This window comes from Myxocyprinus asiaticus, chromosome 15, assembly GCF_019703515.2.
Source record: "Myxocyprinus asiaticus isolate MX2 ecotype Aquarium Trade chromosome 15, UBuf_Myxa_2, whole genome shotgun sequence".
Classification (NCBI taxonomy): domain Eukaryota; kingdom Metazoa; phylum Chordata; class Actinopteri; order Cypriniformes; family Catostomidae; genus Myxocyprinus; species Myxocyprinus asiaticus.
Window position 1 is genome coordinate 48421582 of NC_059358.1, and position 144179 is coordinate 48565760.

The 144179-nt window shown below is 39.5% G+C and overlaps 1 protein-coding gene and 1 pseudogene across 2 annotated transcripts; both read right to left on the reverse strand.

Moving 5' to 3' along the window:
* Window positions 1-8068: 8068 nt before the first annotated feature.
* On the reverse strand, window positions 8069-85407 carry LOC127452515 (zinc finger protein 236-like). Of its 2 annotated transcripts, none has more exons than XM_051718011.1 (31): window positions 85322-85407; window positions 78229-78356; window positions 73075-73239; window positions 72721-72899; window positions 72220-72347; window positions 71743-71915; window positions 67895-68020; window positions 67536-67706; window positions 66700-66904; window positions 63968-64240; window positions 58074-58277; window positions 57551-57683; window positions 56750-57010; window positions 51740-51891; window positions 46490-46591; window positions 44665-44801; window positions 43464-43564; window positions 31262-31413; window positions 30980-31162; window positions 30461-30752; window positions 29888-29991; window positions 28348-28767; window positions 27835-27980; window positions 27521-27749; window positions 25197-25382; window positions 24355-24486; window positions 21940-22097; window positions 16623-16808; window positions 13752-13881; window positions 13477-13671; window positions 8069-9550 (listed from the first exon to the last, which is right to left on the reverse strand). In XM_051718011.1, exons 1-31 carry the CDS (start codon window positions 85371-85373, stop codon window positions 9387-9389), a joined length of 5367 nt encoding a protein of 1788 aa, XP_051573971.1. In that variant the 5' UTR covers window positions 85374-85407; the 3' UTR covers window positions 8069-9386. The 2 variants fall into 2 exon arrangements, with proteins under 2 accessions (XP_051573971.1, XP_051573970.1); XM_051718010.1 differs by lacking the exon at window positions 85322-85407 and adding an exon at window positions 81655-81758.
* A 57937-nt stretch (window positions 85408-143344) lies between these two features.
* The window catches only part of LOC127452707 (protein NLRC3-like), a 1557-nt pseudogene continuing 722 nt past the window's right edge, over window positions 143345-144179 (reverse strand).

The window sequence follows — 144179 nt, forward strand, 5'->3', positions numbered from 1 at the left end:
TCATTGTGTAACTTTATGATAAAGGTGCTGTGTGACAGCACAGAACGCACTAGTGGAGACGATGCACTGTGAATAGTGACTGTACGTGATAGTGACATCTAGTGTCCAGAATATGAATTTCATATCATTTCTTCACAGTGGGTCAAATTCTGTTCTATTTTTTATTTGGATTTTTTATTGATTCCATACAAGCCAAACAAACATAACAGAAGATGTGGAATCACATTATAAGAAACTAAAACCCTTCCCCCCGAATATCCACCCCACCTCCCCAGTCTAACACTGGCTAGGAACCAATTTTTTATGTACGTATCCCCTATATAATTACCACCCCATCGCCTAAAATACAGAGTCTGGGGCAAAATGAAATTTCAGTGCCCAATACATCACACATAAAACTCTGAACCCTCAACCAAAATTCTTGGATCTTAACACACCACAAAAAACATGGGTTGTGTCTCCATCTTCTGATTGGCATTGCCAGCAGGTGGGTGTGTCTTAAAGACCAAGCTTATACAATCTAGAGGGGGTCAGATAGAATCTATGTAAAATCTTAAATTGCATAATGCGCACCCTTGCATCTCTAGATGCAGACTTGATGTTTTTTAGAATCCTAACACACTCCCTCCTCCAATACTAAGTATAATCTTTCTCCCATAATCTCTTGAGAGAAGTTGAAGCTCCGTCCCCCAGACTCTGAATTAGCAGGGAGTAATACACTGATGCCTAATGACCTTTTCCAAAAGCAGTAATCACCACTCCCAGAGTATCTGCCGCTTTAGGGGGGTGGATGTTACTCCCAAAAATAGTACAGAGCAGGTGGCGCAGCTGTAAATACCTAAAAAATTGAGAGCTGGGAATCCCAAAATGTTGAACCATATTTTCAAAGGATCTCAACACTCCACTCCCACATAGGTCACCAAGCGTACTAACCTCCTTCACAATCCACTCTGTCCAGCACAAAGGGGACTTATTAATATATAGTTTAGGGTTCAGTCATATGCTCGAAGCAACATTTAAATAAATGTCTGAATTAAACACTCTGGACACTTTTGTCCATACTGAGTGCAAATACGAGATAACGGGGTATAATTTAACTTCTCCGGTTAGTTTGATAGAAAGGCTTTGCAATGGCGAAATAGGGGCAAGAACTTCCTGTTCAATAAAAAACCAGGGAGGGGCTCTCTCAGGTGGAAGCGACCACTGAGCCAAATGTCTGAGACCGAATGCATAATAATAAAACAAAATCTTGGGTAGGCCTATCCCACCTTTGTCAATTGGCCTAGGCAAATTACTTAAATGTAATCTGGGATGTTTACCATTCCAAATGAACACTTAGCTATGCTCTCAGATTGCTTGAAATAAGAGAGGGGGACATCTATAGGGAGAGACTGTAACAGGTAGTTGAATTTTGGAAAACAATTAATTTTAATAACATTAACCTTCCCTACCATAGATAAATGTAGTGAAGCCCACCTGCCCACATCGCTCGAAAACCTTTTTATTAAAGGGTCAAAATTTTAAAACTAAATCTGACACATTTGCTGGGAATAAAACACCCAAATACTTAATGCCCTGTTTGGGCCACTGGAAGGTGCCCGGCTGAAAAGTCGTTACCGGGCAGTACGCTGTCAGAGCCAAAGCTTCGGATTTAGACCAATTAACTCTGTATCCTGACAATTTAGAAAAGGAATGAATAATTCTGTGGAGGCAAGGCATAGATCTAGTAGGGTCGGAGACAAATAATAAAATATCATCTGCGTAAAGCAAAAGCTTATGCGCCACACCTCCCGCCACCACCCCTGGAAAATCATCCTCCTTTCTTATCGCGGCTGCTAATGGTTCCAGGGCAAGACAGAACAATAATGGGGAAAGAGGGCAACTCTGCCGGGTGCCCCATACAGATTAAATTAATCTGAAATTAATCCATTTGTTTATACCGCCGCTACTGGGTGTCTATAAAGTAATTTAATCCATCCAATAAAAGTATTCCAGAACCCATATATTTCCAAAATCTTAAAAAGATAGTCCCATTCTACCATATCAAAGGCCTTTTTGGCGTCAAGTGAGATGGCAGCGACCGGAGTATGATCATTCGCCACTGACCACATGATATTGATGAAACGTCTAATGTTATCAGAAGAGCTATGACCCCGAATAAACCCCACTTTATCTATATGTATAAGAGATGTCATACCTTTTCTTAATCGGTTAGCCAACATTTTTGACAATAATTTAACGTCTAGCTATTTTTTTGCTCAGTCGTCAGTTTAGGAAGTTCTAAAGTTTCTAATATCCTCATCAGCAGATGAAGACGTGGAACTATAGAGATCAAGATAGAATTCTTTAAAAGTATTATTAATATCAATGGCCTAGGTAAATATTTCACCACCAGCAGATTTCACTGAGGGAATGGTAGAAAAAGACTCTCTCTGTTTTATATATCTAGCCAGAAGCTTCCCTGCTTTGTCCCCCGACTCAAAGTATGACTGTCTTACCCTGAATAGCCAAAACTCCACCTTCTGTGACAAAATAGTATTATATCTGTATTTCAATCGGGTCAATTCCCTGAGGCCATTAGACAACATTCAGTGCTTCAGCTCTGCCTCTGCACTTTAATATTCCCTTCCAATTCCACGAGTTCTTGTGCTTTGGATTTTTTGGTGAATGAGGCATACTGTATGATCCGCCCCCAAAGAACCACCTTAAGTGCCTCCCAAGCCACGCCCACAGAGGATACTGAGGACCAGTTGGTCTCCATATTGACATTGATTTCAGACTTTAGCATTTGTTGGAATTCAGGATTTTTCAAAAGGGATACATTAAAGCACCAACTATATGATTTCCTTTTCTTCATATGTGGCAACACCTCTAAACACACAGGGCGTGATCTGAGACTAAAATGTTTCCAATTGCGCAAACAACAACAGATGAAATGAGGGACTTAGATATATATATATATATATATATATATATATATATATATATATATATATATATAAATCTATTCTAGAATAAATCTTATGGACTGATGATAAAAATGTATAGTCCCTACCAGATGGGTTCAAAAGTCTCCAAATATCTGTACGACCAAGATTTTTACACATTCTGTTAAGTATCAATGTTGCTCTAGGGGGCTTGCACACTTTTGCTTCACTACGATCAAGGACTGAGTCCATCAAAAGATTAAAGTCTCGTCCATATATTATATCATGAGGGGTGCCAGCGGCTTGCAACATCCCTTCAAGATTTATAAAAAAGCCCTGATCATCAACATTAGGTGCATAAATATTAGAAAAAATCAGACGTTTCCACTGAATTTCAGCTAAAACAATAATGACTCTTCCTAATTTATCTTTAATCTGTTTGAGACATTTGAATTGTAGAGGTTTACTTATCAATGTAATGACTCCCCTGCTCTTACTCGAGCCAGCACTATAAAAAAAAAAATGCCCACCCAATATCTTTCCAAATTTTTCAGCTTCCTACGGAGAAAGGTGCGTTTCTTGAAGAAAAACTATATCATATTTCTTACGCTTAAGAAGAGAAATAACCTTCCTTATTTTTACGGGGTGCCTCAACCCATTCACATTCCACGTGGAGAGAGACAATCCACTCATATTAACATTTTACATATTGACATATAAGAAAAAATAGATCGTATGTCAAAAACAAGATTATAAAGACCACATTCTAACATTAGTGTGACAATCAGAACCCGAACATCCCCCAAAACCAAACAAACAGAAAAAAGAAAAACGTGCACATTAACCCCATGCATGACAGCGTGTCCATCCCTGCAAATGCCTACAAGAACCCCCACGACAACTTTGCCGTCGGATTGCTCAAGTCCGGTGTTTCTATACAAATTTTGTGAGACAGAATTACACAGCAAAAGATAATCTAAAAAACAAACTCCAGCCAATAGACGGAATAAGCACAAAGAGCATGTAGCTTCATCCATAAAACTGTCCTGAAGGTGTGACACCATCTACAAAATAAACTCCAGCCACTAGGTGGAACCAGCACAAAAAGAACGTGCAGATTCTTCAAACAGTCAAACAAATGTTCAGTGAGCCGGTTCACTCAGCTGCAACATGAGTACAAAGACAAGACCCACTCACTCCACTGACTTTGCAAAAAATACTCCACAAAACAAATTCTAGCCAATAGGAGTAACAAGCACAAAGAGCATGTAGGTTCATCCATAAAACTGTCCTGAAGGTGTGTTACTCTACAAAATAAACTCCAGCCTCTAGGCGGAACCAGCACAAAAAAATGCACAGATTCTTCAAACAGTCAAACAAATGTTCAGTGAGCCGGTTCACTCAGCTGCAACATGAGTGCAAACAAATAACTTAATCACTCTAATGTTTTTGCAAAAAATACTCAACAAAACAAACCCCAGCCAACAGGAAAAATAAGCACAAAGAGCGTGTAGATTCATCCATAAAACTGTCCCGAAGGTGTGCCACTCTACAAAATAAACTCCAGCGGCTAGGCTGGCACAAAAAAAAAAAAAAAAAAAAAAAAGCACGCAGAATCTTCAAACAGTCAAGCGAATGTTCAGTGAGCCAGTCCACTCGGCTGCAACATGAGTACAATGAGATGACTTGCTCACTCCATTGATTTTATGAAGTACATCGCTTGCTGTGGGCAAGTGAATGTTTTTCGGCCATCCTTAGCATCTATTCACAATTTGGCCAGGAGTATCAGTGCAAAAGCGACCTTCCGTTGATGTAAGAGTTTCTTGCATTCCTTGAATCAATCACGCTTCTCTCTTGAATTCGCAAATTCTGGGAACAAGAAAATGCTGTGGTTCTTCCAAGAAAGCCTTCCTTTACTCCTCGCCTCGCGTAACACAAGATCTTTATCGGATGATCTCAGAAATTTGGCCAGAATTGATCGAGGCCTGTCTCCCTCTGCGGACTGAACAGCAGGAACTCTATGAGCTCGCTCGATTTCCAGCTTATGGCCTGCTATGTCGAGCAGATTCGGAAAGAGCCCATCCAGGAATTTCACCATATCCTGTCCCTCTGCTCCCTCAGGGATTCCAACGATACGGACGTTATTCCGCCGGCTACGGTTTTCCATGTCCTCCAACTTCTCCCAGACACGCTCCAAATCCACCTTGGTCGCTAGCGGATTAGCAGATAATTCCCTCTCCGATGACTCCAGGTAATCGATCCTTTTCTCGACATCCCCCACTCTTGTAACCACATCAGTAAATTTCGCCTCCGTGGCAGTGATCGATCGACGTATCACAGCAAGATCCTCCAAGTCAGCAACGACCTTCGTCAGCATTGCCAACATGTTCAGCATCTCTCGCCGCAATTCCCTCACTTCTCTGACCAAATCGACTCCCTGGCTTTGGGCCTGTTCGGGGGTGTCAGCATGAGCACGTAAGTGTCTTTTAATGTCTCCAGAGCCCGAGGATTTTGAATTCTTTGACATATTGTCCTCCTAGAACAGTTATGGAACAAAGTGTATCGAATCTCACCGGTTTATGTCATATAAAGAATTAAAACTTTATATTATTATACTATATTACATTTATTTATATATATTTATATTATTATACTATTCACACTTCTGATCCTCGCATGGCGTCACATGACCCCAATTCTGTTCTATTTCTAACATCTCTCGCGGGCCGCATTAGAGCAGGACTCCTGATTGTACATTCTCGGCATTTCACACAAACACAATTTATTCGAATACATGATAGATCTCCTCATTCTGAACAATTTTTAAAAACCTGCTTTTGCAAACTCATCCTAGCTTTTTTCCTCAACTTTCTTTCACTACTTCCTGTACAGAAAGACTCTGTGGACAAACTAGATAAATAATAATAATAATAATAATAATAAACATTTGTATTTAAAAAAAAAAAAAAAAAAAAAGGTCATGGCCTATTTTACCCAAAAGCCAATAACTCCCAAAGGAAACATCGAGTTCTCATAGATTTTAGTCGACATGTGCAACATATAATTCCAAAGTATGCAAAGTTTGGTGGAGATCGGTCAAAAGGTGTAACACTAAAGCTATAACATTCAGAAATTTTAAAATGGCAGTTTTGTTTGGTGCTAATGGACTATCTGCAAATTATTTTTACACATACACTTAAAGGCCCTTTAAAGGATAGTTGACCCAAAAATGAAAATTCTCTCATCATTTACTCACCCAGATGTGTGACTTTCTTCTGCTGAACACAAATGAAGATTTTTAGAAGAATATCTCTGCTCTGTTGGTCCTCACAATGCAAGTGAATGGTGGCCAGATCTTTGAAGTTCCAAAAAGGACATAAAGGAAGCATAAAATTAATTCATACAACTCGTGTTTTAATCCATGTCTTCTGAAGAGTTATGATAGGTGTGAGTGAGAAACAGATTAATATTTAATTAATTGTATTTTTTACTATAAATCTCCACCTTTTTTTTTTTCTTTTTCTCCCAATTTGGAATGTCCAATTCCCAATGCGCTCCAAGTCCTCGTGGTGGCGTAGTGACTCGCCTCAATCTGGGTGGCGAAGGACGAATCTCAGTTGCCTCCACGTCTGAGACCGTCAATCCACGCATTTTATCACGTGGCTTGTTGAGCGCATTACTGCGGAGACATAGTGCATGTGGAGGCTTCACATTCTCTGCAGCATTCACGTACAATTCACCACGCGCCCAACCAAGAGCGAGAACCACATTATAGCGATCACAAGGAGGAAGGGAATTAGATTTATCTAGTTCGAATCCCAGGGCATGCTGAGTGACTCCAGCCAGGTCTCCTAAGCAACCAAATTGGCCCGGTTGCTAGGGAGGGTAGAGTCACAACGGGTAAGTGCTTTGACCCCGTTAATTGCTGCTTGCAGTTATATTTTTTATAATTGACACTATCTGGGTATTTTGTTGATTCATTTGTGATATATATTTGTGCAGGGTTGCTAGACCCAAAGTATGTAATAAAGTTTGGCAAAACACCCATGCATTTAAAGGTTAATTGTTTTGAGAGCATTTATCATAGTTTGGAGAACTCATCTTTCCATATTCAGATTAGTAGTTGATCAATATGGGGTTTCAAAGACAGATTTGTAAACCTTTACGTTGATATTGATTTGAATATCTTGAATATTTGGTTACATTCTTGAAATGTATAAAATCAAAAAAAAGTGGAGAGAAACTTGTTGAGAATCAGCAGAGCAAATATTGGAAATGCACTTACTTGACAAATATTCTAATCTAGTGTTTGGTGTTAGACTTAATTCAGTCTCCATCCAGATGCAAACCTGAGGCACAATCTGAAAGATTGAAAACTGCAGTACACAAGTGTCATCCGACTAACACAAAAATCCTCAAGTTGTAAACTTTATAAAATGTATGAATGGTCAAAATGTAAAACGGTAAAGGTTTGTTTATTAAGTTTGTCTCTCATTTACTGATTTTACTTTAGACTTCACAGACATTTGTAAAAAAAAAAAAAAAAAAAAAAAAAAAACTACATTTATTCTTAAATATGTTTGCATATTACAAAGTCTGGCCAAAATTGGATCATTCCAGCAAAAAAATTATATAAAAATGTATAATAGTGTAGCCATCAAAGAAAAAGACCCATTACTATTCAGAAAATACTGTATCCACCATATGTCTTTTCACACTATTTACATGCAGATAGTTAAGAAATCCCAATCTGAAATGAAACTAGTTTACAACATCACAAAACTTTTGATCATTTTAAGAAATATTCTCAACAGCACACCAGTCCACAAACACTGGGGTCACATCATATGAATTGATGAAACACTTCCTGCATGTGCTGAGCTTGAGATTTCATAGAATAATATGGCACAGAATGACGTTTCTGCTAAGCAATAAAGGCAGAGATGATAATAAAGAGATCAGTCACCATTATCTTTTTGAAGAGCATCATCTTCATTTACATTCTGCCTAACATCTTCTTTTGAGTTCCACGCAAGATAGAAAGTCATACGGGTTTGAAACGACATGAGGGTTGTTTTTGGGAGAAATAACCCTTTAATATGGGAGCAGCTCAGCAGCTCTACATCACAGTATATCAGATGTTTGTTGTCCTCTATGTGTTTAATTCATATTGTCTTGCGAGTAATATTGACATGCTGACAGTAGCAAACAAGATTTTCTGTGCTAGATGGATGCTTTATACCACAGATATGAATACAAATGAAAATTGTGTTTTCCAATACAAAATTGCTAAAGTAGTGACAAATACGGCTCCAACTTAAACCGTACAGCTTTAAAAATGAAACTTACAAAACATCTGCCATCTAATGCAATGAGAAGTAGCTATTTACAACTTTAAAATAATGTACATTCATAGAAATAAACATGATTTGTGCCATGTATGTCCCACTAATTGGCAAGAATAAAAAGTGAGCAGCACTTGGATTTGCTAATGTCAAAGTAAACAAGTCTTGAAAGAATAGTTCACCTAAAAATTAAAATCCAGTCATTATTCACACACCCGCATGTCGTTCCAAACCTTTATGCTGTTCCGGGAGCACAAAGGTAGGCATGCTTAGAGTTTTCACACAGATCTCATTCATGCAACAACAGTTCATAGTAACCACATCTGACAAGCTTAAAAAAAAAAAAACACAAAGCATAGTAACCCATAAGACTATGTGCAATAACCCACTTCTCCTTCCACTGCTTTGTGTGAAGAACCGGAATTTGGTTTTTATTTACTAAAAACCTTCTCCTTCCCTGCAGCCCTCAAATCATCTACGCAATTCGAGATTAGATGTGAAAATAGCAATTCATGTCATTTTTCTGTGAATCATGCTGAAACGTTTGGCCTGTTTTTGATATTTTATCATATTTTTCATGGTTTGTGGTAACACATTACAATAAGGTTTCATTTGTTAACATTAGTTAATGCTTTAGGTATCATGAACAAACAATGAACAATATGTTTTCTGAAGTATTTATTAATCTTTGTTAATGTTAGTTAATAAAAATAAAAAATTTCAATTTAAGTTCATAGTGCATTACCTAATGTTAACAAATACAACTTTTGATTTAAAAAATGTATTAGTATATGTTGAAATTAACATTAAATAAGATTAATAAATGCTGTAAAAGTATTGTTCTATTGTTAGTTCATGTTAACTAATGTTGTTCACTAATGTTAACAAATGGAACCTTATTGTAAAGTGTAATCTGATTTGTTTTATGGTGTTTTAAGGTAATTTTTGGAGCTTGACAGATACGAGTTGTTGTTGTACAGCATGCTGATTCTTCAAAACTTCTCCTTTTGTGTTCCAGAGAAGAAAGAAAGTCCAACTGGTTTCGAATGACATGGTAAGTAAATAATGACAGAATGGCGTGTATTGGATCTAAATGAGCAGTGCTGTGAGGGGTTCATGGGAAGACGGTGGGAATGGGACACTGCCAGTCTCCTGAGGACTCCTGCACAACCTCCTCCAGATCCAGACCCGACTGACTCGCTCTGCTCTCCTGACTCGCCTGCTGAGAATCAGACTCAGAATCATGGTCCAACACCACCTCCACTTCCTGTGGTTTAGCTAAGGGGGAAACAAAAGGAACAGACACAATGAGGCTATTATTATTGTCGGATTATTCAAATGACATTGGTATGATGTTTATACATTTCAGATGATTATGGGAGTCATCATGGTTATAACAGTTTCAAAATCACAGACAATTACAGATAAAATTAATTACATTATTCAGTTCTGAAACAAAAATTATGTTTTACTACAGTAACCAAAGTTTAACCATGGTTTTACTATAGTAATCAGGGCTCGAGAAATACCAAAAACCATCTCCCCTTACCATCCCCTTTAGATCAATTGTGTCATGTATTACTTAGAACTAATCATGCAAGTAAAATATTGAATTCTCTATGTTTGATAAATAACAGACTTTAAATGTTGGCGATTAGCCGGTCAGAATTAGATTGACATGTTTGGGGTTACCAGATTTCAAGAGCTGAAATCCCCCAATCAGATGTACACTTGCACAGTTTGGAAATATTCTGCCAGTGTGACGCATTAGTTGTGCAATCTAGCAACCCTGAGCACGCAAACTCTCTCACCGCGAAACGTATGTCAGAGTTTAGAGACAATGAGTTGACATGTCCTTCCTATTGTTCACATGAAACTTAGGCCTCTGAAGGTAATGCAAGTTTTCAAAAGTTTTGCGGACTTGCAAAAATGGCCAAGAGAACAGTTAGAGGAAATCTTTTGTCTTTCTTTAAAAAGAAGAGAACAGAAGTAAGATATTACTATGACAAATGTACAGTTACAACATGTAGGGCCACATGGGTTTCACCCATAAAACGCTTTTGTGTGTTTTTTTATTAAAAATTTTTTTAATATATAAAAAAAAATAATAGCGGGGCACAAACTAACGTGGGGCTAGTTGTAACACACATGGTTTAAACATTTCCAAACACACTGTTAAGACGAAACTTCATTTGAGTCCTTGTAGCCATATCAACATGTGTAGAGAAAAAAATGCGGCAAAATAAAAAATAAAAACTTTGGAAGATGTCGCCAAAAGTTCATTTTTTAAGAAGCAAAAGTAAACTTTCAAACGAAAGTTAATTTCCATCTCTGTTTTTAGTGTTCATTTAAAACGAGGCAAACTTGGTATCATTTTAATCTCCAATATGTTAGCTATCTTGCATAGTTTTTTTTTATTCTTTCTACCCAGCAGAAAATACGAGCCAGTTTAAATTCCAGTTGCACTGATGGGGCACATTGTAACACTGCGTTACAACGTGCCCCAATTAGAACAAACTATATACAATTCCATGCAGTCAGATATAAAATTTACACAATCCCCCCTAATTATGCGTGGGTCTGTTTGTGTGCGCACATGCATCATTAATTCATGCATTATTTCGGTCAATGCTGTGGATTTGTTGTGTAGTCATTGTCAAGTGTCAAACTTATTGCGATATTATATATGACAAAGTTAATAAATGACATAATATTTTAGTTTATTTTCTGTTTATTTTAATAAGATCAGATATATTTGTTAGAGGGGGATTTTAAGCTGTCATAATGGTCATGTTACAATGTGCCCCACCTACTTTCCCTTTTTCCAGGGAGATGGCAAAAAAAGTATACGATGTATTCATGAAACAAGACCACATATTTGTAAAATGAATGTGAAAAAACAAAAATACTTTGAACCTTACTTAAGAAACTTAACAAACTTAAGAAAACCAAAAAGTGTTAGTTTGTGCCTCACTCTCCCCTATATTATGGCCATGTGAAGGGTCAATGACGTGACGCTCATTTTTTTGTTGTCCAGATCTATTAAACTAAAAATACATAAACATGTATTTCATACTAAACATTTACTTGAATACACATCTTCTATGTTGAAGAGATTTTCAATTTTTTATTTGAAGTCATATTGATATTTTTTTCTGGGGCTTAAAGTAAAAAATGTCATGTGGTGTCCAGAAACAGGAAAGAAAAAAAAAAAGTCTCATTAAAAGCTGAAATTCTTGAAATAATAAATGTTGGCATGACTACTGCAGACATCAGACAACTGTTTTAAAATATGATTCATTTTTAAAAACGCTTTTGTCCACAAAATCAAATTCATGTGGTGTAACCAACATTTTGTATTTATTGTTTATGTTGACCATAAAAATAAATCCATAAATCAGAGCAGACACCTTGAGACCCTTAAGACAGCATTTAAAAAAACAAACATCTGATTTTATTTTTGAAATTTTTATGAACAGGCACATTTTGTTCAGGTCATGTGGTGTAACCCTGAGAAAACTTCATGATATTAATAAAGAAATATTTCTACCAAGAAAAATGTTTCAAAACTTTTTTGAAATTAAAGATTTAGTTTATCCTCTCATTTGGTGCAAAGAAAGTATTCTAATAGATTTTACTTTATGGATAGACCACATGACATTTTTAAAGTAAATTTTTTTTTTTTAAATGTATGAAACCAGATTGAACACAAATATCACATATCTAAGAACTTGACTTGAACTTAAAGTGTTTTAAACTAAATTTTAAAAGATTTCTCATTTTCAACACCACGGACAACCTTATTCTCAATGACCCCCCCCCCAACTTCGCTAAGCTCCGCCCCCCTTGCTTACGGTCGCCCACTCTGACAAGCTCTGCAGAACTCCCCATTAGAATTAACGGGTGAATGCCGTGAATGACGGTTTTTGGCAAAATATTCTCATAAACGGAATGGATAATATTTTTACCTGGGCTGGTATGAAGAGTGGCGTTGCAATGCATATTTATCTGAGGTTTTTTTTAATCAGAGAAATTGTTAAATTATACAGTAATTTGATTGAAAACTGTTTAGACTGTGAATCAGAATCAAGGCAAACGATTATTACAGTCACTTCATTTAATAGCGATTACACATCTAATAACATTAAGTGAATAGAGCTGTTTATAACATCTCATAACACACTCATTTTAATGCTGTGAACTGTTTATTTACTATCACTTGTGCTATGACTTGAATCAATACATAAATGAATTAATGTTCAGTTATTCGCTTTAAATTTATCTTGGAGTAAATGTAGGTGTCGTTATAGATGTTATATGCTCATTTGGGAATGACGGCTGACACAGTTTAATCCATAACATGCTCTTCTCCAGATTTGTTTAAAGATTATTAAAAAAGAAAAAGAAAAACACTGTGTATCCTCTCATATTACAAATGACCCGGCAACGTGTTTGACATTTTTTGGACTATTTTGATAAAATCCCACTTAAAAGTACTCATACACACATTACTTCCATAGGCTGTCATTGGAAAATAGAAAAAGTGTGTCAGAGTAATGGCGGCAGGGCAACAGTTGCTAAGACAGGATTGGTCAGAAGGGCCAGTTATGTAGTAATCGTCACTGTCATGGTTGTCGCAGTATTACTATAGTAAAACCATTGTTAATTTTCATAAGGGTTGAACAAATAGGGTGACAACATTAAATTGAACGCATTTATATTTAAAGGGATAGTTCACCCAACAATGAAAATTCTCTCATCAAATATAAATCTCCACTTTCACTTTTTCCTTCTGTTTTTGGCGATTCGTGCTCTTCGTGCATATCATCACCTACTGAGCAGGGATGAGAATTTTTAGTAAAAAAAAGACTTAAATATTGATCTGTTTCTCACCCACATCTATCATATCACTTCTGAACACATGGATTAAAACAATGGAGTCTTATGAATTACTTTTATGTTGCCCTTATGTGGTTTTTCAAGCTTAAAAGTTTTGGTCACCATTCACTTGCATTGTATGGACCTACAGAGCTGAAATATTCTTCTAAAAATCTTCATTTGTGTTCTGCAGATGAAAGGGATGAGGGTGAGTAAATGATGAGAGAATTTTCATTTTTGGGTCAACTATCCCTTTAACAAAAATGTTTCATCAGTTTTGGCTTTAGTTTACATGAACAACAACACAGTGACACAGTCACACATACCGAAGAGTTTGTTGGAGGCTGTGTAACCATGCGATCTCTTCATGTGTAGTTTCATGTTGCTCTTCTGAGTAAAGCTGATAGTGCACACTTCACACCTGTAGGGCTTTTCACCCGTATGCTTGACCCTGTGCACCTGTAGAGCGCTCTTCTGATTAAATGCTTTATCACACAGTGAACATTTGAACGGCCGCTCACCTGAAAACCACACAAACATGAGCATCCGTCATTCACACCCGCTAAAGCAGATAAGGCAGGCCCAAGTGTGTGTGTGTTACCTGTGTGTGTGCGATTGTGTCTCTCTAACTGACTGGGTTTGGTGAAGGCTTTGTCACAGCTGGAGCATTTAAACCCTTTGGGTTTCTGCGAGTTCACACTGGGTCCTTCCTTATGCACATACTCATGCTCCTGAAACACAGAACACACACATGAACAAATTACTCTATTTCTACATGTCCAAAACTTCGGAGACCCTTAGATGGCAGGGAGGAATTTCTTTTCTGAAATAGCTTTGCGTTCCCTCACAATAAGTTTTGCATTTCCTTTGCAATAAGTTAACCAGGGTTTTACTACAGTAACCATATTTTAACCATGATATTCGTATTGAAACCATTGTAATAATACAAGAAAACTAGGGTTACCGATACCACTTTTCTCTTCCGATCCCGATATCTGAAATCTCAGTATCGGCCGATACCGATCCCAAGCCGATACCAGTGTTGTTTTTTTGCATAATCAGTTTAGAATATCTTTACATTATTGTGTGGATCTAATTGGGAGTACTCTTTAATATGTAAAGAAACACAAACCTCTAACTACACATTATTTCCATATAAATGTATAGCTTATTAAGAAACACTTTATTATTAACTTGTATACTGGATAATGTAGCAGCAAAATTAACAGTAATTCCAGTCTTCAAGTCTTCAGTAGAAAAGAAACCAGTGTTTTATTTTTGCCTTTTTTTCCCCAAACATTTTTCAACTTGCATCTGGACTTTAAAGGATTCAGATCTCTTTTTTGTTCAATTTAGTTGTAAGACATCAGTCCACTTTTCATTCACAGTTATTTTTTGGAACCCATTCAACTTAAATATTGTTATAAATTGTAAACAAATACTAATGATGACAATAATAATAATAATAATAATAATAATAATAATAATAAATTGTTATTAATATTATTATTATTGACTTTTAATTTTAAATACAAGAGTAATATATTTAAATCGTGCTCTTTTTAAACCCTCACGCTTTTATTTTGACATTCTTAACTCTCCAGGAAGTCCTGTATGAGTCTTTTTGTAGGCAAGTTCACAGTAGTTTAATTCGCTTCTTATTCAAATTCTGGTAAAATGCACCTCTGGTGCTGTTCTAAATGCATATTATAAGTGAACCGAACTATTGAACATCTACATCTGAGATGCTGTTCTTGAGTAGCGCTCAAATATTGCGCACCGCTGTGAAGGCTAAAAATATCTGCGAGTCCATCAGCAGCCTGTGCGTACGTTTGTGTCAACAGAGCAGCAGCATTCAATAACGCACTGGCGCTGTGCAAACTATATATTTACTTATTAAACACAACCTTTTGTGATTCACAGAGCTATCGCACGTCTTCAAGTGGCTTTGAATAAAATGCATAAGTCATATGAACTACTTTAATGGTGTATTTATGGTTCTTTTATGTCATGTTTGGAGCTTGACAGTAATGAACATGACTAACACACAGTATCGGATTTGGATCAGGCTTGTTGGACCGATACCCGATCCGTCTAAAAGCTTCAGTATCGGAGCCATCGGTGCATCCCTAAAGAAAACAAAATCTATGGTAATAAAAACCATAATGTTGTGGTTGTTATGGTTTTACTACAAACACCATAGTTTAAATGTGGTTTTACTAAAGTAACATTGTAGACTGTAACCATAGTTTTGGAGGAAATCATTTTTCAAGAGTTATATTGTAGTAACCATGACTGTTGTAGGCTAACCATGCTTTTACTATAGTAATATTGTAGTAACTATGAAAAGTATGCAACCATGTTTTTTTTGGTGGAAACCATGGTTTTAATACAGTAGGTATCATTTCTAGTTTTATATTCTCTCTTTATATATTTCTACTTACAGTCCTATTCACAACTCATAAGAAAAAAACCCAAAGAAAATATAAAGAAAAAAATAAGCACAAAATGGCTATATAACATTTTGCATTTTAACTTCAACCAAAAAAAAAATAAATAAAAAAAATAAAAACACTTAAGAAAATGTACTGTCTCCTTAAACTGCTTAATTTATATATAAATGACACATACAGTATATTTATACAAACATCTATCTATCTATCTATCTATCTATAAACAGTTGAAGTTTACATACACCTTAGCCAAATACATTTAAATTCAGTTTTTCACAATTCCTGACATTTAAAACATTCCCTGTCCTAGATCAGTTAGGATCACTACTTTATTTAAAGAATATGAAATGTCAGAATAATATTAGAGAGAATTATTTATTTAAGCTTTTATCACTTTCATCACATTCCCAGTGGGTCAGAAGTTTACATACACTTTGTTAGTATTTGGTAGCATTGCCTTTAAATTGTTTAATTTGGGTCAAACGTTTGGATAGCCTTCCACAAGCTTCTCACAATAAGTTGCTGGAATTCTGGCCCATTCCTCCAGACAGAACTGGTGTAACTGAGTCAGGTTTGAAGGCCTCCATGCTCACACACGCCTTTTCAGTTCTGCCCACAAATTTTCTGTCAGATTGAGGTCATTTTACGTTTTACCCAAGTCAAACAATTTAAAGGCAATGCTACCAAATACAAACTTCTGACCCACTGTGAATATGATGAAAGAAATAAAAGCTGAAATAAATAATTCTCTCTACTATTATTCTGACATTTCACATTCTTAAAATAAAGTAGTGATCCTAACTGACCTAAGACAGGGAATGTTTTCTACAATTAAATGTCAGGAATTGTGAAAAACTGAGTTTAAATGATTCACCTAAGGTGTATGTAAACTTCTGACTTCAACTGTACTTACAACCCAATACACTTTTGATACTTAAGCAATTTTGGATTTACACCAAAGCTCAAACAGTAATGTTCACACAGATGAAGAGTAGTGTGTGTGAGTGTGAGGATGATACCTTGAGGTGTGTAGCTCGTTTGAAGGCTTTATTGCAGACGCGGCAGACATGACAGCGGTCTCTTCCATGCACCTGTTTGCAGTGCCGTCTCAGTGCGTTTACAGTGTTCAGTGTCTGACTGCAGTAATAACACTCGTGCTTCTGCTGCAACTCTGAGTCCTTCTCCAATGATTGACTGTCTACCATCTGTGTTAACACAGGAAACACACACAGCACCTATCATACTGTGCAACAGTAGGAGTGTACACACAATAATAAATGGAAATATTTGCAACTGACCTGTCCTGCCATGTGACAGACATACTCCATCTAAAACTATTTTAAACAATATTTCAACATCTTTTTGTCCCTTAGCTAACCCCCCCCCCCGCCCTTATTTATTTTAGCCTTTATTATGACCTGAATCCATACATTAATGAATTATTGGTGCTGTCAGTCGATTAAAACTTTAAATTGCATTAATTATATGATGTGTTGATTAATTAATCACATATCAATACTTAATGAATAAAAGCCTCCAAACAAAGCTAGTTCAGTAAAGAAATATCACACGAGCAAGGGTGCTCTATGTCCCTATATCAGCACGGCTGTGATTCGGCCGTAGGTAATCACAGCCATGCTGATTTAGGGCTATACAGCATGATTGCTCATGTGATATTGCTTTTATGCAACAGTTCAATGAACAAGTAAAAAAAAAATAAAAAAATTTAAAATAAAAGAGGACAAACTAATGACTGTCACAAAAAAAAAACAAAAAAAAAAACACACTTGTGCATAGAACTTTCTTATGTCACGGATCCGGATCTGCAGTTGCTAGTTCAAAAGATGCGCACAAGCCTCCTGTACTAAATCGAATACTTCACTTTAGGACTAGAAATGGCAGCTTGGGCTGTTTCTAACAGTTATTGGAATAACGAGGATGTGTGTGAGTTTGAGAAGGGGGAGCGAGTGCGATTAACGGAAAAAGCTATAGCTGTTTAACTATATTTCTCTGCTGTAGTGAAAGTCAGATTCCTGAAGATAATGGGAATATTGGTCAAATACATCCTGTTTTCCCTGAGTATTTCTTGGTGGCCGGTTCGTTTTCTCCTCTGCCATGTTGAATGTTTATATCTCCTCCCAATGTGTGGTAGGTAAGCACCTTGAGTATGTGTGATTACTTCGTCTGCTGTGTCTCTCAGCAGTGATAAGCCTTAGTGCTAAAGCTGTTAGTTTAACTGTATTTCCCAGCTGTACTGTACAGTACCATCAATGGAGCACCAGTGGAGAGAGTCAGCAGCTTCAAGTTCCTCGGTGTCCACATCACTGAGGAACTCACATGGTCCATCCACACTGAGGCCATTGTGAAGAATGCTCATCAGCACCTCTTCCTCCTGAGACGGCTGAGGAAGTTTGGAATGAACCACCACATCTTCACTGTGGTGTAGAGTGTCTGGAAGAAGTTGGAGGACATGGAGAACCGTAGCCGGTGGAATAACGTCTGTATTGTTGGAATTCCTGAGTCCGAAGAGGGTCAGGATAGGTGAAATTCCTGGACAGCTCTTTCCGAATCTGCTTGACATAACAGGCCATAAGCAGGAAATCGAGTGAGCTCACAGGGTTCCGGCTCGGCGATCCACCGAGGGAGACAGGCCCGATCAATTCTGGCCAAATTTCTGAGATCATCCGATAAAGATCTTGTGTTACGCAAGGCGAGGAGTAAAGGAAGGCTTTCTTAGAAAAAACCACAGCATTTTCTTGTTCCCAGACTTTGCGATTTCGACAAGAGAGAAACTTGATAGGTTCAAGGAATGCAAGAAATTTTTACATCAACGTAAGGTCGCTTTTGCACTGATATTCAAAATGTCAAATGTTAATAAGAGTGGACTGTCTCTCTCCAAGTGGGATGCGAATGGGTTGGGGCACCCCATAAAAGGAAGGTTATTTCTCTTCTTAAGCATAAGAAATATGAGATAATGTTTCTTCAAGAAACGCATCTTTCCCCGCAGGAAGCTGACAAATTTGGGAAGATATAGGGTGGACATGTTTTCTTTCGTGCTGGCTCAAGTAAGAGCATGGGAGTCATTACACTGGTAAGTAAACATCTACAATTCAAATGTCTCGAACAGATTAAAGAAACTACGAAGAGTCATTATTGTTTTAGCTGAAACTCAGGGGCAAAGTTTTATTTTGGCTAATATTTACACACCTAACGTTGATGATCAGGGCTTTTTTATAGATGTTGAAGGGATGTTGCAAGCCGCTGGCGCCCCTCATGATATAACTTTGGGAGGAGACTAATCTTTTGATGGACTCAGTCCATGATCATAGTGAAGCAAAAGTGTGCAAGCCCCCTAGAGCAACATAGACGCTTCAAAGGATGTGTAAAAATCTTGGTCTTACAGATATTTGGAGACTTTTGAACCCATCTGGTAGGTACTATACATTTTTTATCAGTCCCTAAAATTTACTCTAGAATAGATTTTTTTTATTTTTTATATCGAAGTCCCTCATTTCAGCTGTTATTGATTGCTCAGTTATAAACATTTTAGTCTCAGATCACGCCCTGGTGTGTTTAGAGGTGTTGCCACATATGGAGAAAAGGAAATCATATAGTTGGCGCTTTAATGTATCCCTTTTGCAAAATCCTGAATTCCAACAAATGTTAAAGGCTGAAATCAATGGAGACCAACTGGTCCTCAGTATCCTCTGTGGGCATGGCTTGGGAGGCACTTAAGGCGGTTCTTAGGGGCCGGATCATACAGTATACCTCATTCACCAAAAAATCCAAAGCACAAGAACTCATGGAATTGGAAGGGAATATTAAAAGTGCAGAGGCAGAGCTGAAGTGCCGAATGTCGTCTAATGGCCTCAGAGAATTGACCTGACTGAAATACAGATATAATACTATTTTGTCGTGGAAGGTGGAGTTTTGGCTATTCGGGGCAAGACAGTCATACTTTGAGTCAGGGGACAAGGCAGGAAAACTTCTGGCTAGATACAATTGTGCTCAAACGTTTGCATACCCTGGCAGAAATTGTGAAATTTTGGCATTGATTTTGAAAATATGACTGATCATGCAGAAAAAATGTCTTTTAAGGATAGTGATCATATGAAGCCATTTATTATCACATAGTTGTGTGGCTCCTTTTTAAATCATAATGGTAACAGAAATCAGCCAAATGGCCCTGATCAAAAGTTTACATACCCTTGAATGTTTGGCCTTGTTACAGACACACAAGGTGACACACACAGGTTTAAATGGCAATTAAAGGTTAATTTCCCACACCTGTGGCTTTTTAAATTGCAATTAGTGTCTGTGTATAAATAGTCAATGAGTTTGTTAGCTCTCACGTGGATGCACTGAGCAGGCTAGATACTGAGCCATGGGGAGCAGAAAAGAACTGTCAAAAGGCCTGCGTAACAAGGTAATGGAACTTTAAGATGGAAAAGGATATAAAAAGATATCCAAAGCCTTGAGTATGCCAGTCAGTACTGTTCAATCACTTATTAAGAAGTGGAAAATTCGGGGATCTCTTGTTACCAAGCCAAGGTCAGGTAGACCAAGAAAGAATTCAGCCACAACTGCCAGAAGAATTGTTCAGGATACAAAGAAAAACCTACAGGTAACCTCAGGAGAAATACGGGCTGCTCTGGAAAAAGACGGTGTGGTTGTTTCAAGGAGCGAATGTGGTTGTTTTTGCCCCAGACTCTGTATCGGCCATTAATATAAGGGATAATTACAAAAAAATTGGGTTCTAGTCAGTGTCATGATCCGTAGACAGGTCATCCTTAGGGGATGGAAGTCGGCTGGAGCGCCCTCATTTTAGGAGTGGTACAAGGAGATGGGCAGGGTAGCGGCATTTGAGGAGATGGCATGCAGAAGGCTAGGCAACTGGATTTGTACAACAGGAAATGGGGCTGCTATTTAGCCTTTTCGGAAGGCTCTCGGGGAGGGACAGCAGAGAGAGACTAGTGGCTTTGGATGTGTGTGTTGCAACCTTTTTGTTTTTTGCTTTTGAAAGTATGCTTTTTATGTCTCTTTTTTATGTTTCTAAGTATTTTCTGCTGTTTTATTTTCTATTTGTGTGTCTTTGTCAGTTGGCTTTTGACCACTGAGGTGCTTGTTTCTCACAAGCCCTCAAGAATTTTATGACGTTAAATTTTGGAAAAATGAATTTAAGACATTTTAAGACTTTTTAAGGATCTGCAGGAACCCTGGACAATGACAATGACTTCGAAGAAACTACTCACTGACTGACTCAATGCATGTCAAACTTTACTGACTCATAACACATACAAATTTTCTTTTTTTGACACAGGAAAAAATGAAAAGACACACATCAGCTGCTCTTACAGTTTAGTTTAGAACGCTACGAACACAAGAGTTGTGAAACAAACAGTGAAGCGTCCGAGTGCTGATGGTGTGAGACATCAGTCTCTTGTCCAATCAGATTTGAGGACCAGAACTAACTGCTGTATATAATATTATTAAATTAAAATTATTATAAATATAATATATAATAAATATTACAATTCAGATTCAAATAAAATATATTACATCATATGCATATCTTGTGGCAATACAAAAAGTGGCTTTAAAAGTCAAAATAATGTTTGTTTTATTTCCATATCTTTGAATGTAACCCTATTGTTGGCCTTATTCCATCTGCGCTATTTTTAATTATTGGTCTATGCACTCATGCTTCAGATGCACACTTTTCAAGCGTCTCTCTTTGGTTGCGTCGCGTCTCACTAGTTTTCAGCGTCTCTCGTCATGAGTGTTGTGTTTTTAGGACGCTGTGTCAAGTTAAACATGGTTTGAAACTTTGAAAAACACGTCTCGATTCCTGCATTCTGTTGTGTTCAGTCCAGCTGTCATTGAGCGCAAGAGTGCGTCATCTGTGAAAGGCTGTATGCTGCCTGCTCGTTGGATTGACGAGGTGTGTTGCATATACAGCTGGAGTTGCACTGATTTCCCCCTACTGCCACAGATTCGAAAAACCATCAAGGCAGTACATCAATCTTGGATTGCTCCGATGGTGGGTACATTTTCAGAATTTTCATACAGGTCAGGGGCATGATTAATTGTGTTCCTTTTTAAACAGGTCGTTTTTCATATAATTGCACTTAATTAAAGCATTAAATCGACAGCCCTAGAATTAATGTTAAGCTATTAGCTTTAATTTACCTTGAGAAAAGTGCTCATTGTTGAATGAGGGCATATAGTTTAATCCAAAGCAAGCTCAAGATTTAATTTCTTTGTTTTCTTGTTGAATAACATCATAACTGTGTTTGTGATCTGTCAGAAACATCAGAGGCTTGTGTGTGTGCTCACCTGTGTGTTCAGGCTGAGTGAGACCGTGTCCAGTATCTGTGTGTCTGTTAGAGTCAGAGTCACACTGCCATCACTGGCCACGCCCCCTGATGACATCACCAGACTCTGAGATGACATGGCCGTCTGAGAGAGAGAAGTGCTGGGTGCCAGCGCACTGACTGATGGGAAGACAGGCACAAGACAGATTTGACCCAAAATATCTTCACTGACTGAGGCCCCAAACACACTCGACACGTCAAGTCATTTTTATTTGTATAGAAATTTTCATAATACACATTGTTTCAAAGCAGCTTTACAGAAAATCAAGCCTAAATGTCTTCAAGCCCCGAGTGAGCAACACAAAGGTGACTGTGGTAAGGAAAAAACTCCATAAGTATTTAGTTAGTGGAGAGAAAAACCTTGCGAGGAACCAGACTCAGCTGGGGCTTTACAATAAAGGTATGTGAACTCAAATGTTTCTAGCTATGCAAGGTTGATTCTGTGCATTCTGAATGGAAACGTAATTTGTGTGCATTGCACTCTCAGTGTTGCTGTTAAGGCTGCTGAAGAGGACATTAGCATGAACTGTCTTCTACGATCAGTCTACTCTTTCAGCTCAACAACTGGAGCACAAATGTTTGAAGAGAATCCTGCTGAGCAAGTGAGTAAAGTTAGCAATAAATGACAATGGACCCACGGAGTCAATTATTCCGCTTATACCACCCAGTTTACTAATATAAACCATGACTTGTATTACACGCAAATGACTAATACTGGCATTATATTCATGATGTTAGCCAGAGGGGAACTGGTGCCCACTGTAAGCCTGGTTTCCCCAGAGGTTATTTTTCTCCATTAACCAACATCTTATGGAGTTTTGTGTTCCTTGCCACAGTCGCCTTCGGCTTGCTCACTGGGGTTATAAATACAATTATTATTTAATTACTTATTTTTATACACACTTCATAATCATATTTAATCAAACTACACAATGATGAATCTAAGGGTGGGTTGCACCATCAAGGTTTAATCTTACATTTTGATTAAATCAAGGTTTATCTGATAATTTTGTTGCACCAAACATTGTGCTTTAAACATTAAACATTGTTTAAAAATAATCAGGGTTACATTTTAACCACTGATTTGATCCTGATTTACATTTTACAATAAATCTGAATTAACTTTAATCCTGTTGCTCCAATAATTAAACTCTTATTTAAATCTCAGTTAGGGATTAACTTTAAACTTGCAGTTGAGGTGGTTTAAATAAAAAACTGACTGTGGCATGGGGGGCGTGGTCATGTGTCTGTCTGCGGGAGAGGGAGTACGGTAAGGCTCGTCACCTGGTTGTAATTACTCGAACACCTGTCCCTCATTATAGTGATGGCGGAGGGAGACCTGATAAGGCATGCAAGAGCATCAGAGGGGGAGAGAGAGCGACATGACATGTCTTCTATGAGTGTGAAGAGTTTATATTATTGTGAACCTGTTTGTGTGTATGTTGGCCGCCAAGAGCCCTTTTTGTTTATATTGCTTGTGATGCTGAAAGAGTAATAAAAATACTCACATTGACTGTTCGCAATCACCTGACTCCTCCATTGGCCACGAACTCAGAAACTATCACACTGACCTACAATTAAACATGAATGACTAGGTAAACGAACAGTGGATGTGCCGTCAGCCCTCTGAAAGATGTTTATCATATTATTTATGTTTATTATAGTCTGAAATGTTGGCTCGGTGAGCGAGTGTGGGTGCTCGTCTCGGTGGCGGCACAATTACCTGCTTCACCATCCTTTACATACGGAGACACTGGACAGAGACGGGTCTCTCGAAGAGAAGTGAGAGTAAAGCGTAATTTTGGCATTTAACGAGAATGGTTACAAGTGACAGGTGATCATTAATGATCCCCTCCTCTCTTATACTCCTTTCAGTTGGCAGCATGGGCTGTTCATTTCTGGCCACAATAGAGGCGCTAATGAGGAGAGGAGGTTGATTCGAGACCCAAGTGGTCCTTTTTTCTTAAATTATGATGCCATATTTTAAAGCTTGTGACACTGTACATGCTGCTGCAACATTTTCTTAACCTCCTTGATCGGCCCTGTGTATTAACAATCTACAGCTAATTTCAGAATCCATGATGGCAGACAAAATTAATTGCAGGTGACCATTTTAATCACAGGTTAAAAGTTTAATCTCCGATTTGTTAAACCATATTTAAAATTAAGTGGTGCAACACAACTTTTTAACTCAATTAAAATAAAACTTGTATCAACAAACCCTGGAATAGCCCTAAACTCTGCTTAATTGAATCCTTATTGGTGCAACCCACCCTAAAACTTTATAAATATTACAGTGATTTTCAGTAAAGCTGCTTTGAAACGATGTGTGTTGTGAAAACTGCTATACAAATAAAAATGACTTGACTTGACTCACCGCTGATGTTTGAGGGAGCAGAGCTGAGAGGAAGCAGCCGCTGGTTGTTCAGAGTCAGACTGTTGCTGGCTGTAGTGAGTCTGAGGTCAGAGGTCATGTCGGCAGTGGAGTGCTGCGGGAGAAGATCCTCACCTGCACACACAAAACACATGAGGGTCGGCTTTGGGTTGGTATGGTTTCACACTGCAGGCCATGAAATAAAAATAACGATTAAAAACACTCCTGAAAATGAAAAGAAACAAAGCCAACGTCAACCTGCAAGATGTGGTGGGGTTCTTTTGGCCACAAAGGCAATAAACCTGTTCTTTAAAAAAGGATTTCATGAAGCTCCTCATTAGAGCAGCAAATGTCTCGTACACATGATCTGCTGCTTACATTGGGAATATTTTAAAGATACCTTTACTGCTACCAAGATTAAAAACAATATCACTGCTGATTTCAGGCAAAGTTTTTGCTATTTAAAAACTAATGCTGTCCTTCTAATATGTAGTAAATAAACTAGATTTGCATGCACTGAAGGAAACATAGTACTTGCAGCAGCAGAATAGTGTTCAATATTCAGGCAAGTTTAGCTTTTAGGGTTTGGGGTCAGAGCTGCTTTGCCATTGTCATGACACTCAGCATGCATCTTGATTTCTGTCAGTTGTGTGCAAGAATGAACACAGTGTTTGCAGTGTAAAGGCAGCTTTATGGTGAAATAAATGCACGTGAAGAAGAGCGAACAGTGCTGCCATGCAAACACACGAAGTGTTGAACTCTAGCAACATGTCATCCACTTTTGCTTCCATTATAGTGGGGGACAATAAAAGCACAAGTGTATTATCAACAGAAACTGTGTGTACCTGCTATAGTGAGTGTGATCTCTGGTGCACTGGTGGCGGGTGTGTGTGCGGCAGCACTGCTCTGTGACAGAGCTTGAGTCAGACTGGAGTTATTGATAGTCAGAGTGATTTCTGGAGTGCTGCTGCTACTGCTCACCAGACCTGCAGTGCTCGACACCTGCGGTAGCACCTGAGAACCTGAGAGGACTAACATAACCACATACACACACACACACACAGGTTCTCTGCTCAATGACATACCTGCTTAAATGACACAGCATGTACTCTTATATGACATATTGCTCCTGATTTAAGTCAATACGGTCCACATATAATAATAATCAGACAAATTATGTTACTGCATTTATACAAAGTCAATAGTGTTCAGTGAGAGAAATGCCACAGAGATTTCAAAGTAGGGATGCTCCAATCGATCTGCAACCGCAGAATAATGATGAAATGAAATAACCATATCTGTCACATTTAAGTTTAATCACCTATCGGTTATCAGTTCGACTTCAGTTTGACACTAAACCTCTTTCTTTATAGAACTATCTATCCTAATATAGAGAATATTTTGTGTAAGCCTACTTACATTTAAGGCCTATTAAAAACTTTCATTTTAAAAATGAATGTTTTTGTGTTTGCTTATTTGATTATCAATTAAGCAACCTACAGTATTTAGGCAAAAAAACTAAACAGTGACAGTGAGTAGAAAGCTTATATATAACTGGTTATGACAGAGCTCCTGATAAAAAGTTAAATGATAGGGATCAGCCAATCAGATGACAAGAAAACCGGTATCGGCTGTAAAAAATTCTGATTGGAGCATCCCTATTTAAAAGTAAGAGTGAATTTCACAAAAACACATCCAGGTCACATTTTACTGCACAGTTAAAAGAAAATAAACAAGAAATTATATTTTGCATATAGAAAATGAAGCTTATGTGATTAAGCTTTTTTGGTTTTGTTATCCTTGAGGTCCACTTACAATGTTAGTCAAGATTTTTGCACAATAATGTAGAATTGCATGACCTTTTTCCATCCTGACTCTGGACGTCTGTCTGAAACGCTCTGTTTCTGTTGCCGAGCAAACGCCCCCCTGCCATATCACGTGTGGAGCTGTTTTGTTCCAAGAATAGAAGAATGACAACATGCAAGCGATTTACTAAATGCCTAACAGCTCTCAGTCCACAGAGACTCAGTCATTGATAGTGCACTGTTGCTCTCCAATACTCCTAAAGATGCATAAAGCTGAAAACTGTGAAAATAGTCTAGACACAAGGTGTAAATGTTAAGGGTTAATAAATGTGTATCCAGCTGCAGGTAGAACTGTGAGGGAGAGTTGCTTCGGCAAATAATTTGAATAATTTATTAGACCCAGACAAAACAATGAGCATCACGTCCTTAACCCATAAACAGTATATGGAAGACAGCACATCGTTGCAAACAGCAGACGATCCCAATTAGAACGAGCCCAAAAATAATGTAACGCGTTGTTACGGTGTAAAGGTGTAAAAATAAACTTCACAGAGCAACGTGATATGCTAACTTGGCTATAACACTGTCTTTCCTGGACATACACACACTGAATTTGAGACTGTGTGACAAAGAGAGAAGCCACAAGAAGTTAAAGTGTCAGCGCAATAATAATAATATATATTTTTTTCTTTTATCGGCCAACAACACATTGGCCACCAATATATTGTGCACCTCCAATCTGCATGTCTTACTTTTGAATTTGTTTGTAATTCTCATCAGTGTTGGGTAAGTTACTTTAAAAAAAAAAAAAAAAGAGGCTACAACTAATTACTAATCACTTCTAGTAGTAATCCAGTTACTGACTTTACTGATCACTTATTACTTTTAAGTTACTTTCTAAAAACACTTTTCACAGAAAAGTTTTTGTTTTTCCGCTTGACAAAATGTAAATAATATCTATTTATTTTCCCTTTGTTCATTGTTGTACATGAGTCATACATCCACTCAGCACACGTTTCTCTCTTACAATGACTCAGATCACACAACACTGATTCTGACACTGAACATAATTTCAGTACAATGTTTTATAATTAAAAATGTATATATTTATAAATTAAAGGCAGCACAATAAATACAACGAAAATTATTCAAAGTAATATATGTATAATTATTTTTTGCGGGGAGCACGGTCTCAAACCATAATGAAAATATCACAATGAAAAAATCTGAATGGCCCTGAAAATAAATAACATTTTCTTTATGCAAAATATATCTTTTTCACTTATTGTAATTTGGGTGATATATGACCAAGACATTTCTTGGATGTTTCAACTAAGATCTGAAGGAAAAGGAAAGAGGGAAACCTGTGTTGTTGTCATGCTGATTTGTAATGTTGCTGATGTTGGCTGCTGCAGGTGTCGGCTGCAGAGACAGGCCGCTTAGCGGGTGGATGACGACATTAGCAGGAACTGCAGCGTCTGCTGAAGTCAGGAGGTGAGCGCTCGTGTGCGTGGTTAAACCCGGGTCACCCGTCAGAGAGTGAGACAGTAAACTGCTCTGCTGCAGCGTCTGCTGGAGAATACTGGGGTCAATCTGAACACACACACAAACACACACACACATTACTGCAGCAGCTCACCTCACGCACACCACATGCATGCTTCAGACTGAGTGTTACCTGCAGCGTGATGTTGTTGATGTTGCTGGGGTCGATCCCAGAGATCTGCACGTTTGGACACACCAGGTTAGCAGACGTGAGCTGTAGGTGAATGCCCTCCAGTGTGGCGAGACCCTCGGTCAGAGACACAGTCAGATCTCCCCCCGCTGGGTCAAACACACAACAACATCACTCAAACAATCAGAATCAATATATCAGCACTTCATCTTGAAGTCAACATGAAAACTATTTTACTTGTGACGTGTTGTTTCATACCAGAGCTGAATGTGACATGCTGAGAACATTGTCTCTCAGCACATGTACCTGACCTAACTCAGAAACAGTGTATATGAGCATTGTAATCTCAGCTGCCTACAAACACCACTGCAGACTGGAACATACCTTTGCTCAATGCTCCAGCTCTAAATGGTCTGAAAGATCTCTTTAACCTTTCCCTTTATATCCAGTGTGAATGAGAGCCCCAATGATCATAGAACAGAGAACAACTGGACTTTATAAAACATAAAGCGTTACCGGACACAGTCGCAGGCAGTATGGCTTGTCCCACCAGCCCCTGCTGCAGCAGACTGGACTCATATGGGCCCGTCAGCACTGGGTTTGCTGGGATGTAGATGTTTGGATCAGCACTGGTGGTCTGTAATAATCCCACTGCTGGCTGGCCGTCTGCAGTTGAGGATGTGTGCCGAGACTGAGGAACGCTCTGGATGTCCTGAGCTGCCTGCGGATCTGTGCTCAAGCTGCGCTTGCTCTTGCGGTCGGATGGTCTGATGTGACCCTGGATGTGTGTCTTGCGGTGTCCTGATGTGCGAAAGCGCTGGTCACAGAGAGGACACTTGAAGGGTTTTGAGCCTGTGTGTAAACGCATGTGGACCTTCAGACTGCCCTTAGTGGAGAATGACGTGTTGCACATGTGACAGCTGAACAGCTTCTGCCCTGTAGTGACACACACATACACGAAACCTTTAAAACAGCACTTTTGTTCAACATAAGGGTGGTCTCCCCTCATGGTGGCTGCTGTGTTGAGGTCACATGACCAGCCAAATGCTACTAATTTTATCTTAGTATCTTTTAGCGTAAAAAAAAAGTATTTCTACAATGGCATCCATAACTGAAACTTTTTGCTTTTGTATGATGCTGCACACCAGAGTTTCCTGCACTGCTATTCAGGAGTTGTTTCTTTGTTCTTATTTTATTACAGACCATATACTTGTCTTGAGAACTTGAATAATTGCTTGGGAACTTCAAACCAAGTTTGCTTAAAGCGACAGTTCACCCAATAATGAAAATTCTCCCATCATTTACTCACCCTCATGCCATCTAAGGCATCCACATCATCTAAGATGTGGATAACTTTCTTTCTTCTGCAGAACACAAACTAAGATTTTTAGAAGAATATTTCAGCTCTGTGGGTCCTCACAACGCAAGTGAATGGTGACGAAAACTGAAGCTCCAAAAAGCACTTAAAGTCAGCATAAAAGTAATCCATAAGACTCCAGTGGTTAAATGAATGTCTTCAGAAGTGATATGATAGGTGTGGATGAGAAACATATACAATATTTAAGTCCTTTTTTACTATAAATTCTCCTCCCTGCCCAGTAGGTGGCGATACCATAAAATTACCATAACAAAGTCATCATTTTTCTGTTTTACAATAAAAAGATGCTGTTGAACAGTTATTTTCTTAAATAAAATCAGCAGCAACAACAACAACAACAAAAAAAACTATTACAAAGGAGAACTATTATGATGTATAAATCCTTTACAATTTAAATGATATATAATTTAATTTGTCATGTTATGTACTGTAGGTAATGAAAATAATGTCACAATGTAAAAAATCTTAATGGCCCTAATAATAGGCATAATTTTCTATAGGCAAAATATCATTTCATATTTGTTTCTTTTAATTTTGGACAGGTTTCATGAGAATCGCCCACTTATTTTCACAGGAAATTTCCCTGGTGGTATTGATTACTGAAATGTTGGTATTGTGACACCCCTAAACACAGACAATCACAAAGTGACATAAACTACATTCTTCTCTCTGACCCACCTGAGTGTGTCTTTATGTGACAGTCCAGTGTGGATTTCACAGTGAAACTCTTCCCACACTCTTCACACTTGTACGGTTTCTCGCCTGTATGTATCCGGATATGTCTACAAAATGGAAGAAGACTGTTTACACTCAGGCAACATATTCAGATGAGCAGTGCTACATTTTCTCCCACGAATCGCAGTCTGAGACGCATTGTGTATTGTGATCACTGCATGAACTGCCCCAAAACTGCCAGCTCTGAGATGAAAGGAGGTTGTTGTTCCAGTCTCATACATGCCCTGGTTCACTTTTCTCTCAAAGCACATCTCCTCAACGTACAAGACTGTCACTTGGCTCTTTAATAAGTGATGCTTGTCCTTTATGCAGATACACATTTAAGTCCTACCCATGGGCGGAAACTCAAAGTGCTTGTTTGTTTCCTGGGTTGTTCTACAATTTTGTAGCATTTTATGTCTCCATAGGGTGCGAAACATAATATACATCATTCGTTTCACTTTAATAAGACATAAAATGAATAGTAAATGAGCAGATGATTAATATTGAGGCAGGCTTATGATAGCTATTACACACCTGACCAGGTCGCTGGGCTTCTTGAAGCTCTTTGGGCAGTACTGACAGCGGTTTGCAAACTTGGGCTCCATGTTGAGATCAACACCTTTCTCTTTAACCTCACTGATCCGATCTCTTTCAGCGGCTGTCTGAGCCAGAACTTTCTCTGACAAAGACGCTTCATCCCCCGGGTCTCTCTTGGCCAGCTCTGCCGTCTGCTCCTCAGTTAGCGTGATGATGCCCGTGCGGTTCCTTTTGAACCCGGAGCGATCTGACCCATCATTCTCTTCACCGGCCTCATCCACCTCCACAACTGAGATATCAATGATATGTGAACATCCAACAACAATATAACCACAATCCAACATCAAATGGCACAGAAAATAAACATAAATACCCAAACAGGTTACATATGAAATCGCCATAAACATTAGGCTAGGTGTATTTAGCGTCCCAATGTAAAATCTCTGCATTTCTGTAGCATTATACAACAGATAGTTTAATAATGGGTAGGACGGGTCCTGGATTAGTCTGACATACCTCTGGGACCTACAGCGTGTAGGACTTTCATGTGTTTCCTGCGCAGCATGACTGTACGGAAGCTCTCGTCACACATGGTGCACTTGAAGGGCTTTGTGTTCAGGTGAATGATCATGTGACGGTTCAGACTGCCATTAGTGGTGAAACAAGCGTCACACATGTTACATTTATACGCCTTGACTCCTGAGGGAACAAACAGACACGAAGAGTAGAAATGAGAGTGAATATGGTTGGAGAATGTTTCATCAGAACACTATGACGAGGTATAACCATCAGGTTGACCTGTGTGTGTGTTGAGGTGAGATTTGAGCACTCCAGTGGACACAAAGCTCCGGCCACAGATGTTACAGCGGTACGGTTTCTCTCCCGTGTGTGAGCGCACGTGCTGCTTCAAGTGACTGGACTTCTTAAAACTCTTTTCACACATATTACACCTGAGAAAACACAAACTCAAACTAATCATGTCAACAATCAAACACATGTTTATCTTACGATTCACGGATCAGATTAAGAGTAGAAGCCCCTAGGCCACAAATGCAAGATTTAAGGAAATTCGGGACTATAAATCAATCCACTTTGTAACATTTAATTTTCATGACGACTTAAGATGTTTGCAGGGGAATTCACTAGCACGTATTGCACCTTGTAAAAGTGCTGGTTAATTGCAAAGGCTGTCTGTGCTGGTTTAGCGCACAATTCACTGAAGGATTTATAAAATCGCTGCTGAATGCACTTTGCACGCAAAATTTCCATCTTGCGGGACAATTCGGAGCGCTATATATATGCAGCAGACCACCATTTTCTGACACACCCTGCTGGGACTGTACATCTCCACTGTGATCCAGACACCTGGATCATCTCTTAAACATGCCGAAGGTATGTTTAAATAGTCAAAATGCAGCACAATTTCAGGGCTGATTGCACCTGCTAAAATAGATTGCGGGTTAGTGAATAAGACACAGGTTTTTGGGCAGAAATACCCAACTGTTTAGTAAATTTGCCCTTAAGTGTTTTTCTATTTCTCTCTTGTATGTTGCTCTGGATGGAGTGGGTAAATTTCATGAAACTTTCAAGAACATGTCCGGGACATATTTCACCACAAAATCAAAAGGGTGAAAAAAAATAAATAATAATATAACAATAATAAAAATTAAGCCAATTTTTGGGACCACAAAAATGTATTGTGACATGAGAATGAGGGAAAAAATCTCATTATCATTATCATAACTCAAAAAAATAATAATGATTTTATTCAAGTGCAGTGTCTATTTTCAGTTTTTTTTTTTTTAATCTTAGTCTTTTATGAAAATGTTCCTTAAATTTTGTCAATGTGTCATCTTCATTAATTTTAGTCCATTTTACTTTGACTAAAAATAACATAATTTGGTTGACAATAATGTGCAAAATTACAAAAACTTGTATCAAACTGTAACAGACCAAACATATATTCAATAAAAATAATATTCAATAGATTTGAAAAATGTAGAAACTAAAAATTATTTAAACGTGTCAAACACATTAAAGATTAATATGTGAGATTAAACAACATGAGAAAATGATGGTGAAAAGCTGAATTCCTGAAATAATAACATATAATGAATAAACTGAAGTATGAGCTACTTTTACAATTCCTCACGTTTAGACAGTTTAGGAGACTGAGTTACGTGTAGCGCGTTTATAAGGAAACTGTGTATTCACAACACAAGTTACACATTCTGACTAGTTCATGTTCAGATGTTCATTGGCTTCATTGTGCAGATGTTAGTTGTAATATGACGTTTATGCTGATTAATGTCATACATATATATATATATATATATATATATATATATATATATACACACACACACACACACACACACACACACACACACACACACATAGGCAGCCAAAAGTTTGGAATAATGTACAGATTTTGCTCCTTTGGAAAGAAATTGGTACTTTTATTCACCAAAGTGGAATTCAACTGATCACAATGTATAGTCAGGACATTAATTACGTGAAAAATTACCATTACAATTAAAAAAAAAAATTCAGAAATTCAAAAAATCCTCCACGTGCAGCAATTACAGCTTTGCAGGTCCTTGGCATTCTAGCTGTCAGTTTGTCCAGATACTCAGGTGACATTTCACCCCACACTTCCTGTAGCACTTGCCATAGATGTGTCTTGTTGGGCACTTCTCACACACCTTACAGTCTAGCTGATCCCACAAAAGCTCAATGGGGTTAAGATCCATAACACACTTTTCCAATTATCTGTTGTCCATTGTCTGTGTTTCTTTGCCCACTCGAACCTTTTCTTTTTGTTTTTCTGTTTCAAAAGTGGCTTTTTCTTTACAATTCTTCCCATAAGGCCTGCACCCCTGATTCTTCTCCTTACTTTTGTACATGAAACTGGTGTTGAGCGATTAGAATTCAATGAAGCTGTCAGCTGAGGACATGTGAGGCGTCTATTTTTCAAACTAGAGACTCTGATGTACTTATCCTCGTTTAGTTGCACATCTGGCCTTCCACATCTCTTTCTGTCCTTGTTAGAGCCAGTTGTCCTTTTTCTTTGAAGACTGTACTGTACACCTTTGTATGAAATCTTCAGTTTTTTGACAATTTCAAGCATTGTATAGCCTTCATTCCTCAAAACAATGATTGACTGACGAGTTTCTAGAGAAAGCTGTTTCTTTTTTGCCATTTTTGACCTAATATTGACCTTAACACATTAAGCATACTAACACTATTGCATACTGTGGCAACTCAAAAACAAACACAAAGACAATGTTAAGCTTCATTTAATGAACCAAATAGCTTTCAACTGTGTTTGATATAATGGCATGTGATTTTCTAGTACCAAATTAGCAATTTAGCATTATTACTCAAGGATAAGGTGTTAGAGTGATGGCTGCTGGAAATGGGTCCTGTCTAGATTTAATCAAAAATGACTTTGTTAGGAGTCGTGTGGCGCCATGCGGGGGTCGGACGTGTGAACGGCGAGCTCTGCGCACTTTGCTAGCTTTTAATTCTTTTTGTACCATAAACCGGTGAGATCAGCACCCTGCTACATAACTGTTCTAAGAAGTCAACATGTCAAAGAATTCAAAATCCTCGGGCTCTGGAGATATTAAAAGATACTTACATGCTCAAGCTGATACCCCAGACAGGGCTGCAGACCAGGGACTCAGTTTGGATGGTGCAGCGCGAGAAATTCAACTGCAACTGTCCAGCATGTCTGTAACGCTGGCGAAGGTTGTGGCAGACTTGGAGGATCTTGCGGTAATACATCGATAGATTACTTCCATGGAGGCTAAATTCTCTGAGTTTGTTACAAGAATCAGGGAGGTCGAGAGACGGATCTATTATCTGAAGTCATCGGAGAGGGAATTAGCTGCTAATCTGCTAATGTCCAAAGCAGATTTGAAAAGCGTTTGGGAAAAGCTGGAAGACCTTGAGAATTGAATCGGCAAAACAGCATCCGAATTGCTGGAATTCCTGAGCATGAGGAAGGTCAAGATATGGTGAAATTCCTAGACAAGCTCTTCCCGAGTCTGCTCGACATAACAGGCCATAAGCTGTAGATCGAGTGAGCTCACAGAGTCCCGGTTCACAGATCCGCTGAGGGAGACAGGCCCCGATCAATTCTGGCCAAATTTCTGAGATCATCCGATAAAGATCTTGTGTTATGTGAGGCGAGGAATAAAGAAAGTCTTTCCTGGAAGAACCACAGCATTTTCTTGTTCCCAGACTTTGCGAATTCGACAAGAGAGAGACGTGATCGATTCAAGGAATGCAAAAAACTCTTACATCAACGGAAGATTGCCTTTGCACTGATGTTTCCAGACAAACTGAGAATAGACACTAAGGATGGCCGCAAAGTATTTACATGTCCCCAGCAAGCATTGTCTTTCATAGAGACAATGGAGTGAGTAAGCCATTTGGTGATTTTCATGTTTCCCCCAAGTAAGCTCAACTCACTGAACAAACACTTGACTGTCTGAGGAAGCCGGGTGCCTTTTTGTTCCTTTTTGTGTTGGTTCCGCCTAGCAGCTGGAGTTTGTTTTGTGGAATAACACTCCTTCAAGAAACTTCTGCATCAACGGAGGGTCGCTTTTGCACTGATGTTCCCGGCCAAATTGAGAATGGATCCTAAGGATGGCCACACGGTATTTGCAAGCCCACAGCAAGCAATGTCCTTCATAAAATTGATGGAATGAGGAAGTCATGGTGTGTTTCTCACGTTGCCTCCAAGTGAGCTTGTCTCGCTGAACATAAACTTGACCATCCGAGGAAGCTGGGCGCCTGTTTTGTTTCTTTATGTGCTAGTTCCACCTAGCGGTTGGAGTTTGTTTTGTAGAGTAACACTCCTTCGGGACAGTTGTGGATGAATCTGCATGTTCCTTGTGTTTATGCATCCTTTTGGCTGGAGTTTGTTTTGTGGAGTATGTTGCAGGTCATTGGAAGGATTAGGTTATCTGTTGCACTCATGAACAGCCGGCTCACTGGACATTCGTTTAACTGCCCGAGGAAACTGAACAGTTTTTTTTTGTGCTGGTTCCATTAGAGGCTGGAGCTTGTTTTGTGGAGGAATCTACAAGTTCTTTGTGTTTATTCTGCCGATTGGCTGGAGCATTTTCTGTTATGTAATTTTGCCTCACAAAATTTGTATAGAAGCACCGGACTTGAGCAATCTGATGGCAAAGTTGTCGCAGGGGCTCTCGTGGGCGTACATGGACTGTTTGAGTTTAGAGGGATGGATACTGGTTGGTGCTGTCGTGCGTGGGGTTAATGCGCATGTTTTTCTTTTTTCTATTTGTTTGGTTCGGGGGAAGTTTGGGGTTTGATTGTTGCACTAATGTTGGAATGTGGTCTTTATAATCTTGTTTTTGACACACAATCCATTTTTTCTAATATGTCAAAATGTCAAATGTTAATATGAGTGGATTGTCTCTCTCCACGTGGAATGTGAATGGGTTGGGGCACCCCATAAAAAGAAGGAAGGTTATTTATTTTCTTAAATGTAAGAAATATGATATAGTGTTTCTTCAAGAAATGCATCTTTCCCCGCAGGAAGCTGAAAAATTTGGGAAGATATGGGGTGGACATTTTTTCTTTAGTGCTGGCTCAAGTAAGAGCAGGGGAGTCATTACACTGATAAGTAAGCATCTACAATTCAAATATCTCAAACAGATTAAAGATAAATTGTTTTCTTTAGTGCTGGCTCAAGTAAGAGCAGGGAAGTCATTGCACTGATAAGTAAGCATCTACAATTCAAATATCTCAAACTGATTAAAGATAAATTAGGAAGAGCCATTATTGTTTTAACAGAAATTCAGGAGCAAAGGTTGATTTTGGCTAATATTTACGCACCTATCGCTGATTTTCAGGCCTTTTTTAGATCTTGAAGGGATGTTGCAAGCCGCTGGCACCCCTCATGATATAATATTGGGAGGAGACTTTAATTTATTGATAGACTCAGTCCTTGATCATAGTGAAGCAAACCCTCAAGTCCCTCATTTCATCTGTTGTTGATTGCTCAACTGGAAACATCTTAGTCTCAGATCACGCCCTGGTGAGTTTGGAGATGTTGCCACATATGGAGAAAAATAAATCATATACTTGGCACTTTAATGTAACCCTTTTGCAAAATCCTGATTTCTAACAATTGTTAAAGGCTGAAATCAATGTTTATATGGAGACCAACTGGTCCACAGTATCTTCTGTGGGTGTGGCTTGGGAGGCACTTAAGGCGGTTCTTAGGTACAGTATGCCTCATTCATCAAAAAATCCAAAGCACGAGAACTCGTGGAGTTGGAAGGGAATATTAAAAGTGCCGAAGCAGAGCTGAAATGCCGAATGTCGCCTGATGGCCTCAGAGAATTGACCCGATTGAAATACAGATAAAATACTATTTTGTCATGGAAAGTGGAGTTTTGGTTATTCAGGGCAAGACAGTCATACTTTGAGCTGGGGGACAAAGCAGGAAAGCTTTTGGGTAGATACAGTATATAAAGCAGAGAGAGTCTTTTTCTACCATTCCCTCAGTGAAATCTGCTGGTGGTGAAATATTTACCTCAGCCATTGATATTAATAATGCTTTTAAAGAGTTCTATTTTGATCTGTATAGTTCCACGTCTTCGTCTACTGATGAGGATATTAGAAACTTTGTAGAACCACTAGAACTCCCTAAATTGACGACTGAGCAAAAAAATTCTCTTGATTCTGAGATTACCTTGGAGGAGTTTGGCGAGGTAATTAAGGCCTTGCCTACAGTCAAGGCTCCGGGGCCAGATGGCTTTGCCGATGAATGTTTTAGATCTTATGTTACAGAACTGGCTCCACTTTTGATAGAAGTTTATACGGAATCATTAAATAATGAAAAGCTTCCGCCAACCATGATGCAAGCCCGAATCAGTATGATTCTTAAAAAGGACAAAGGTCCAAGCGAGTATAAGAGTTTCTGTCCAATTTCCCTGATCCAGCTAGACGTTAAAATATTGTCAAAAATTTTGGCTAATCCATTAAGTAAAGTTATGACATCTCTTATAGATATAGATCAGGTGGGGTTTATTTGAGGCCGCAGCTCTTCTGATAACATTAGGCGTTTCATCAATATCATGTGGTCAGTGGCGAATTATAAGACTCCGGTCGCTGCCATCTCACTTGACGCCGAAAAGGCGTTTGATATGGTAGAATGGGATTATCTTTTTAAGATTTTGGAAATGTATGGGTTTGCAAGTATGTTTATTGGATGGATTAAATTGCTTTATAGACACCCTGTAATGGCGGTACAAACAAATGGATTAATTTCAGATTATTTTACTCTCATTATTGTTCTGTCTTGCCCTGGAACCATTAGCAGCCGCGATAAGAATGGAGGATGATTTTCCAGGGGTGATGGCTGGAGGTATGGCGCATAAGCTTCTGCTTTACGCAGATGATATTTTATTATTCGTCTCTGACACTACTAGACCTATGCCTTGCCTCCACAGAATTATTCATTCCTTTTCTAGGTTATCAGCATACAGAGTCAATTGGTCTAAATTGGAGGCTTTGGCTCTGACGGCATACTACCCAGTGACGGCTTTCCAGCCGGGTGCCTTGCAGTGGCCCAAACAGGGGCATTAAGTATTTGGGTATTTTATTCCCAGCAAATCTGTCTGATTTAGTAAAAGTTAATTTTGACCCTTTAATAAAAAGGCAATTTGAGAGCATAGCGAAGTCTTTCATTTGGAATGGTAAGCATCCCAGATTACATTTCAGTAAACTGCATAGGCCGATTGGCAAAGGTGGGCTAGGCCTACCCAAGATTTTGTTTTATTATTATGCATACAGTCTCAGATATTTGGCTCATTGGTCGCTTCCACCTGAAAGAGCCCCTCCCTGGTTTTGTATTGAACAGGAAATTCTTGCCCTTATTTTACCATTGCAAAGCCTTTCCATCAATCTAACCAGAGAAGTTAAATTACACCCCATTATCTCGCATTTGCATTCGGTATGGACGAAAGTATCCAGAGTGTTTAATTCGGATATTTATCTAAATGTTGCCGCGAGCTTATGGCTGAACCCCAAATTACGTATTAATAAGTCCCCTTTCTGCAGGTCAGAATGGATTGTGATGGGGGTTACTACACTCGGTAACCTATATGAGAGTAGTGTGTTGAGATCCTTTGAAAATTTGGTTCAACATATTGGGATCCCCAGATCTCAGTTTTTTAAGTATCTACAGCTGCACCACTTGCTCTTTTTGGGAAAAGCATACACCCCCCTAAATTGGAAGATACTATGAGAGTGGTGATTACTGCTTTTGGAAAAGGTCATGAGGCATCAGTGTATTACTCCCTGTTAATTCAGAGTCTGGGGGACGGAGCCTCAACCACTCTCAAGAGATTATGGGAAAAAGATTTAAACTTGGAATTGGAGGAGGGAAAGTGAGCTAGGATTCTAAAAAACGACAAGTCTGCATCTAGAGATGCAAGGGTGCGCCTTATGAAATTCAAGATTTTACATCAGTTCTATTGGACCACCTCTAGATTGTATAGGCTTGGTCTTAAAGACACAACCACCTGCTGGTGATGCCAATCAGAGGATGGAGTCATAACCCATGTCTTTTGGAGGTGTATTAAGATCCAGGAGTTTTGGTTGAAGGTTCAGAGTATGGTGTGCGATGTATTGGGCACTCGGGTATCATTTTGCCCCAGACTCTGTATTTCGGGCGATAGGGCGGTCATCAATATTGAAAATAAACACATAAAGAGTTGGGTCTTAACCAGTGTCATGATCGCCAGGCAGATAATTTTAAGGGACCCTCTTTTCAGGAGTGGTGCTTGGAGTTGGGAAGGGTGGTGGCCTTTGAAGAGGGGTCATTTAGAAGAATGGGGAAGTATAGCTTGTTTGTGGAGAAATGGGGTGGGTATATGTCATTTGGGAGGGGGTAGGGTAATAGTGGGGGTTAATGTTGATTCTGTTTATATATGTTTTGTTTTTCTATGTTCATTTATGTGAATCAATAAAAAATTGTTAATCTGAAAAAAAAAAAAAAAAAAATGACTTTGTTCAAATAGTGATGGGCTGTTTTTTACATCAGTAATGTCCTTACTATACTTTGTGATCAGTTGAATGCCACTTTGGAATTAACTTGAATTAAAGTATCAATTTCCTTCCGAAACCTGTAAAATCTGTACATTATTCCAAACGTTTGCTGGCTAGGGATATATATATATATATATATATATATATATATATATATATATATATATATATATATATATATATATATATGTATGTACACCGATTAGCCACAACTTTAAAACCACCTGCCTAATATTGTGTAGGTCACCCTCGTGCTGCCAAAACAGCGCCAACCCGCAACTCAGAACAGCATTCTGAGATGATATTCTTCTCACAACAATTGTACAGAACGGTTAATCCCAGGAAATCAGCAGTTATCTCAAACCAGCCCATCTGGCACCAACAATCATGCCATGATCCAAATCACTGAGATAAATTTTTTTCTCCATTCTGATGTTTGATGTGAACATTAACTGAAGCTCCTGATCCGTATCTGCATGATTTTATGCACTGCAGCCACACAATTGGCTGATTATATATTCACATGGATGATTGTTGGTGCCAGACAGGCTGGTCTGAGTATTTCTCTAACTGCTGATCTCCTGGGATTTTCAAGCACAGCAGTCTCTAGAATTTACTCAGAATGGTGCACAAAACAAAAAACATCCAGTGAGCAGCAGTTCTACGGATGGAAATGCCTTGTTGATGAGATAGGTCAACAGAGAATGGCCAGACTGGTTCAAACTGACAAAGTCAATGGTAACTCAGATAACCGCTCTGTACAATTGTAGTGAAAAGAATAGCATCTCAGAATGCTATTCTGAGATGCGGGTTGGCACTGTTTGGCGACACGAGGGGGACCTACTCAATATTTGGCAGGTGGTTTTAATGTTGTGGCTGACAGTACTGTGCAAAAGTCTTAGGCACATAAGATGTTTAACAAAAACATTTGTCTTAAGATGGTTATTTATATCTTTAGCTGTAGTGTGTCAATAGGTAATATATATTTTAGACTCCCAAACATTCCTTCTGCAAATAGAATAGAAGAACATGTAGCCCTGCAACAGATATCATGGCCCCCACAGAGCCCCCCACTGAACATTGAGTCAGTCTGAGATTACATACATGTTTACTGGACTTTGTATGACATTAAGTGATAAATTAAAACTATTTATGTCATTATTTTTGAAGAAATCCTCACTATGCAACATTTTTCACAAGTGCCTAAAAAACTTTTGCACAGTACTGTATATATATATATATATAATATATATATGTGGGTGTGTGTGTGTGTGTCATTAATCAGCTCTATCCACAACATAAACATAAATATTTGTAGGATGTGTTTGAGTAAGGGAAATCCACAATATACAATGACTTGCTTATTTACATAAATTCTTTGCAGATTTTTCTTTAAAAAAAAAAAAAAAAGTTTAAGTGCTTTGTTTGTATCTTGCAGTATAATTTTTTTCTCAAAATATTTTTGTCAAGTGTATGTTTTAACAAAAAAAAGTCATTCATATTTGGGCAGAGAGACATGTGGTGACTGTAATTACATATGACCACCGGGAGATGGCGCCAAGTATGTGCATGTGCAATTAGAACTCAAGTACAATTATTATGTTTTATTTGTTTGGAGAGGCTTTTCGACAACTGGAGATGTTTTTGGAAACTATGATAAATTATTTTTGTAATGCTATAACTCTTTATTGCTTTGACTTACCAACACAAAAGTTTTGCAGTTTTTGGACCTACCTTATTTACACCCTGAAGTTTATAATGTCAAATCAGGAAAATACGACAAAAAGTTCATTTCTGGCTCAAGTTTTTTTTTCCATTGTGATTTTCAGCTGTTTCTTAGGCTGAAAGTCTCAAAAATTACCATAAATCTATATAATTAAAAACTGTGAAAAGTTTTCTTTAAAATGATACCAAACACTTGACCCTCTTGTTGTTTTTGTTGTTGTTTTTTGTTTTTGTAGAGTTATTAGCCTTTAATTTTGTGTTTTCCACTGAAACAGTGGAATTCTTTAAAAACAGAGCTTAATGGGTTAATTAAAACTGTTACTTATACATATAATAAACTCTATAAAGCTAACTTCTGCCCACTCATAAACAATTTAAAAGAGGATCTTGACCGTTGGAACCTGCTCTTATTATCTTTAGGATGTAGAATTAACACGGTCAAAATGAATGTGTTGCCTAGATTTTTGTTTTTGTTTCAAAGTCTTCCTATTTTTTTAACAAAATCTTTCTTCATGCATATAGACACCCTGTTATCTGACTTTATCTGGAATAGGAAAATCCCTCGGATACGTAAAGATATACTACAAAGACATCGCTCTTGTGGTGGACTGTCCCTCCCTAATCTTCAGCATTACTATTGGGCTTCTAATATTAAATTTATGTTGTATTGGATCAACCCTTCTGACAACCCGACATGGCTGTTGTTAGAAAAAGCTTCTTGTAGGCCCACATCATTACCTGCTCTACTTTGTACAAAGATACCTCTTTCTGAGTCATTGTCTAAACATTCTTTAAACCCAATTGTTAGAGCATCTTTTAAAATTTGGAATCAGTTTAGAAGAGCTTTTTCGCTTACTGATCTCTCATTGCATGCCCCTATCATGAGAAATCATATGTTTACTCCCTCTATTACAGACACTGCTTTTAATTGTTGGGAAGAGAAAGGACTTGTCACATTGAAAGATCTATATAGTGATAATAGCTTTATGTCGTTTCAGCAAATAAGAGCAAAATATAATATTCCAAATACACATTTCTTCAGATATTTGCAGATTCGCAGTTTTATGACATCTAACACTATTTACTTTCCAGCTCTACCTACTGAATCTCTACTTGATATTATTTTGAAAATCAACCCACTCTCCAAGAATAATATAGGTCTGATATACTCTTTGATTTCCTCACAGAATTTAACATCTTTGACAAAATCAAAGCAACAATGGGAAAGTGAACTTAATATGCAATTTTCAGAAGAAGCATGGCAAGATATTATAAATAAGATTCATTCAACCTCAATCTGTTTACGACATACAATTATTCAATTCAAAGTAGTTCACCGCCTACACTGGACCAAAGCTAAATTAGCAACATTTTCACCAAATATAGACTCCTTGTGTGATAGGTGTAGAGTTGAGATAGCTAATCATACACACATGTTTTGGTCATGTCCTAAGCTTATTAATTATTGGCAATTAATATTTAATTTTCTTTCAGGAGTTCTGCATTTATCTATTAATCCTTCCCCCATTCTTGCAATATTTGGTTTAACTACAGAACTCTGTTTAGATAATAATGCTAAAAATATGATTGCTTTCTCAACTTTATTAGCTAGACGTCTTATATTGCTTAAGTGGAAGGACAGATCTCCACCTACTTTTAGTCATTGGATCAAGGATCTTATTCATCATCTTGCACTAGAGAAGATTCGATACTCCACTAAAGGCTGTAGTCAAACTTTTTTCATTATTTGGCAGCCAGTGTTGACTTGCATACAGCAAATGGATCCAAATGTAATTTTTCCTGTGTGAATTATTAATTTTATTAATTAATTAATTTATTTTTATTTCTCTTTCTTTCCCTCCTTATTTTTCTTATGACCCTGTGAGGCCATGATAATGTGGTACAGATAAGTCTGTAATAATATATTTAATAGTGCAGTGGGGATGGGGAGCTCTGTTGGAGCAAGATAATTGATTTCATTTTAATCTGTTTTTGAAATTGCTGCTATATTATACTATGTAAAATATTAATAAAAAGACTTTGAACAAAACAAAAAAAAAATGTACATTTGTAAAGAACAATTCTTAGTGTACATGAACACATACATGGTGGAATTGAAAGCCGATTGTGTGTGTGTGTAATGTGAAGTTGTCCGTGCAGGGTTTGAGCTGTGAGAACTCACTGATAAACTCTCTTGTTGTTGTCGTCCTCGTCCTGGAAATCTTGTGTCTGGATGGACAGTGGCAGATCACCCTGACTGGCTTCCTGCAGTAAACCACTTGTCTACATGTGCACAAAAACAAGCCATTACATTTCACTTTGGGTGGATGTTTGTTTTCGTAACACAAAACTCTTCAAAAGTTTTGTGGTACTGTTTACGGGGGAAAAAAAATGCCACTTATTGCAGGATAATGGCTTTCACTTTTTACAAGCAAATGTATTCAAGCAGTGAGGAAGGTCATCTGTGACAGAAGTACCATGTAAATAACTTGCAATGATGTTGACATGGGACTTCAAGGTATTTTTAAAAAGTTTGATGGTATTAGCATGGTGCATGTCCAAAACAACAAGGTAATACCACAGTGCTTTTTTGGCAATTCACAATGGTGACAACTTTCTCTTTTCAGTGTAAAGATCCATAGTGCTTTTCACACTGCGCTTAACCCCAGGTTATCGTCTTTTTAAAAGCAACATTTCACACTTGTCATTTTGAAAGGGGGTTAGCACCGCTTTTAACTCAGAGTTATTATGAAATCCTGCACCAGAGTAGCATTGGGACCGCTTTTGCAGGGTAAACCTGCATTGCGATAACAAACGTATACAGTGTGACACCATGCGGTGTTGCAATGTGTTAGAAAGTGGTTTACAACAGATAACCAATCATATAATGCCTCAGTGCTTACCTCATTTAATATTCACACGCTTTGTACAGTCACAAAAACTTTCACGCACTGTTTACGTTCTCCGTCTGAGGGACACCAGTCAACTGTCGAACAGTGATGGCAAACGCGATGACTGGCATGATGAAGAGACGGTATTCCTTTTGCATGTGTTTTTGTGGTATGTTTCAGAAGACCAAATACAAACAGAGCTGATTTGCTTGATGATATTTCCACAGAAGAGCAGCTCCACTGACAGGTTGCGTGTCCATCCTGAGCTGTATTGGACCAATCATTGTTACCGACACCGCAAACATGCAAATAAGAGCGTTAACCCGGGGTTTACAAATGTAAAGTGTGAAACATCAGAACATGAATACCCAGGATTAATTATTTACCCAGAGTAAAGAATGAACAGCGTGAAACAGGATCCCATTTACCCGGGGTTGAGAATGACCTTGTGTGTTTGTGTGTGAGGTAATAGTGGGGTGTCTGTGTGTTTACCTCAGTGTGTGTGTCATGCAGTAGTGGAGGGTGGTAGCTGGATGTGAGGGCTTGTGACTCTAGTGTACTTGAGTCCTGAAGCTGCTGAACTGAAGAGAAATGAGCCTGCTGAGTGAACCCATCAGAGATAGTGAAACCTGTGAAAGAGAAAACACACAAACACATAAAAACAGTCAAGAACATGTCCCATGCCCACCGTTCAAAGAACAATCCTTCAGGTACTACACGGTCTTTGGTTTCCCAGCATCTTCATCAGATTTGAGCTCTTCCCAACAGTGGCTATGCAATATGATGCTGAGATCCAACTGTGACACTTAGGACAATTGAGTGACTTGTACACAACTATTACAAAAAGGTGCTAATTTATTACTGCTGCTCAAGAAGGCAACACACAATATAAAGAACCAAAAGAATGTAAACTTTTGAACAGGATGATTTGCATACATTGTTAATATTTTGTCTTGTGGGGTACATGTAAATACACTATATTGCCAAAAGTATTCGTTCACCCATCCAAATAATTGAATTCAGGTGTTCCAATCACTTCCATGGCCACAGGTGTATAAAATGAAGCACCTAGGCATGCAGACTGCTTCTACAAACATTTGTGAAAGAATGGGCCGCTCTCAGGAGCTCAGTGAATTCCAGCGTGGTACTGTGATAGGATGCCACCTGTGCAACAAGTCCAGTCGTGAAATTTCCTCGCTACTAAATATTCCACAGTCAACTGTCAGTGGTATTATAACAAAGTGGAAGCGATCGGAAATGACAGCAACTCAGCCACGAAGTGGTAGGCCACGTAAAATGACAGAGCGGGGTCAGCGGATGCTGAGGCGCATAGTGCGCAGAGGTCGCCAACTTTCTGCAGAGTCAATCGCTACAGACCTCCAAAGTTCATGTGGCCTTCAGATTAGCTCAAGAACAGTGCATAGAGAGCTTCATGGAATGGGTTTCCAAAGTGTCGGATGCAGTGGTGTAAAGCACGCCACCACTGGATTCTAGAGCAGTGGAGACGCGTTCTCTGGAGTGGCGAATCACGCTTCTCCATCTGGCAATCTGATGGACGAGTCTGGGTTTGGCGGTTGCCAGGAGAATGGTACTTGTCTGACTGCACTGTGCCAACTGTGAAGTTTGGTGGAGGAGGGATTATGGTGTGGGGTTGTTTTTCAGGAGCTGGGCTTGGCCCCTTAGTTCCAGTGAAAGGAACTCTGAATGCTTCAGCATACCAAGAGATTTTGGACAATTCCATGCTCCCAACTTTGTGGGAACAGTCTGGGGATGGCCCCTTCCTGTTCCAACATGACTGCACACCAGTGCACAAAGCAAGGTCCATAAAGATATGGATGAGCGAGTTTGGTGTGGAAGAACTTGACTGGCCTGCACAGAGTCCTGACCTCAACCCGATAAAGCACCTTTGGGATGAATTTGAGCGAAGACTGTGAGCCAGGCCTTCTCGTCCAACATCAGTGTCTGACCTCACAAATGCGCTTCTGGAAGAATGGTCAAAAATTCCCATAAACACACTCCTAAACCTTGTGGAAAGCCTTCCCAGAACATTTTAAGCTGTTATAGCTGCAAAGGGTGGGCCGACGTCATATTAAACCCTATGGATTAAGAATGGGATGTCACTTAAGTTCATATGCGTCTAAAGGCAGGTGAGCGAATACTTTTGGCAATATAGTGTATCTGTTGTGTAGCTTCTGAAGGGCAGTACTAAATAAAAAATATGGTCTTTCATTTATATTTTTATCAATTCTGCATAGGGGTATGCAAACTTTTGCCTCAACTGTGTAGCATGGTGCTATTTGAGAAGCGAGTGTGTTACCTTGTGCGAGTGCGGGCTGCTCATACGTGGGCTGCGGCAACGCTGGCGTGTCAAACTGACTCATGTGTTGTGGCAGAGCATGCTGCGTGCTCACAAACGATTCTGTGGATAAACAATATTTTAATCATTAATTACAGGCTGCCTTACGTCAAACCCATCCGAGATCATTAATACACAAACCATTCTGTGCAAATGAATATTTCTTAAGTTGATTCTCTGCCAGACACACTGAATGTGTCAAGATACACTAATTAGAAGTCGACCAATATATTGGTGAGGCCAATAAATCAGCTGAAATTTGGTGTTTTTAAATGAATCGGCATCGGCTGGTATACAGTACTGTGCAAAAGTTTTAGGCACTTGAGAAAAATGTTGCATAGTGACGATGCCTTCAAAAATAAAGAAATAATATCACTTAATGTCATACTAAGTCTAGTAAACAAAACAAAAAAAATCTAAATCAATATTCGGTGTGACCACCTTTGCCTTTAAAACAGCCCCAATTCTCCAAGGTACACCTGGACACAGTTTTCTTGGTTGTTGGCAGATAGGATGTTCCAAGCTTCTTGGAGAATTCGCCACAGTTCTTCTATCCATTTAGGCAGTCACAATTGCTTTTGTCTCTTTATGTAATCTCAGACTGACACGATGTTCAGTGGGGGACTCTGTGGGGGCCATGACATCTGTTGCAGAGCGCCCTGTTCTTCTATTCTATTATATTTTCAGAAGTAATGTTTGGGAGTCTAAAATGTATATTACCTATTGACACACTAAAGCTGAAGATATAAATAACCATCTTAAGACAAATGTTTTTGTTAAACATCTTATGTGCCTAAGATTTTGCACAGTACTGTATTTCCGTATTTGGCCGATTGGTTTAGGAAGCCAAGACAGTGCCGAGAATCACCTGCTTGCATGCGAAGAGGGCCGTCTGAGACACGTAAATGACCAAACACAGTTTGTTTTGATGTTACGTGCCAATTTGTTACCACAACAATAAAGCGTGCAACAAAGCGGCATTTAAACAAACTGCGGCTCAACAGACACACGAGTTCATGTTTTATTATCCTTCTCTCTCCTCAACAGTTCCCTGTAACTTTTATGTGCAGTTTTTATCATATACACCATCTAATCAAAACAACTGAATATTTTTCAAAGATTTAACATATCTTAACTTGCGCAAATCCAGTGATTTATTCCTGTGAAGCTCTCACAGAATTTTTCTCTGAAGCATGCATTATAACAGCCGGAATCAAAACGGTAGACTTCTGAATCACAAAAAGCATGTCTGTGAGACTTAAAGCAAGTACAGGCCGTGTAAACCGGAAGTGGTCAGAAGGATGTTGTTGCCGCTGGATCTGCGTGAGAGTGAGAGAGCAACTTCAAATTCAAAGCACTTCAGGTGTGCGACTATGTAAATGGCCGCTATTAATTTCATTCTCTGTGCAATGTGAAATTAGTTCAATTAGGTCTTTTTCTGAAAAAAGTAAAAAAAATAAAAAAAATGCGATTGCAAATGCGCTCATAACATCTGTGGTTACGGGACTACTGTGTGCACTGTTGATAATTCCTTTAGTAATCCCAAATTTCTAAAATTGGATCACTAAACACAAACGAAGAGAGGCTGCTATCTACCATCTAAAAAAATACAAAATCTTTTTATGTTTTTCTATCTTTCTACAATGTTAATGTATTTGTGTGAATTATTTTTTGAGTGAATAAAATGGCTAAAAATTAAACTGTCTTTTTTTAATATATATATATATATATATATATATATATATATATATATATATATATATATATATATTATTTTTTTTTACTTATAATATAATAGTAAATTATATTATGTCATTTACTATCATATTTGTGTGATATATATACAGTTGTGCTCAAAAGTTTGCATACCCTTGGAGAATTGGAAATATATGTACCATTTTTAAAGAAAACATGAGTGAGCAGGCAAAACACATTCCTTTTATTTCTTATGGGATTCATATTCAACTGTAGGTTATAACAGAATGGCACAATCATAAAACAAAACCTGGCAACAAAGTAAAAAATAAAATGACCCCTGTTCAAAAGTCTGCATACCCTTAGTTCTTAATACTGTGTATTGCCCCCTTTAGCATCAATGACAGCGTGCAGTCTTTTGTAATAGTTGTCTGTGAGGCCCCAAATTCTTGCAGGTGGTATAGCTGCCCATTCGTCTTGGCAAAATGCCTCCAGGTCATGCAAAGTCTTTGGTCGTCTTGCATGAACCGCACGTTTGAGATCTCCCCAGAGTGGCTCGATGATATTAAGATCAGGAGACTGTGATGGCCACTACAGAACCTTCACCTTTTTCTGCTGTAACCACTGGAGGGTCAACTTGGCCTTGTGCTTAGGGTCATTGTCGTACTGGAAAGTCCAAGAGCGGCCCATGCGCAGCTTTCGTGCAGAAGAATGCAAATTGTCTTCCAGTATTTTCTGATAACATGCTGCATTCATCTTGCCATCAATTTTCACAAGATTCCCCGTGCTTTTAGAGCTCACACACCCCCAAAACATCAGTGAGCCACCACCATGCTTCACAGTGGGGATGGTATTCTTTTCACTATAGGACTTGTTGACCCCTCTCCAAACATAGCGCTTATGGTTGTGACCATAAAGCTCTATTTTGGTCTCGTCACTCCAAATTACAGTGTGCCAGAAGCTGTGAGGCATGTCAAGGTGTTGTCGGGCATATTGTAACTGGGCTTTTTTTGTGGCATTGGCGCAGTAAAGGCTTCTTTCTGGCAACTCGACCATGCAGCTCATTTTTATTCAAGTATCGTCATATTGTGCTCCTTGAAACAACCACACCGTCTTTTTCCAGAGCAGCCTGTATTTCTCTTGAGGTTACCTGTGGGTTTTTCTTTGTATCCCGAACAATTCTTCTGGCAGTTGTGGCTGAAAGCTTTCTTGGTCTACCTGACCTTGGCTTGGTATCAAGAGATCCCTGAATTTTCCACTTCTTAATAAGTGTCTTAATAACAGTACTGACTGGCATTTTCAAGGCTTTGGATATCTTTTGATATCCTTTTCCATCTTTATAAAGTTCCATTACCTTGTTACACAGGTCTTCTGACAGTTCTTTTCTGCTCCCCATGGCTCAGTATCTAGCCTGCTCAGTGCATCCATGTGAGAGTTAACAAAGTATTTAGACTATTTATACACAGACACTAATTGCAATTTAAAAAGCCACAGGTGTGGGAAATTAACCTTTTATTGCCATTTAAACCTGTGTGTGTCACCTTGTGTGTCTGTAACAAGGCCAAACATTCAAGGGTATGTAAACTTTTGATCAGGGCCATTTGGGTGGTTTCTGTTATCATTATGATTTAAAAAGGAGCCAAAAAACTATGTGATGATAAATGGCTTCATATGATCACTATCCTTAAATAAAAGACAGTTTTATTGCATGATCAGTCATATTTTCAAAATCAATGCCAAAATTTCACAATTTATGCCAGGGTATGCAACCTTTGAGCACAACTGTATATCGGTCACCCAGCTCTATAGAAATCACCATCGGCCATTGAAACTCTCATAATAGTTGACCTCTATGGATAACGAGATCAAAATTATTATTACATAAGTATTTCCTGCCCTCTAATCTGATTGGACAAGTGGTGATCCAACACTGTTTGCATCACTCCACTATGTTTTGGTGCGTCCACATCATGTCAGAATTACTCATTTGTAAAAAGCGTCAACGTCTTCGTAAAACTCAGAAATGCAAGTTGTAAACTCGTAATTCTATAAAAGCTCCATCTTGACAGTCGTGACGTCATGTAAAGAAAACCAATATAGCAGCAGCCTCTCAACAGTTAAAGGTAGTGAACACATTTGTGTTTGATATGCCATTTTATTATACAAGTGTTACCTGGAACGCTTTTTTTGTTCTTAAACATTTTACAACAACATACAGAGGTGAATTTATTTTGTGACAACTATTCTGCTGTAATGAACAACAAAGCCGTTTTGGCACTATAAGTGTCGCCATGGAAACAAATAACTTCTGAAGTCCGAGGACATGAACAGCTATGAGTAGAATCTCAGAATAGAGTGCAACAGTCTGGTTCCGGAAGTAAAAATCCCATACAATTCTTCCATATACAAACTGATTTTCAACGATATCTTCTAAACTTTTCAAGACAGACCTACAGTGAGCTCCAAGGTTGCTCATCAATGGTATATGCTTCTGTTGAAACCATCCGTCTGCATTATTTCAACTTCATTGTTTAAATAGCATGTTTGATTGTGGAATTCCTGGTAAATAACTACATTACCCATGGTACAGCAGAGAACGGTTCACCAATCAGAGAACTGCAGCCAATTTTTTCTATATCACATTCCATCACAATGTACAGATCTGAAATGTAGGTGGCGCCATTTTTAACCTAAAATCAATAGCTTGATAAATTCCCATCGTTTTCTATTCAATTACATCATTCGCAATGCTTCATGGGATTGTAGTTTGTACCCTCGTGAAAGATGGTAAGGACACAGCCTTGTACCTTTGTCTTTTTGTCTGATTTACAAATACTTTTTTGCCTCAAAACAAAGTTTGTGATGTTGTGATTCACCTAGGAGCTGGTTGGTTTGGTTCATGGCTTATAACTCTTTTATGGAGGATTTTATGAAAAGCCTATGCAAAATATGAATGGGAAAAATTCAGACGCTGAATAAGTGGGCGGGGCACTGTTGCACTCTATTGCGATCTCGTAATTACAGCAATTCCGACACGATGTAAACGCAGCATTAGGCCACATCCACACTAATACATTTTCATCTGAAAATGCATTAATTTAGTTATATTTATGCATGCTTTACAAAAAGATGACACTAGGAAACCGAAAACTGAGTTTTAAAATGTCCACTTGGTGTTCGCTGCTTTGGCTTCTTTTGGCAGTATTTCGGTTGGAAGAACAAAAGTAACCAAAATACTTATAAGTGATTCAATATTTACTTGTTTATAGAACATTGGTATAAAGGCAATATCACACCTATCTAATATGTTGTAGCTAATATGGTGCCTCATGCCTTGTGCCTATAGGCAAATCACAGCCATGCTGATATTGTGATATTGCCTGCACCTGGACACATCATCAGTGATGTAACGTATGTTAATAGCTCATTTCAGCTGCTAAATTATGCTTGGGTACGTTTAAGATGGCTTTTACAAAAATGTATATTTCAGGAACTCTGAGTGTGCATCTTTCTCACCCGTGTCCTGCAGGGCATCCTCCCCCAGTGCAGCAGGTAGTGCCACCTGCTGGCCGTCTCCCACCACCTCCAGCATGCTCTGTGTGTCAGCGGAGGGTGGCTGCATGTCGTCGGAGCTCTGCTGCTGCTGCAGCTGCTGCGCTAGCTCATACCTGACAACAAACACAAGCACTCCATCTATGAAAGAGGCTCTGAATGCTGATATGACATATATCACAGCATACGCTTTACCAGGAAGCCGTGCCAGTCGTGTCTAATTTCTTTTTACAGTTTTTTTTTTTTTTTTTAGACAAAAATGAGCATTGTAATCAATTAGAGACATCAATGCAATGATAACTCAAGAGTGTTTAGGCCAGACACAATCTGAATTTTTTGGATTTTCAGTGCTGATTTTGTGGGAAAATCTGCTAAATTTTGCAGAATGAATTTCAACATTGTAAAAGGTTTTAAACTGAGCTGAGAGTACTAGGTACTATATTATCAAATTAGCTAAAATAATTTCTAATAAACAAACATTCTAGGGGCAGGGAATGTGTGTGTTTTTTTTTTTTTTTTTTGCAGGATTCTGCGTGCACAGATTCTGTATGGCTGTCAGTAACTAAAGAGTGAGTTTAGCACTGCCATGAAGGCTGCACAGCTGATTGCATTAAAACTAAAATTGTGATATTGTGTTGCATGATTACTAAACTGCAAAAGGCTGCGATGTAGATTATGGAGAGCTTTCACTGCTTTCTTCAGAGTGAAGGAGTGGCCCTCCAGTGCATGTGCAGCTCACGCTGAGCAGTGCAGTAATATGAGATGATCAATGTGTTTATCTCACGCAGTTCCCCATTTTATCAAAATGGTCCCTTCCCCAATGTTAGTTATAAATGCTGTAAACTTGAACCCCATCACAGATCTGAATCCTCATGGTAAAGGAATGGAGGACCAAGGTCACCAATGTATAATGCATTAAGCCCAATGAACACTTAGGTTTTTATGTTTACACTAGCGCAGTGGTTCTCAACCATTTTGACTGCAAGTCCCCCCATTGTCAGCGAAAATATTCGAAGGCCACCCATGTAGGCAATTAGATATTTATATATATAAGATATTCCTTTTGATACTACTACTGTGATGATGACAAAGCTTGTTTTCAAAGTTTTTTAATGAAAGAAACTACTAGCATCAATAGATTAAAAAAATTAATCATGATAAATTTGTGATTCCAGAAATGTCTAGAACTGTATATTCTTCACCAAAAAAAAAGAAAAAAAAGTTGAAGGGAGATTACATTTTTAGCATTTTCAGTAAGTTTAATTTTAATAATTATATAAAACTTAGAATAATCTACATTATTTTAGAAAATATTAAGAGATCTTGAGGCCCCCTGGAAGTGTACTGAGGCCCCCTACTGGGTCCCGACCCCCTGGTTGAGAACCACTGCACTAGCGCACAGGTTTTCAAAATCTTAAAAAATGGGTCGCCAGGATGATTTAAGGATATTGTTCCAAAAATAAATTAATTCAATTTTAATAATAATAATAATAAGAAGAAGAAGAAGAACTTTGAATAGAAGCACATTGAAATACATTATTCAACTAAATACAAAATAAATACTCCACCTCTGTCACCTTACCCACGTACATGCAATCAAACACTTTTTTTTAACCTCGCGCAGTGCTCAGAACATTATCACATGTATTGACGCAGCCATCACCCCCCCCCCCACTGCGATGATGCAAAGGCTTCACTAGCGTGACATTACTAGTCAGGCTTTCATTTCTTTTATGCTGAACATGATGAGCAGGCCAAAGCCAAAAAGTACCATTTATGATTTTTTCACAAGAAAAAGAGGGCCTGAGACCGAGACCCCTTCAAATGAAGCAGCAGAAAACGCCGTCAGCCGTCCAACCCTGCTGCACACAGCGGAGATCAGCAGAAAAGATTGTGAAGGCGATGCATGCGAACAGTGTAGCAGTATCAGTACTGATAGTTCTCGCCCAGCAAAGAAAATGCAGAAAACCGGAGTAAGGCCATATAAAGATGATTTTTTGAAGTTTGGGTTCGTCAACTGTTCCGACGCAGGCCATGCTGCTATACCAGTGTGCGCAGTATGCGGGGAAAAGTTGGCAAATGAAAGTTTGAAACCAGCGAAGTTGGAAAGACATTTAAGTACACGTCATGCCGATCTGGAAGACAAACCATTATCTTTTTTTCAGATGAAGGCTCAAGAAATTCAGTCATCAGCTCAGGTGCATAACACACAATTACAAATTGCACTTGGCATCTTATAAAGTTTCATATCGTGTTGCCAAAGAAAAAGTGCCCCACTCAATTGCAGAGAGATTAATATTGCCTGCTGCTCTAGACATAGTTAATACAGTTCTGAATGAAAAGGCATCTGAAAAGCTAAAACTAATACCTCTTAGTGACAATACTGTCACGTCGAATTGGGGATATTGCCCAAAATTTGGAAGAACAGCTTATAGCGAGACAAGTCAGCAAAGGATTTTGCTATTCAGCTGAACGAGAGCACCAACATTGCATCAAGCGCTATGTTATTGGTTTATGTTCGGTACATTTGGCAAGGTGAATTTGTTGAAGATCTGTGCTGCCTAACATTGCCTTCCAGCATGTCAGGAGCACATATTTTTGAAGAGTTAAATGCTTTCATGACAAAATGCGATCTGGATTGGGCCAATTGCAAAGGCATCACCAGCGACAGGGCAGCCAACATCACTGGCAAAAACAGCAGAGTTGTCAGAAGGATTAAGGATGCAGCAGGACAGAACATTGTTTGGAATCATTGTTTTATTCATCGTGAAGCTTTGGCATCAAAAGGAATCCCACTTGAGCTTGAAGTGGTGATGAGAGACATTGTTAAAGTTGTGAACTACACTAAAGGTAGTGCTCTTAATAGCTGACGTTTCGAGGCACTGTGTACTGAAATGGGAGCCGAGCACACACATTTACTCTTTCATACAGATGTGAGATGGCTGTCGAAGGGCAGGGTGGTCAGCTGAGTGAAATACATGCTTTCCTAACTGAGAAACTGTCTCCTCTCGCAGGCTCATTCAGTGATAAGAAATGGCTTTTAACCCTGTCTTATCTTGCTGACATATTTTCTGTTCTAAACTAACTGAATCTAAAATTACAAGGAAGGGAGGACAATATTTTCAGACATTGAGAATAAATTCAGGCTTTCCAGAAGTCACTCGAACAAAACCCCAAGCTACTATATGTTTCCAACAATGATGAAACACATTGAAGAAAATGGTGTGTCAAAGAAATCAGTCGCTGGCCAGACGCGCCTCATTAAGTCACAACTGGATGCACTGATGGGGAATTTCTCTCGCTACTTTCCACAGTTCAATGAATTAAAAGACAAACGGTGGATGAAAAATCCCTTTGACTTTGAAACCCCAGATTCAATCGCTGAACTGAATTTAACTCCTTCTGAAGAATCAGAAATGCTGCAACTAACCTGTGACGGCACATTGAAAACTCGACACAAAACAGAAAAATTGTCTTCGTTCTGGATTGGCCTCTCCACCGAGTATCCCATGCTGAGCAAAGCAAGCATTTCATTGCTACTGCCCTTCACAACTACCCATATGTGTGAAACTGGATTCTCAGTTTTAACCAAAATGAAGGCGAAACAACGAAACAAACTGAATACTTCTACGGACATGTGTGTTACCCTGTCGTCCTGTGAACCAGCTTGGGACCAGATTATGCAGAATAAGCAGGCCCACCCTTCTCATTAAGTTATATATATATTAGTATTCTTATTGCTTGACTTGATTGCATGCAACATTTTAAGTGGTGGTTGTGTATATGGGTCGTGTCAATTTAAAAAGAAAAAAAAAATGGGTCACTCTTAAAAAAGTTTGAAAACGGGGGGCCTGGGTAGCTCAGTGGTAAAAGACACTGGCTACCACCCCTGGAGTTCACTATCTCGCTAGTTCGAATCCCAGGGCGTGCTAATGACTCCAGCCAGGTCTCCTAAGCAACCAAATTGGCCCGGTTGCTAGGGAGGGTAGAGTCACTTGGGGTAACCTCCTCAAGGTCGCTATAATGTGGTTCGTTTTCGGTGGAGCGTGTGGTGAGTTGAGCGTGGATGCCGCAGTGGATGGCGTGAAGCCACATGATAAGATGCACAGGTTGACGGTCTCAGATGCGGAAGCAACTGAGATTCATCCTCCGCCACCCGGACTGAGGTGAATCACCAAGAGGCGACCAAGAGGACTTAGAAGTGCATTGGGAATTGGGCATTCCAAATTGGGTGAAAAAAGGGGGGGGAACCCCCCCCGAAAAAAAAAACAAATTTTTTTTTGGAAAACCACTGCACTAGCGTATGCGTACAGTCGAGTGCTCCCGCCTTTCAAAATATACTCTATCTGACCGTGCGTGCATACACGTGGTCGAATGCATACTCTGCTACAACTGCTATATGATACTGGACTGTTTCTCTTCAGGAGTTTATACCCATAAAGATGTCTTTATCTCCAGACATCCTCACACATGCGCTCTTGATGTGCACAACCACTCTTGTTGTTTCCATCTTCATCTCATGTAGTACACCAGCGTTTATGTACTCTTCTTGCACTACATCATGAAAGCAACAGCCCAGCTGTGTCACCTAGTGGAAGCACTAATTAGTGCGAGCGATTCCAGGCGCATATGTGCGGGCTGCACAATCACAGTGCTTGTGTACCCTGTTGATGACGAAATTTACATCACATGCCCTAAACCGAAGTATACTTTGGGCTTTAGGCCTATGTTGACTACACCCTCAGTTGTTCAAACTTGTTGTTGGTCAAAATTGAGAGAAATGGTTAAAGCTAACTCTATGTTACACTGTGATCCATTTTTCATATCCATGATATATATCGTCACATTTTGGATTTTGTAGATAACAATAACTAAGCCATTAACCAATTAAATGGACCGATATCTTAGTCTTTCCTTATTATTTTATCAGGAAAAAACTAAGCCCCTCATCCCCTGTGCACTTTCGTGCTTTACCTGTGTGTTTTCATGTGTTTCCTGCAGTTGGGGGAGGATTTGAAGGTCTTCTGGCAGTATGGACACATGTACGGTCGTATTTCGCTGTGTGTGGTCATGTGACGTCTCAGGCTACCGCTGGTGGTGAAGGTGGTGTCACACAGCAGACACTTGAAGGCTTTGAGTCCAGAGTGAGTGCGGATGTGAGCTTTCAGCACGCCGGATGACGCAAAGCCCTTACTGCACTGCAGACACTTGTACGGCCGCTCTCCTGTGTGTGACCTGCAAAATACAGCAAACACACAGTGCTCACACACATCATACTCAAACACATGGCATGTCTGCACAAACAATCATGGATAGATGCAATTTTTTTTATTTTGCTATTTCTAGTTCAACCTTCAAATTAATGTGTCTGTGGGCAGAACAGATCTAGAGCTAGGGTGGAGATCAACATATAAATTTCAGTCTGTTCCTCACAGAATCACTATTGTATGGCTTCAGAAGACTTATAACAACATGGACCAGTTTAGAGCTTGGCAGCCCACTTTGATTTCATGGAAAAAATGGAAAGGTTTGGAATGACATGAGGGCGAGTAAATAATGACATAACATTTATTTTTGGCTGAATACTACCTATAAGAAATGTAGTGTTGTAGACACATGTAGTTACAACTGCCTCCGCTCTGTCCTGCACTAATCATTTCTCCTTTTCTGTCCCCTATAGAACTGCAGTCCACAACTTACATTACGTCATGAATGGAATAATAATAATCCTTCCAAACACGTTATTACATGTAGCCACTGTGTCCTAACTCTTACCTGATGTGCTGTTTAAGGTGACTTGATTTCTTGTAAGCTTTGCTGCAGTATCCACACTTGTAAGGCCGCTCGTTCTCCACGATGTCCAGATACTGCTGCAGTGCGGCCCGTGAGTTCTGGTTCTGCAGGAGCCCTGTGGGGACGAGAACACAACGATAACACAAAGAAACATGCCTCTCATCTCAGAGTCATCTCCTGTATTTACTGTATGTTAGATTTAAGTGTATTTTAAACATCACAGTAACTTACAGGACTGTTCAGAGGAGTAAAAGGCTTTCTAGGTGTCTGTGATAATACACTTAAAGCAAAATAAAGCCATTTCTGATCAAATTCAGCATCTTCAACTGTCGGTGGTTCACTGTACACATTCTTTAAAGCTGCCTTCATAAGTGTAACGAGTTCATTACACTTCATAAGTTGTCAGTCATGATGCTGCTGTGAAGTGTTTGCTACATAGAAGTGCAGAGACTGAAGAAATGTCAGGCTCAGGTTTGTTATTTTATGTAGATTAAATCTTGTGTACCCATGTCTGTGATGAGTATTGGCTCTTGCAGTGGTATATCAGGCAAAGGCAGATTGCTCCTGGACACTCGTGTTTTATGAGGCTTTCTGGGGTATTTGTGCTTCTTCTGGTGTATGCTCTTAAAGTGAGAGGCGATGTGTGTTTTCCTGTGGCCTGAAGTACGGAAGAACTTCTCACAATGAGGACATGGGAACGGCCGTACACCTGAGACAAAGCAAAAAACATGTCAAACTTCACTACTGAGCTAATGCCAGTGGGTTACATATGGATCTCTCAACCTGTCTCGCGGTACAAGTTTACAAATGTTCTCTCAGAAATGATTACTCAACGATTACCAACCCCCAAAAAATCACACAGTATTTGGACCCTTTAGCCTTACAGGAAAATTTTCAGCCGCATTTTTGGTTTCGTTTTCATTTTCGGTTTTCGGCTGAAATGGGGAAAAAAAAAGGCTGAAAATCTTGTCCGAACAAGACACAGAAACTGCTAACTATAATGGTAACACTTTACAATTAGTTTCCATTCGTTAACATTAGTTAATGCATTAGGTATCATGAATAAGCAATTAACAATATATTTTTTACAGCATTTATTAATCTTTGTTAGTGTTATTTAATAAACATACAATTGTTCATTGTTAGTTCATGTTAATTCATAGTGCAACTAATGTTAACAAATACAACATTAAAAAATGCATTAGTTTATGTTGAAATTAACATTAACCAAGATTAATAAATGCTGTAAAAGTACTGTTCACTGACTGTGTTTACATGCACTTTAGAAAACAGTTTATTCCAGGATTTTTGCAGAAAGCGCCATTCTGAAACGTCACGTAAACAAGAACACGATATCCTCACGCCTTTTAAGGGATTAAGAGAAAGCGGTTTAACACACCTAGGTGTGTTAACAGTTTATGTGGTCACGTAAACGCATAAGCATTGTTCTAACCGTTTTTTGAGGAGTGCACATGTGCGCTAACAGACCGGATAATAAACGTCATAGGTTGGAGCCCAACAACAACTCAACACAGCAGAAAGAATTCAACATTTCTGGGAGTACAGTGGGAAAATCACATACACTATAAACTATACCTATTTATAAACACAAATGTAAAATATTGATTGTCCCTCATGTTCCATTATATGCGCTCATACATTGAGGGAATCCTGGAGTTTTATGTAAGAGGGAAAGCCCCTATTGTGAAAGTTAAAGAAACAAACACAGCAACAACTCTGGAATATCTGGAAATAAAGCGAAGCAACAGAGAATAAAACTGTGAGTCTTCCTTGGATCCCATGTTCGTTATTTACACAAGCGTCATGGGGAAATGATGTTGTTGTGGAGAAAGTTGCTTCCTGACTGAGCTGCATGTATATTGGAGTAAAAAGTACGCTGCGAACACAGCTCATGAAAATGCATCAACAGATTTCGAGCCTTAAGCCTTAAGCCTTAAGTCTTGAGCCTTTCACGTAATAAACGGCTTTCTGGTGTCCATGTAAACATGGTCATTGTTAGTTCATGTTATTACACAGCTCTCTAGAATACTCAATTCTGATTGGTCAATGGCGCCATCTAGTGGTCTGATATTTCTCTTCAACAACCGCACATCCATGTATCAGACCGCTCATCCGGGTTCTGCGCCATCTTTCCTGCTTCTCGGATCACTGTGCAATCTCTACAAGTAAGCTAATAAAATGCGGGAGCACATTTACTGTATGGAGAATGAACATTCTTCATCTGTAAGCTGGCGAGTGATACAGGCAAGCTGCTGTATCTCTTTGCATCGCTCGAAAACACTCACTGACTCTCATCTGAATCCGTTTCAAAAGCAAACCCCCGAGAAAGACCCAGCGTGTGCGCGATAGAAACTAAAGGACCTGGCCGATCAGCAAGCTACTGCTAGGTTTACTTGTAGAGACTGAATGGCAGGCAGAGGAAATAATAGTTTTGAGATTTTAAGCTTTCGCAAATTAAAATTCAGCATTCAATGGGTCTGTTTCAAAACCTAGTGAGCTTCCTCTGGAGGCAGCATTTTAAGACATAGGCACGCTCCCGACACGAAGGGAGTTCCAAAAGATAGGCATCTTAATTATGCTGCCTTTTAAGATATCTTGTTTTGGCCAAATTCTAAGGTAGTATTGTATGTATGCTTCCCCGGGTAGGCAATCCCAGAATGCACCGTGATGAGCTCGGCGGAAAAATAAATCCAAGATGGTGGACAAAGCGAGAGAAATTTAGATTATAAATATACTTATAATCCATTCAATACTGAAAAGTATCGATAAATAACAGTTTAATATGATACAAAACAGACTATTTTACCCAAAATGTGTGTGCTGTGCATATTTATGCTCATTAGAGGATCGCGTCTTTTCCCTTGCGTCACCTGTATTGAAATCAGTTGCTAGTTGAGTGTCTCGTGCGCTGTGCATGAGGAGTAGTGATGGGCGTATCCTAAAGTATCGATATTTCCATTACTGATGTTGTATCAAAAATATCGATCCTCACACAAAAATATTGATTCTAAAAAATCTTTTTTTTAAACTAAGGATATTATTATTTGGTTACCATGAACAATAATCATAAGCTTCAAAGTGAAATAAAAAGGATTAGACTATATTAGCAAATACTTGTGACGGATGCGAACTATTTCTTCTTCCACTCATCTTAACATGCATGCTGAAAGACACAAGCAAACAAGCGCTTGCGCTGTCACAAGACTCGTTCAAAAAAGAGGGATCAGTGCTTTGTAGAGGTAATGACAGAAAATCAGAGAAACAGATTCTGGACAGTAGTGTAGTCAAGGGCATACACAAGCATATGCCGTATGCCCACCTATCTTTCTTAGGATTTTGCCTATGCCCTCCTGAAATAAGTGATGATACGTGAGGCCACCAGAACAATGAGCAGTTGTTGCAATGCCGCAGCACCGTTGAGTGAAGTGTGTGTGTATATATATATATATATATATATATATATATATATATATATATATATATATATATATATATATATATACACACACACACACACCATGGTTAAACTATAGTTACTGTAGTGAAACCATGGTTTATTTTTGTAAGGGTAAACATTTGTGTTTAGGCTCACAAATATAAAAAAAAAAGAAAAAAAGACTTGAATTATGACTAAAAATAATATTTTAAATTACCCATTTTATCCCAATAAATTGCAAAAAATCTATTTAATACAAGTATCGGTATTGGTATCGACGTTATTGGATTTGAAATGATTGGTATCGGATCGAAAAGAAAGTTGTATTGCCCATCTCCTGTGAGGAGCGCTATTTGAATAATGCACGGAGCTGCTGTCTATGTAGAGCGTTCCAAATTGCTCCCTTATGAGGCCTCATTTCAGTAAGGACGCTGCCATAGAAGACAGCTCACTAAGTTTTGGAACAGACCCAATATGTTTTATATCTGTATGTACAGTGTCTAATAATGCATTAGCAATGTACACTTAAGTTTCTCTTGCCAATAAAGTTTGATATGAATTGAATCTGCCCATTTGATCCTTTTATTAAAAAAAAGTCCACTGGAAAACACCAGAAGATTTTGCCCAAATTACAACATGTCCATTGATTTTACGGCATGTATACATCTACTTGTATCAGAGACTTAAATTTGTAAAAATTTGTATAATTAACAATATCCGAGAAAAAAAAAAGAAAAAACACTTACATTTTAACATGGACATTTGGCTCAAGATTTGGCCCATAGTTAGATTTTTGGGATCTACTTGAGTTTGTTTTTGTTGAAAATTTTGATTAAGCTATTTTAAAATGATTTTTTTCTTTCTATTTGAAGGACTTAATTTAAAAGATTATCGTGGAACTGTTGTTTGGTGTATGTAGCGGAGAATTCTTTTATTTATTGTGGCGGAGATCTAAGCACTGCCTGGCGCCTGAACTCCTTTCTTATTCAAATGATTTTATCATTATATCGGGCTGACAGGCACCGCTACAAACATGTCCATAGTAAATGCGATGAACTACACCTATGGTTCCTCTGCTAGTAGTTCTGAGTTAGTTAGCTCTAGCATTACTAGTTCTGGGAAAACTTATTTGATGAGACTTGCTTTGTTATTTTGTCTCTAATGCAATAGAACTTATTCACAGCAGTGCTATCTTTGATTTTTTATGGGAATATCAACGAGGCTGTGAGGAATAAAAATACAGTCTCTTCAGTGGGCTGTACTGTAGTTTAAAGTGATGAAACATTGAAAAAATATCTTTCCAAGAACATTCAGCACACTAAAAACTCCAGACAACATGAGTTGTGAAAAATTAAAAGCGATCTAGGAGATTTTTGATAGCTTTATACAGTGTATGTCACTGAAGAGACTGTACATCTATCCCTCACAGTCTCGTTTTCATTCACCTCAAAAATCAAAGATGGCGCTGTTTTAAATGAGGTCCATGACATTCAGGCATTTTTAAAAGTGACTCAAGTGTCTAAATAATTTTTGGGGCCACTGTATGATTCAAGGAATTCTGGTACAAACGTGTGTGTATCAGATAGTTATGAGTTTTGAATATAGTTTTAAATTTGATTACATTTTTTATTTCAAATTATTATTTAGTTTAGTTTCAGTTATATCATGATCTGTTTGAATACTCGATTCTGATTGGATGGAATGTGTGCGCTGAAACCGTTTAATGCACAGGTAGTTCCAGTCAGTTTTAATTACCGTTCTATATTAACCTGTTGATGTGCATGCCCCCCCCTCCCCCCCAGAACTGATGTCACTTTGCTTAAATTAGTTCACATATACTATACAGTCTAATCCAAAAATAGTTAATAATGTTGACATAAAGTATTATAAAGATGTATAAATTGTCAACATTATAACAATTTTGAACAGCACACTATATGGTAAATGTGAACTAATTTAAGCAAAGTAAAGTGGGGTCAATGAGCATCAACAGGTTAATGTGCCTAGTCTGCTGTCCTCCGTATTGAGACATTGCAAGAGTTTTATGCCTCTGTTCAAATGACCTCCGGACGCGAATATAGTCTCACAGCTGGGATTAAACATCACATCACAAAACAACATCAAGTCATGCAGTGCCGTCTTTAAATCAACTGAAAAGACAACAGTGTTCATCAGCCCCGTATTAGGATTTCCATGTGAGGAAAGTATGGCTTGACAATCAGCTGTTTTTCATGGAGGGGGAGAGAAGGTAACCGGGATGGTAACCCATCAAATGCGTCTTTCGCTGTCTGGCAAGACGAGAAAAGACGATTTGAATTGTAATGCGATAAGCATCATCTAAAATTGCTGCCCTGCTCAACATGTGTGCTAGAGGGCGCTCCGCGATCACACATCACTGACTGAAGCGCTGAATGGATGGAGACCGTTTCATAACACTCAGCCTTTTAGGGTGTAGTAATCGTGCAAGGACACATCACTTTGCAGGTGTACTTTCAAGTTTGTTGGGGTTTTCCCTTCCAGATACCAGCTACTTATGTTATTTTGAGAAACAACTATGCATTTAGGCCTATCAGTCAGTGCACAATACTGAAAAAAAAACAAAAATACAGCAGGTGCATCTCCTTCCGGCCATGAGGTTTCTCCTGCTAGACAATCATGGCCAGTAGATCATGTGTTTTCAATGCAGCTAACGTAGATAAAAGAAACATAAAGGATTTTGCAACAAGCACAAGCCATGGTTTAAAAACTAAAACTGAAAATGATTAATGATCTCTTTTTTTTATTATTATTTTAGTTAGTTGTGAAGCAATGCAGGACAGTTTCAGTTACGTTTTTATGGATAATTTAGTTTTAAATTTTATTTCCTTGTTTAAGGTTATTTTTTGGAATTTCATTTCAGTTAACTATTATAACCGTGTATCATGCAGGATTTGTGTTCTCACCGGTGTGCAGACGCTGATGGACCTTCATGCTGCCAGATGTAGAGAAACACTTCATGCAGTACTGACACTCAAAGGCTTTGATGCCCGTGTGGATCTTCATGTGAGCGGTCAGCGTGCTCTTCACTGCAAACGCACGGAAACACTGCTTACACTTGTAGGGTTTCTCGTGAGTGTGAATGCGGATGTGACGCACCAGATCGCTTGGCTTCTTGAACTCTTTTGAGCAGTATGGACAGCCGTGCCACCTCACGCCACTGTCCTGTCTGATAGTGCCTAAAAACAAACGCAAATATCAAACATCAGTGGTGTCCAAAAGTTTGAAACTACACTAAAAGAGCTGGGATAAAAACCTAAAAATAAACAAGTTTTACCATTTTTAAAAATTTAAAACAAAGAAATGTTCTGATGTAAAATGAAGAAATATTTCAGATTCTGCACTATTTCTAGGCCACTAACCAAATGTAAGCTAATTAGTGACAGAGAATGTAAACCTCTTTGTACAGACAGTGAAAGTTCCTTGTTTTCGTTAAGCACAAAATATGCTCTCTGGAACATTCTCAAATCATGCTGGACAACATGATCATCAGGGTTTTTTTTCATGCCAGCTCCAGTGCATGCTGACATTAAAGCAAATATAAAATACTTAAGACATTTCCAAATTCATTTTAATTTTAAAAGGTATGCTTAAAAATGCTAAAAAAGTGCTTTTAAACAGAATTGTGTCATTTGTTACACGTGATTTCCCAGCAAATTTTGGAGTAGCTGGTGCAAAAATGTGTTTCCTCATCACTCTATTTAGGGGACATCTATCTAGATCTACTGTAGTTCCAGAAGATAAAACCCCTTCATTTTATTCATACACAAATTGATTTTTAACGATAACTTATAAACCTTTAAATACAGACCTAACGTGAGCTCTGAGGTTGTTAACTGATGGCATATCAGTTTGTGTTATTTCAACTTCATTTAAAAAAAATTATGTTTAATAGCATAATTCCTGCAGAAGAACAACACTAGCCAAGATTCAGCAAAGAAAGCTCCACCAATCAGAGAAGAGCAGCAAACAAACTGCGGCAAAAGAGCTTTGCAGTGACCGCCCACTTCCATTATGCACAATAAATGTGTTGTGTCAGTCTCTCTACACCAGGACTCTTCAATTACTTTTTTGCGGGGGCCAGATTATCCAAATGACAACTTGATGAGGGCCAAACATTTTCAGAATTTAGCTTAGCTAGCACTTTCATTGTAAGTAACATATTAACATGAAAAATAAAACTTGACCAATGAATTTTCTGTGTATGTGTTTTCTTTTTTTTTTACATTAAATAGTCAGGGGTATTCAATTTAAAATGTTAAGGTCTGGACATACATTCCTTCTTAAGATCTGGTGATAACCGTAACTAACATGCGTTTTGATCAACTTCACATACATTTTTTTTTTCATTTTACATAGGGCTATTGTTTACAAACTATGAAAACTAAGAGGAACTAAGAGGAACCTAAGAGCATTTCGATTAGCTAAAGCCCATATTTTTGACAATATCAAAAGATTTAAATTTCCTTTTCCTCTGTCCCTATTATCTTCCCATTTAATGAGGAGAAAATGAGCCTTTCCTTGTCTTGCAAATATTGTGAATTTGCACACAGGACCCTGATATTTGTGTTTAATCATTGGTAACCGGAGAACAATTGATTTGATGATGTTCGGTATTGAGAATGATGGCACACATCTGTATATTGAGCCCCAAGCAAAGTCAGGATATATGCATGTATGCAGGTTCAGTGGTGCTTCATGTTATCACTTTTTACGAGCACGACAGACGCTGAACAGATCAGATGCCCGTTTAAAACGTGAAGCATTTAGAATAAAAGCAAACTGCATTTCCTTTAAAGTTTTGCTTTTCATCATCGATTTTTCTTGTTTCATAAGATTGAGCATATGAGCTGACATCACTTTTGTTACAACTGCTGTGATATTATATTTCTACATCTGTAGATTTTAGCGCACCCTGCACGGCAGCTAAGCAATTGCATAAATACATTTGATTGAATTAGACGAGATCAAATATGCTCACCTAAACTGTGCTAGTTCATGTTTTTGAAAGCAGTGCAACTAAACTACGACCAGAAAATTCGCACACACGGTCCAGATGTGAGCATTACCTGATGACCGCTTAATGCTGTTGCATGTGCCGCTGAGTGTTGTTAAAATCACCGCTGAGTTTTGCACAGAGGGATCTCTGTTGATCAGACTGTGAGGCGATTTTATTAAAATCAGACAGAGGGCCAGAAAATAAATAAATAAATTGGCGGGCCAGATCTGGCCTGCAGGCTTCTAATTGAATAGCCGTGCTCTACATTCATACTACTAATATATTTGTACATATCTGAATAATTTGCAATAAAATTGAAATATGTTTCGATATTTATAATCAACAATATTAAATCCATTTTTTTTATTACGTCATTCGCAATGCTTTATGGGATTGTAGTTCAAGTCTTCATGAAAGAAGCACACAGTCTTATACCTTCGACTTTTTGTCAGATTTTTTAATTGTTTTTTATTTCAAATCGAAGTGTGTAATGTTGTGATTCACCTCAGAGTTGGTTGGTTTGGGTCGTGGCTTACAACTCTTTTATGAGGGATTTTATGAAATCCCCTTGGAAGAAATTAATGGAAAATATATTCCAGAAGAGAGTTGCACTCTGTTCTGCTGTATCTAGTGTGTTACCCAGCATCTGTGGAGGCTTTTTGACAATGCTTCTCTTCTCCTTCTTTACGATGGTGTCTGTCATAAGTATTTTTGAGGTGACTGGTCCATCATCTGTTGGGGTGCTGCTGGGAGCTGTTGCTGTGTCTGTCTTCTGTCCAGCACTGCTGCTCTGAGCTTCAGAACCAACTGGAATCTCAGTCAAGCCGCTATTCTCCAAAGCTTGCTGTCAAAACCACCATCACAATTCTTCTCATTACAGAGCAAAAATTATATGCTGTTGCAAAGAAACCACTAAACAACATTTAATATACAGGGTGGCAAAAAAATGGAGCCACTGTGTTTGATTGCTCATGTCTTAAAAATGCATAATGCCATTTGCACGATTTTTGGCTCACTTCTACGAGTTTTTGTAAAGACAAAATGCCATCACTGTGATGTCATCGTGAGCAACATCTTGCTACAAATAAATAAATAAATCGTTCAGCTAAGTTTTCAAATGGCAGCAAACTTAGGTGCTTCTCTTTCGCCATGTAGCTCCATTTTTTTGGGCCAAACGATGTACTTATTTATTTATTTGTAGCAAGATGTTGCTCTTGATGATATCACGTCATTTTGTTGTTTACAAAAAGTCGTAGATGTATGGCAAAAATCGTGCAAACGCCATTATACATTTTTAAGATATGAGCAATTTTGTTTTTTCATTGTATCTTCATATCTTCATATAAGGCCCTATATGGTTCAATCCCAGAGACATGGGGCTTTTTATGTGGCTCCATTCATAAATTGTTAAATGTAACACATTTTCACATTTTGAAAACCAAATCTGTTTGTTATAGTTTAAATGTCTTGGTTACCTGCAGGATGTCCTGGTTGATGGCCGTGTCAATGGCCTGCCCAGGGGGAGGGGCTTGAGTGCTGTCTGCGGTCACATGATCAGACAGCTCCAGCAGCTGTTGGATAACATCTGTCACACCCCCCGTGCCCTCTGACCCCGTCGCACCCTGACCGGCCCCCAAGTCACCCTTCTGTAAAACACAGGAAATAAGCTGCATACTTAACACACAGACTGCTTAATTTCATTAACAAATGGTCAATATCAAATTCTACAGGTCTTTACTGATGCCACACATAAAATATCCTATTAAAGTGCTGCAGGTCATCTTCATTGCACTTGAGCTGTAACAGTACACTTGAGCTTTATCTCTGCAGTCACCTGTGTGGCTGGCTCCTCCACCTCCATCACTGAGATATGCATTTTGCTGATGTGAGCATTGAGGCTGCCAAGCTTCTTATATACACAGCTGCAGTCCATACAGGGGAAGAGAGGACCACCTGCTGCCTACAACACAAAGAGATGCCACATTGTCATTCCTCATCAACAAATTTGCTCACTCTGAAACAGAAATTCAGAATGCGTAGCTCACCCTCAGATGACTTTCTTTCGGCCATGGAATACAAAAAGAGAAGTTTTGAAGAATGTTCACATTGCTCTGTTTCATACAATGAAAGTGAATGGGGATGGGTTGCATCAGGTTTGATATTATGTCAGATGTCATTGGTTCTCACATGTCTCACATAGTGTTAATCTCGTCAATGAATTTACTAATGAAAACTGTTTCTGTTGGTGTTTACTTTGTAATTAATGGACATCTGACTGCTCATTATGCATCTTATTACAAGACTACTTGCCAAATAAATAAATAAATTCACATGAAACATTGACTTGAGTTGAAATTATTTTATTAGCTTAATTGTAGAGATTGCACAGTGATCCAAGAAGCAGGAAAGATGGCTTGCAAATACCCAGATGAACGGGTTTGTTACAAGGATGTGCAGTTGATGCTCAGAAATATCAGACCGCTAGATGGCGCCATTGACCAATCAAAATAAAGTATTCCAGAGAGCCATGTAATAAGTGACATTACTCCACAACATTAACATCATATTACAACTAACATCTGCACAGACAATGAAGCCTATAAACAGGTGAACTTGAACTAAGTTACGCGCTAGTCAGAATATGTAACTTGCGTTGCGAATACACCTTTTCCTTAAAAACACGCTAGTGGTAACATGCAATATCCTAAACTGTCTAAACGTGAGGAATTCACAACAGAGTCACTTGTAAAAGTAGCTCATACTTCAGTTTATTCATTATATGCTATTATTTCAGGAGTTCAGCTTTTCACCATCATTTTCTCATGTTGTTTAATCTTGCATATTAAACATACTGTATCAATCAAATATTAATGTCTAATATATGATTAAATCACTGTAAGCAGTTAAAACAAATTTTAATATTTGAATAATTGGTGAAAATTTGTCTGTTACAGTTTGATGCATGTTTTTGTGATTTTTCACATTAGCGTCAACTAAAATGTTTTTTTTTTGTTTTTTTTACTAATATTATATGCCATTTTAGTCAATAAAACTGAGTGTAATTAAAGAATATGACATGATGAAACATCTACTAAATTAAAAGGACATTTTCATCAAGACCAAATTATGAATTATTTAAAAAAGGGCTGTCGATTTAATGCATTAATTCAGTGTGATTAATTAAAATAAAAAATAGTTAAAAAAATTTACGCAATTAATCATGTCCCCGGAAAGTAATAAGGAATATTCCAACCATTGGGCAACTCAAGCTTGAAGTACCACCTGTTTTCTCCAGGTGGCAGTAAGCAAAACTCCAGCTGTGTAGGCAACACACATCTAATACACCGAACAAACCACACTTACCCACAGCAGACAGCACAACATGAGTCTCACTCTTAAGTTCAAACACAGCTTTATTGAGCGCAAGTCTGAACACAGGGATCTCAAGACGTGTTTTTCAAACTACGTTTTAACTTGACACAGCAACCTAAAAACTGAATGTTATTTTAATTTTTTGGATTGTCTTTTTAAATGCTTTACTCGACTGCCACAATAATGTATTGCATTTTAATTATCTGAATATTTTATACACACACACATATATATATATATATATATATATATATATATATATATATATATATATATATATATATATATATTTATTTTATAATTATTTAAATATAACTATTTGTAATTATTTAATCATTATATTTAGAATTATTTTTAAGGGGCATTCTCAGCAAAAATGTATATATGCTATAAATTGCGATTAAATTGATTAAAGGAATAGTTCACCCAAAAATGAAAATTTGCTGATAATTTACTCACCCTCAGGCCATCCAAGATGTATCTGAGTTTCTTTCTTCATCAAAACAGAATTTAAGATATTTAGGATTTCATTTCAGGCCTCCTCCTCTAAACAATGCAAGTGAATGTACTCCAGTCGACAAATAAAGTTCTTCTGAACCCAAACGATTTGATTATTTATGGTTAATCAAACCATACTTATATACTTTTTAACTACAAATGTTCGCTTCCGTACATCTCTGTGACGCGTGCTCATGAGAGGGTTGACGTAAGCTCATTGGTAAGGTCACGCATGGAGGAGCGTCATTGTTTACAAGAGAAGGAGTGCTGTACAAAGGTTTAATTGTCTTTGCTGTAGATTTGTATTTGTGTAAGTGTAATGTTCAAAATGGTCATTTGGCGTGTGTATCCTGGATGCTTCAACCTTCAGAAACCCCAAAGAAAATGCACGCTGGGAAAAATATTAACTTTTCATCGATTGCCTATATATGATCATGAGCGATTGAAGCTCTGGCTTATCGCGCTGAACCTGGATATCAGTACACCCCTACATTCTTTCAAATATTGGAGGGGGTGCAGTGAACATTTTACCCCTGAGGATTTCAGACCATCGAAAGAAACAAAGGGTCGATATCTGAATTCATTGGCTGTGCCTGTGCTGTTTTCCAGCGAACTCAGGTATGTGTGAAAACTTTATCATATAGCCTATATATTTCTATATAGTAGCTATAGTAACAAACAAAACATGATACTTACTCTACTGATAGGGTGCCATTGGGTCCTTCTGGCTTCGGACAGCACTTCCAGTATATTCGTGGCAAATTGAAAAACACCTCTAAAACGTTGCGGCTCAGTAATGGTGGAAAACCATTATGTTCGGTAATGCAACTAGGACTAGGAGTGTTCTCACTGGCTGCCTCGCTGATTGTTTCCAATGGTGGGATTGCTATGGTCCAATCGTGGTAGCACAGGCTCTCTGCCTCTGTTGGCATTGGTTGGCATTTACTACATGTGCACCACCATGTCTCCATAGATCTCTGCCTCCCCGAGAATTGAGATTGCACCGCTGCTGCAGCCTCCTCCATCTCCCTCAGTTCCTCATCGGTGTATTTGGGCTAAAATACGCGAACGGCGCTTGGTCTGTGGTCTGTGCAAGTTTCTCTTGTAAACAATGACGCACTTCCTGCCTCCTCCTCCATGTGACGCGTGACCTTACCAATGAGCTTACGTCAACCCTCTCATGAGCGCGCGTCATAGAGATGTACAGAAGCGAACATTTGTAGTTAAAAAGTATATAAGTATTGTTTTGTTTCTAAAAATAATCAATCGTTTGGGTTCAGAAGAACTTTATTTGTCAACTGGAGTCATGTGGATTATTTTGATGCACCCTAAATATGCATTTTGGACCATCAAAAAATGGAGGACATTCACTTGCATTGTTTAGATGAGGAGGCCTGAAATGAAATCCTAAATATCTTAAATTCGGTTTTATTAATTTGAATAAAAATTTTAATCGAGTGACAGCCCAAAAAAAAAAAAACAAAAAAAAAAAATATACAAATTAACACTGGTCTCATGACCAATCATCATGGATGAAGTACTGCATCTCACGGGCTCGGACAGAGGGGAACATTTTCAGTAATGAATTACATTTCATTTCATTGTATGGAAGAGAGCAGTGTGAACATTCAGCTGAACATCTCTTTTTGTGTACAGAAAGTCATACGGGTTTGGAATTACATGAGTTTGTGCAAATGATGAATTAAATTCCTGTTTGGGTGAACTATTCCATGAAGATCATAAACAGAAAGAAATACGTGAGAGCTGAATGTTGAGCTATCCACATCAAGCCTGCACATTTCTGTTTGTTACCTGTGAGTGAACTCTTTGAACATGCGAGTGCAGATTTCCTTTCTGTGAGAATGAGGCAGGACACTGTAAACACATGTAAGGTTTCTCTCCAGTGTGCCGCACCATGTGTGTCTGCAGCACCACCTTCTGGTTGAAGGACTTCCCGCAGTGAGTGCATTTATACGGCCTCTCACCTGCAAACAAACACACAGTCAAAAACCCTCCTCATATCACAGCATTATTCAGTGCCAACTATGAGATGTCAACACCCAAAACAACACAATAACAACAACTAAAGTGAACCAAAAAACGTATCCTTGTCCACTTTCAACATCAGGAACTGTGTGAATGCAAGTGGCTAATTAGGAAATGAGTTAGGGAAAAATGAAGCATTCAGCAGCCACTGTGGTTTTCTCACCCTGATTAGAAACTTCATAGACACAGACATTCAGATAACACTATAAGTGGCCATTGTTGGACCTTAATTTGTCTGTTTACCTGTGTGAATACGTATATGTCGAACAAGCTGACTGGGTTTCTTAAACGTCTTCCCACAGTGGTGGCAAATGTTCTTGAATCCTCTCCGATCGATGTTCTTGTAGTTTCTTGAACTTGTTATAATAGGCCTTAAAATGGATTGATGAGATCATAATTATATCAACAGTTGTACTTGGTATAAGGACAGTAAATACCACTCAAATTCACTCTCAACTTTTTTTTGTCAAAATGCAGATTTTTTTTAAATCATAGATACTTTGATGATGCTTTTTTACATGATCTTTTCCATCCTCTCTCTGACCCTCTTTCTAAACTGTCAGTTTTTGGCTGCTGTACCTTTAAGACTCCTATGTAAACATTCTCTTCAAATGTGAAATAAGTAACAGCATTGGAGTCACTTAAAAATAGTCACTGAAAAGTGTTGATTACAATGAAGCGACAACGGCAAATCAGAGGCATTTAAATAACAGCGTAGAATGATCAATGAGAGGGTGATGGCACCTGATTTTGGCATGACTTTTCAAGTGTTCCTTTAGCTGATTTTGCGTCGTGAACTCTTTGCTGCAGGTCTTGCAGGTGTATGACTTTGTTCCACTGATTTCTTTGCGATGTTCCTCCAGATGCAGAGAGAGCTGACTCTGAAGAATGAACTCATCTCCACACTCTGAACACAGGAAGTTCTGAACACACAAAGCAGAAAAACATTCCTCAAAACACACTGAAAGACAATTATTGTTGTTAAAAATTTGTCAACGTTACTGGAAGGACAAGCTGAATTTGCAGGTGAAATGAGCTTTTAATATGAGTTAAATGAACACTAATGCAGTGACCACAGGTTGGAGTAAGTTGTCTGACCTCTTCTTTCTCATGTATCATGACGTGTGCCTTCAGACTGGCCACTCTGGAGAACTTCTTATGACACACTGGACACTTGAGCTCACTGGTGCTGTGAGTGGATTTATGAAGGCCAAGATTGCACTCCACATTAAAGGACATGGGACACTGGTCACACCGATATGGCTACAGACAGAAAGAAGTAAAGAACGGTCACATTAAAGAAAAAAGTTAATGACATGCAAATTACCCTTAACAAAACAACACCAAAAAAAAAAATCCTCATGAATTTGTTAACCTTCATTTTACAGTGAGCTCAGGAAACAGGTTTTAAAGTACATGTAAAACAGCATTCACATTTTGCTTAAGAAACAGAATATAACAAGCAGTGCTCAAAGTTGAAGGCAGCAGTACTACCCTTGCTTGCATACTGTATGTGAACTAGTGGTCGACCGATATGAGGTTTTTAATGGCCGATGCCGATATCCAGAGAGCAGGGTTGCCGATAGGCCGATACAATGCCGATATATCACACAATTTAATACAGTAAATAATAAACATAAAATTGCTAAAAAAAAAAAAAATAATAATAAACTCTTATTTAGCACTACATTTACTCAACTTCCCACAAAACTAAAAAAACAATATTGTATTTTAAAAGGTAGATAGCAGTTTCTTCATATTTCTGTTTAGTCATCAAATTTTAGTAATTTATTTGCACATAAAGAAATTGTTAATATATTAGGAAGAAGGAAATAACAGTACACACAGTAGTCCAGCAACCATGGATGGCATGTCCATGTTAGCAATTGCATTTTCTCCAAAAATACCGAATCAAACCAATTGTACATACAATGATAGTGAATAAGACATTTACTTATAGCACATGTGAAGCGCTTTTACCTTGGGCTGCATCTGAAAACGTAGGCAGCTGACTTGCTACCTAATCAGTTAATGGCTTAACTGACATCTGTTTTGATTGAATGGAACTCTTAAGGTAACTGGTCTCCAAATAGTTTGAAAAGCACCTTATTTTCATCGTACCTCCATATACAGCCTCCTGAGGCAGCATTTTCCTGGTTTAGGATGCAGCCTTGAAGTTGCACTCACGCACTCGTGCGGATCCAGCACGAGCCTCAATCTCCTGACAGTTTAAACGGCCTGGATCACCTGCTTGGATTGTTATGGAGTGACCGTCGTGATTTGTGAATGAGAGGAACTTTTGATCCTGAAGTTTTTGATTCTGGCTAATAGAATACGCACTTCAGAGGAAGATATTAAATAAGTGCTCGACGGGAAAAAAACACTGGATTTTCGTGAGGTTCGTGAATGACATCTGTTTAAACGAGATATCTGCATATTTGCAAACAGTATATAATGCAAGTTTTATTGATATTTGCCTTTTATCATTAGACAAGACAGTTAAAATTTACAGGGAACTGTTGAGGAGAGACTGTTAGAATACGTGCTTCAGAGGAAGATTTATGAGTGTTCCACAGGATGCTGGATCTGCTGAAGTTGTGTGAGGTTGGTTTATTACATCTGTTTAAACGAGACATGCGCATATATACAGACGGTATATACGATATTAGTTTTATTGATATTTGCCTTTTTATCATTAGACAAGACAGTGAAAAGTTACAGGGAACTGTTGAGGAGAGAGAGGGAGAATGAAACAGGTGAGCACTTTAACATTATGAGCTCAAACGCATCTGCCGCGGCTCTGATATGCAGACCATTTAAATGACACCGTGTTGCACACCAGTCTATTATTATAGTAACACGATTGCATGCAACAAGAAAATGATCTGTTACTGGTCGTTTACATGTCTCAGTCACTTCACATGCAAGCAGGCGATTTTCAGCGCCCTCAAGAAAAAAATCAGCCAAATGGGAAAATTTATCAGCCGATGCCGATAATTAAAAAAGTCAGAATTTCGTCCGATTTATGGCCTTGGCGATATATCGGTCGACCACTAATGTGAACATGTATAATGTTTACATCTTGTTGCTATACTTTTAAAGCAATGTATTGTTTCCATTGTAAGCGCATTAAATAAAAAGGAGGGATGAGTTCAAATAATTTTTGGTGGTACTCAACATTATGCGACAAATGCTGGTCATTGAGCTTAACATGTATTGAACCTGGAACATTTTTCTCTCTAAACGAGAATCTCTGACCAACAGGGCCAAGAGGTCCCCAATACATTTTACTGAGGCCAAATGCGAGCAGCAGCACAGTTTTTAGCATGAGTCTGTGTAAGCTCACCACATCAAACAGCTCAAATGAGGGACCCTAAAGTGCTTCTAACACCAGTGCTAAGTCCCAGACTGGTACAGTAGTGGGGCGAGACTGTCTTGTTCCCCTTAAAAAACGTACTGACCAAAGGTTGTTTGCCTAGCGACAAACCACCCAAAAGGTCATGTCCTCCAATAATGGCAGTGACATTAAACTTTGAGTGTGAATGACAAGAGTCCTGTATCCACACGCTCTTGTAAAAAGCGGAGCACTGCCTGCACAGGTCAACACACTGGGTCCTTACCCTGGGAGGAACACCAAGCAATGAAAATGCACCATTTCAAAGTCTAGAGCTGCCTCAAAGAAGGAGCTCTGGCTTGTAATATTGTGTCATGCACTGACTGCGACAAGCCCTGAGTGTCTGATGAGCCCTGTTCAAGGGCCAGTCATTCTTCAAACTAGCGAGAGCATCCCTCCTCAAAGTAATTTTCCACAGAGGCAAATTTACCAGCTCCGAAAAACCAAGGGCAGTTAGGCCACTGTGGGCACGTCTTCCTGCACCTTGCACAACAAACGGACAGTAGGGAACGCATACTTACTTTTCGCTGGCCATTTGTAAGCTAGGGCGTCCATGTCAAGTGGAGCTTTTGTCATGCGGAACCAAAGACAACAATGCGCTTTCTCCAGGAAGGCAAACAGGTTGACCTTGGCGTGGTTTCATAGTGGCACGTTACAAGGAGATACAATAGACTGCATTGGCACATATGACGGGACACCCATTAGTTGACCCAGCACTGGAGAGGTCTCATATGCAGTACTTCTAGAAGGGTGACGGTGGGTGAGGCAGCCATCAAACCCAACACTTGCTGGAACTCTCGCAGCAGCAAAACTACTCTCAGCTTGAAATTTGTCAAGCACTGGAGAATAGGCAATGCAGGCATCAGTCAAATGAGCCGACATAGTTATCGAGTCATGTTTCTTTCCCAAGAAGGAAACCTGCTGACTGGTCACCAGGATACTCTTTGCCCAATTGACTTTGAGGCCCAAATGCTCCAAGTGCGTAGCAAAACATGCCTGTGCTTTCATGACAAGATTAAGCTAACAGCAGCCAATCGTTGAGAAAGTTTAATATGTGGACACCAATCAGCCACCACCCCAAAGCTGGTGCAGTATCTACAAATTTGGTAAATGTGCAAGGAGCTAGGGACATGCTGAACAGAAGGACTTTGAACTGAAACCTCTGTAAAAGCCTTTCTGCATGTCACACGCCGGCACACTCTCTATCTTGATGGGGAGAAATTGCACCTCTTGGCATAAAGTTGCGGTTCCCATACTGATGCTGTGGAAGAGAGGACGTTGTTAAAGTGAGGTTGCTGCCCCTTTGGACTGAAACATATAGCCAGACAGGACCGTGTTTGATACCCAGCAGGAGACCCACGGCAGACTGCACCACACGTCCATGCAGTGAGCTAGTGGACAACGGGGCGATAGAGTTATTCCAGCTGGGGAGCCTCATGCAGACGCAAAAATGTATTTTGTGTGCATTGTGAAGTGACAGACCCCTGGCACATCGGCAACGGCTTTAAAGCTAGTTATGAGGCTCTCGTTGAGTCCTCATTCGCTGACCACAATGGAAGGGAAAGCAAAAGCACTGTCCTGGAAACACGAAAGAAACCGCTTCACAGGGCTTAACCAACATGCATGCCTTGCATGTTTGTGTTGTGACTGAGCAGCTTCCTGGCACATCGGCAACAACAATAAAAACAGGCATCGAAGTGACCTGCGTTACGCCCAAACTCGTTCTTGTCTAGCGAAGCCGTTAAGTGAGAGGGCTACATTAGGGATACAGAAGTGCCGTCCATAGACCTGACAATTTCCTGGGCAGAGATCTTGGTGGCCGGAGCACCAAATTTGTGGAGCGTGCGAACAAGCATCATGTAGGCGGCAAGTCATAACAAGAAGCTTTGGAAAAAATGGCACCAGCAAAGAAACTCTGAGCTGCGCCAACGCAGTGAACACCGCTTATCCAGTCAAGGCTCGAGTGAGAAACTTCAAGCAACTCAGTCTCAGAGGCCGCTTTGTCCCGTTTTCTCGCCCAGCGGGGGAAATTATGGTAAGCGCCTTACCTGAGCCTGACATGTCTCACAATTGGAAGCCCAAGCAACAAAGTATCCCTTACATCATCTCCACCGCCAAATGTGATCGATCGTAGTGCACCAGAGTGGGCTGCAAATCGTCATAGGTGTAATGACCAGGCGAAGCCACTTGAGATGGAGAAGAGGAGAGGCCTAAGCCGGCGATAAATCATCCTCAAACTCCGAAGAAAGCAAGTGAAGCATTGTGAGTTTCACAGGTGTGCAGATCAGAATGACAAAGCGATAAGTCATGCTTGCTTTGCATGAGAGATGTAAACGCAACCCAGAAGGAGAAAAATTCTGACGAAATGGCGCTGTACTCCATTTATTTGCCCGTGATGACGCACACGTGAGGGGCGGAGCATCAAGTGCCATCTGCCAATGAGATTGCCATGATTCTATCCGGGCTTCAGAGATCATCACTCCTAGGAGGAGTTCCCATAGCGTCAACTACTGACGCAACGTCGAGAGACCAACTTGTAAGGGAACATCCACTAATGTGTTCAATAAGACAAATAACATGTATTAAGAAAGTCAATATGGTCAACTGTGTTTCATGATGCATGTCATCAGGTGGTAATTGTTATGTTTCAGCAACAGTGATTTACAAATTCACTTGCTCACAGCATGCTTTTAAGTATTGCTCTTACCGACCATTCACAACGTCATATAATTTGCTATGAGCCGGTTAAATATGTATTTTATGCCCACTGTCAGTTTGGAGTTAAATGACATGGATATGTGAAAATCATGTCAGAAAAGAGCAGGTGTCATATGAGATAATGCAGTGTGGTCTCTTGCCTTATCATTGACCTCATGGTCTCGCAGATGTCTCTGCAGTTGACTCTCGGTAACAAAACTTTGAGAGCAAATATTACATTTGTGCTCCACATTCTTCTGGCTGTCTGAACTCGCCTCCTCAGCTCCATCTGCAGGACGAGATAACAATCAACCATTTAATCAGAGAGAAAGGGAAGATACAGATTAAAATAGAGTGAGAATTAAAACACTATGTTAATGATACAAATGGATCAACAACATTCGACAATGTAAGAACTGGACAATTGTTTATTAAAATTACAGTATACGTGTCCTGTCTCAATATAAATTTCTGCAGGACAGTAGATTTGAGCACATTCAAGGATAAAACCCATCTGAGATTGTGAGCTTTATTATATATGAAACCTCTGAGAATATGGATTGCATGATTTTGTCTATTGTTGTTTAAATTAAATGCACTTTAGATCTGCAAGCAAACAGGAAGGGTATATCAGTTTAAATCAGATATCGGATACAGAAGATATGATAGGCTAGAGCACATCAGAGATCATACCCTCCAACAATCTTTGAATACACAAAAAGCCTTACTGTAGAGTAGGGCTGGATATCGCCTGACACCTCACGAAACGTATTGCAATACACGTCACAATTTGATATAATGCCATAATCACAATATCATAATTTTATTCGATTAAGAATCAATTCCAATTGCAATTCCAATCCATTTGCGTATATTTCAGTTATATACTGATGTCTGATGAAGAGCATGCAGCTAGAAACGTCACGTTTTTGTCTCTTGGTGAGCTCATTACATTGATTTGGAAGTAACAGTGTGCCAAATTTGTTGCATTTAAATGATATGAATACACAAATAGTTGAATATTAATATCGATACATAGATCTAAAGTATTGATACAGTGCTGAAAAGCAACAACATAAAAAGAAATACAGTGCAATCCAGTGAAATGCTTCAATGACTGGTGTGATGAAAAGAGTCTTTGTAGCATTGATGTTAAACAAATCACTAAGACAGAACTCAAAATCCTACATAATTTCTACAGAACTGTCAGATTTGTAAAGATACTGAGAAGAGAGGGCCATGACAAAACGGAGCATCATACACCAATAACAGCTAAGGATTTCAGCACCATTAAACTATACAACATGCTACATCCCAGAACATTCGAAGGACTCGTGAACAAATACTGGTCAAAAAACCACAAGGACCCATTGGAGAGAAAAAAGAAGAGCAGACAACCGGGTAACCAATTTTGTCCTGTTGCTTCTCTCAGAAAGTACTTACCTCTTCTTTAATTCATGCAAAACTCTAAATATTAAGCAACCGCATGAAGACATGGTGCAATTATTGAAGTTTAAACTATTACTGCTGTTATTAATGGTATTGTGACAAACTTATATATCTGATTCAAATCTGGGTTCTCATAAAATAGTGCTGGGATGAGTGACTGATGAGAGATTAAGAGCGTGCGTGTTTGAAACTGAGAGAGTGCATAATTGCTCAAACTGTCTCTATAGCCATCTGTCGCAACTCACTGTCATCATCTATGCTCAGATTTGTGTTCGCATGTTTATACGTTTTTTAATTGGTTTTTACATCCATTGGCATTGTCTTTGTCCTCTCCATGTCTAACTGTACAGCGAGTCAGAATTACTACTATTTCAAAATTCAGAATGGGCACCTTAATAATCATACACATGTATTTATTTGAATTACAGCATGTCTGAAAGCGTAAATTCACGAATGCTTAATTATTTGCCAGTAACTAACCCTCCAGTGGCCGCAGCCTTATGCTTCAAGGGCTGAGCAAGTTCTCATTTATTAGAGTAGCAGTGTATGTGCGATTTTGTGCGTGCTGCAAACAAAACAAGATCGGCCCTGAATCTAGATCTACGATCAATCCCTATCAGTAATTCTATACAAGCTTTTTTATTCTACATTGAGAGGGTGTCCTCATGGGGACTGTCAAGTTGGGGTCACATGAATTCTAGGGATGCACCGATACCATTTTTTTTTCCTGATCCGATTCTGATACCTGAGCTCTTGGTTTCGGTGGACAGTGATCTGATACCAGTGGTGTATTTCCTTAATCAATTTAGAATATCTGTACTTCACTGTGCGGAATTGATTGGGAGTACTCTTTTATGCTTAAAGAAAAACAAACCTGTACACGTTTTACTAAAAAAAATAAAGAAAATGATTAGATAAAAACGTGTAGCCTCTTAAGAAAAACTTTATTATTCACTAGTCTGCTGGATACAGCAGCAAAATCAACAGTAATTCCAGCGAAAGTCTTTAGTAGAAAAGAACACAGTTCTCTTAATGCACTTTTTTCAACTTGTATCTGGTCTTGTTACTCAGATCTCTTTTATGTCCTATTACAACTTGATATCAATCCACTTTTCAATCAAACAGTAATTTTTTGGATCCCAGGCAACTTAAAAATGATTTTAATTTGTAAAATAATATTAATAACAATATTTATTATTATTACAAAAGATTTGAATTTTATTACATAATTACAATGCATTTCAGTTGTAATTTCTTAACTTTACTTTTATTTTGGTGGAAGACTAAAGGAAGACTTGAGTGTTGTTTGTAGGCTAGTTCACAGTAGTTTAATTCACTTCACATTCAACATCTGGTAAAATGCTCCTCTGGTGCCATTCTCAATGCTTGTTATTATCAAACTGAACTATCGAGCATCTACATCTGAGATGGACTTTGTGTGTAGTGCTCAAATATTGCACGCCACTCTGAGATCTGAAAAGGGTAGCACTTCACGGGCCCCACGTGTTATGACTGTGTGTCAGCAGAGCAGTGCTCATATACTGAAGCGTGCTGCGCATCCAGACTATACATGTATTTATTAAACGCAGTCTTTTTGCAATTCACAAAACTATTGTGTCTTTAAGAGTCTTTGAATAAAAAACAAGTCACATGGAGTATTTTAATGGTGCTTATATTGTTCTCTTTTATGTCAATCTTTGAGCTTGACTGGAATGACCATGACTAATATGTCGTATCGTATTTGGATCGGGCTCGTAAAAAGTCAGTATCGGAGCCAATACCGATCCAGGTATTGGATCTGTGCATCCCTAATGAAAACCTGAATACTACTCAGTTACTTTCGGTAATCACCCTGTTATTGGACACTTTATAAAATAAATTAATCATGGTTGACTGTGAATTGTGAATTTCTACAATGGTATCTGTAACTAAAACTTATGCTGTTTGAAGGATGCTGCATCCACGCCACTAGATGTCAGTGTAAATCCAAGATGACTTAATAAAAAAACATTACTGTGTGCACCATTAATGTGTGCACAATAAAAGTCAATTACATAAATATTCTCTTTTTTTGGACAGCAATCAAGCAGCCACAATAGGTACTATTTTTTGTTCGTTTTTTTGTTGCTCAACCTTACCAAGACAGAACTCAAGATCCCAGCCAACCCGTCTGTTGACCACAACTTCACCATTCATCTTGGATCAACTACACTAATGCCAACCAGGACAGCCCGGAACCTGGAAGAGGTGGTTCACTGCCCACATCTCGTCAACCACCCCGTCTTGCAGGTTCACGCTTAACAACATCAGGAAAATCAGACCTTTCCTGTGAGAATATGCTGCGCAGCTCCTGGTCCAAGCTCTGGTCATTTCAAGACTGGACAACTGCAATGCCCTGTTGGCCGGCCTCCCAGCTAGCCTGATTAAGCTTCTGCAGATGGTCTAGAATGCTGCAGTGCATCTGGTCTTCAATCAGCCAAAGAGCGCTCTCGTCAGCCCCTCCTGATTTCACTCCACTGGCCTCTACTTGTAGCTGCCCGTATCAAATTCAAGGCTTTAACTTTGGCCTTCAGGACAGCCAAAGGAACAGCACCCTCTTACATCATTTCACTCTGCCAGGCCTATGTCCCAACTCGCTCTCTGCAGTAAATGAACGAGTGGTGCCTGGTGGTCCCGTCGCAAAGAGGCGCAAAGTCTATTTCACGATCGTTCACTTTCTCTGTTCCTCTGTAGCAGAATGAATTTCCAACCTCCACATGATCTGCTGAAACCATCACAACATTCAAGAACCAGCTGAAAAGTGTGGGACCTGGGTAGCTCAGCGAGTATTGACACTGACTACCACCTCTGGAGTCGCAAGTTCGAATCCAGGGTGTGCTGAGTGACTCTAGCCAGGTCTCCTAAGCAATCAAATTGTCCCGGTTGCTAGGGAGTGTAGAGTCACATGGGGTAACCTCCTCGTGGTCACGATTAGTGGTTCATGCTTTCAATGGGGTGCATGGTAAGTTGTGCATGGATCGCGGAGAGTAGCATGAGCCTCCAAATTCTGGGAGTCTCCGCAGTGTCATGCACAGTGAACCACGCGATAAGATGTGTGGATTGACTGTCTCAGAAGTGGAGGCAACTGAGACTTGTCCTTCGCCACCCAGATTGAGGTGAGTAACCACGCTACCACGACGACCTATGAATTAGTGGGAATTGGGCATTCCAAACTGGGAGAAAAGGGGATAAAAAAAAAAAAAAAAAAAAAAGAACCAGCTGAAAACACATCTGTTCCACGAGCACTTAACCAATCCACACTAAATGCACTTATTATTTATTAACAACAATAATAATAATAAAAAACTTTCCTAGTCTCTTTCCTCTTTGCTAACTTCTATACTACTCTAGCTATTGTGAGAACATGGCAGTGTGATGATACTGCAGATATTGATGACTTTTGTATGTCAAATTGTGTGCTATGCTCCTCCATCATCAAGTTGCTTTGGATAAAAGTGTCTGCTAATTTACTAAATGTAAAGTAAATGTTTGTTCCATAGCAACATCCTCTTGATCACATTTTAGGGACTATATCCTTTATCAGAAGAATGTAAGTTAATGATCGTTCTCTCATAAAATAACTTCTTCATGAAAATGTGTGTCCTTGGTATTTTTATTTTTGTGGTAACCATTTTATAAAAGCAATAAGGCACTGGAGACCATGCTATATGAGTATTCTGTCACGGCTGAAGGGGCTGCAGGCACTCCACCTTCAGCCATTATTATTTTCATAACACAGCACAGAATCTCGTGGCTTATTGATAAAATGTGGGCCAGTTGCTGCATCAAGTGTGTTGACAAAGTGCTTGTGCTGTTTAAAGTGCTTGAGAGTCTGGTGGAAACAAAGAAATTTAAGACAAACTGCACCCTCAAGTGTCGCTGCAACGGAATGGTATGTAAAGACAGTGTGGATGTGTTTTTTCATGCGGATGGACCCGGGTTTGAATCTGCCTTTTGTCCCACTTTTTCCCATCCTGTTTCCTGTCTCCAATTAATATTTCATTTAATACTACTTATAATAATAAATAAATAAAATAAAATAAGGGTTGATTTCCTCACAGTGATTTGGTCACGGTGAAAGTCAGGGAGGTTTGATCCAGGTGAAATTAACCTTAGTTTTACTATTGTAATACTGTAGTTACCATGTTTTTTGGCAGAGGCCTTAATTTTAATGCAATTAACCATGGTGTTACCACAGTAATATGGTGTTAATATAGTAATTATGCTTAATTTTGTGGTTACTCTGATTTTACTTCAAAATACCATGGTGATACTATTGTTACTGTAGTAAAACCATGGTTCATTTTTGTTAGGGAAGGTTAGGGCTACGTTTAGGGGTAGGTGTTGGGTGTCTGCGGGACTCAATAAACACGCTGCAGTGATGCTGCTATACTGTATGTTAGTTTTTAATTAGGGTGTAAATATTATCTGCCACTGTTTATACCGGGGTGCTAATAGCATCTAACATTATTTGCAGTTACTGCAAAGAAGATGCTTTTTGTTGCTATTAACATTTAATGTTATAGCATCTATCACTATTTGAACTTCTACTAGTTCAAACTAGCCTCTTCCTATTTTGTGTTAAAAATAGGTACATTACATGCAATTTCAAACAGTGCCAGCTCGAATCATTATTATGCAATGGCATGACATCATATTAGACTAATTTATAGAATACAAGGAATTTGTAATAATAATAATAATAAAAGCTACAGTAAAATGTGATTTAAAGTATGAAAAACAAATTATAACATACATATACAATTCACAAGCTATATATACTGTGTGTAGTCATATGTACCTGAATAGAGCTGAATAATTCAGACAGACGTTTATTATCTGTTTAAGTTTTCAGTCACATTAAGCTTACATGTTAAAAGTCTAGTGAGTAAAAAAGAAATTATTATCCAATGGCGATTATTTCTCCTGTGTGTCAATAAAGGGTTGAAAATGTTTTCATCAAGTAGAATTACAAGCATATGTTCCATTTGTGATTTAAAGGGAGCATTTGTATTAATAATCCACCAACATACTACAATATACTACTTTGTCAAAAAATACAAATATAATAAATAAATGGTTTTATATGCTTATATTTAAATATGAAAACATGCAGAAACAAGAATCCAATATCGGTCAAGTATACCACATCGACGATACAATAGGCTATTTGTTTTTTCAAGCAAGGTCTACCTTGACTTTCTGAATTAAACCCCATGGTATTGTCATCTGATGACATCACTGTACCATGGTACCACCACAGAACTTTGTATAAGGTTAAGTTATTCACTGGTCTAAATGACACACAGCCTCAAGGACCGACTGTAAACATATGTTTGCATAAGTACCCAACAGGTTCTCTTCTCCTGACAGATGTGCGGAAGTATTAGCAAACATTAGCAGCGATGCGGACACGCTGAAGCGCGATATAATCACCTATATTTCGATCAGAGTTCAGTTAGTGCGGGTGAGTAATGCCTGAACTCCATGACAACCACTCCCGCGTTACACACGAGCGTGTTATTAATATCATTCCGCCGCGATCACTCCTGCAGCAGCACAAAGACACACACACACACACACACACACACACACACACACACACACACACACACACACACACCCGCAGCACTGTATCCGGGGACTATATACACACGCTTCAAGTGATTCTCTCTCAACTTCTGCTCCATTTCCTCATGCACTACGGACCTTATGAAACAGCGGACGATGAGAGGGTTTTATTAGTGAGATTGTAACTGACTTTACCGATTTCGCTGTCAGCTTTAATCCTTTGTTTTCGCGGCCGGCCCCGCGGCATAGTTCCAGCTCTCAGCGCGGGTGTACTGTGAGCGATTTGGGTTTCAAAATGGCGACTGAGTTGAGGTTGAGTGCGCTGCTCGAGACAGCGGAGAGAGAGAGAGAGCCGTGTCACATCGCGACATCTGGCGGACATTATCGCTACATAAGGAGCTCAAAAACAAGACTGCATTTGGTGTCAAGAATAAATGGAAAATTCTACTTACATATATATATATATATATATATATATATATATATATATATATATATATATATATATATATATATATATAGAGAGAGAGAGAGAGAGAGAGAGATAATTTGAACATTGTGAGGTGTATTCCTTTATAATAATTTTCAAGTAGGAAATAATTGAAAATACTGGGTGAAATTGTCCATGACATGATTGAAATCAAGGCCATAACCATTTGGGGGTTCGGTGTTGCAGGCGTGGAGGTCACAAATGTAATGGTTCTTTTTGGTTCTTAAAACAAAATGTGCTGAATGCAATACCTTTTTTAATAAAGGCTTTAAATATAATAAAGTCCCTAAATGTAATACATTTTGGTTTTAAAATATGCATGGTTTACACAGTATCCTACAACACTGTATGCATTGCTAATCATTTGCCTGTTTCAGTCAGCTTACCTTTCTTTTTTTTGTGTTGTCTCAAAATAATAATAGGCTAATAATAATTTGAATTTCTTTTCATTATTGATGTATCTGTAAACTGACATGACTGTGTGAGCTGGCTAGAAAAAAACAAACAAAATAAATAATTTCCCCTCAAGCTGTTTACCCTCCACTGGCGTAGCCACGGGTGGGCTGGTGCCACCCACTGGCGTTCAGTCCCACCCAACCATTGTCTCAAGCCCCTTTTCCACCAACAGCAAAGCTTGCTGGCCTCGAACCTCAAACCGCTAACGTCAGAGGCTGTTGGGCTTTTCAAAACAGCAGCACAAAAAACAAAACTAGATCGCTCATTATAACAAAGTTATTTATACACTGATGGGCATCCTGTATCGTGCAGTGGCTCTAAAAATTTATTTTCCCCATCTAATAAAATATTTGTAACAACTGTCATACTGTATATGAGAATTGATCGCTATGAGTTGTATTAATTATGCTATATATTAAAATAACTTCTTACCTGTTTTTTTTTTTGTTTTTTAAAGGTAAAATAATGTTCATTACTAATATTGTATGTATGGATTATTTTATTCTTTATAACTTGTTTGTCGCATCACAAGCAGCTCGTGATGGTTAAATAAGCTTCTCTGAAATTAATTATTTTTTGATGATAGTATATTCTCTCAAAATACAAGGTAATGGAACTTTATAAAGATGGAAAAGGATATAAAAAGATAAACAAAGCCTTGAGTATGCCAGTCAGTACTGTTTAATCACTTAAGAAGTGGAAAATTCGGGGATCTCTTGATACCAAGCCAAGGTCAGGTAGACCAAGAAAGAATTCAGCCACAACTGCCAGAAGAATTGTTCGGGATACAAAGAAAAACCCACAGGTAACTTCAGGAGAAATACAGGCTGCTCTGGGAAAAGACGGTGTGGTTGTTTCAAGGAGCACAATACGACAATACTTTAACAAAAATCAGCTGCATGGTCGAGTTGCCAGAAAGAAGCCTTTACTGCGCCAATGCCACAAAAAAGCCCGGTTACAATATGCCCTACAACACCTTGACACGCCTCACAGCTTCTGGCACACTGTAATTTGGAGTGATGAGACCAAAATAGAGCTTTATGGTCACAATCATAAGCCAACAAGGCCTATAGTGAAAAGAATACCATCCCCACTGTGAAGCATGGTGGTGGCTCACTGATGTTTTGGGGGTGTGTGAGCTCTAAAAGCACAGGGAATCTTGTGAAAATTGATGGCAAGATGAATGCAGCATGTTATCAGAAAATACTGGCAGACAATTTGCATTCTTCTGCATGAAAGCTGCACATGGGACGCTCTTGGACTTTCCAGCATGACTTAATGTCATGAGCCTAAGCACAAGGCCAAGCTGACCCTCCAGTGGTTACAGCAGAAAAAGGTGAAGGTTCTGTAGTGGCCATCACAGTCTCCTGATCTTAATATCATCGAGCCACTCTGGGGAGATATCAAACGTGTGGTTCATGCAAGATGACCAAAGACTTTGCATGACCTGGAGGCATTTTGCCAAGACGAATGGGCAGCTACTTAAACCACCTGCAAGAATTTGGGGCCTCATAGACAACTATTACAAAAGGCTGCACGCTGTCATTGATGCTAAAGGGGACAATACACAGTATTAAGAACTAAGGGTATGCAGACTTTTGAACAGGGGTCATTTTATTTTTTACTTTGTTGCCAGGTTTTGTTTTATGATTGTGCCATTCTGTTATAACCTACAGTTGAATATGAATCCCATAAGAAATAAAAGAAATGTGTTTTGCCTGCTCACTCATGTTTTCTTTAAAAATGGTACATATATTTCTAATTCTCCAAGGGTATGCAAACTTTTGAGCACAACTGTATTTACCTTAAACACCATAGACTGACTCAATCAATTACTTCAACATTGCGGGGCTCGTGAATTTCTGGCCAGCACCATATGCACAATGAAGCAGCTTTTTATCAAAGACTGATATGAGTCTTCAACTCATGTAAGTGTACATCATTTATTAAATTTATATATATATATATATATATATATATATATATATATATATATATATATATATATATATATATATACTGTATATATCTGTCAAAAAGTTCACAGAGTGCACCTTTAAGACGTTGTAAAAAAATTTATGATATGCAAATCTATAACAATGTAACAATGTATTATGCAATGTTTCGTATTTTTTTATACATAAGATTCCATAAAATCTTTGAGAAAGTTATTGAGTTCAGTGTTTTACTATGTCTTTTGCTTCAAACGGTATACAGTATATGCACATTCTGCTAAAAGTGTCATCCACACTAACTGCAGAGCCTAATAATATCAAATATTATTTTGTTTTCTTTCCATAACAAAAGTACTAAATGTGTCAACAACAAATATTATATTAATTGTTTTAAAAGGTTGACAGTAAGTTAAAACACTCAAGAATATTCAGAAATCTGGATGTCCAGAAAATACATCACTTAAGTAAGTAGAATTTCTACACAATCCGAACGAAAAGCCATATGTACATCCAAATTGGAATAACTGCTCAGCTGAAATACTGATGCACATATACAAGACACAAACAGAGTTCTTCACCCGGCACATGTGTAAAGCTGGGAATTTTATAAACAGTGTGTTTCAGTGTGTTGCCATCTCTGTAATGGTTCCTTGTTCAAAATCACCAGCTTCTGAGAGGTTTGGATTGCTGTGTAACACCTGTAGGCTAAGTGCAACAATACAACACATAAAGAAGATCCACTTCAGAAAAAATACAGTTGTGCTCACATACTCCTATCTGCAATATGTTTTTTTTTTTTTTTTTTTAATAAAAGGCTTCAAACAGTCATTGATGCACAGGATGGGTATATATTAGAACCAACATTTAGATTATTAATTAAACATTATATATATATACACACACACACACACACACACACACACAGTATATATATTGTTACAACTCCATTGGTGTAATATAATTTACATTTGGCTTGAACTGACTGTCAGTTGTCTTGAATAGGCTGTCCTATAGTTCAGCTCATTCTGTACAGAGCTAAACAAATTTAACCACTGTCTCCACAACAAATTTGAACATTTGATGACCAATTATTTAGAATGATTACACTTACTGTAGTGTCGCCAGTTTATAATGTGCCTTTTTCTTTACAGCAGAGAGCTGAGTCACTCCAGAGTATCCTACTTTATTCCATGACAGGTCTAGTTCTCTCAGGTGTGAGGGGTTTGATCTCAGAGCTGAAGCCAGAGCAGCACAACCTTCATCTGTGACATCACAAAACTTCAACCTGCAGAGAACAACAACATACTCTTCACTCCCTCAGCTTAGCTTAGCAGGAGATTTAATTTGCTTCTGATTCTTCTGGTTATATTTTTGAGCGTGAGTGTATTTATTGAAATATTTTTTGTTGGATTCAATCAAAATATTCCTGCACTTGTTTTGGTGCCACAGTGTTTTGGTGTTTATTAATAGAGCACAGCAGTCTGGTTCACATTTATCTTTTTTTCATAGGGGAATTGATTTTTAAAAATAACCTTAAAGACAGACAGACCTATCTTGAGCTCCAAAGCTGTTAACTGATAGTCAGTGATTCTGATAAAGTCGTCAGCCCATGTTATTTAAAATGTTTTACAAAGTCGTGTTTTAAAGTGGAATTTGTGGTGAAGAACTACACTACACTGATTAGTACTGAATCGTTGGAACAGTTCGCATCTCGAGTCAACACTGATCCACAAGATCTATTTCGACCTCACTTAGACAGTCACCATGGTCTTATCCCGAATGATGCCATTATACTGCCTATCCTCAAGACATAATAACAACAGAGTCAGCTTACTGGCATGCAGGATAAGTGGATTATTAAATGTAGAATTATTTTCTTGATTATGTACTTCTGAATTTATAGTTTTTGATTGGTTTAGATTGATAATTCTTGTTAACTGGTATTAACATTTCTACTCTGAAGAGTCCTGTTCGCAGGCTCTGTTAGCAGAAAACAAAGCAAGGGGGGTTAAGAGGTAATTGGCAGGATGTGTAGAATCTTGTAGAATTTCCATGCCTTTAACCTGCATACGACACACATAGATGTCAGAGATGGGAGTAAGATTGCATCGAATAATTGAGGCAGAGCGTACTATGCCACTGATTAGCTTCCTCTGCTGAGCTGTGGAGTTGCCAAACCACACTGTGATTGAGAAAGTTAGTATGATTTCTGTCACTGCCCTGTACAAATGAAGCATACCATCCTTTGATACTCCAAACTTTTTGAGCTGTCTAAGGAGAAAAGCTTTTGGTTAGGTTATCATCCCATTTCAAAGATGTAGAAATTGTAGGCTCAAGGAACTCAATGCTGTGTACCCTTTCAACTTCCAGGCCGTTGATGTGTCAGAAGAACATTCCGTCTCCGGCGTAAGTCAATCACCATTTCTTTTATTTTGGAGATGGATTATTAGCACAGCACCATTAAGTCAGGAAGGACACCTCATTCCTATAGGCCAATTGATTGTTATCTGTAATCAAACTGACCAATGTTGTGTCATCTGAAACCTAAAAATCTGTAGAGTCACAATGTTAGATACAGTCATTAGTGTACAAAGAACAGAGTAGAGGTGACAATACACAGCCTTGTGGAGTGCCCGTGCTTATAGACAGGGTTTCTGAGAACTTGATTTTAACTACTTGCAGGAAGTTCAAAATCCAGTGGGCAAGGGAGTGATGAAACCCCAGTTGCCCTAACTAATCAAAAAGTTTGATTGGAATGATTGTATTCAACGCTGAGTTATAGTCCACAAAAAGAACCATCGCATAGGTGCCAGGAGCTTCCAAATATTGCAGAATAGAGTGAAGACACAGAGACATAGCATCATCTACAGACCCATAAGCCTTATAGACAAATTGGTAGGTGTCCAAAATGAATGATGTTTGAGTACCAATTGCTCAAAAATCTTAATTACTACGGAGGTTAAGGCAACAGGTTTGTAGTTGTTCAGGCAAATAATGTTAGGTTTCTTAGACATAGGGATAATGACAGCCGCTTTGAAGCATGCTGGAACTTTGCACTCTTTTAGAGACCAGTTGAAAATGTCAGTAAAAACTGGGGCAAGGCAGTGAACACACCACCTTAGGCTTGCAATCATACATATACTGTATACATCCTCCCCTTTTTTCAGTTCAGGCACAAGTCTTAGCCAACGAAACTGCAACTCAAAACAAGCAATTGTACAGGTAAATTCCAACTAACAGCTCACTGGGTTACATTCCAGTTATTTCCTTGTGTCGAAAAAAGATGGTGAGCTTCAACCCATGTCAGGTCTGAGACGATTAAACGCATTTGTAAAAGTTACACTCCAAGAAGCTGACCATAGCACAAATTCTGGAGTCCAGAGTACTAGGTGAATGTTTCACTTCAACAGACAAAGATGTGTTTTTCCATGTACCCATCTGTAGAGAACACAGGCAGTTCCTCTACTTTGCCTTCCAGGGCCAAGCCTACCAGTTCAAAGTTCTTCCATTTGGCCTTTCCTTTCTCAGAGGGTCTTTTTGAGTTGTGTCAGCAGCTCTTTGTCCTCTTCAAGTTGCAGACCTGAACATCCTGCCATACCTGGATGACTAGGTGATCTCGCCACCAAGTCATGAAGACAGTACGTTCAGAGGTGTGTGGGGGTTACCTTGGACATTGGAACACATCAATGTGCTGGAGCTCAGTGCTGTAGGCTTTGATAGCTCTCCTTCTTCTAATACAGAACAAACATGTTCTGATAAGAACAGATATGTCCATGGTGTAAAACATCAGTCACCAAGGTGGTACCATGTCACTGCATCACCTTCAGGTGACAAGAAAGCATATGTTTTCAGTTTTTCTGAGACTTGGCATTCTGAGGGCAGCTTACATACCAAGTGGAGCCAAGACCGATCTATTTGCGACAGCCAAGACAACCAAAGCCAGACACGTTGCAACTTTAGGTCTGGCCTCATCTCAGTCCCTCTCTCAGGATTTAGACAAATCTGTTTTGAGGACAATAATTAGTTTTAAAGCAACCTCCACATGGCACAACTACTCAAAAAAGTGGCAAGTAGCTTCAGCATGGTATCAAGACTGACAGCTGAACACTGTCAACTGTGGTATCTGCCTTATTCTTTGTTTCTTTTAGCCACTCTTGGATTTGGGAAGAAAAGCTAATACTATAAAAGTTTATGTTGCAGCCAATTTCCATTTCCATACTCTGGTGGATGGTATCAAATTCAGCAAACACTATTTAGTCTCAGTTTCTCAAAAGGAGCCGATTACCATTTGCGGCCAAGGAGAGTTTTGAGAACACAATCTTGGGATGTCACCGTAGTTTTACAGTCACTGACCAACGCTCCATTTGAACATTTGGAACAATCGGACCTGAAGTAACTAACATGGAAAACAGTCTTTCTCCTTGCAATTTGTTAAGCCAAGAGAGACGGTGAATTACACTACTTGCCAGTCAGTGAAGACTGACAGAAGTGGAAATCAGATAATGCAGAGGTTTCCCTCAGGCCAAATCCAGCTTTCTTACCCAAGGTGCTAAAACGTCATGGTTACTGGTGTAACCTCCGTTCCCTGATGGAGGGAACGAGACGCTGGTGTCGATGTAGTGACACTAGGGGTCACTCTTGGACATACGGGTATAAAAGGAGCTGGTATGCAACCACTAATTCAGGTTTTACACTGAGGAGCCGATATAAGGTCCGGCCATTTCAGCTGGCAGCGATGTGGCAGGAGGGACCAACGTCTCGTTCCCTCCATCAGGGAACGGAGGTTACACCAGTAACCATGACGTTCCCTATCTGTCACTCACTCGACGTTGGTGTCGATGTAGTGACACTAGGTGTCCCTATACAAAACACCACAAGGCTGAACTGTGTTACGTGAACTGGCGGTGTGTGGTGGGCAGACTTGCTGTGTGCCTCATAGCCAGCACACCAGGTTGACACGTAACCTCCCCTGACACAGTTATGAGTGTCGAACGGCCCTTTTTGGGGACAAGTCGACTACCCAAAGATAGAGACAAGCTTAACCCAGTCGTGGCCTCTTTTCCCCTTCTCTTTTTCCACTCCCTAAAAAAGAAGGGGGATTATCCAACTGGGCCGCCAGGTGTAGTCGGGGGGTGTCCCTCCCAAGGGGAAGACACCGCAGAGACCACACCTCGCCCAAAGAGAGGGGGGGATATTTAAGTGGAAAAATATGTCTCATGGTCTTTCCAACCATGTGGAGAGCCTTCAAGGTAGATCCTGCCCAATGGGGGAGGAGTTACTACAAACATGGAGACTGGGGCAGAGGGGCTCTGCCCAAGGAAGATGCAGTTTGCCAGCAGGGAAATGAACTAGCGGAGGATATAGATCACATGGGGTTTAGCCTTACAGGGAACCACCACATACGGAGCACCTACCCCAAAACAGGGCTCTTAGTTAGCGCGTGTACTGGGCCGGCAGCGAGTCTCTCCGAAGACTCGACTGCCACAGGGCTCGGAGGAAGTCAACCAGGGAACAAATTTTGTGAACACTACTGGGAATTAACAGCGCACGTCTTCAGCTCAAAAGGAGGTGGAAGGCGCTATGTGCAAGCGATACACCCAGCCGGCTATCCCGGGCTTATCCGCTTAAGTTGTGTGCCACTACCTGGGATGAAACCGGTTCCACCCGGAGGTTGTAGAACCTTGCAAAGGTGTTGGGTGTTGCCCAGCCTGCTGCTCTGCAATGTCTGTTAGAGAGGCACCTCTGGCCAAGGCCCAAGAAGCCGCTACACCACGGGTAGAATGGGCTCGTAGCCCTACCGGGGGCGGCATGTTTTGGGCAAGATATGCCATAGTTATGGCATCAACGAGCCAGTGGGTGATCCTCTGCTTGGAGACAGCGCTTCCTTTCCGCTGTGCACCAAAAGCAGACAAAGAGCTGCTCAGAGATTCTAAAGCTCTGCGTGCGATCCAAATAGATGCGTAAAGCACGCACCGGACACAGCGACGACAGGGCTGGGTCTGCCTCCTCCTGGGGCAGCACTTGCAGGTTCACCACCTAGTCCCTAAAGGGGTGGTGGGAACCTTGGGCACATAGCCCAGTCAGGGTCTCAGGATCACGTGAGAGTAACCTGGACTGAACTCCAGGCACGTTTCGCTGACAGAGAACGCTTGCAGGTCACCTACCCTCTTGATGGAAGTGAACGCAGTCAGGAGGGCAGTCTTCAAGGAGAGTGCCTTAAGCTCGGCTGACTACAAAGGCTCAAAGGGGGCTCTCTGTAGACCCTGAAGAACTACAGAGGTCCGCTGAGGGAACGAGGCGTGGCCTGGAGGGATTCAGCCTCCTGGCGCCTCTTAGGAACCTTTCACGGGTTCTGGGCGGCCGCGAGATGGGTGGCGTCTGCTTCCTGCGGTGGGCTCCACGCCGGGGCCGGGCCGAAGGGGCGGGCTACGGTGGAGCTGGTGCAGTCACCACAGGGGGATGCCCATGGCGATGAGTAGATGGGGTGCGGGATCTTGAGCCGCGCCGGGGCAGGATATGCCGGCTAGCATCCATCTACTGCTCTACCATCGAGAACTGCTGGGCAAAGTCCTCGATGGTGTCGCCGAATAGGCCCACCTGGGAAATGGGGGCAGCAAGGAATCGTGTCTTGTCGGCCTCACCCATCTTGACCAGGTTGAGCCAAAGGTGGCGCTCCTGGACCACTAGTGTGGCCATCGTCCGCCCGAGAGACCGCGCCGTGACCTCCGTCGCTCGGAGAGCAAGGTCGGTCGCCGAGCGCAGTTCCTGCATCAATCCCGGGGCGGAACTACCCTCGTGCAGTTCCTTTAGCGCCTTGGTGGACTTGCAGGAGAGCCATGGCGTGCAGGGCGGAGGCGGCTTGTCCAGCGGCACCGTAGGCCTTGGCCGTCAGAGACGACGTAAACCTACAGGCCTTGGACGGGGGCTTTGGGCACCCGCGCCAGGTGGCGGCGCTCTGCGTGCCTTTATCCACCGGGGGATTGCCGAATAACCCTTGGCCGCCCCACCATCGAGGGTAGTGAGAGCGGGGAAGCTGAAAAGATCGGGACCGGGCGGTAAAAAGTGCCTCCCGCGACCTTGTCAGCTCTTCATGCACTTCCGGGAAGAAAGGAATGGGGGCGGGGCGTGGCTTTGAGCGGCGCCGCGAGCCCAGGAACCAATCACCGAGCCGCGAGGGTTCAGGGAAGAGCGGTGAAATCCACTCTAACCGACGCTCGCGGCTGCCCGGGAAAGCATGTCGTCATCTCCGCGTCAGCCTGTGACTGGGCGATCGACCCCGAAGGGAGGAGCCCAGCTGAGGCTTCCGACTGGACGAGCCCGCTCTCCAATGCTGCGCTCGAGAGCTCATCACTTTCGCGGGCTCCGAATAAGAGGTCGAACTCGCCGTGAGACGAGCCGGCGGACTCACCCGGAAGCCCAATCGGGGCAGACGAGCGTGCTGGGGAATGGGAGGTCCGCGGGGGGATACCCGGCGGAGACGGTCCCATTGGGATCCCCAAATCGCCCCCAGTGCTAGCTGCGCTGGCCTCAAACCCGTGGGTAAAAGGACCGAGGCGGGAGCCTCTGGGGTGGCTCGCTTTCTTACGAAGGCGAGCCACGACCGCAACGTTGCCATGGACATATTCTCGCAATAAGAACATGACCATCCACGAACGCTGTCTCCGCGTGAGCAGTGCCCAGACACGAAAGACAGTGATCGTGACCGTTAGAAGGTGAGAGATAACGAGCACAACCAGGAATAACACACAATCGGAAAAGCATCTTTAAAAAGACGCGTCTTTAAAAAGATTTTCCGTGTGTGCGCTCTTTTAGAGAAATATATACTCTTTTAGAGGGGAAAAATGCTCTTTCAGAAAATATACTCTCTAGTTTTTCTGCCGAAGCGCCCAGGGGCATTCTCTGCAGTGCACCAGTGCAGAGGAGGGAGAAGCCGCTGAAATGCGCCGTCAGATCCAGCAGAGGTGAATGAACAATAGTATTCAGCTCAGTGAGCATGACCGTTTGGCTCCGAAGAGAAAATCTGAATGAGTGGTTGCATACCAGCTCCTTTTATACCCGTATGTTCAGGGGAGTGGCATGCAAATACCACTCACCAATTTTCATTGGCCTTTTATCAAAGACCAGAGGTGTCTCGGCTCCCAAGAGTGACCCCTAGTGTCACTACATCGACACCAACGTCTAGTGAGTGACAGATAGGGAAGTAAAAATGCTACTGTCCCTTTAAGAACAGGGGCTGTTCAGCAAATCTGTTTCGGTTAAGCAGTTTCTTTACCATGACTGTGCTGTATGTCTGAGTTAATCTGACTGTAAAAAACAGAACGGGTATTAAAAGAGACTTAAATCAATGAAAATTGACTGCATGGATCTCAACTTTGAAAGATAATTGGACCGGGGGGGCCCTAAAAGAAAATTGTCCCCAGGGCCCTTGCTAGTCATAATCTGCCCCATAGCCTATCCTTTTATTTTATTTCCTTAAAAAGAAACTGAATGCATTAACTAGACATCCTGTATATGACTCGCACTTAAAAGTTTAAAAATATAACAGGCGTATATAAGCTGGAAATCAAGCGTGCAAATGACAAAGGTTGAGGTAGATTAATGGAAAAGACACATTAAATCTACTTGGCTGTTCACACCGAAGACACATGAGAAAAAATCAGATATGTAACCGATTTATTTCCACATATGAAAGTGGCCCAGAACGGATTTGAAAAATTCAGATTCAAAAGCGATTTTGGCTGTTCACACGATCATCCAATTAACAGATCGGTGTCAAGTGAGATTTGGGCCACATTCAGCTGCGGTGTGAACATAGCCTCTGATCTGTTTGTTCAGACAGTGTACTCAATATATAATTTACATTGTTTGCTATAGTAATTATGTAAGTGTCAGCAGAATGCCAAAAGACTGTTCTGACCATTCAGACCAAAAAAATCGGATTTTTGCGAATTCTACTCCAATCTGTTTAATTTTTGAAGTCTGAAAAGGAAAAAACTAAACAAATGAAACCCGATTTTCACTAGCCTGATCTAAACTACCTTCGTAGGTGTTTTAAATCAGATTTTTGTTAAAGGAACAATTTACCTAAAAATTATAAATCCTTCATTTTTTATCACCCTTATGCCATCTCAAACTCATATGACTTTCTTTCTTCTGAGGAACACAAATGAAGATTTTTGAACAATGTATGATGTGGCTCTTTGTCCATACAATGCATGTGAAAAGGGGACCAAAACTTTCAAGCTCCAAAAAGGACATAAAGGCATTATAAAGGTAACTCATATGACTCCAGTGGTTTAATCCATGCCTTCTGGCAGGATACTGATGAGTGTAAACTGCTTTCCGCAAGCACGAGAATTAATCAAATCACTGAGATTCAAATCATGATCACACCAAGGAGACTACAGATGTCAAGAGCTATACTGAAAAAGGAATTATATTTTGGTCTGTTTCTCACCCAAAACCGATCGGATCGCTTCAGAATACACTGATTAAACCACTTGAGATAGATTACCTTTATGCTGCCTTTATGTCCTTTTTGGAGCTTGAAATTTTGGTCCCCATTGACTTGCATTGTATGGACAAACGGACACATCATATATCCTTTAAATCTCACAGGTTGTGCCCTTGTTTGAAACATCAGAGCTTAGTTGTGACCCTACAGTACTTCTCATCCAGAGAGCAGTGGTGAGTCCAAAACATCTCTTATGTAAACAATATAATCGGTTGCGTGTAGCAAAACAAACAAACAAACAAACAAACAAACAAGTATTTTATGAAGAGTTTTATACAAAAGGAGCCATCAGTCACATTGTGCAGAAACAGAGTGAATTCAAATTACTTAAAACTGTAAACATCTGCTTGGACTTTTTAGCATTGAATGAAACTTGGTTAACTTCTAATGTGCCAACACATGTGTTTGATGTTCCTGGCTCTGTTTGATATAGAAAGGACAGGCCATCACGGAAAGGTGGGGGACTTTTGATCTACAGTGCCCTCCTTAAGTATTTGGACAGTGAGACACTTTTCATAATTTTGGCTCTGTACGCCACCACAATGGATTTGAAATGAAGCAAGGAATATGTGATTGAAGTACAGACTGAATTTGAAGGGATTTATAAATTGGGTTACAGCATTTTTTTTACATAAACCCCTCATTAAAAATGAAGCAGTTAAAAAGGTCTGGAGCTGATTCCAAATAAGGAATTTACATTTGGAAGCTGTTGCTGTAAATTCTTATTATGAGGTTCAAAGAGCTGTCAATGCAAGTAAAGCTGGCCTTCATCAGGTAGAAAAAAACAAAACAAATCCACCAAAAAGATCACAGAAACCTTAGGAGTGGCCAAATCAACAATATGGTACATTCTTAAAAAGAAAGAACACACAGCAACACCTAAAGGCCTGGATGACCACAGAAGACAACTGTGGTGGAGGATCACAAAGTTCACAACACCAAGTCAAGAACACTCTAGCTAAGCGTATCATTGTCAAAGTCTACAATCAAGAGAAGACTTCATGAAAGTAAATACCACAAGGGGCAAACCACTGGTAAGCCGAATAGGATGGACAGATTAGACTTCTTTGGACAGATGAAATGAAGATGAATCTGTACCAGAATCATGGGAAGAAAAGAGTCTGGAGAAGGGAAGAAACGACTCATGATAGAAACATACCAGCAGGGCAGTGGTGGCTCAGCGGTTAAGGCTCTGGGTTACTGATCAGAAGGTCAGGGGTTCCAGCCCCAGTAAGAAGCTGCTGGCCCTTGACCCAATCAGCTCCAGGGGTGCCATATCATGGCTGACCCTGCACTCTGACCCCAGCTTAACTGGGATATGTGAAAAAAAGAATTTCACTGTATATGTGCAAATGTGTGATAAATAAATACAATTAATTATAAAAAAAAATTATATACCACATCACCTGTGAAACATGGTCAACTTAAAGGGATATTCCAGGTTCAATACAAGTTAAACTCAATCAACAGAATTTGTGGCATAATATTGTTTACCACAAAAATTTATTTAGACTCGCAAAATCTGTGTTCCAGTGAGACACTTTCATTTGTAGGGCTTTACTGGTTGTTTAGATCAGTGTTACTATCAGAAATAATTGATAATTATTTCTTTAGTTATTAATTAATATTTAAATTAATTAATTGAATCTAACTCATTAAAACCTCATATGGGGCTCCAGTAAATGTAGTGCGCTACGTTTAGGAGCGAGTTTGGCTATTAGCAATAATTAATAATTATCAAAGATAATTATTAATTATTAAAATCAATAGAACATTGATGAGAATCAATGTTAGTTTTTTTTTAATCCTTTAAATCAACAATTATCAAAGGTAATCACTAATCATTAACATCGATGAAACATTAATTAAAATTAACACTAATATTGATTCTATTGATTTTAATAATTAATAATTCTCTTTGATAATTATTAATTATTGCTAATAACCAAAGTAACGCACCAGGTCTGGAGGAGGAACGAGCTTTCAAGTCTCTCTTCCTTCACAACCTCCACGAGTGCGTGCGATATGACGTCACGATGCATTGCAGAACGGGCAACCCCACCATGCAGGAAATCAGAAGGTATGCGCAACTGGCATGGGAGACACGCATGCGCCCTGCCCGAGGGCACGAAGGTGATGCCAGAGCCCTGGGGATCCAAGCCTCATATGCAGACCTAGCGCTTGAAGGCAACGAAATGCCTTGCGTAAAGGTGAATGCTAGAACAGGAACCCAGAGGCGCTGATCACCCCGCCAGCAAGGTAGGCAACAGAATCAGGGGGGTGGTAACCAGACACCCCCCCAGGGTCACGGCAGGCCTAAACAACAAAACGTTCGCCGGCCGGAAGGAAAGGTGCGGTTCGACGAGCTCCGTTGTTCATCAGGTCCGCCGAACTCCTCAAAGGAATACGGCGCTGAAACCTCGTCAGTATGACTAGACGATGTACCCCCTCCTGTTAACCAAATGCCAAAGTTTACTTTGTAGGTCAGGAAAAGGGGAACAGGGTCCAAGTTGCTTCCCAAAACAGTCACTCCTAACATGCCACACCCTCCTTTTCTGACCTTCTTGGGCTATCTGTACCGTAAGGGCAACGCCTGACACATGGGTCATTCAGCTCTCATGCACTACTCGACACTGGTTCCGAAATAAGTTTAATGGGTTCCAACACCTTTGCAGTGGTGGCTAGAGCAAAGCTCTCCCTTGGCAAACCGTTATAGACAGAGACCTGCAACGTAAGCATCACAAGCTACACGCAAGATAAGCCGTCTATCACAAAACAGGTGTGGATCGACATTACCTTTCAAGGGATGATGCTAATAGACCCTGTTTACATATGTCCCATTAATACGGAACCACTGTTAGTTGGCCAGGACCTACTGAACCAATTGGCTCTGCTCATTGACTGCCGTCGTGGACACATGTAGGCTCAGGTTGACATACCGAGACCACTTGGTCCAGAAAACAGTTTGCCAGCTTCAGATGGACAAGTCGACTTCATCCAAAAATCCAGCAAAGACGATGACTTCAAGAACAATTACAGGGCCTGGGTAAAAACCCTTCAGGGTACTATAGTCACTGTAAATTTGCACTCCGTTCATATCAATAACACTTTGCACGCTTTAGGGACTTTGTCAGAGAAGACAACTTATGTGTATATAGTTAGAGATCTAGTGCAGGACCTCCTCAGGGACTGTTAGCAGTCAACAGTCTGAGTGGTGGAAGGATTCCAGCTTACCTGGTCTCCCTAGACCTTGTCGAACAAATCCTTAGATCTGCTACTATCTCCACTGTGCAACCTTCACAGATATACCTGGCATATAGTTTTGGCATTGAAATTCCAAACCATGTAAATCCTCAGAACCTCAAAACAGGATTTATCCTCAATCTACTGTCATAGGCAGAAAATATACAGACTAAAGTCCGTATTTAATTTTGGTTTTCAGAGAGGTAATGCACACATTCACCTCAAAACACCACCAACACTCGCCTACCATGATGAGGACCCCTCGCTCTACCTTATCCCTAACCTAAACGTGTACCAAGACAAGCCACATTCATTGGGTTTGTCCAAACGCAACCCCTTTGTTAGAGAGGTGACTAACTACCTCCCTGAACAAGTGTTAAGGTAGCATGTCCATCAATGATGAAGGAACAGAGACAACGGTAGAGTGAGCAGGCAATCGCTGGCTTGTTAACACACTTGTTAAGTCCCAATGTCATACGACTGCCATGATACAGCCACTAAACTAAGGCTACCAAACCAAACGGTGTTCTTAATGGTTCCTCAAGGAGCCACCGTGCACATTAACGATATTGTCCTCCATCATCTCAACGTCGACAAACATGACGCAGAAATTGAGATCATGGACGCATATAGAGGTCACAGGCTCACCGTTGATGACACCCTTCAACAGCAGCTTCAGGCTGAAGGGATGAAATTAGTGAAGTTCAGTCTCAAACCGACTGGCTTGACCACTGTATTTCCTAGTCACATAAGCAGATTGTCATTTTACCGAGAACACCTTATCAGTCTGGTTGCCCTCTGGCTCCTCCTTAGTGGTTGGATCATCATCGCAATTATTGCACACACCATGTACAGCTTCATTCAACACCTACAGGCCAGACAGGACTCACTCCTCATACAGCCGCGTTTTACACACCAGTCTGAGCCCATCCCACAGGTTAACCCCAATCATTTCCAAGGATAAGCCTTTTAACCTTTAACCCTCCTTTCCTCTAACATTTTGTTCCTAGTAACCAATGTCAGGTTCTACTTTGATTTTGTGTTATGACCATAGAACAACAAAGGATTGTGTTACGGTTAATGCTGTGCCTTCCAAATACTTGAAATATTTATGTGTGATGAATTTAGTTTAGATTTAGCTAGAAGTTCTATGCCCAGATGTGCCTCAATCTCTGTCCAGGTGATAAAGCCTCTGTGAACTCTAATGAACTGTATGGGTTCAGGGGAGAGCGGAGGGTTCCACTCTAGCCCGACGCTCGCGGCTGCCCAGGAAAACATGTCTGTCATCTCTGTGCCAGCCTGTGACTAGGCGACTGCACCCGAAGGGAGGAGCCCAGCTGAGGCTTCCACGTCCGACTGGATGAGCCCGCTCTCTGATGCTGCGATCGAGAGCTCATCACCTTCGCAGGCTCCAAATAAGAGGTCGAACTCGCCGTGAGACGTGCCGGCGGACTCATCCGGAAGCCCGATTGGGGCAGACAAGCGTGCTGGGGAATGGGAGGTCCATGGGGGGATACCCGGTGGGGGTGGTCCCATTGGGGTCCCCAAATCACCCCCAGTGCTAGCCGCGCTGGTCTCATACCCATGGGTAGAAGGACAGAGGCGGGGAGCCTCTGGGGTGGCTTTCTTTCTTACGAAGGTAAGCCTCGACCGCATCGTTGGCATGGACATGTTCTCCCAATGAGTACATGACCCATCCACGAACGCTGTCTCAGTGTGAGCAGCGCCCAGACACGAAAGACAGCGATTGTGGCTGTCAGAGGGCAAGAGATAACGAGTGAAACCAAGAATAACACACAAACGGAAAGGCATCTTTAAAAAGACGCGTCTTTAAAAAGACGTTCTGTGTGTGCCGCTCTTTTAGAGAAATATACTCTTTTAGACAAAATATACTCTTTTATTTCTGACGAAGCGCCCAGGGGCGTTCTCTGCAGTGCACCAGTGCAGAGGGGGGAGAAGCCGCTGAAATGCGCTGTCAGATCCAGCAGAGGTGAATGAACAGCCGTGGGAATTCAGCTCAGTGAGCATCGACCGTTTGACTCCGAAGAGAAAATCTGAATGAATGGTTGCTCCTTTTATACCCGTATGTCCGGGGGAGTGGTATGCAAATACCACTCGCCAATTTTCATTGGCCTTTTATCAAAGACCAGAGGTGTCTCGGGCTCCCAAGTGTGACCCCTAGTGTCACTACATCGACACAACGTCGAGTGAGTGACAGATAGGGAACTAATCTTTTCTATGTAAAGTTATAGCCCATTTTACAACTTCGTCACTATGACGATGGTATGTCAACAAACTCTAAAACCCTAAAATTACTGTAAAAATAATGATTTAAACAACTTTACAGCTCAAATAATGCATTTACATTTATGCATTTGGCAGACGCTTTTAACCAAAGCGACTTACAGTGCACTTATTACAGGGACAATCCCCCTGGAGCAACCTGGAGTTAAGTGCCTTGCTCAAGGACACAATGGTGATGGCTGTGGGGGTTGAACCAGTTATGTGCTTTAGCCCACTACACCACCACCACTTTTTAAAAGAAGTTTTAAAAGAAGAATTAATACAAGTGCTTTTATTAAATTGTAAGCGTCACATTTCTGCCTTTAAACCCTCCAAAAAAATTTGCCCCATTGACTTCCATTGTAAGTGCCTCACTGAAACCTTGATTTTTGCTTTTTTAAAGAAAAGGAGAGACAAGACAAAATTTATTTTTGTGGTAATCAACATTATCCCACAAACGTTGTCGATTGAGCATAACTTTTATAGAACCCGGAACATTCCTTTAAGGCAGTGTTATGGCATGGCCACGTGTAGCTGCCAATGGAAATGAGTCAGTAGTGTTTGTTGATTAAATGACTGCTGACAGAAGCATCAGGATGAATTCCGAAGTGTTTAGGGCTTTACTACTATCTGCTCAGATTCAGCAAAATGCTGCAAAACTGAGAGGATGGCGCTTTCACATACTGATGGACAGAGACACAAAACAAACTGTGAAAGTAACCAAAGAGCTTTTCAATGCAAAAAAGTGGAATGTTCTTTATTGGCTGAGTCAGTCACACATCCTCAACACAACTGAAAATACATTTCACTTCTTGAAGACAAAACTGAAAGCGGAAAGACCCACAAACAAGGAGCAACTTAAGACAACTGAGGTTAAGGCCTGGCAAAGCACCACAAGGGCAGAAATCCAGAATTTGGTGATGTCCATGGGTTCCAAACTTTAGACAGTCATTCACTGCAATGGATTTTTAACCAAGTTTTAAGAATAATACTTGGGGGGTCTATGTATAAAATTGGTGTAATTCCTAAACTGTATAACCAATTTGGATGTAAATCCCTTTGACTTAAAGCTGATAGTCTGTACTTTACACATATTCATTGCTTCATTTCAAATCCATTGTGGTGGAGTACAGAGCCAGTAGTATGAAAAGTGTCTCACTGTCCAAATACTTATGGAGGGCACTGTACATTAGAGCTACTTAGAAATACTCTGAAATTAAATTGGATGCCATTGGTTTAGAATGTTTGGTGTTAAATGCTGTACTCTCCTAAAATGAATTTTAATATTGTGGTTATGTAGAACCCACCAGGCATTGATTGGAAATAATAATCAACATAAAATGTCCCAAAAAGGGATTTAAATTGTTAAAGGGGTAAAGTGTCCAAAATCAAGGGGGATCTGGTGCCCTCGCCATGAATCGGGGCTCTGTGAAGGAAGGGTCCATGAGATGATTCAGGACGTGGGCAGCTTCTTCACAGCAGCTCAGCTTTCCATTGGCCACGACGCATGCTTCAATCCCTGGCATCGCATCTAATTCTTGCCGGACCCTTCCAGCTCCGTTGCTGGACCTGCAAGGACACCAGCGTGTGCACACGAGGAGACAGAAACTGGCTTCCCGAGGAGAGGCGCTCTCTACATTTTAATGGCAGCGGTGATGAGGCTATATTCACATCAGGTGTCTCATCATCCGCTGCCCAAATGAAGCTTATTAAATTGCACCTCTCATCTCCCCTGCCCACTCCCGTTGTGAGCCTGGCTGAAGAATGGCCCTCAGAGGCGGGGTGACGATAACGAGAGGGAGGGGCGGATCATTCCGCCAACGTTGAAACATTTTTACTTGGTGATTTTTAAATAAATTGGGCAGATAAAGGCAGAAAGCAAAAATAGAAATGAATTACAACTAAATAAATGTAATCAACTAATGAAAGGTCGAACAAAGACGGAATGACCAAACTAGAATGACTAAAACTCTTATTGATCTTATTTTTACAAATAAACGTGAGAGTTACGAACATACAGAACTTGAAAAAATTATATACAACTGAAGTGTACTCGGCGACAAATATATTTACCATGATTAAACGCTGATATTTATCAGCTAATAAAAAAAGGAGAGATTTCGTGTTGAAAAAGTCTTTGCTCACAAAAACCTAAGTGGAAATGTTTAACTTTAAATCTCTGAGAAACAAAGGCTGTGTCCGAAATTGTTCACTCATTCACTCGTTCACTATTTTCTATATAGTGAATGGCAGTGGGTGCACTATATCTCAGCAGTGAGTGAACGAAATGAGTGAGTAAATTCGGACACTGACATATACACCGAGCGTCAGAGCTCTGGGGCTGTCACAGAAACAATGTCACATATGAACAGGGTTGGGAGGGTTACTTTTGAAATGTATTCCACTACAGATTACAGAACACATGCTGTAAAATGTAATTTGTAACATATTCCATTAGATTACTCAAGCCTCAAGGTCAGTAACGTATTCTAAATACTTTGGATTACTTCTTCAGCACTGGTAGATTTTTTCACTTGTTTTGACTATAAAAACTCTGCCAGTACAGTAAGACAAAATACACGTTAAAAATACATTATCTGAAAAACCTAAATATCTTATGCAGTGTTGTTTCTAAAACAAGATCAATCTAATTGATCTTGTTTTAAGGATTTTTAGATATTTTTACAGGAAAACAATACAAAAATTATTATCAAGAATACAATTTTTGCCCAAATATCAAATGTCTTACTAGAACAAAAGAAATTATGATTCAATGTGAATTTTCTTGATTAAAAAATATGATTGTGTCTGGTAACGTTATTTCTATTTCTTATGCTCAAAACTTACTTCAAACGTACTTCTCTGTCTGTTTGTATGAATGTAATACATCATAAGAAAGTGTTTCACCACTGTTCAAATGCACTTTGGATCGCATCATTTATATGTATAAATGTTTTCCGTCTGAAAGGACTAAATATTAAATGAAACAAATGACAATAAAATGCAAAGTAATCTCTTCAGTAATCAAAATACTTTTTGAATGTAACTGTATTCTAATTACCAATGATTTAAATTGTAACTGTAGTGGAATACAGTTACTTATATTTTGTATTTTAAATACGTAATCCCGTTAAATGTATTCCGTTACTCCCCAGCCCTGCATATGAACTTTTAAAATACTTGGGCCTTACTTGTTATTCTTATTAAATAATATATTAATACAATAAATCTTCATTCTGTTTGTCATTTTTAATATATACTGTGTGTTAATATAAAGAGTAAACACATTTTATCAAATGTACATTATTGTATTTATTTGTTATACTTTAGTATCTTTAAACTCCAATAAAAGCCTGGTAGCGTTTCTCATCCGACCATAAACAGCACCAAAGTTATCATTACCTGCATGTTTTAACCGAATATTTAAATCATCCACAGAATTATCATTTCCACTGTGCGCAGTCTCCTGAGTTGAAATAAGTTCACCTCAGTGAATTATTTAGTAAAAAAAGGATTCTTCAGCTTAATGGCAAAATTCTGTATAAATATAAATAAAGTGTACCTTTTAAAATGTATCTATATGTTTTGCCTCTTTATATTTTATGATGTTATTTTAATCAAGTAATGATTTGTCAAAAAGTAATTTAATACATTCATCATGAAATAAAACCTTGCAGGAGTGAATGAAGCAGTAAACTGGCGTCTCTCTCTCTCACCCGCTCGCTCACTCGCGCTCTCTCTCTCCAGCACGTGCTCCCTCTCCCAACTCGTACGCCTTTCTCGTGGTGGATTATGGACAATTAACTGTCGTTGAGTGTACATCGAATGTACACTCGAAATTAGAGTGCATTGTGGGTAAGAATGAGTGAACAAAAGTAGGGAACGAATGGCTCACTCAGAATTCAGACACTCCTACAAAATGGCAGACACCCGAATTAGTGCACTATATAGAAGAAGCCTTTATTTTTGTCACACATTATACATTTGCACATATCCACCTTTTTCACAGGCGAAATTATCCATTATGCTTATCGCGTTCTTCCAATGCGGATGCAACAGACTTCCGCTTCGCAACTTATTCCCATTACCAAGCACTATAATATCACTAACAACAGTCAAAAACGGAAGAACAGTCTGTGTTTACTTAACATAAATCCCTTTCTCACTAATGTCTGCGTATGGACATTAGGATTTGCCGCCAATCCCGAATAGATGAGAACACAATCACACACGCATTTGCATGGTAAAGCTACTGGACTCTAGCACTCTCTGCACACGCCCTGTATGTGTGTGTGTGTGTGTAAAAGAGAGAGAGAGAGACACAGACATACAGCATGCAGAGAGAGAGAGAGATAATTCACGAATATGATGCACTAGATTTCATTGCGTTTCTTGTGCACTTCAATATGAAAACAGCCGAATCGCGGACATTTAGGGAATCTAGATATCCGAACGGATGCTTTATTAAGGTTAGAAAAAGAAGACATGTCCGTGAAAAGAGGGTGTATGGTCATCATAGGTTCCATTTAAAAATCTTCCAACTTATGGCATTATTTCTGCATTAACAAGTGACGCCTTCTCACGCACTCTGCTGACAACAACTCTGTCTCTCCCTCATTCACATACACTCACTGCACGACATGAGATATGAACCTCGTAAAGATGATTAATTGAAAAACAAGGAGCTTGGTTTAAATGTTTTTCATTTTTATCATCTTCCGTATTTGGAATTATCTGTCAATGTTTTAAAAAAAAGGCAAGTGACAGAGAATTAGTTTAATGCAACCTCTGCTTATTACATCTGGGTTGACTCGGAATGTTTCAGCATTGGCAGCTTTTGGGGGGCTTATCGTTGTGACATTCATTTTCCAGTAGTCTTTAAGCCATCTGTAGTTGTTATAACACCCTATAACAGTGCATAATAATCCAGACCCTTAGCCGCTTGCCATCACCAGTAACGTTAAGTGTAGCTGATAACAACAACTAAGCAGAAGTGTGGAGCATCCGAGAGGAAGTCTCTCGCCATAATGGTCCCACCCATGGAGAAGTCAGGAAAAAGTTGGATACAGTGAAATTTTTTTTTTTCTTATATCACAGCTAAGCTTGGGTCAGACACGATGTGGTGCCCCTGGAGTAAATAGGGTCAAGGGCCTTGCTCAAGGGCCCAACAGTGGCATCTTGGTGGTGCTGGGACTTGAACCACTAATCTTCTGGTCAGTAAAACAGAGCCTTAACTGCTGAGCCACCACTACCCATATTGCGCCTATATAATGGATATCACAGACACAGTGAAGGTAGTTGGTGAATTACATTAGGCAAAGACTGCCTATTTTATGCGTCTGTTAGTAGACGCAGATCGAAGAAGTTCATCTCTTTGGAAGCGCCTTAATAATCTAACTAAGTGCGAGTGCAAATATAAATGGAAGGATAAGTAATGAGAGTAGTGAAATTGTAAATTAATTTAAAAAAATGTATTGAATCAGTGAAAGAACTTGCTTCAAATCTGAAACCAGTACAATTATCACAAGAGATAATAAGAGACACACCTTCCACCTTTTATATTTCTAAAGTTGATTAAAGCAAAATACTTAAAATTATTAATCAATTGAAAAATTCTAAGGCTGCAGACATATTTGGAATAAACACTGCTTTTATAATACAACATAGTACCAGTCTGATAAAGCCCATACAATATTTAATAAATGTATCTATTAGAGAGGGAAAATTCCCTCAGAATTGGAAAACAGCCGTTATAACTCCAATTCTTAAAGCAGGGACAGCTGATAAAGTTACAATAGACCAATTTCTATACTATACTACCAGTAATTGGTAGCTGAATAACTGATTAATTTTTTGGAAAATGATCAGCTTCTTTACCCTAAACAGTTTGGATCTAGACCCAAGTATTCAATAGAAATGTCAAATTGCTATCTCACAGACTTCATTAAAGGGGCCTTGGATAAAGGTAATGTGGTAGGTGCAGTATTTTTGGACTTAAAAAATGTGTTTGATACTGTGAAGCATGAAATACTAATACATAAATTCAAAAGGTTTAATTATTCTCAGCTGATGTGGTGGTTCATTCCAAACTTCCTCAGCCATCTCAGGAATAAGAGGCGCTGGTGAGCCTTCTTCACAATGGCCTCAGTGTGAACGGACCATGTGAGTTCCTTAGTGATGTGGACACCGAGGATTTTGAAGCTGCTGACTCTCTCCACCAGTGCTCCATTGATGGTGATGGGGCTGTGTTCTCTGTCCTTTCTCCTGAAGTTCACCACAAGCTCCTTGGTCTTACTGACGTTGAGGGAGAGGTTGTGCTCCTGGCACCAGCATGTCAGAGTGTGCACCTCCTCTCTGTAGGCTGTTTCATCATTGTCAGTGATCAGACCTACCACCGTCGTATCATCAGCAAACTTGATGATGGCATTGGAGCTATGTGTTGCCACACAGTAATGTGTGTACAGGGAATACAGGAGTGGGCTGAGAACACAGTCCTGCAGGGCTCCAATGTTGAGGGTCAGTGGTGAGGAGATGTTACTGCCCATTCTGACCACCTGGCATCTGCCTGACAGGAAGTCCAGGATCCAGCTGCACAGCGAGCTGTTTAAGTCCAGAGCCCGGAGTTTCTCATCTAGCTTGGAGGACACTATGGTGTTGAATGCTGAGCTGTAGTCTACAAACAGCATTCTCACATATGTGCTCCTTTTTTCCAAGTGGGAAAGAGCAGTGTGTATTGTGACTGCAATTGCATCATCAGTGGAGCGGTTGCTTCTGTAAGCAAACTGTAGTGGTCCAGTGAGGCAGGCAGCACAGAGCAGATGTGGTCTCTGATAAGCTTTTCAAAGCACTTGCTGATGATGGGAGTTAGGGCAACAGGACGCCAGTCATTTAGACAAGCTATCTTTGACTGTTTTGGTATGGGAACAATGGTGGATGTCTTAAAGCATGTAGGAACCACAGACAGGGAGAGGGAGAGATTGAAAATGTCCATTAATACACCCGCTAGTTGATCCGTGCATATTCTGAGAGCGTGGCCCAGAATGCCGTCTGGACCCACAGCTTTGCGAATATTCACCCATTTGAGAGATCAGGTTACATCCGCTACAGAGACAGTAAGTGAACTAACCTCTGCTGTGTCAGGCACGGGAGTTCTCTCTGTAGAGGCGATGTTGTTTTCCACAAAACGAGCGTAAAATGTGTTTAGCTCATCCGGAAGAGAGGCGGTGGTGTTCACATATATTCCTATACTATTCATATAGGAATATATGTATAGTATTCCAATACTGATCATATAGGAATATATGATCAGTTGTGTAAAGTAACTAAGTACAAATACTTTGTTACTGTACTTAAGTAGCTTTTTTCAAAATGTACTTTGCTATATTTTTTTGGCCAAAATGTTTTTATATAAAAGTCCAGTGTGCTTGACTAAGAGCAGCACGAGCACAGACACTCAGCATGCACCCATGGAGTCTGTATCTGACTGGCATAGCACATTTTTAATAGCCTTTTTACAGCACGGATTTGCTTCATTTATTAATACATACACATTTATATATATAAATATATATAAATAATATTAATAATATATTTTATATACGCGTCCGTCGACACCTGAGGGTTAATTGTTGACTATTTAACGCATTAAAAAAAAAAAAATCTTTTTTTTCCTTCACTGATACTTCCCTAATGCTTTTCCCCACTTCCTGTGGCAAAAATGAGCATATTTAAATACACAGGAGGTAAATGTTTGACTTTACTGCACATTCTAACACAGAAACTGATTGTGTAGAGAAGTGCATGCTTATTCATTACGCGCGACACATGTCCCGGGCATAATAAACACAGGAGAGGATTTACTGTATGAAGAATGAAGACTTCACCCGCGAGTGGTGAGCCAGGATCACATTGCCCGAAAATGAGGGGGGTTCAAGATGGCGCCGCGAATGATCGTGGTTCTCTCTTTTTTTTTTTTTCAAAGATTTTTACTAAGTAAAAAAAAAGCATACTTCCTGTCACAGAGACACAATACAATTCACATTTTTGTTGTATATATATATATATATATATATATATATATATACACTATATTGCCAAAAGTATTCGCTCACCCATCCAAATAATTGAATTCAGGTGTTCCAATCACTTCCATGGCCACAGGTATATAAAATGAAGCACCTAGGCATGCAGACTGCTTCTGCAAACATTTGTGAAAGAATGGGCCGCTCTCAGGAGCTCAGTGGATTCCAGCGTGGTAATGTGATAGGATGCCACCTGTGCAACAAGTCCAGTCGTGAAATTTCCTCGCTACTAAATATTCCACAGTCAACTGTCAGTGGTATTACAACAAAGTGGAAGCGATTGGGAATGACAGCAACTCAGCCACGAAGTGGTAGGCCACGTAAAATGACAGAGCGGGGTCAGCGGATGCTAAGGCGCATAGTGCGCAGAGGTCGCCAACTTTCTGCAGAGTCAATCGCTACAGACCTCCAAAGTTCATGTGGCCTTCAGATTAGCTTAAGAACAGTGCGTAGAGAGCTTCATGGAATGGGTTTCCATGGCCGAGCAGCTGCATCCAAGCCATACATCACCAAGTGCAATGCAAAGCGTCGGATGCAGTGGTGTAAAGCACGCCGCCACTGGACTCTAGAGCAGTGGAGACGTGTTCTCTGGAGTGACGAATCACGCTTCTCCATCTGGCAATCTGATGGACGAGTCTGGGTTTGGCGGTTGCCAGGAGAACGGTACTTTTCTGACTGCATTGTGCCAACTGTGAAGTTTGGTGGAGGGGGATTATGGTGTGGGGTTGTTTTTCAGGAGCTGGGCTTGGCCCCTTAGTTCCGGTGAAAGAAACTCTGAATGCTTCAGCATACCAAGAGATTTTGGACAATTCCATGCTCCCAACTTTGTGGGAACAGTTTGGGGATGGCCCCTTCCTGTTCCAACATGACTGCGCACCAGTGCACAAAGCAAGGTCCATAAAGACATGGATGAGCGAGTTTGGTGTGGAAGAACTTGACTGGCCTGCACAGAGTCCTGACCTCAACCCGATAGAGCACCTTTGGGATGAATTAGAGCGAAGACTGCGAGCCAGGCCTTCTTGTCCAACATCAGTGTCTGACCTCACAAATGCACTTCTGGAAGAATGGTCAAAAATTCCCATAAACACACTCCTAAACCTTGTGGAAAGCCTTCCCAGAAGAGTTGAAGCTGTTATAGCTGCAAAGGGTGGGCCGACGTCATATTAAACCCTATGGATTAAGAATGGGATGTCACTTAAGTTCATATGCGTCTAAAGGCAGATGAGCGAATACTTTTGGCAATATAGTGTATATAGTACAATCACCAGAACTTCTAATTCCATTGCCCAAGCATTCTTAATTTTGGTACTCGACTGACTGCTTAAAGCCAGAATAAAGTCATTTATCTTTGAAATCATTCCTCTCTGATGTGGATTATATGAGAGCAAGCTCTCCCAAGGCTGTTCAGGAGGTACAGAGGGGAAATTGGGGAAACATCTAGAAACAAAATTTCGAATTTGAAAATAGCGAAACAGATGCATTACAGGGAGGTCATAAGTAGAAGACAAGTTGACAAAACTATCAAAAACACCATCTACATACACATTTTTTAATTGTTTAATGCCCTTGTCATACCACATTGAAAATGTAGAGTCCAGACATGATGGAGGAACTAAGTGGTTATTGCTTAAAGGACCCAAAGAGGATGCACCTACAAATTTAAAGCACCGACTAAATTGATACCAGATCTTAAGTGTGTTAAGGACAACTTGATTATCAGTATATAAAGAATGTTTTGTAGGTAGAGAGGAGTAAAGAAAAGCAGGTATAGAGGATTCCCTACAAGATAATAATTCCAATTAACACCAAGAAGATCCAGGAGACTCAACCCAATAGCAAAGTTTATGGATATGCGCAGCAAAGTTTATAGATATTGCATAGTTTTAACTGAATTTAACATTTCTTCAAGAGAGAGTGGGGAGTCCAATTGTTTGACAGTGTTAGAATCAAAACAAATGTTTTGAAGAAATTCATCCAATTTAGTATTGTCTGTAGGCAATTCAGATTTATAAAGTGAAGATACTATAAAGGTAGTATGAACCACGAGTATGTAGTAACAAGCGCCCTGCTTCTTTAGTCGAAATAAGATCGAATTCTGCTTGTATGTCAAGATTCAGTGAATATCTTAGATCGAGGTTACTGTTCGCAGATGTGAGTACATTAAGCCTAGCAGTATGCTTTTTATTAGAGAGAGCAGAGTAAGAAATAATCTGCCCTCTGAGATAGGATTTAAGTGTCTCCCATAACAGTGAATAAGAAGTGGAGTCATTCTGATTGAAGAAAAGAAAGTCATCAGTAGAAGTTGAAATGAAGTCACAAAATTCTTTGTTTGCCAAAAGAAGAGAGTTAAATCTCCAAGGCAGTGGGTTACGTTTATAAATAGCAAGCTGAATATCTAATTGTAGAGGCGCATGGTCAGAAATTACAATACCCAAATAGTCAGCAGAAACTACACAAGAATTAAGAGTACTGTCTATAAAAAAATTATTAATCCTCAAATAGGAATGATGCACCTGGGAGAAGAAAGAACATTTTTTAAGAGAGGGGTTACGGGATCTCCATGGATCAACGAGACAGTTCTGCCACATAAAATCGGAAAATGTTTTAGACATAGCAGATTGAGTCAGATTATGGGGATTAGACCGATCCAAGTTTGAGTCAACAACACAGTTTAAATCCCCTCCGAAAATCAACAGGTGAGTATTTAAAAAGGGGAGGTTGCCCAATAATCTGTTAGCAAATGCCACATCGTCAGTTTGGAGCATTTTCATTTACCAACAAAATCTGTTGAATGCCTTGTTGTACGTAATGCATTAGGGTTCCGGCGACTATAAGGTATCTACCATTCACATCAGCAATCACATTAGTGGAGGAAAACTGTGACTTTTTGTTAACTAAAATAGCGACCCCTCTTGCCTTTGAATTAAAATTCGAGTGGAAGACTTGCCTCACCCAAGGGCAGTGTAACCTATGGTGAACTAGCCAACTAAGCAGAACTAGCCAAAAAAAAAAAAAAGAGGTAAGAGAACAGACTCCCGCTGACTTCAAGTCGGATAAACAGTCTGCGTGCAATGACATATACAATATAATATATTTTAAAGCCTTGTGTTACAAATTACTGTGCTATCTGAAGGTGAGCATTACAACAAAACATTGGTAAGCGCCCCAGTAACATAAATCAAATGACTACAAAGAACAGATAGATGAAATACAGGTAATGCAATAGTATAGCATGTATGGCTGAGTAATGAAATCTACACACAATAGCTCGTGGTCGTTCACCAGACTTGGGCTTAGGCAGAAGGGTCCGGTGAGACCGGTCCAAAACTGGCTCCTTCTCCAGACCAAATGCTCCCTTTAGCAAGGCGGCTACAGCAACAGTGGTACAAGTGTCAGGCCCCTCTGGAACTTCCACTATCCTGATGTTATTACGCTGTGATCTAGACTCCAAATCCTCACATTTATTCTCCAACTTGGCTACGGTAGCAGTGAGACACTCGATAGTAGTTTTCATCCGAGCTATGTCATCAGTACAACCGGAGAGGGCATGCTCCATTTCCCCAACAGTACCCTTCAGTGTCAATATAGTAGCTTCGGTAGCAGCTTTATCTTTAACCAGCTATGTTTTCATGGCCTGCAGGTCGAGCTTACTCGTTGACAGAGCAACCTCGAGAGTCTCCTGGAGTTCCTTTTTAAAAATTTCGGAGATGTCATTCCTCAGCGAAGCCAGCAACTCGAGCCTGAGGGCAGCGATATCAGGTTCAAACTGAGGCAAGGCGGACTCAGTGGAAGGAGGCGATTCACACGAAGCTGAGGTCGTGGTGCGTACTCTAGGCCTCAGTTGTGTCTGAATAGTATTACGGGTTTTCATGTTTTTTCCAGACATTTTAACGTAGTTCAAGGTTAAACGTGCAAACCAAAAAACAAAGTAAAGTAAGTCAAGATCAAATGTATGACTGAAAAGTGCAAGTAAATTACAATTTTAATCGAAAACAGCAGGAACCTCCAACTTCGCATCCTACTCCATTAGCAGCTCAGCAACGCCCCCACGATCGTGGTTCTCTAAGCTGAGGAACAAAATTGGGTATTGCTCACAAATGAAAATATAATTTTCGTAAAGTTACAAATAACATATTGTCGTCTGCAGTTCTGTTTGCTACAGACTACAGCAAAATGTCAGAAGATGCTAATCTCGGTGCAGATATGGAGTTCGAGACTGTGAACACGTAAATGTGAAAATGAGAGTCATGGAGGTATGCAGAGCAGTGGCTTTGGATGCAGACAAACAGACTAACAGATTCTCTGGATGTGGCACAAAATCGCATACTCCAGTGGAGGGAGGGCTTTCGTTGACGGTAAAGAGATTCTTCTTGAAGAGGCTACTTAGAATGATGATCATCTCGTTAAAGCCTGAAGTTGGTGGTATCTTGAAAGACCATGCTGATCTCCTTTGTTAGAGGAAAATGAGTGAATTTGAACTTGTCTATAAGTGTTATCTGTTGGTTTATAATATTTTGATGCACTTTAAGCATTAGTTAAATGTTTGCAACTGTTACAAGTTGTGTTTGTTCATTTGTGAGAATCCCACTGTGTGTGAAAGTTTAAAGTTTGAGCTATTTAGTCATTATTGCATTTATTCTTTCAGTAATTCTTTTTGTATTGTATGTCTTTTTCTCTGTTTTCTATCAATGCCAGAGGTATTTGTGATATTTTAAAGAGGAAAGCTTTATTTTTATATTGCAAAGGGAAAGGGCAGATTTTTGTTTAATTCAGGAAACCCATGCATGTTCTTCAGATGCTACATTTTGGAAAAATCAGTGGGGAAAGAGATTTGGTTGTCATTTGGCAGTAATCGCTCAGCAGGGGTCGCTATTTTACAAGATAAATTTAATGGCCAGATAATAAATTATGAAAAAGATGATTGTGGTAGATGGATACTACTCCTGATAAATAAAGAAAACGAACAATTTGTATTAGTCAACTGTTATGCCTCCAATAACAAAGTGAATAACGAAATACTGTTTTCACATATTGAATCTAGAATTCAGCATTTCAATTTCTTATATCCTTTTGTCAAAGTTATCTGGGGAGGGGACTTTAATACTGTGTTTGATGAGACCAACGATAGATGGCCTCCTAAAAGTAGACCTGGTCCTTCTAGTGAATTGGATAATGTGTGTTCAAGATTAGGCCTTATTGATGTGTGGAAATAAAAGAATCCAGACCAGAAGGAATATACATGGAGTAATAAGGAATCTTCTCTTCATTCTTGTATTGACTATTGGTTAGTGTCTAGTGACATAACTAATAATGTGGCTTCTGTTCTGATAGAACCCTCCATAATGACGGATCATAAAGGAATATTTATTTTACTAAATATGGTGCAAGGGAAATCAGTCAAAAAAGGTAATATTTACTGGAAACTAAATAATAAATTGCTAGAAAATGAAGGCCTGGGAATTCAAATTATAAATATTATTGAAAAATATAAGACAATTGCGGGTTTAGAAAAGTCATATGGAAAGTATTGGGAATTAAAGAAATTTGAAATCAGATTGGTAACAATTAACCAAGGAAAATTGGAGGCAAAATACAAAAGAATGAAAGACAAATCAATTACTGAGTAAATTTTAAATATAAGTAAAAAGAATAGGGAAGCCTGGACTGATTGTGAGGTACAAGAACTAGATTTATTGCAAACCGAATTAGATAATATCTATGAGGATAAAGCAAGAGGAGCATTTATAAGATCCAGACTTAAATGGTTAGAAAAAGGGGAAAAAAATACAAAATATTTTTCTGGCCTTGAAAAACAGAATAGTGACTTTGTCTCAGTTTCAAAATTAATGATTAATAACAAAATAGTGGATAACTCTTTAGTTATTTCAAAATATGTTGCCCAGTTTTTTAGTAATTTCTATTCTTTATCATTGGCTACTTCCAACATTGATACTTTTTAAAATAGATTTGTGAGTGATATACCAAAAAAATAGACCAGAAATTTAAGAATCTGTGTGATAAAGAAATTGACATTAAGGAATTGATAGAATATATTAACATGCTCAAAAGCAATAAATCTCCAGGTAATGACAGGCTAACAAGAAATTTACAAGGTTTTTTCTAAAGAACTTTTACCCTTTCTATTATCAGTATTTGTAGACGCAATACAAATGGGTGAATTACCCACTTCATTGAAACAAGGAGTCATAACATTGATTCCCAAACCCAATAATGATAAATTATTTATTGAAAATTGGAGGCCCATTAGTTTGCTTAATAATGACAGTAAGTTGTTTGCAATGATTTTTGCTAGAAGAATGAAGCAAGGTCTAGATAAAATAATTGATGAAGAACAGTCTGGTTTTATGCAAGGCCGTCATATTAGGAATAATATTAGACTGGTTTTAGATATGATTGATTATAATAATTTTAATGAAGATGATAGTTTTATTTTATTGATTGATTTTTATAAAGCTTTTGATATGGTGAATCACGATTTTATGTTCAAAGCGATCAAGTTGTTAAGTTTTGGAGATATGTTTTTGAAAGCAGTTAAAACATTATACAATGGATGTAATAGTTCAGTCAAACTTGCTTACGGTACTTCACAAACGTTTGATATAAATCGAGGTATTAGACAAGGATGCCCTCTCTCTCCTTTTTTATTTCTGTTATTCACTCAGGTTTTGGCAATGCATATTAAGAAAAATCACTTTAATGGTATCACAGCTTTAGGTACAGAATTTAAACTCAGCCAGTTTGCTGATGACACTGCAATATTCTTAAAAAACAAATTTGAGGCACTAAATGTAATTAGATATATAGAGACATTCACTGCTGTTTTAGGCCTAAAAATGAATTTGGATAAATCTGTATTATTTCCTCTTAAAGAATGTTATTTTACAGAAATAGAAAGTATTCCAGTTAAACAAAAATTAACATATCTTGGTATAGTAATTTGTAAAAATGTAAAGCAAAGGAACCAATTAAATTTTGATCCAATTATTGAAAAAATAAAAAATAAATTTAATTTGTGGTTAATGAGAGATATATCAATATTTGGTAGGGTATTGTTGTCAAAGGCGGAAGGAATATCTAGATCTGTGTATATTTCTTTGCCATTAGATGTGCCTCCTAAGGTGATTAAGGATTTAGACAAGATACTTTATCACTTCATTTGGAGAAAAAAGCCACATTATTTAAAAAAGGAGGTTATTTGTAATACAAATGAGCATGGGGGACTTGAGGTCTTGGATTATAATACACTTAATGACACTTTCAAAATTAAATGGTTGATAGAGTTTCTGAAGAATAAAAGAAGTATGTGAAATGTATTTCCTAATTATATATTTAATACTCTAGGGGGTTATAAACTTTTTGTTGAAGTGTAATTTTTCTGTTGACAAAATTCCAGTCAAATTGGCCAATTTCCACAAACAAGCCCTGTTAGCATGGAATATGATCTACACGCACAATTTTTCACCACACAGTTATTTTTTATGGAACAACAAAGACATACTATTTAAAAATATATCTCTATCATATTTGGTACAATGAAGGAATTATATTAGAATCAGAATCAGAATCAGCTTTATTGCCAAGTATGCTTACACATACAAGGAATTTGTCTTGGTGACAGGAGCTTCCAGTGTACAACAATACAAAAACAATACAAAAACAGCAGCAAGACATAGATAATAATAAAAAATAAAAAATAATTATACACATACGTACAGACACACACATACATACATACATACACACATACACATAGGTAGTGCGTATCTAATACAATCTGTTATCTGTTACGTACAGCGCAAATACAAATCTGTTATGTACAGTGCAAATGTTTTTTGTTTTTTTTTTCAGATTAATTAAATGGCAGAAGAGTTTGGATGTGTTGGATAAATATAAAAAAGACTAAACTGTGTATTGCACATAGTCATTGCTCAATGGGGCAATTTAACTGTTCATGAGATGGATAGCCTGAGGGAAAAAACTGCTCCTGTGCCTGACGGTTCTGGTGCTCAGAGTAAGCGTCGACCAGAGGGCAACAGTTCAAAAAGGTAGTGGGCAGGGCGAGTGGGGTCCAGAGTGATTTTTCCAGCCTTTTTCCTCACTCTGGAAGTGTATAGTTCTTGAAGGGGCGTAGGGGGCAACCAATAATCCTCTCAGCAGTCCGAACTGTCCTTTGTAGTCTTCTGATGTCTGATTTCGTAGCTGAACCAAACCAGACAGTTATTGAAGTGCAGAGGACAGACTCAATGACTGCTGAGTAAAACTGTATCAGCAGCGCCTGTGGCAGGTTGAATTTCCTCAGCTGGAAGTACAACCTCTGCTGGGCCTTTTTCACAATGGAGTCAATGTGGGTCTCCCACTTCAGGTCCTGTGAGATGGTAGTGCCCAGGAACCTGAATGACTCCACTGCTGCCACATTGCTGTTTAGAATGGTGAGGGGGGTCAGTGTTGGGGTGTTCCTCCTAAAGTCCACAATGATCTCCACCATTTTGAGCATGTTCAGCTCAAGGTTGTTTTGACTGCACCAGACAGCCAGCTGTTCAACCTCCCTTCTGTATGCAGACTCATCATCATCTCGGATGAAGCCGATGACAGTGGTGTCATCTGAAAACTTCAGGAGCTTGACAGAGGGGTCCTTGGCGATGCAGTCATTTGTGTAGGGGGAGAAGAGTAGTGGGGAGAGCACACATCCCTGGGGGGCACCAATTCTGATTGTACAGGTGCAAGAAGTGAGTTTCCCCTGTCTCACAAGCTGCTGCCTGTCCGTCAGAAAGCTGGTAATCCACTGACAGATAGACATGGGAACAGAGAGTTGGTGTAATTTATTCTGGAGTATAGCTGGGATGATGGTGTTGAAAGCCGAACTGAAGTCCACAAAAAGGATCCTTGCATATGTCCCTGGTCTGTCCAGATGTTGCAGGATATGATGCAATCCCATGTTGACTGCATCATCCACAGACCTGTTTGCTCGATAAGCAAATTGAAGGGGATCTAGAAAGGATCCAGTTATGTTCTTCAGGTGGGCCAACACCAGTCTCTCAAATGATTTCATGACCACAGACATCAGGGCGACAGGTCTGTAGTCATTACGTCCTGTGATTTTTGGTTTCTTTGGGACAGGAATAAAGATTGAGCATTTGAAGCAGCATGGGACTTCACGATGCTCCAGTGATCTATTGAAGATCTGTGTGAAGATGGGGGCCAGCTGGTTAGCACAGGATCGAAGACACACAGGTGAGACGCCATCTGGGCCTGAAGCTTTCCTTGTCTTTTGTTTCCGAAAGATGCGGCTCACATAATCTTCACAGATCTTAAGTGCAGGTTGAGTAGCAGGAGGGGGGAGGAGGGGGTTGCAGGAGGTGTTGGTGTTTGTGTTAAGTGAAGGTCAGAGTGGGTCTGGGGTGTGAGATTGGGCTTTTCAAATCTGCAATAGAACACATTCAGGTCATCAGTCAGTTGTTGGTTCCCTACAGGGTTGGGGGTAGGAGTCCTGTAATTTGTGAGTTGTTTCATGCCACTCCACACTGATGCAGGGTCGTTAGCTGAAAACGTGTTTTTCAGCTTCTCAGAGTATCTTCTTTTAGCCACTCTGATTTCCTTGTTCAGTGTGTTCCTGGCCTGATTGTACAAGACTTTATCCCCACCCCTGCAAGCAATCCTCTTTGGCATGACGAAGCTGCCTGAGCTCTGCTGTAAACCATGGTTTGTCACTTTAAATTGAACTTTAAATAAGTCCTGGTAGGAATGCACATATCCTCACAAAAACTGATATATGATGTAACAGTATCTGTGAGCTTGTCCAGATCTGTGGCTGCAGCCTCAAAAACACTCCAATCCGTGCAATCGAAGCAGGCTTGTAGTTCCCGCTCTGCTTCATTGGTCCATCTCTTTACAGTCCTTACTACTGGCTTGGTTGATTTTAATTTCTGCCTTTAGGTTGGAAGAAGATGAATCAGACAGTGATCAGAGAGTCCCAAAGCTGCTCTAGGGACAGAGCGATATGCATCCTTGATTGTTGTGTAACAATGGTCCAGTATGTTCCTGTCTCTGGTGGGGCATGTAATGTGCTGTTTGTATTTGGGCAGTTCACATGTGAGATTTGCTTTGTTAAAATCCCCAAGAATAATAATAACTGAGTCCGGGTATTGTTGTTCTGTGTCTGTGATTTGATCAGCCAGCTGTTGCAGCGCTGTGTTCAAATACGCGTTTGGCGCGATATACACACTCACCAGAACAAACAAGGAAAACTACCGCGGCGAGTAGAAAGGCTTACAGTTAATAAAGAGTGCTTCCAAATTAGGACAGCACATCCTCTTTAACGTTGTTACATCCGTACCCCAAAGTTCTTTGATGTAAAAGCATGTTCCACTGGCTCTCGTTTTCCCCGTCAACGCGATACAATCCGCTCTGAACAGCTGAAAGCCTGGCAGACGTAATGCGCTGTCTAAAATGGCTTCACTCAGCCAGGTGTCTGTGAAGCACAAGGCAGCAAAGGTTGAACAGTCCTTGTTTGTGCAGGTGAGGAGATGTAGTTCGTCCGTTTTGTTAGGAAGAGAGTGGAGATTCGCTAAGTGAATACACGGCAGCGCTGTTAGTAAGGCAGTTGCTTAATTCAAATGGCTATTTGTTGTCATATACTGAATTTCTTCAAAAATTTCAATTTCCAGTTAAACCAAGAGATTTTGCTATTGTTCTCGACGCAATTCCAAAGAGTGTGATGCTACTTTTAAGGAACTCTAGTTCAATGGAAATCAACATTGTTGATTTTTGTGAACATATTTATATTGATAATGTGGATGTTTTAAAACAAACATGTAGCAATAAGGTCATAAGAAATGCTCTTTGTTCAATTTCATTTCCTGCTGCAAGATTTTTTTGGTCTTCATTATTTGGCAATATTTACTGGGATAAAGCATGGAAAATACAAAGATTTAAGCTTAAAATTTCATATACCTGTGAATTTTGTGGACTGGAAAAAGAAACAATTTTGCATTTGTTTTATTATTGTATTTACTCAAGAGTATTTTGGAAGGATTTAGAAACTTATATTAATAGAAAATTGGGTTGTGTGATAGAAATGTATGTATTTGATGTAGTTTTTTATTTTCAAAATGACACATTGGAATGTAAACAGCAATACATTGTGCAGTTATTTATTTTATTAGGAAAATATACACAAGAAGAAATAGGCGCTTTGTAAACCCAATGACTTTAAATCATATATAACCCGTTTGGAACAAGCCAAAAATCAAAAAGCACTGAAAACAAACTTCAGCAAATTAAACATTCAATATGTTTTATATCTGTATGTGTCATGTCTAATAATGCACTGGCAATGTAAGTTTCCCTTGCCATTAAAGTTTATTATGAATTGAATCTGCCAATCTGATCCTTGAACTTTTAATTACAGCATGCCCACTGATTGACTAACCAATTTCTTGCAAGTTTTTTGAGACAAAGTTTAAAGTAAATATAGTAAGATAGGTGCCCTGTAAGATTTTGGATTTCCTCAGCTCTACTGACTAGTTAATTGCAATTACACCTGTGACCTATTTGTTTTCTGACACACTCTGGAAAATGCATCAGTGTGCAGTCACTGGTTTTAACATTTTTATTTCCTAATGTGACCAGCCAAACAACAATAAAGGCATTTTAACTTTTGTACTAGAAGATGTGCCTAGGACTTTTCTTCAAATTTCCATGATTGAAAAAACCTAACCTAATTTTACTCCACGAGGTTCCTCCAGCAAGCAGCACTCCAAAATGTATTCCATTCTGAACTATAAAGCAAATATATTTATGATTATTATATTTTAATGTACCATGTATCCTGATTAATCGTGATTAATCACAGAAAACTGTGCGATTATTAAGCTACATTTTTTTACTTGATTCACAGCCTTAATTATTTTACAAAACATGCTGAAGACACAAATGTAAATGGAGGGACAATTTGGGAACATACAGAAGGCCTATATAATATGTAATAAAAAATACAGCTGGTTGTTCATTCACTGGCTCAAATTAATTTTGGATATAAAATAAATCAGAGCTGTCAAAATTAACACATACATTAATTTTCTTTTAACGATTAACACGTTAATTATTAATTTAAAATGTTTGACGTGCTAATTTTGACATTCGATTTTGACATTAGATTCTGACATTTTGTTTAGCTCCGTGTGAGTTATAATCACTCTTTGCAATGTGTCAGGGGTCATTACACTGACCGCCACACCACAAACACACACAACAGTGATTCTGTGTCAATGATCAAGTGATGAAGGAAGGACCTCGTAAATCTATTTTTTTTCTTAAAAAAAACAAAAACAAAAAAACCCAGATGGGACAAAAATAAATGATTCTGCGGCCTTTGAAAAGCGGAATTTAATTACCACAAAAGCATGTCAAGTCTTAACTATCACCTAAACCAAACACGCGATACATGACACTGATGAGGGACTGCTGTGGCAGGCTATCTTGATGGACGTCTGTAGACATTCCAGTCAAAGTTCACCTTTGAACCCGTTGCCGCTGAGCTTTCGAAGCATCAGCTAATGATTACCGGACAATTTGTATAAAGTATCATTATGTGGGCAATGCCAGAGCTAAAAGCAGAACAAGACATTGGCAGTGTTCAGAATGACATAGGTCTACAATTTTAACCATACCAAAGTTTACATGCATTGTCTGAGGCAAAAAACTAAATTAATATATACAAAAATTAAGGGTCTTCCATTGAACTCGTATTAGCCATAACATGGGCTTCACCTCTTAAATGTCTGGTATTTTTGTAAATTATTTATAATTTTTTCCTTGCTAAATGCATATTCAATTATTATACACTAAAATATTTACAGGTAACTGCATTGACTATACCATCACTGACACAAATTACACAAGTATACTATGAGTTTTCACTGCAAAACAACATGAAAAAAAAAAAAATGCTGCAAAAGGCATAGTAATTTTTGAGAAAAATCGCAGCAAATTCAGTAAGTTTTGGACCACAATAATCAAGAAAAAGTGCAGCGAAATTCTGGTGGGACTGATAAGGGATAACACCATGTCTGATTTGAATACATGAATACAGGCAGATTAGTCTCATCTTCATAAATCAAACGTGGTCACAAAATTAACAACTTAATGGTGTAGGCCTTTAAAGGCATAGTTCACCCAAAAATGAAAATTCTCCGATTATTTACTCACCCTCATGATATCCAAAGTGTGTATGACTTTCTTTCTTCACCAGAACACATTTGAAGAAAAATATCTTAGCTCAGTAGGTCCTTAAAATGCAAGTGAATTGAGATTTCTCTTTTGAAGCTCCAAAAATCACAGACAGTCAGCATAAACATCATCTATACGATTCCAGCTGTTAAATTAATGTCTTTTAAAGCAATACGATCACTTTTAGTGTGAAAAAGATCAATATTTAAGTGCTTTTTAACTATAATCCAACGCTTCACGAAAGGGTAGAGTCCAAGCGATCTCTCGTGTACGTATTTGCATGGCCATGGATACAGATGTCATCTCACGCTCTCCACTCCAGAATGAGCACAAACACACCATTGTGAGTAAAGAAACCAAAATCAACTAAGCTTCTGTAAAGCTTTCCTCCTTCTCACTTGTAAACAAAGCTGCTCTCTGTGACGCACGTGCATCAGTTCTGTGTGTTTCAAATGCCAATGCGATTATGTCACACGCGTGTACCACTGCCGACCGGAAGCATGATTTAGAGTAAAAAAAAAAGTACATAAATATTTATCTTTTTCACCGCAAAACATAGTGATCGTGTCGCTTTATAAGACATTAATTTAACAGCTGGAGTCGTGTGTATGATGTTTATGCTAACTGTCTGTGATTTTTGGACCTTCAAAAGAGAAATCATCTCAGTTACATATGTAATCTCGGTTCCCAGAGATGAAGGGAACGAGACATTGCTTTTATTAACGCATATGGGGAGTGCCTTCTTACACTACCTAGTTGAAACCTTTCTACAATAACGCCAATATTCTAATACTGGCTATGGTGTTTGAGGCCCGCCTGTTTTGGCGTGAAACTATCCACTATAAAAACAGGTGCACAAACACCATTTCCTCAGAGTTCTTGAGGCACAAACAATGCGCTCCTTGTTCTCAGTCAGAAATGAGTCTGGTAATGCGGCTAGCTTTCGCATTCTCGTTCCTTTCGTCTCAGAGAACCGAGGATACATATGTAACCGAGATGTTCCCTTACAGTTCAGTACACTTGACATTGCATTTATCAATGCATATGGGGAACAGAATCCCATCACGCCGCACTACATGACATAACCTTCCAGAAAGAAAGCATGTCGCAGTCTGGTGGGGCGGCGACCGACATGAGTATGCCGCAGTGAGTGACCTTCGTGTTGGGCCAGGAGGGGAGCCCTCAGAATGAATATTTGAACTATAGTCACATAGTATGAATTAACTCCTTCAAGAACCCGGTCGGGAAGGGAGTTTATTTATAATGTGAGTGCTTGTGACTTATGGTAAATTACAACATATGAATGTATGAACATATGAACATATGAATGCAGGAGGTTTTTTTAAAAAGATGGGGAGCTTGTCCTTAAAGGGCGGAGCATAAGTATATATATTTGGCCAATGAATAGCAAGTGCTCTAAGCAGAAAGGACTTGTGAAGAGTCTTTTACAAAGAGATGTTACATCTAGGTTGTAAAACCTTGCAAATGTGTTTTGAGAAGACCATCTTGCTGCAAAACATACAGTACTGTGCAAAAGTTTTAGGCACTTGTGAAAAATGTTGCATAGTGAGTATGTCTTCAAAAATAATGAAATAAATAGTTTTCATTTACCACTTAATGTCATACAAAGTCCAGTAAACATAAAAATGCTAAATCAATATTCGGTGTGACTACCTTTGCCTTTAAAACAGCACCAATTCTCCTAGGTACACCTGGACACAGTTTTCTTGGTTGTTGGCAGATAGAATGTTCCAAGCTTCTTGGAGAATTCGCCACAGTTCTTCTATCTGTTTCAGCTGTCTCAATTGCTTCTGTCTCTTTATGTAATCTCAGACTGACACGATGTTCAGTGGGGGGCTTTGTATGTGCCTAAGACTTTTGCACAGTACTGTATGTCTTGTAAGGACACACCATTCTTCCATGCCCATGAGGAGGCCATGCCTCTAGTTGAGTGTCTTTAACACCAACTGGGCAAGTCTTACTCTGTGACTCATAAGCCAGGGCAATTGCATCGAAAATCCAGTGAGAAAGTGCTTGGCTTGGAGATGGATATTCCTTTTGTGCATCCTCCATAGCATACAAAGAGCTGATCAGATAGTCTGAACTGGTGTGTACACTCATCGTATGCGTGTAGTGCCCTCACGGGTCATAACAAATGCAATGATTGTTCCTCATCCGAATTAAATGGAGGATGGAAGAATGCCTGAAGGTGAACCACCAGCGCTCTGAAGGAGCGTGGTTAGGACCTTAGGCGCATAGCCTTTTCTGGGTTTGACAGTGGTTTTTGAAAGACCGGGGCCAAAATCCAGACATGAATTGTTAATTGATAGTGCATGCAGGTCACCGACCCACTTTACTGAGGCCAGAGCCAGCAGTAGTGTAGTCTTAACAGAGATCACACACAAATCAACAGAGTCCAAAGGCTTGAAGGGGGGCCCTGCGAGTCCCAAGACGGGACTGTAGTCGGGCGAGGTGGGTTTAATTGTTTTGCTCCTTTAAAGAACTTTATGGTTAAATCATGCTTGCCTATAGTTGCGCCAGCTTCATGTGCGTGATACGCAGATATAGTCGCCACATACACTTTGAGCATTGACAGAGTGAGTCCTGCATCTAATCGCTCTTGAAGAAATATGAGAATTTCATGTATGGGGCAGTATATAAATACAATTATTATTTAATTACTTATTTTTAAACACAATTCACAATTGTATTTTATCAAACTACACAATGATGACTCTAAGACATTATAGATATTACGGTTTCATTTTCTGTCAATGCATGATTTTTGTAAAGCTGCTGTGAAACGATGTGTGTTGTGAAAGGTGCTATACAAATAAAAATGACTTGACTTTACTGGGTCTTTGCCATGTGAGAGACACCAGTCAGTGAACACATTCCATTTTAGCGCATAGAGGCATCTGGTAGATGGTGCTCTCACCTGTAAAATGGTGTTCATGACTGAATGTGTCAGTTCTGGCACGTTTAGCGTGCTCCATTCAGGGTCCACACATGCAGGTTCCACAGCTTGGGCTGTGGATGCCAGATTGTGCCTTGCGCCTGAGAGAGGAGATCCCTCCTCAGCGGTATTTTCCATGGTGAGCTGTACAGCATCTCTATCATTTCCGGAAACCATGGCTGGTTGGGCCATTTCGGTGCAACTAATAGAATCTTTTCCTTGTCCTCTTGGACTTTGCACATGACAGAGTGTACAAGGCATTCCAGGGGAAACCCATATTTGAGTTTCGCCGGCCATACGTGGGCCAGTGTGTCATGGCAACATATATGCGCCACTAATGATGTGTTGTCCGAACGAATCAGAACATGGTGATTTACAATATCGGAATGAAAAGCTCTCAAAGCTAGAAAGACAGCCAGTAGCTATAGGCGGTTGACATGTCACAGCTGTTTCGCACCTGTTTCCAGGTGTCGAAAGTCAGGCGTCCATTACACACCACGCCCCACCTGTGGATGTATGGGGCATGATTTCCACACCCTGTTACTCACTGGGCAGAGGTGTGCCGCTTCCGCCTTCTCCACAGGGGGTAGTTGGGCATTCCCTGTGATCCACATTAGAGAGGATGGCGTCACTGCTCGAGCGCGCCGAGAAGGGCGCGTGCCAGGACTCGTTATGAACTTTGGGGAAGAATGGGGCAGATTTGCGGGACGATGCCGTTTGATGGCATCCGGACTGCAGGAACCATTCATCGAGGTGAGACTGTTCAGGCTTCTCTGGGGGAGACAACTCAAGGTGAAGCTCTTCGACCACCCTTGTAAGGACGCAGAGCATTTCCCTGTCAGTGGTGCGTGCACAGCATCATCCACTGATCACTCGCCTGATGCTTCTAGTCAAGAGATGATCACTGTCTTGAAGGAAGAAATTCTAACGAAATGGTGTTTGCGCACCTGTTTTTATAGCGGATATTTTCGCGCCAAAACAGGTGGGGCTCAAACATCATAGCCAATATTAGAATATTGGTGTTATTGTAGAGAGGTTTCAAATAGGTTGTGTAAGAAGGCACTGCCCATATGCGTTAATAAGGGCTATGTCAAGTGTACTGAGTCATAAGAGAAATCCATTCACTTGTATTTTAAGGACCTACTGAGCTGAGATATTTTTCTATTTTTCTTCAAATGTGTTCTAGGGATGTCAATTTTCAGACATTTTCATAATCAATCATTGTGGAAATTAACGATCAATTAATCGATTAATGGTTAATATCGCCAAATGCACGTGGAGGACTCCAAATAATATGTGCATGTAGCATACTGTTTAAATATAATTAAAATGATTACACTTAAGAAATGCAAGTATTGTCATTTTCCTCTTAAAATATTCTTAGTTCAGTGTATTTTAATACATTTAGGCAATGTTTAGTATGAATTTGTGAATTGTTTAATTACTGTTAATGAATTACTGTTAAAAATAACTACTATATATCACTTGATACATATTTGAGTTCATTAAAACTCCACATTGTGGATCGTGGGATATTTCGGACCTTCGGACGTATTGTTTATTTATTTATTAGAAATTAAGTCAAATCATAACAAGCTGCGTAAACACAGTACATTTACATACCGATTCTCTGGTGATAGTGTGATGTCAGCTGAATGTGCCTTCGTGCTTTCCCGGCGATCACTGACGTAATAGTAGGTTGGAATGGAATGAGGAGGACTGTATAGACAGCCTTATCAAAGTCTGTTGTCATAATAAAAAATGCATTTGTCTTGAAATTAATTAATCAATGCTCGATAAGCTTAATCGATCAAATTATTAACAACAATTAATTGATTATCGATTAATCATTAACATCCCTAATGTGTTCTGGTGAAGAAAGAAAGTCATACACACCTGGGATATCATGAGGGTGAGTAAATAATCAGAGAATTTTCATTTTTGGGTGAACTATCCCTTTAACACGTAAAGAACATAATAATCAGAAGTAAAAAGCGCAAAGTACCTTTCCAAGTGTGTTGTCCAAATTCCATAATATGCATAATATAGTGGGGAAGAAAAGAACAATGAATCATGTTTTGCTCAAATGGATGCACACAGTTATGAATAATGACACTGAAAACTGAACTCAGAAACAAAAATATTCTGAATTTAATGTCTTCGCTTTCCTCAGACTCCGTGCTTTTTGCGAGACTGCATATGTAATCTGAGACGGCTTCTGTAACACATTGGGTATTATTATAAACATTATAATCTATCATTAAATTCAGTACGTGATGTATTAAATTTGTATCTTCACACCAAATGCACCTCTACTATTGAGCGGCAATAAATAAATAAAAAATTGTGATTTCAATAATAATAAATAACAATAAATATGATTTGCAGGCTAACATTTGGGTGGCATTTGCACACCCTGGCACACTCGTTGCTATGCCACTGAATTGCATGTACAATCATAAACCCCTGCAGATTGGGGTTTATGATTGTACATCATAGTCCAGACAAGTTTTTTTTTTTTTTTTTTTACAGTTTAGATTGGGAAACTTGCTCACACAGTACGTGAAACAAATTTACATGGAAAAAGGAAAATACAAAATGCTGTGACTTTGACCTCTGAGACATTGGTATGGTATCCATTAAGGCTGCACGACTGATTGAATTAAGATGACTAAATGGCAAAAGGCTGTGTTTTAAAATCTGATAGTCTGCATTCACCACTTCAGGCAGCGCTGCAAGAGCAAGCAGAGCCCTCTAGCAGCCCAGCAATTTGAGATAATAAATGATTAAAATTACAATTCAAATTCCAAAGTTTTAAATTGATCGCTTGCCAAATGTTGACTATAAATGCAATACTCTTGAAACACATCACAGATCAAAGCAATAATCAGCGATCTATCTGAATCATCATGTTTTGCAATTAACATTTTTACTGATTCATAAGTTAACACAAAGAAAAAAAAAACATATACATATATATAATGAATCAATCACTTTTAACATGTAACATTGTTGCTGGCACTGGCAATGACAAAGACGATGATGATGATGAAGTAAAGAACACAAGTGCAAATTTATTCCAACTCGTGATATCCAAAAACCCTAACTACAAACATGAATGGAACATAAACATAAACTTGACTTGACATAAGCTTGACTTTGACATAAACTTGACTTTGACATAAACTTGACTTCACAACTAAAGTTACATACAACAATACCTGACAATGTACAATGGAAAACATGAGGGTTAAATACATGAACATGGGAGAACACATTACAAGGACAACCAATAAACACAAATAACTCTAAACAAATAACAAGACAATCAACCAATGAAAACAAGACGCATGAACATGGAGGGGAACATGAAATCACATGACAAGGGAACCACATGACATGAAACAGGAACTAGAATTTCAAAATAAAAGACATGAAAACATGAACCAACAAAATACACATGACATAATATTAAACCTCCACTATAACCCCTCCCCCTACCAATCTCCCACCCCACCCTGACCCCCCACGAACACCCCTGTGGTCAATAAAATATAGACACACACACACACACACACACACACACACACAAAAACACAAAACACAAAACTAATACAACAAAAAAAGAGAATACAATAATCAAGTATAATTAAAAACTAAATTACTCTCTCCACCGCCCCTCCTCGAGAGTCCCCCCAAAACACTAAATAGTTGCCCCATTTCCTATTGAAACAATTCCCAACTCCCATCCTCCTGCTCGACCCCTCCTCAAAAGCAGCCACCCTCCTCATCTCCACACACCACTATGGGAATGAGGGTGCTCCATCTGACTTCCATCCCCTTAAAATAACCTGCCTACCAATCATCACACTGGTCAAAACCCTATTTTTGATGTACTTCTCCTCCAAATTTATGACCTCCCCATCTCCCAAAATACAGAGTCTGGGGCAGAATGAAATTTGAGTGCTCAACACATCACATACAAAACTTTGCACCTTCAACCAAAATTCTTGGATCTTACGACACCTCCAAAAACATAGGTTGTGTCTCCATGTTCTGAATGGCATCGCCAGCAGGTGGGTGTGTCTTTAAGACAAAGCCTATACAATTTAGAAGGGGTCCAGTAAAATCTATGTATACTCTTAAATTGCATAAGGCGCACCCTTGCATCTCTAGATGCAGACTTGATTTTTTTGTAGAATCCTAGCCCACACTCCCTCCTCCAATAATACGTTTAAATCTTCCTCCCATAATCTTTTGAGAGGAGTTAAAGCTCTGTACTCCAGACTCTGTCCCCCAGACCTTTTCCAAAAGCAGTAATCACCTCTCCCAGAGTATCTTCCGCTTTAGGGGGGTGTGCTACTCCCAAAAACAGTGCAGAGCAAGTGGTGCAGCTGTAAATACCTATAGATCTGGGAATCCCAAAATGTTGAATCAAATTTTCAAAAGATCTCAATACTCCACTCTCATATAGGTCACCGAGTGTATTAACCCCCCTCACAATCCAATCTGACCAACAGAAAGGGGACTTATTAATACACACTTTAATACACACTTTTGTCCATACCGAGTGTAAATGCGAGATAACGGGGTGTAACTTAACTTCTCCAACTAGTTTGATAGAAGGGCTTTGCTGTGGCGAGATGGGAGCCAGAACTTCCTTTTCAATACAAAACCAGGGAGGGGCTCTCTCAGGTGGAAGAGACCAATGAGCCAAATGTCTGAGACTGCATGTGTAATAATAAAACAAAATCTTGGGTAGACCTAGCCCACCTTTGTCAATCGGTCTATGTAACTTATTGAAATGTAACCTGGGACGCTACCATTCCAAATGAAGGACTTCGCTATGCTATCAAATTGCTTGAAATAAGAGAGGGGGACATCTACAGGGAGAGACTGTAACAGGTAGTTACATTTTGGAATATAATTAATTTTAATAACATAAACCTTCCCAATCATAGATAAATGTAATGAAGCCCACCTGCCCACATCGCTCAAAAACCTTTTTTATTAAGGGATCAAAATTTACTCAATCAGACAAATTTGCTGGGAATAAAATACCCAAATACTTAATGCCCTGTTTGGGCCACTGGAAGGTGCCCAGCTGAAAAGCCGTTACTGGGCAGTACGCTGTCAGAGCCAAAGCTTCGGCTTTAGACCAATTAACTCTATATCCCGAGAACTTAGAAAAGGAATGACTAATTCTGTGGAGGCAATGCATAGATCTAGTGGGGGTCAGAGACAAATAATAAAATATCATCTGCGTAAAGCAAAAGCTTATGCGCCACACCCTCCGCCACCACCCCTGGAAAATCATATTCCCTTCTTATTGCGGCTGCTAATGGTTCCAGGGCAAGACAGAACAATAATAGGGAAAGAGGGCAACCCTGTTGGGTGCCCCTATCCAGATTAAAATAATCTGAAATTAATCCATTTGTCTCTCCCGCTGCTACCGGATGTCTATAAAGTAACTTAATCTATCCAATAAAAGTATTCCCGAATGCATATATTTCCAAAATCTTAAAAAGATAATCCCATTCTACCATATCAAACGCCTTTTCAGCATCAAGTGAGATGGCAGTGGCCGGAGTCTGATCATTCGCCACTGACCACATAATATTGATGAGATGCCTTATGTTATCAGAAGAGCTGCAGCCCTGAATAAACCCCACATGGTCTGTATGTATAAGAGATGTCATAACTTTACTTAATCGGTTAGCCAAAATTTTTGACAATATTTTAATGTCTAGCTGGATCAAGGAAATTGGACGGTAACTCTTATACTCACTTGGATCTTTGTCTTTTTTAAGAATCAGACTGATCCGGACTTGTGTCATGGTTGGCGGAAGCTTTCCATTCTTTAATGATTCTATACAAACTTCTAACAAAAGTGGAGCCGGTTTTGTAGCATAAGATCTAAAAAATCAGCGGCAAAGACATCTGGCCCCAGAGCCTTGCCTGTAGGCAAGGCCTTAATTACCTTGTCAAGCTCCTCCAAGGTTATCTCAGAATCAAGAGAATTTTTTTGCTCCGTCATCAATTTAGAAAGTTCTAATGATTCCACAAAGTTTCTAATATCTTCATCAGTAGACGAAGACGTGGAACTATAGAGATCAAAATAGAATTCTTTAAAAGCATTATTAATATCAATGGCTGGGGTAAATATCTTATTTCACTGAGGGAATGGTAGAAAAAGAGTCTCTTTTTGAAATGCTTCCCTGCTTTGTCCCCCGACTCAAAATATGACTGTTTTGCCCTGAATAGCCAAAACTCCACTTTCCATGACAAAATAGTATTATATCTGTATTTCAATCGGGTCAATTCTCTGAGGCCTTCAGATGACATTGGCACTTCAGCTCTGCCTCGGCACTTTTAATATTCCCTTCCAACTCCACAAGTTCTCGTGCTTTGGATTTTTTTATGAATGAGGCATACTGTATGATCCGGCCCCTAAGAACCGCCTTAAGTGCCTCCCAAGCCATGCCCACCGAGGATACTGAGGACCAGTTGGTCTCCATATAATCATTGATATCAGCCTTTAACATTTGTTGGAATTCAGGATTTTGCAAAAGGGATACATTAAAGTGCCAACTATATGATTTATTTTTCTCCATCTGTGGCAACACCTCTAAACTTACCAGGGCATGATCTGAGACTAAATTTTTCCAATTGAGCTATCCACAACAAATGAAATGAGGGACTTAGACATCAAAATATATATATATTCTAGAATAAATCTTATGGACTGATGAAAAAAAATTATAGTCCCTACCAGATGGGTTCAAATGTCTCCAAATATCTGTAAGACCAAGATTTTTACACATCCTGTGAAGCGTCACTGTTGCTCTAGGGGGCTTACTCACTTTTGCTTCACTATGATCAAGGACTGAGTCCATCAATAGATTAAAGTCTCCTCCCAATATTATATCATGAGGTGTGCCAGCGGCTTGCAATATCCTTTCAAGATCTATAAAAAAACTCTGATCATCAGTGTTTAGGTGCGTAAATATTAGCCAAAATCAACCTTTGCCCCTGAATTTCAGCTACAACAATAATAACTCTTCCTAATTTATCTTTAATCTGTTTGAGACATTTGAAATGTAGATGTTTACTTATCAGTGTAATGACTCCCCTGCTCTTACTTGAGCCAGCACTAAAGAAAACATGTCCACCCCATATCTTCCCAAATTTTCTTCCTGCAGGGAAAGATGTGTTTCTTGAAGAAACACTATATCATATTTCTTATGTTTAAGAAAATAAATAACCTTCCTTCTTTTTATGGGGTACCCCAACCAATTCACATTCCACATGGAGAGAGATAATCCACTCATACTAACATTTGACATTTTGACATATTAGAAAAAAATAGATTGTGTGTCAAAAATAAAATTATAAGACCACATTCCAATATTAGTGCAACAATCAAACCCCGAAATTCCCCCCCCCCAAAAAAAAAAAAAACAGAAAAAAGAAAAATGTGCGCATTAGCCCTGCGCACGACAGCGCCAACCGGCATCCATCCCTCTAAACTCAAAGAGTCCATGTACACCTACGAGTGTCCCCACGACATCTTTGCCATCAGATTGCTCAAATCCGGTGTTTCTGTATAAATTTTGTGAGACAGAAATACATAACAGAAAATAATCTATAAAACAAACTCCAGCCAATAGGCAGAATAGGCACAAAGAACGTGTAGATTCATTCACAAAACTGTCTCGAAGGTGTGATCATCCACAAAACAAATTCCATCTGCTAGCAGAACCAGCACAAAAAGAAACAAAGGCGCCCAGCTTCCTCGGGATGTTCAGTGAGTCAGTCCACTTGAGGCACATGAGAAACACACCATGACGTCCTCCGTCCATTGATTTTATGAAAGACATCGCTAGTTGTGGGCATAGAAATATTTTGCAGCCATCCTTAGTATCTATTCTCAATTTAGCCAGGAACATCAATGTAAAAGCGAACCTTCGTCAAAGCAAAAGTTTCTTGAAGGAGTGTTATTCCACAAAACATACTCCAGCCACTAGGCGGAACCAACACAAAAAGAAACAAAATGGAACCCAGCCTCCTCAGACAGCCGAGTCAATCCACTCGGGGGCCATATGAGAAACACCAAATGGCTTACTCACCCCACTGACTTTATGAAGGACATCGCTTGTTGTGGGCAAGTAAATACTTTGCGGCCATCCTTAGTATCTATTCTCAATTTGGCTGGGAATATCAGAGCAAAAGCAATCTTCCGCTGATGTAAGAGTTTCTTGCATTCCTTGAATCGATCACGTTTCTCTTGTCGAATTCACAAAGTCTGGGAACAAGAAAATGTTGTGATTCTTCCAAGAAAGCTTTCTTTTGCTCCTCACCTCAAGATCTTTATTGGATGATCTCAGAAATTTGGCTAGAATTGATCGGGGCCTGTCTCCCTCAGCCGATCTGCGAGCCAGGACTCTGTGAGCTCACTCAATTTCTAGCTTATGGCCTGTTATGTCGAGCAGACTTGGGAAGAGCTTATCTAGGAATTTCACCATATCTCTGCCTTCTTCATGCTCAGGAATTCCAACAATTTGGACGTTATTCCGGTGGCTCCTATTCTCAAGATCTTCCAGTTTTTCAAAAACGCGTTCCAAATCAACTTTGGTCACCAATGGATTATCAGATAATTCCCTCTCCGATGACTCCAGATAATAATAATTATAATTTTCTTTATTTATCACACATTATACATTTGCACATATACAGTGAAATTCTTCTTTTTCACATATCCCAGCTAGGCTGGGGTCAGAGTGCAGGGTCAGCCATGATATGGCGCCCCTGGAGCAGATAGGGTCAAGGGCCTTGCTCAAGGGCCCAACAGTGGCATCTTGGTGGTGCTAGGGCTTGAACCCCTGACCTTCTGATCAGTAACCCAGAGCCTTAACCGCTGAGCCACCACTGCCCCCTATAATTGATCTGCCTCTCGATGTCCGACAATCTTGTAACTAACTCCATCGCCATAATGGATCGATGTATTACAGCCAAATCCTCTAAGTCAGCAACAACTTTCGTCAGCATCACAGACATGTTGGACAGTTGATGCTGGATTTCTCCAGCTGCACCATCCAAACCGAGTCCCTGGTCCGCAGGCCCATCAGAGGTTTCAGCTTGAGCACATAAGTGCCTTTTAATATCTCCAGAGCCTGGAGTCCGTTTTGACTTCTTTGCCATGTTGACTTCAAAGAACAGATATGTAGTAGGATGTGTCGAATCTCACCGGTTAATGACACAAAAATAATCAAAAACCAGCAAAGTGCGCAGAGCTCGTCGTTTTCACATCTGACCCTCGCATGGCGTCACGTGACTCCTCTGACTCATCATGTTAAAAGGAGTGGTGGACGTTTGATTCTCCCATTTATATCCATATAATTTGACAAAGCGCCCATAACACATTATTATGGGTATTTAAAGAAAAGAAAGGAGAACATTTTGTTCATCTACTTGCGCACAACACAGAGGCCATGATGGTCTGATTAAGGTGTATACCTGCATGCTGGATGAAGTCTGAGCTATAATCGCACTGGAAATATTACTGGCTTTCTTTGACACAAGGTCATCCTGACGTGAAAAGCCATAATTCTCCAAGTTGTTAACCTATGTTATATTCATTTGTAGAGTGCACACTTGAGCAGTGGATCAGGTTGGGGACTGCATCAAGACAGATCTTCCTTGTTCAGCTGTTGGTGAATTGACAACGAATCTTACTATAGCGTTTGATAATTTTTTTTAATGTAAAACCTTGATTTGAAAAAGGTTTTGTGTCAAAGCACTAATTTTAATTAATCAATGAAATCTAAAAAAATTCTCAGAGGTTAGTGCGGCTGGCCTGTAGTCATTAAGTACAATGGTAGCCAGTCGTGCCGATTTCTGACTGCTTAGAATGGTTTTGTGGTAACACTTTACAATAAGGTTCCATTCATTAACATTAGTTAATGCATTAGGTATCATGAACTAACAATAAACAATTGTTAGCATTTATTAATCTTTGTTGGTGTTAGTTAACAAAAATACAATTGTTCATTGTTAGTTCATATTAGTTCATAGTGCATTAACTAATTGTAACTTATACAACAACCAAGCTAGATGAGAAACTCCGGGCTCTGGGCTTAAACAGCTCGCTGTGCAGCTGGATCCTGGACTTCCTGTCAAGCAGACGCCAGGTGGTTAGAATAGGCAGCAACATCTCCTCATCACTGACCCTCAACACTGGAGCCCCGCAGGGCTGTGTTCTCAGCCCACTACTGTATTCCCTGTACACACATGACTGTGTGGCAACACATAACTCCAATGCCATCATTAAGTTTGCTGATGACACGACGGTGGTAGGTCTGATCACTGACAATGATGAAACAGCCTACAGAGAGGAGGTGCACACTCTGACACACTGGTGTCAGGAGCACAACCTCTCCCTCAACGTCAGTAAGACAAAGGAGCTTGTGGTGGACTTCAGGAGAAAAGACAGAGAACACAGTCCAATCACCATCAATGGAGCACCAGTGGAGAGAGTCAGCAGCTTCAAGTTCCTGGGTGTCCACATCACTGAGGAACTCACATGGTCCGTCCACACTGAAGTCGTTGTGAAGAAGGCTCATCAGTGCCTTTTCTTCCTGAGACAGCTGAGGAAGTTTGGAATGAACTGCCACATCCTCACACGGTTCTACACCTGCACTGTGGAGAGCATCCTGACTGGCTGTATCTCCGCCTGGTACGGCAATAGCACTGCCCACAACCGCAAAGTACTGCAAAGGGTGGTGCGAACTGCCAAACACATCATCGGAGGTGAGCTTCCCTCCCTCCAGGAAATATATACAAGGCGGTGTGTGAAAAAAGCTCGGAGGATCATCAGAGACTCCAGCCACCCGAGCCATGGGCTGTTCTCACTGCTACCATCAGGTAGGCGGTATCGCAGCATCAGGACCCGCACCAGCCGACTCCATGATAGCTTCTTCCCCCAAGCAATCAGACTTCTGAACTCTTGATCTCCCACAATCAAAAATACATCAGCCCTGCACTTTATTACTCTTTTATCTCACACCGGACTGTCATAAATTATATTACTGTCATTATATTATGTCTCTCTTAACAACTGACTATCAACCGACAGCCTGAATGTCAATACAGTACAATACTGTACATTCTATATATATACTTTTTTCATATATATTTTAATTTTTATTGAATAATGTGTATCTATATAGTATCTATATAGTAAAAAACAAACAAACAAACAAAAAAACAGCATATTGTATACTGTACAGTGTATGTTACTATTTGTATATTGTTGAGTGTAATTGTGTATAACAGATGTTTAAATTGTGTTGTGATAATCTGATGTTTTAAGTTGTGTAATTATGTATAACAGATGTTTAAATTGTGTTGTGTTAATTTGATGTTTTAAGTTGAGTGTAATTATGTATAACAGATGTTTAAATTGTGTTGTGTTAATTTGATGTTTTAAGTCGAGTTTAATTATGTATAACAGATGTTTAAATTGCGTTGTGTTAATTTGATGTTATTGTAAATTGGTATATGTCTCATCACTGTCACGACTGCTATGTTGATCGGAACTGCACCCAAGAATTTCACACACCATTGCACTTGTGTATATGGCTGTGTGACAATAAAGTGATTTGATTTGATTTGATTTGAACTTTTGACTTTAAAATGTATTATATTAGCATATGAAATGTATTAGTATATGTTGAAAGTAATACTAAGATTAATAAATCTTAGAGTTGAACTCAAGATGGCAGCGAGTATGGCTGCTGTGTTGCGAGCTCCGACACAGCATAGTAATGTTTTGTTTGTTCACAATTCTTATGTTTTTTGTCTCGGATGTTGTCTGCCTTATTGTCTACGACAGACAAACACTTTTGGACATTGGTTCAGCAATCTCACACCGTAAACCGGATTTTGGACCATTGCTACTCTCCGTTCCGGGATGGCTACAAATCCCTCCCCCGCCCACCATTTGGCAAATCGGACCACTCTTCCATTCTGCTTCTGCCCGCTTACAGGCAGAAATTGAAACAGGAAGCACCCACCCTCAGAACGATCCAGTGCTGGTCGGACCAATCAGATTCTACGCTACAAGACTGTTTTGATCACACGGACTGGGAGATGTTCCGGTCCGCCTCTGATGGCGACATCGAGCTTTACGCTGATAGCGTAATGTGTTCCGACCAGAACTGTATGAATCTATCCGAATCAGAAGCCATGGAGAAATAGCGATGTTCGTGCGGCACTTAATGTGCGGACCTCCGCTTTTAATTCCGGGAACGTGGAGGAGCATAAACAAGCCAGTTATGCCCTCCGAAAAACTATCAGAACCGCAAAACGCCAGTACAGGAGTAAGATTGAAGGACAGTTGAACACCACCAACTCTAGAAGCATGTGGCAGGGAATTAAAATCATCACGGACTTTAAAGGGAATTAAAAACTCCACCATTAACACCGCTGCCTCTCTACCGGATGAGCTAAATACTTTTTATGCTTGTTTCGAGGGAAATAACACCACCCTCGCGGAGAGATCTCTCGCGGCTGAAGCTACAGAGGTTAGTTCACTCTCCGTCTCTGTAGCGGATGTAACCCTATCCTTCAGACGGGTGAACATCCATAAAGCCGCTGGCCCAGACGGCATTCCGGGCCGCGTCATCAGAGCGTGCGCGAACCAGCTGGCTGGTGTTTTTACGGACATTTTCAACCATTCCCTCTCTTTGTCTGTAGTGCCCACATGCTCTAAAACATCCACCATTGTGCCTGTTCCAAAACAATCAAACATAACTTGTTTAAATGACTGGCGTCCTGTTGCTCTGACCCCCATCATCAGCAAATGTTTTGAGAGACTAATCAGAGATTACATCTGCTCTGTATTGCCACTCTCTCTTGACCCGCTGCAGTTTGCTTACCGCAACAACCGCTCCACTGATGATGCCATTGCATCTACAATACACACTGCTCTCTCCCACCTGGAAAAAAGGAACACTTATGTGAGAATGCTGTTTGTAGACTACAGCTCAGCATTCAACACCATAGTGCCCTCCAAACTAGATGAGAAACTCCGGGCTCTGGGCTTAAACAGCTCGCTGTGCAGCTGGATCCTGGACTTCCTGTCAAGCAGACGCCAGGTGGTTAGAATAGGCAGCAACATCTCCTCATCACTGACCCTCAACACTGGAGCCCCACAGGGCTGTGTTCTCAGCCCACTACTGTATTCCTTGTACACACATGACTGTGTGGCAACACATAACTCCAATGCCATCATTAAGTTTGCTGATGACACGACGGTGGTAGGTCTGATCACTGACAATGATGAAACAGCCTACAGAGAGGAGGTGCACACTCTGACACACTGGTGTCAGGAGCACAACCTCTCCCTCAATGTCAGTAAGACAAAGGAGCTTGTGGAGGACTTCAGAAGAAAAGACAGAGAACACAGTCCCATCACCATCAATGGAGCACCAGTGGAGAGAGTCAGCAGCTTCAAGTTCCTGGGTGTCCACATCACTGAGGAACTCACATGGTCCATCCACACTGAAGTCGTTGTGAAGAAGGCTCATCAGCGTCTCTTCTTCCTGAGACGGCTGAGGAAGTTTGGAATGAACCGCCACATCCTCACATGGTTCTACACCTGCACTGTGGAGAGCATGCTGACTGGCTGTATCTCCGCCTGGTATGGCAATAGCACCGCCCACAACCGCAAAGTACTGCAAAGGGTGGTGCGAACTGCCAGACACATCATCGGAGGTGAGCTTCCCTCCCTCCAGGAAATATATACAAGGCGGTGTGTGAAAAAAGCTCATCAGAGACTCCAGCCACCCGAGCCATGGGCTGTTCTCACTGCTACCATCAGGTAGGCGGTATCGCAGCATCAGGACCCGCACCAGCTGACTCCATGATAGCTTCTTCCCCCAAGCAATCAGACTTCTGAACTCTTGATCTCCCACGATCAAAATACATCAGCACTGCACTTTATTACCCTTACTCTTATATCTCACACCGGACTGTCATAAATTATATTATTATTATATTATGTTCTCTCTTAACAACTGACTATCAACCGACAGCCTGAATGTCAATACAGTACATTACTGTACATTATATATATATATATATACTTTTTTATATATTTTTATTTTTATTGAAAAATGTGTATCTATATAGTGCGTATTGTATACTGTACAGTGTATGTTATTATTTGTATACTGTTGAGTGTAATTATGTGTATAACAGATGTTTAAATTGTGTTATGTTAATTTGATGTTAGTGTAAATTGGTATATGTCTCATCACTGTCACGACTGCTATGTTGATCGGAACTGCACCCAAGAATTTCACACACCATTGCACTTGTGTATATGGCTGTGTGACAATAAAAGTGATTTGATTTTGATTTGAAATACTGTTAAAGTATTGTTCATTGTTAGTTCATGTTAACTAATGTTGTTCACTAATGTTAACAAATGGAACCTTATTGTAAAGTGTTACCGGTTTTGTTTAGCGGAAGGTGTAAGGGTAGGCTTTAGGGATAGGGACCGTTCCAGTAGCGGGGAGTAAAAATCTGGCGGGGAGTCAGATTTCATCACAACACCAGGACCAGATATGATGTTTTCTAGAGAACAGGTACTCTCCCCACAAAAGACATAGACATGAGAAGTGGAGAGAATGAGAGAGGAGCGAAGTACAGCACCATCAGTAAGGCTCACCCCTTCATCGACATAAAACCAAAGATGTGTACCAAAGACTAAATATAATTTAACATTATCATTAATATGGATTATTACTAATCAATCAGTATTGGTTTGATCTATTTGATTCTGATTGACAACCTCTTGATTCTTTTCTATTCCGATTTTGATTTAATTAGGATCAATTCAGTTATTATGTCTATTTTGCTTGCATATGAAAGAAATTTCTCTTTTGGATAATGCTGTTAATTATACAGAGGACCTTCTTACTCGGTACATAATAACATTTTTACAAATGTTATTTATTCTTAGGTAAACAGTAAAGCTGTTCAGTCATGATGTCAATTTGTAGGCGAGCCCAGAAGGCTAATTCGCCATGGGTTCCTTCTGGATTTTCCTATGGGTTTTTATAATAACATTTGAATTTATGAGTTAAATAAAATCTGTGGTAAACATTACATTTGTTTTACAACATAAACAATACGTTTTGTTTTACAAAATAAATTACAGTCATACATCAAATATGAATTTTGAAGCTGCATTGAAGCAACATACTTAAAAAAAAATAAAATAAAATCAAAAAAATACACGACGGCTTCAAAATTCACTTTGAGGTACAACTGTGTGCAATTTATGTTGCAGAACAAAACATCCACGTATCTTCAAGTAATGTTTACCACAGACCTTTTTTTACTCACAAATCCAAAGCTGCCATTCTAAAAACCCATAGGAAATTTCTGAGGGAACCCCTGACTCAAAAATGCTAATTATGTTTGGACTCTGAACTGCATTATTTTGGTCACATTTTAGCTTTATATAAAAATGTACAAATTCTATGTATTCGACCAATAAATATTATTCAGTGACATGGAACGAGTCAAACCTAATGTTTACTCTCAACACAGTGAAAGGATCTCTGTGCTGTACCCCCAGTTGGGAATCACTGCGATAAAATTTGTCACTGACTATAAACAAAACACCTCAAAAGAAATTAGATATATTTTTGGCACATAATTAAGTACACAAAAATGAATGTCCTTAGTGTTACTTACTGAGCTAATCTGGATGCTTTGTCCACAGGCAGCAGCTTCAGAAGAATGTCATCTGCTTTACTCTGTGCTCCAATAAAAATATTTTGATCAAACTCTTCCATCTCCTGCTCTAAGGTTAGCAACACAAAAACCAAAGCTGACCACTGTAAGAGAGTTTGCTTTGTCTTATTTCTCCTGATTGCAGATACTGTTGGATCTCCAGCATTAATGATTGGTCACCCAGTTCATTGAGACAGTGAAACAGATTGATGGATTTCTCTGGACAGGGATTCTCGCTGATCTTCTGTTTGATGTACTGAACCATTGTGAGAGATGTTTGCTGTCTGTGTTAGCAGCTCTTGTATGAGAGTCTGATTGGACTCTAGTGAGAAACCCAGAAGGAAACAAAGAAAAAGGTCCAGATGTCTATTCTTACTCTGCAAAGCCTCATCCACAGCTCTCTGATGCAGGAGAGATACTGATGAATTATATTTCATCAAGTCCAAACATTTCGAGAGCAGATTTGGCTTAGTACTTTGATCGAACACACTTAAGTTGTCATTAGTACAGGAGAGATGCACATATAGAGCTGCAAGATATTCTTGAATGCTCAGATGAACAAAGCAGAACACTTTCCCCTGGTACAGCCCAAACTCTTCTCTGAAGATCTGAGTGCACAGTTCTGAGTACACTGATGCTTCTGTCACATCAATGCCACACTCTCTCAGGTCTTCCTTGTAGAAGATCAAATTGCCTCTCATAAGCTGTTTGAAAGCCAGTTCTGTCACTTTCTTCTCATAGTCCTTCTCATGTTTGATGTTTGTCTGAATGATCAGAAAGTGTGTGTACATTTGAGTCAGAGTCTTGAGGATCTCTCCGCTCTCTGCTTCACCCATGATTCTCTCTAGAACAGTGGCTGAAATCCAGTAGAATACTGGGATGTGACACATGATGTAGAGGCTCCTTGATGTCTTCAGGTGTGTGATGATTCTATTGGCCAGACTCTGATCACTGATTATCTTCCTGAAGTATTCCTCCTTCTGTGGCTCATTGAATCCTCGTACCTCTGTCACTCGATCA

What these genes read in the sequence shown, in the direction of transcription:
- LOC127452515 (XM_051718010.1), bottom strand. Translation starts at nt 81,712, where the DNA reads ATGAATGGTGAAGTTGTGGTCAACAGACGGGTTGGCTGGGATCTTGAG. An exon ending in TCAACCAGGACATCCTGCAG is followed by an intron (nt 66,905 to 67,535) that starts GTAACCAAGACA and finishes TGGTTTTGACAG; the next exon opens with CAAGCTTTGGAGAATAGCGG. An exon ending in TCACATAAAGACACACTCAG is followed by an intron (nt 28,768 to 29,887) that starts GTGGGTCAGAGA and finishes GTGTCACTACAG; the next exon opens with GGCAGAAGCTGTTCAGCTGT.